At 41.3% G+C, this 122,755-nt stretch overlaps 3 protein-coding genes and 1 non-coding gene across 9 annotated transcripts; 2 read left to right on the plus strand and 2 right to left on the minus strand.

Moving 5' to 3' along the window:
• Window positions 1–14,427: 14,427 nt before the first annotated feature.
• Window positions 14,428–101,124, plus strand: LOC104569185 (divergent protein kinase domain 1A). Of its 6 annotated transcripts, XM_088524531.1 has the most exons (23): window positions 14,428–14,556; window positions 21,725–21,859; window positions 22,170–22,277; window positions 23,526–23,702; window positions 43,526–43,755; window positions 46,908–47,097; window positions 49,924–50,148; window positions 51,154–51,228; window positions 51,824–51,949; window positions 52,718–52,861; window positions 53,769–53,858; window positions 53,958–54,055; window positions 55,268–55,328; window positions 57,349–57,402; window positions 59,764–59,796; window positions 60,349–60,495; window positions 64,553–64,687; window positions 66,726–66,866; window positions 67,420–67,578; window positions 69,359–69,505; window positions 72,890–72,985; window positions 82,736–82,831; window positions 100,719–101,124. In XM_088524531.1, the coding sequence occupies exons 1-23, from the start codon at window positions 14,503–14,505 to the stop codon at window positions 101,022–101,024; spliced, it is 3,027 nt and encodes a 1,008-aa protein (XP_088380657.1). In that variant the 5' UTR covers window positions 14,428–14,502; the 3' UTR covers window positions 101,025–101,124. The 6 variants fall into 6 exon arrangements, with proteins under 6 accessions (XP_088380657.1, XP_088380655.1, XP_088380656.1 ...); XM_088524526.1 differs by lacking the exons at window positions 14,428–14,556; window positions 21,725–21,859; window positions 22,170–22,277; window positions 23,526–23,702 and adding an exon at window positions 35,320–35,394; XM_088524527.1 differs by lacking the exons at window positions 14,428–14,556; window positions 21,725–21,859; window positions 22,170–22,277; window positions 23,526–23,702; window positions 64,553–64,687 and adding an exon at window positions 35,320–35,394.
• On the minus strand, window positions 27,460–34,619 carry RPL5 (ribosomal protein L5). The gene is made up of 9 exons (XM_088524545.1): window positions 34,379–34,619; window positions 33,758–34,002; window positions 33,336–33,405; window positions 33,130–33,245; window positions 31,741–31,875; window positions 30,960–31,162; window positions 29,823–30,000; window positions 28,106–28,194; window positions 27,460–27,622 (listed from the first exon to the last, which is right to left on the minus strand). The coding sequence occupies exons 1-9, from the start codon at window positions 34,617–34,619 to the stop codon at window positions 27,523–27,525; spliced, it is 1,377 nt and encodes a 458-aa protein (XP_088380671.1). The 3' UTR covers window positions 27,460–27,522.
• LOC148594741 (small nucleolar RNA SNORD21) lies at window positions 30,200–30,295 on the minus strand. Its single transcript, XR_015913358.1, has one exon. It is a non-coding gene; the product is annotated as a small nucleolar RNA SNORD21 (small nucleolar RNA).
• Window positions 101,125–110,508: 9,384 nt separating the features above from the next.
• GFI1 (growth factor independent 1 transcriptional repressor) lies at window positions 110,509–119,991 on the plus strand. Its single transcript, XM_088524520.1, has 6 exons — window positions 110,509–110,739; window positions 110,811–110,973; window positions 115,524–115,939; window positions 116,030–116,167; window positions 117,515–117,680; window positions 119,721–119,991. The coding sequence occupies exons 1-6, from the start codon at window positions 110,599–110,601 to the stop codon at window positions 119,897–119,899; spliced, it is 1,203 nt and encodes a 400-aa protein (XP_088380646.1). The 5' UTR covers window positions 110,509–110,598; the 3' UTR covers window positions 119,900–119,991.
• Window positions 119,992–122,755: the final 2,764 nt, after the last annotated feature.

Consider the following 122,755-nt stretch of genomic DNA (forward strand, 5'->3'; position numbering starts at 1 on the left):
GTCCGGCCCCGCTCCCACCTCATTCGGTCTCTCCAGTGGTGCCAACCGCCTCATGCAGGGAAATGAGCCCGCTCGGGAGCCTCGCCCCGGCGCAGCCGGGCCCTCGGTGCGCGGCGGGAGCGATGGCGGAGCGCGCAGCCGCGCGCGGCGGCGCGGGCGGGCTCAGAGCCGCCTCACGGGCAGCCCGGCCCCTGCGCAGCCCCTCGCCATTTTTGTTTCCCGCGGAGGAGAAGCTGGTGCATTGTGGGAGCACAAAGAGCCGCGGCCCCGCCCCGCCCGCGCCCGCAGGCAGCTCCGCGGCCGGGGCCGGGCCGGGCCGCGGCGGAAGGACACAGGTGGAGCCGAACCTTGCCCGCTGGTGAACAAAGAGGGACTATTTGAGGCGTGCTCGCCCGCGCGGGCGGGGACATCCGCGCCTGCGGTCGGCGCTCGTTGCGGTAGCGGTGCGCGCAGTGCGGTGCCTCGGCCCCTATTGTTCCCTCGTCGCACCTGGGGGCGACGCCGTGAGGAGCCCCGGGCTGTCCCCGTAGTGACCCGGTGCCGTCCTGAGCACAGAGGCACCTCCTGCCTTGCCCAGCAGCCCTCGGCCATCCTCCCACCTGCGCCGAGGGTCGTGACGGCCTCGCGGCCCCGGTGTCTAGAAGCATCCAGGCGGCGGAGGAAGGGCCCACCCCGCGCGGGGGCTGCCGGTGTCGCACCCCGCAGCGCCGTCCGGGAGCCCCCGAGAGCCTCCTGCGCCCAGCCTGGAGGGGAGGCCCCTCCGCAGTGGCAGTCACTGCTGTCCTGCCATTTTGGGAGCTGTGCTCAGCCTTGGTTTCCGTTCGTACCCGCAGCAGCGTGAGACAGCAAAACTGGCTGCTCAGTCTTCACCATCTCCACCAGCTTGTTCTTACAAATAGCTCCTAGGCGGTCATATTAGCACGGTCTCAGTAGCAGCTATGATTTGAGTGCAGCCGCTGTGCACTGACGCAACAGAAATTTTGCCCAGTCCCCTACAGGCGGTTTCAGGCCTCAAAGCAGGAATGAACGCAAATATTGACTAGATGGGATCGTTGGGAACCAACACGGGTAATAGGCCAGCAGGGGACGGCTGACTCCCGGCCACAAGGTGCAGCGTGCATTTCAGCCCAGCGGCCTTCCTGTCCTGCTCGATCCACGCTGCGCGTTGGCCGAGGTTTTAAAGCCTCCGCAGAAGGGTCAGTCCAGGCCAGTGGCCTCACAGGGGTAGCCCCTGTCTGCAGTCAGTCAGTGATGCCAGTTTGTCACCCTGGAGAGAGGCAAAGACAGGGAAGGCTGGGTACAGCAGGGGAGGCTGAAACTGCTTTTGCTTTGGCAGCTGAGTCTGGCCTACTCAAAGGTCCATCAAAATAAAAATTGTTACAGTCTACATCTCTTCTTGCTCACAGTTGTTTAAAGTACAACTTTTAGGGAATGCTTGCCCCCCAAAGGTACTTGAAGGTGATGGGCTGTAAGCCTGCAGGCTTGCACAACACAATGGCCAGGACTGTTCTTCACATATTTTGAGATACTGGTCACAGCAGTCACTAAGGGCCAGAAAGATCACTGAAATCAGATCTCTCAAAGCACAATCGCACCAGTGCCAATTGTTTAGGTGACCACCACTACCCCCCAAAAAGAAACAAAAAGCTCTTCCTGATCCGTGAGACATGTTAGCTGGATCCTCCTTTCCATTGGGATATTGTTCCTCAAAACGGTTTACATTAACACCAGCAAAAAGTCAGAGCTGCATGGCCCCATAAAGCACCACTTGTCACACACAGGGCTGGGAGTTGCTGCTGGAATAACATTATCTGAGGGCATGAAAGAAACCAGGAATCCCCACAGTAAATAAGGATTATTAAAGTTTGATAAAGCTGTTAGCTTGCTATTAGAGGGATTGCACTAGTTGGTCCATACTTTGCTCTCAAAGCTTACTATTGGACTATTTGCTTTATTACTACCTACAACAGACTGTATCAATCTTATCCTCACAAATCTGATTCCATATCATGTTTTTTCTCCCAGAACTTCTATGGAGCACAATGTGGGCTCGCAGCCAAATCCCAAATAAAGCCATTTTAACGGCTATTTCCTTTTAAGGCCAGCTATTACTGATAGCTAAAAAAATTCCAACCCAAGTACCTCACACAGGCACCCCCTCTTGCATGGAAGTAGTTTAGTAGCTTTAGTTTTTAAACAGTTCAGCAGTCACTGAATCACCTTCATGCAGCAAGCTCCTTCCTAGAGCTATCACTAACAATGTGAGTCTCATTCACCTGACACATCTACCAGACCAAGTAAATCAAATGTTTGTCACAGGGATTAAATTCAGCTCCTTTCACTCTTGGAGAAGAAATCTGCCTTGGGAACAGTCACTTTCATCGTTCTTTTGCCCAACTTCAAGAGGTTATGACAGGGGTGGGAATCTGCAAACGGGCAAATGACTCTGTTATAAATGGCTTTTCATTAAAATGCTGAAGTCACAAAACGCAGAAAGAATCCTAGCTATCACAGGCATATGTGGGGCAAAGAAGGAACAGTAAAAGTAAAAAACAGCCTAGTTTAGACGCTGTGCAGAATTACAAATCCCATGAGTCGTGTGCCATTAACCTGGCTCGGAGAAAACTACATGCTTCATCTGTGTCCTCTTCTGTACTAGTAGTAAAACAACAATTGTTTCTTCTGTTAATATCCAATAAGACCATGGCTTCAGAATGGACTTTCTTGTGGTTTTTGTTTGTTTGTTTGTTTGTGTTCTTTTGGTAATGCCTTGAAAGAATTTGCACATACAGTTTACGCAATCTCCACTGTTGTGTCTTCAATTCCAGACATATTACATACATAGCTTTTGGCACGGAATGGCCAAAGCTAAATTAAATTACTTATCTTCAAATGTCAGTAAAGGCTTTCTTGTGTAGGAGTTTCAGAAAAAAAAACCTTCTATTATCAGATTCTGTACAATAAAAAACAAAATTTTCAACTTTATTCTACTACCCTTCACAAAGGGAATTAAAGAATCCTGATCTGATACATTTTTACCTCATACCATTAGGTATTCACCATAAACATGAATAACTGCAAAGTCTTTGTTTTTTTGAAGTTGTATCTCGCCTTACAGAGATAGCCAAGAGAATTTTAATTTCATACTCAAAATGTAAATTTGCTGTACCCAGGAAAGCAGGATAAATTTAAATAAAATTTAAAGAGAAATAATAATGGCCTTTCTCTCAAATGTTATAGTTTTAAAGCTAGTGTTATGTTTTCACACTTTCATCAAATATTAATAGTAAGCAAATCAAAACACATAAAAAACAAACATTTAAGTCAACAGTATACGTAGATGAGGGCACCAACTGCTGCAGAGTATTATTTTCCATCCCCTTATTGTATTACCCAGCGTAACATTAAAGAGATAACCTTGAAAAAGACAGTACTGTAAAGCTTATCCTTGTACAGATGGTTGTCATGACCACAATTCAGTAAGGGGGGAAAATTAGATCCCAGGCCACTTTCTCAGTGTTGTTTAAGCAGTGAGAAAGCTCACCTGAGATCTCTTATCTTCCATCAAGTTGAATATGGTACTTCTATTTTTACATAAACATAGTAATTAGTGAGACAATGGAGTTAGACTATGTTTGTTATTGTAGGACACAGAAAAGAACCTTCATTTTCAAAATATAAAATAGGTGAATAATGTTATAAGATGCAAAGAAATTAGTATTTGTTCTATTGTAACTTCCTGCAGACTGTGATATCCTACAGTTTTATGGCAAGGTTTTGTTCATCAGCGCCTGTGCTTCTTTGTGTGCTGTAAAAACGTCGGCAACAGCAGAATTTCCAGCTCTTGTATGGTTAACATTTGTAGCGGCACAAACCAGACTTACTCCTTAGCTCTAAACTCAAGTTAAAAAAAAAATGTTTAACGTCCCCTCAGGACACAGTAACATGGCAGAATATTGCTGTTTCATCTGCAGTGAAAAATCTGTTCTGGACATCAGTCTGGCCGGAGGGAGAATTAGTGCAGCATTCCTCCTCCCCTCCCACCACCTGGAATGCAGCATGGGCCTTCTCACAATCTTTAAGCAGGCCTGCCAAGTCCCACTCGGGTGGAAGGTCCCCCACTTCTCTTATTTTCTTCTTCCTTTATTATTTTTTTTAATAGCATCTCTTTATCTGGTGACGATGGAGACAGAACACTTTCGAAGCGTGCAAAATGACAGTATCTTGCTAGTAGTCTCCATAAAAATCTGAGACCAGGACATGACTTTTTTGTTTGTTTGTTCTTGTTATTTTATTTTAGTAATACATGCTCTTGTGATGAGTTAAAAACGTTATTTAAAGATCAATGTAAAATCTGAGCAGCAGAACTTTTGCTTGCAGCAGCATCAGACTGTAAAAACATTTTGGAAGCCGCATTATACCTAGGTCTGCTATCAGTACTGGTGCAATGGATTAGTAATGGAGCAGAAGGATTGACCTTACCAGCACAAAAACTACTTTTTGACTAGTTTGATGTAGCTGTAACAGTACAATCTGCACTTGCCCCAGCACAGCTGTAGTTTCCTCGGGCCAGAGAGCCCAGCAAGGTGGGTTTGGAGAGGCAGTGGATGCCAGCACGGCACCAGCCAAGCCGTGCCCTGGGCCAGGCCTTGGCAGCCACTGCAGCAGTATGGGTTTTAGAGCTGCTAACCCAGCACGGGGCGAGCAGCCCCAGAAGGGGCTTCCGAGCAGCCCGCAGGCTCACGCAGATGCTTCCCAGCGCTGCAGGGACCTGCTGCGGAGCACTGCGGAATATGAGCAGCTTTCTGCGTGTCTACCCCCTGGAGCTGCTCCCCACGGAGGCAGGGGAGCGCGGGGATGCGTAAGGGGGCTGCAAGTCCGGATGCTCCTGGCAGCCGAAGCCGTGGGTCCCATTTCAGGCCCCAGCTCAGCTTGTCTGACAGCTGCTGCCATCTAAGGTTGCGCTTTCCCCCCTGGGCGCTGCTGACTTTGCTGTTTTGCCTGTCCCCTGTGCCCATACCCATGTGGTTGGTCAGATGAGATCACTGCTCCAACTAAAAGGTTATTTGTATGCATTATATATATATATATATGCACAAATATATATATACACACATACATGCACACACACAATACATATATCTCTCTATAGAGAGAACTATATGCATAATACATATAGTGTGTATGCATTTATATCCAAATAATATATATATATAAATAATATGTATGTGTATCTATACAGACACATAATTACAATTACACCATTCTTTAAAAATGGGTCTAGGGTTACTAATGGTGCTTTGGATCTAATAATATTTATATTTGGCAAAGGCCACATTCAAGGGGCTTGCCTATGTGAAAAAATCCTAAAAAGCTGAGACAAGTTAAACCTCTGAAGCCACTGCACATAAAGTAAAGTTCACTAAATGTGTGTGGGAATTAGTAGTTCCAGAAGTCAGTCTGCTTTAGTTTAATTCGCCTTCAGATTGTGTTGGCAGTTTGCCTTTCACAGGATCTTTACCAACTATCTCCAATTGCTCACGTAGGAAAAAATCACAAGCCTTACTTGCAAGGAAGAGGAGGGAATTTGGGCACGCACAGGATCTTTACCAACTATCTCCAATTGCTCATGTAGGAAAAAATCACAAGCCTTACTTGCGAGGAAGAGGAGGGAATTTGGGCACGCGTTAGCTAGACACTGTGAGCGCGGAGGTGCCGCTGCAGCTAGAGCTGCCGTTGCGCTGCCCTGCCCGGCATGCAGCAAGCACACGGGCCAAGAGGTCAAACAGGGATGGCCTCAGAGGACCTCTTAATGTACTGCAGGTTCTAGGATTTAAGCTGTGTATGGCAGTGCTTTCATACCAGTAAAGAAATAATGCAGTATCTTTTTTACTGTTGTGATTTATTTATCAGCCCGTAGCCTGTGGTGAAAAGGGCTGTAAATTCCACTCTTCTTTAAAATCGTTTTACAGTCAGATATTTAGTATGAATTAATCACTATTGGAAATATATTTTCTTCTGCTTAGAATCCACCTTGAATCATACAAGATGGCTGAAAGAGGGATGGAAAAGAAAAAAAAAGTACTGAAAAAGCGACTGAAAAGTTGTGTGGTCTCTACTTCGTTCTGATTTTAAATTCAAACAAACCGTAACTATCAATTTCTGACACGTTTGGAAGCAATAATTATATTTGAAGTTCGACTTGAAACAAAAACTGTTCATAAACCTACATCGTCAGTTGTGCAAATGATTCCAGATTAAAACAATATCGGGTAAAGGGTTTTTATGAGGACAACTGCAGGATGAGAATAGGGAGCTCACATAAAATGTAGGATCATGGGAACATATGAACATGGGAACAGATTGGAAGTTAGTGGGTTTTGTGTTTCTTTGTGTATATACAGACAGTTGCAGAACAAGATGCTTGAAAACTGAAAATCTCACATCGAAATTGATGGAAAGAAAAGGGAAGAGAAAGGAAGGGAAAGGAAGGGAAGAGAAGGGAAGAATTATTACACAAAGTGCCTCTCTAAACAAAATTAAGAGTAAGTATCTGTAGTCATCTGCATGGTTTTTAAAGAAATCACACTGCCAATGCAGTCCTGCATAAGGACTGCATTGACCTAGCTCTCAGTTAACTCCTTTCGGAGAGGTGTAAGAGCCTATCAAAGACCCTCCCAACTGAGCTGTCCCATTAACCTCATTTTCCAAAGGGACACAATTGCTCTCTTGGTTTGGAAATGTGGCTTTGTGGACTAAATCTCCTTTTGTGCAGCCCCTCTGCAATACAAAAGATCCAGAAAAGGTTCCACTGCCTGCTAAGTCAAAATAAAATGCTTTATCTGCTGTAGCTACTCTCAGGATGGGATGGTGTTGGCATTTTCACACTCCATTTGGAAAGTGGGTCCTGGGTGTGTGTACGCTGAGAACTCTGGCAGGCAAAACAACAGCACTTGCCAGCATAGCGGTAGTGAATATATGCACTTTACCCCCCAAAATATATTTTCAGTCCCTTTCATCTGAGTTAATAAATGCTTTCCTAACTACCAGTGTTTACTTCTATGCACTTAGAAAATTTATCACTATTTTATTAGACTAAACTGTATATAAAAAGCAGAAAAACCTCACGAAGTACACTTTACATAGTAACAGCTTGGGTTTCTTTTAAGTGGAGGTGTCATTTAAATGAAAGACAAGGAATAAAACAGCATGACCTCTGGCACGATTCGTACACAGCAATATTAAAATGTCGAGGTCTATGTTCTTGAAGATACCAAGTCAAATAGCAACGAGACTTTGGCCTAAGCTCCATGATACATTTACTTTAGCAGAGAGGCTAGTTTAAGAAGTTCCAGCTATAATCCTCGTCTCAGGAGCCCTCCCTGCACCCTTACATGCAGGCAAAAACTGTTTATTCAGCTGTGCTGGAATTTTCAGCACACAGGCAAAGAATGGGTTACAAATAATTTATAATTGCAAAGAATGGAGTAATATTGATGGCTTAGCTCATAAAAGTAGCTCAGAACAACTTTATGAGCACATTGGGGAAGGGCTGTGATGCAGAAATGGAAGGAACAGAAGGGCAGGATGAGGACAACTGTCCAGGGCTGGACAAACCTGCTGCCGAGCAGGGGCTGTGTGGGGCCGGCCTGGCAGCGTCTCCCAAAATGGGGCCTAAGTCTGGTCTAAGAAGTAGAGCAGCAGTAGTCCAGTAAAACAACTTAATCTAATCAATCTATGACTGTAGTGCTGCCTATCTTCTCAAAGTTTAATGATATATATAGTTAAAAATAATACTGTACATTATTAAAAATGTATACTATATATGTTCCAGCATTTACTTAAAGAACTGTTGCTCTTCCAAATTGCCTTTTGTCACTCAAAAACAAAACCTTAGAAATGCTGTAACCATGTGCAAATGTAGTTCCACACTTTGCTTAAAACAGTGTTTTTGCTGCAAACAAGTTGCATTCTAAGTATAAACCAGTTTTACTTTAATAATTATGTTTGTAGTGGAAATCGTTGCTAAGTACTGTAGTGATATAGATGTTCAGAATTTTAAAATAATTCTATTAATACTTCATGCCTAGTGGGGTGTTTTATACCAAAAATCCCACAGTACTTTATAGAAAGTAGGCTACAGGAATTAATTAATATACAATCAATAGCCTGCCGACTCTAGGGAGCAAAAAAGGCATCTCTCCTGTGCCAGGAATACACTTGACTGGCTGTTTGTTTGCTTACTAATTTAAAGAGAGGTGAAGGCTGTTGTATCTTGAAGAAACAGTGGTGAATACCCAAGTAGATCAACTCTAAGAATGACATTGCTACTTCCTTCAGAATGGGTGACAAGCTTTAGGAAAGTTCCTGTAATACGAATAAGCTCTGAATTACCAGTTTTAGTAAGACATTATGAGGAAAATAAGGATTTAGACATTACAACTAGAGGTTTTCTAAAATGAAACATTTATTTCCTAAAGATACCAGCTAATTGTTACTACCTATGCAGAATGCTGTCTGAATCTTCTAAGAATTCAGTTAAAAACTCCTACATTTCAGATACAGAGATCCTGAATGTATCAGAATAAACAGGAAGACAGAATGTTGTATTTTGAATAATTGGTGCCTACATCAAAAAGACTATTTGATAAGGAATTCTGGTAAATTCTATTAATTCTTGTGTATAGGGCAGGATTCTCTGCCTTGTTAATGCAGACTTACTGCAGGTAGCATGTAAGGCCCAGTGAGACAATTGACTCATCCGAAATTCCTGCAGGAAGTGATGTTGCTTAGAGTATATATTTAGGGAGACAACAGTTATAGAGCAGGCTTTAAAGAGCTTTTCTTCTGCTAATTATCCCATTTCAAGCTGTTCTCATTTCCATCGTTGAGTCCAAGCGCCAGGCTATCCCGGTGTTTGCGAGTGTGACCGCCTGTTGAGTTGCATAGAGGATCAAACCGGGGAACTGATGCGGCTTTTCTCTTTTTCTAGGTTATTTTTACTTTGGATGGGTTCCCTGCAAGAGTTCGCCCTTCAGCTGCCCAAACAGCTACACGGCAGAGCAGAGGGAACAGCAGGGGGTTATGCAAGGACGATGGCAGCACGCGGAGGAGCAAAGGGCTCCCTGCAGCCGCGCGGGTGCCTGCAGCGGCGTCTGCCACCTCTTCTCCCCTGCCCCATGGCGGGCAGGCGGGCGCGCGCGGCCGTGCCGCTCCAGCCGAGCTTCGCAGGCTCGCGTTGCAGCGGGAAGCGACTTCCACAGGCAATTAGAGCAAATATGCGAGACTGTGAAATGAAGCAGTTTGGTTGTGGAAATGTCCCCAGGCAGAGGGGATGGCAGGACAGCTGGGGGAAGCAGCGCATTAAACCACTGCAGCTGTTTTCCTCATTGCACTCAGAGCTCTTAATTAAGCGTACCACGTGTTGAAGAGTTTACTATGCTGGTGGGTAATTTGCTCCAATATTAACTTCCTTAGGAGTTAGAAATAAATATATCCTTTTTCTGATTTGAATTTTGCTGACATCTCCTTATCACTGATCTTTTTATGTCAGTGTATACTGGCTTGCTTCAACTTAATTTCAAACTCAAGTAGCATATTTGAAAGAATGTGGACTAGAGAGACCCTGGCTGTTTTCTAGCTCTGCAGGCTACTTTACAAAGTAAAGAGGATGGTGGAAGTGCTAATTCAGGGTAAGAAGCTATGACAGTGGAGCATTAAACAAGTACCAGAACTTTATGGGAAAGTTAATAAATAGGAATAAAGATGCTAACATTGAGATTTTAAATATATATATAGATATAGATATATGGTATTCTACCATTGTTTTACTTCAAGTAGCACAAACAGAAGTTTATAGTAGATTGCAGCTTTCCAGCACTGCTGATTCAAAGAAGAAAATACCCTGGGTACTTAGTCAAAATATTTATGTTGAAAGATAGGCACATTTTTAATATCATTAAGCAAAAAGCATTTGTCTATAAATAATTTCCTAAACAGAAATAGATTAATGCAGCAAGTGTGCTCTGACCATACATCTTAACATCTCATTTCAAATTAATCTCGAGAAAAAATCTTGAACCTAATAAATGGAGCAATTAATAGAGGAAGTAGACTTGAACGGACAAGTACTTATGAAGGAAACCTATTTTTATTGAATCTGAACTGTTCTCTTTGTAGGTTTTGAAACAATGAGAGCACAGAGGTGCCCTGTTCCAGATTTGCTTGTAACTAACCATTAATGTGGTAATGATTACCTTCAAGCCTTTTATTTTGAACAAAATATTTTTGGTCTTCCCTGTGTTGTCTAATATATAAAGCTTTCTATTCAGAATATTAAAAAGATGCATATAACTTAATTACCTATTTACTTTATTTAACATTAAACATTACTTATGTTTTACAGTGCATTCTGCACATTTTGAACTGTATACCAGAAAAAGCTAGTAGAGATTGTGTCTCTCCAAGCAAGGACTAGAGGTTTTTTTCCCCAAAATGAATCAGTCTCTCTGAATGCCTACTAATATTTGGATCTAATCTCAGTTACTAATGATTCATATACATTAATGTCATTTATCTGATAGTATTAAAATATGATTATTAATGTAAATATGTTTAAATAAAAGTTTCAGTGCTTACAAAGAGCCGCCTTACACTGCCATAAATCCAAGCTACTGATGAAAGGGGTTGGACTAACCTACTCAGGACAAAAAGAATTAAGATTAATTTTCACTTGATTCAGATAATTGATTCCGTTCTTTATACAGCAGCCGAACCGGTTGTGCCGATGCAAGAAAGAAGATAGGGACCAACAGCAAGAAAAAGGAAAGAGGGTGAGACCATCTGTTTCTGCAGCAGCATGATTTTCTGTGAGATTAAAGTAACTGGATAACCACAGCCTTAAAAATAAACTTGCTGGCTAGAAGAGGCCATTTCCTCAAATTGATTAATGATTTGCTTATAATAAGGTAAGCCACAAAGGAACCCTTAACAGGTTTTGGCTGCTTTCTGGATAAGAGATAGGCACCACCTCTTCATGCACTAGGTATCAGCATTTATAAGAATTTTATTGTGGTAAGAATCAATCTTTATAGTAAAATTGAAATTAGCACACTGATTAAATTAGAGTTCACAGAAATTTGCAGTAGGGAAAGAAAATAGGTTTAAATCTGAAGGTTGCATTTGTCCCCAGAGCTTCATCCACAAGGACAAGCCTAAGGAATTAGAGTTGGTATAGGTTCCTAGGTACACCACTGAGGAAGTGTTTTGTTATCTGGATAATACTGTAGAGAGATAAACCCAAATTAGAGATAAACCTCTAAATTTATGTAGACTTTATCTTAGGAAATGAAGGTGGTTTTTACATTGTTGTCATGTTATATATCCTGCGACTACATTTAGTAAAGGTAATTACAAAACAGGGTAGCTGGGAAATACTAAGGCATTTTGTTTCTGCGGGTACTGTAATTCTTGACACTGTGGTGGTACTGCCCCGGATTGAGTAGCCAAAGAGTAAGAGTGCTAAGCTGTGCTAGGCAGACGGGGAGTTGGTAAAGCTCCTGTAAAAAGACATGTCTTGTGATTATTAATATTAGAAGCCTTGTGATTCTTAGCATTAGCCAGAGGCTCCAGGCATGTAACACAATGGTGAAGAGTGCACGGACCCAGAGCATTTTCCATGAAGTCTCTTACAATAGCAATTTAAATCACTTTGTGGATGCAGTTGCTTTGAATGCCTATGTAACAATCAAGTCCAGCACCATTGCTTAGTTAATATTTAGCTTTTGTTTCAATTTGACATTAAAACCTGTATTATTTGTTCAAGTAACATACTTTCTTAAAAATAAATAAATAAGTAAAACTATTTTATTCATTCTATGTATAATGTGCGCATCATACTGAGTATCTTGAAGAATTCAGACTTCTGGGCTTTTCCATTCTCATATTAGTCTCATATTTTCATGCAGTGTATGTCCAGAATTCCTGAACATCTCAGCACATGTGAGAACTCTCAGGTTCTTTTGAGTCATATTTAGCATGTATTTCACTGAAGGTGAAAGTAAGAACGTGCTGGAAAATGACATTTACCTTTAACATTAACAACAAACGCAGCTTTTGTAAAACCAGCACTGATTTCTATGTTTGAAAAAAATATATATCACCGGAATGACAGCACTCAGTGTTGATATAGCTGGATAGGAAACTTAATTATTAACAGGTAGTAATAAATTACCACTACTTTTATTGTTTTGGCATTAACTTTTGCCAGTGTTTTGGCACTGATGTACAAAAATGGGTTACACGAACTGCAGAATGGAAAAGCATGAGTGAGCAGAGTGATATATCAGAGGGATTTATGTTCCTCCTCTGCTGCGTTTCTGCCTCTGGTCTTTGGAATGTCCCTCTAGTTTTCCACACCCACTGAAAGCCACATCAGGACACGCTCCCCCTCTTCTGTTGCTATTCTGGCTTACTTGGCCGAGCTTTACCTGGGAGATACATCTCCAAAGGCTTCATCTGTGACTCCGTGTTTAACAGGTGGCTGGTAAAGGCTGAAATGGCCTTACTTCTTAGCATTTAGCTAAGCCTCCATGCAAAAAGCACCTAAAGAATAACTACACACTTCAGTGCTGGAACAAAACACCTGCTTTCATAGACAACTCAAGTCTCATGCACTAAGTGAAAAGCATATTCCCTGATGAACATATGCCAGGAACTGTTTGGATCGAGACCTAACAGGAATGAAACATTTAGATCCTTGCCTGCCATATGGGAGACCTGCATTTCATGATTACTCCTGCCTGTCATTCTAAGGGCTGGCAGGGAGCACTGGGTAAAGTAATCACTTGAGATTATTCAGGAAAATGTTTAAATGTTTGCTCTGTGGTCGCCTCTCACATTGCCTTGCCGCTGCGTGCCGGCAATGTAGCTAGACTTGTGCAAACCACTGAGTTGTAGAGGGAGGCAATGCAGAACGTGCAGCCATCGGGGCCTGCCTGAATAGCAGGAGAGGCAAACCCCCTTACTGCAGGAGCTGCTGGCTGCTGCCACGGCCAGGCTGGCTTTTACAGGACTGCCAAATCTTACTAATTAATTTTCAGGCTTCTACTTCAGAGTGAGTTTGTTAGCAAATATATGATTCAAAAACTTGTCGCAGACTGCTCTTGAATTTTAAAGCACAAATCTCTCTAAATCCTGCAGAGTTTTAATGCTTTGTGACCTCCTAACATTTGGTTTCTAGATACACATCTTTCCTAAAGAGCAAGCCCTGCCAAAAAATCGTTTGTGACTTTTCATCAAAGCAGTCGTTTTTGGTAAGTGCACAGAAGAACCAAAGCCGTGACATGTTCTCTTCGGCTTCTTGTTACTTTTGTTTGCAGACAGGGGCAAAATCAGTTTGGCCTAAACTTCACAGCCAAAAAATCATCTGAGCGGGAGACTCCCAGCATCTGACTGACTTGGCTAAACACATGGTATTAAGGGAATCACAGTCAAGTCATGAACACAAGACAGAGAAGAGTTAAGCTTTAACATTTATGTAAAAAAGGACAGGTTTACCTGAAGTTAGCAGCGTTCCCACTAATTTCATTGAGACTGGGACTTCTCACAAGTGAGCAAAGCCTTCAGAGATGCTCTGCAGAAGCAGCCATGCGTGACACCCCGTTTTATGAAACTGATGCCCCTCGCCTGTGTGGTTGTGATATGAGTCCTCATCTGTGTTTCCTTCTGAATTAGCCTATGGTGTTTTAGGCTGCTGAGGGCTACTGCAGATGCAGCCGCTGCCAGTGAGACCTGAGGTGATCGCCTGGCCCACGGCTACCTAGTGGCTCGCAGGCTACTAGTGGCGCATGGGGGATCACCAGCAGCCCAGGCCACGGCTGAGGGAGCCCAGGGCCACCGTGGGGCACAGCAAGACGAGCAGAGCCACGGCCGCCTGCAGACCCCCCTTCCTGAGGGAACGCACCGAGCTCCGCTCCGAACGTGGCGGCTGCAGCTGGCTTTAATAACGCGTCACCTCGCTGACGGGGGCTGTTCGCCATCAGCGAGACACGTTGTTTATTAACCGGCTTCTCCCCGGCGCTGTCCTGGCAGGGCCCTGCGGCAGCCGCGGCCGCGGAGAGGCAGCCGCGGGCGGCGCCGGACTCCCCTCGCCCCGCTCCGGCCCCTCGCGGCCCGCGGGCCCCGCCGGCCCCTCAGCCGCAACGGCCGCTGCTCGGGGGAGGGAAGGGGGCGGGCCCGGCGGGCCCCTCGCCCCGCCCCGTTAAGCGGAGGGCGGCGGGGCGAGCGGGTTCGTGCGGCGGCGGAGGCGGCGGCCGCCCGCCCTTTAAGGCCGGAGCTCGCGAGCCGCGGGGCTGACAGCTGAGACGCTCGGCATCAGCCGGTGCCTGCGGGGGCGCCGCCGCCACCTCCTTCCCTGTGCCTCGGCCGGCCGGTTCCGCGGTGACAGCGGCAGGCCCGGCGGGCAGGCGGGGTTCGCCCCGCGCTCCGGGATGTGCGATCGCCATGGCGAGGCAGCTCTTCGCGGGCGCCTGGCTCAGGAAGCCCCACTACTCGCAGGTAGGCCGCTGCCCGCCGCAGCGGGGCTCGCCCCGGGCTCGCGGGGCCCCCCGGGCTCGCGGGGCCTGCGGCGCCGGCGGGACCGGCCAGGCGGCTCCCGGCCCCGGAGCTGCCTCGGGCAGGTGCCGCCCGCACGAGGCTCCCTCGGGAAGCACGAGGGGCGGCTGCGATTTGGGGCCTTGGATCCCTCTGCCTCCCGGCCCCGGGCTGCTCAGCCGTGCGCCCCTCGGTGCAACACGTCGTCTGCCGCTGTCGCGTTGCACGCGTTGTGATCGTTCGGTTAAAAACAAAAAATCTAACCTCCATCCTGATGCATCCAGAAGTCCTGAATGTTTTAACTTCTCCTCCCCTTGGAACTTCCCTAAATCCATTCTCTTCTGGGAGGGTCTGAAATAGGACGGCCTCTAGGGAGAAGGGCAGGGTCAGGTGTGGGTGTAACTTCTTTAGTGCTTGCTTTGTGGTATGGCTCTGTGTAGCTGGCCCTTTACTGCTTTTTTTTTTTTTTTTTCCCCTCTTTTAATCAGGCAGTGTTCTTCTGGAGGTGTTTACTTAATTAGGCACTTGTACCAGAACATTTCTTTTGTACAAATAAAAATGAATTCACAAAAGCAATTCGTGTACTGCCTTCTGACTCTCTGGGCTGTTTGCTTCCTTTGACTTGCTAAAACTCTTTGATAACAACCCACTGAAAACTGACTACACTTATCCCCTTTTTCGTTCTTGACTTAGAGACCTTTTAAGTAAATGTGTCACCTTAAAATCAGGAGGGAGGAAGAAGAAAGCAAGACAACTTATTAGGAACAAATTATTTTTAAGAATTTCTTTGACTTTTCTGTTAAAAACTATTTCTGACTAACATGTAATGCACTGAACAACTGCATTTGATTAATCTATAGATTTATTTTGAGAGGACTATTAAAAGCCTTGCGAACATCAGTTTATCTTTCTGTGTCAGCTAGTGAATGCATGTTGCTATTTGGTGTATCCATAGAATGGCAGTAAGCTATCGATATATTGGCTTTACTTGTCACTACACATTACTGTCTCTACACTATAGAAGTATTCAAGGTCTAATTCTGCTGATAGCAATCAGAGCACTCTGCAACTCTTTTCCAAAAGTCCAATGTTTTCTGAATGCTAGACTTCAACTTACTGAGATGGAGCTATGAATAAGCTGCAAGTTCTAAAATTTGCATAATATTGTTAGGCTAACGCACTGGGAAAGACTGTTATTGCTGAGTAACTTTACAAATTTTACTGGCTTGGGTGTCAGACTTTCTGGTATGAAAAAAAGCTGTGATATGAACTCCCAGGTTTTTGGTAATACAGGCCTTAATGCCTCTTCTAGCTATCTTGTTGAAATAGGAGCAAGAGGCTATGAGTGGGTTTGCAACTAGTGTGCCATGCCAAATGTTCTGTTATTCATTTATTTTAGCATTCTTTAGCTTGCATGCAGAAAGCAAGATCCATAGCTAATCTGTTGATTTTCCTGGCTAAGGGCAATGTGATGTCAAGTATCTGCAGCTCATGTAAAAAGATTAGTACAAAGCCTTAGGCATCTTTCCTGAGCCCAAACCTAGTGGTTGAGGATCCATGGAAACACTGATGAAGCTGTGTCTCAAAACAGTGACTCTGAAATAATAATTAAAAAAACTTTTCATGTTACTTGGACTGGAAATCATGTAATATTTAAAAACTACAGAAAAAAAACTGAACAAGCTTCTAACACTACTAAGTAACACTGATTAAAATAATAATCATGTGTTGGATATACATTTGGGTGATTAACGCTGAATTAACAGTTGTGACTGATATATGCTTTTGCAAGGAGGAGAAAGAGCATCCCACTTTTGGGAGATGCTGGCCTGTTTTTTTCTTAAGAGCAGCTGGTTACTGGTGCAGTTGCTGGCTCTAGTTAGCAGTTGTGCTTTGAGGATGAGCCAGCAGGCTCGTGAAGGGTGGTAAAGAAGATTCCCCTACACAGTCCCAGGTCTCTGTTCTCCCTGTGCTTGGCAGCTCTGTCCCCTAGAGAATTTCAGTCAAGTTCAGGCTCTTTGGGGAAGTCCCATGCGCTTCAGCAACGTGTGATACATCATCTTTGGAAGGCTAAGAATAAACAAGCTGTAAAGCCCCAGATAATGGAAATATACTATATAAGCTCTTTCCTATAAGCTTTTAATCCTCTATTCTTTTGTTTTATCTTCTGAAGGGGAAACATCTGGGTTTCTATCTCTAGCATTATCCTATTTTATTTCAAGAGAGATCCCAGACTCTGTTCCCTAAGTCTGATTGGTTGGGATAGAAACAATTCAGGACATAATAGTATAATCTTTAAGTGTGTGCTGTGTGCTCTGAAAATACAAATGTGTCCGGGATGTGACATGCAAAGCAGTATCGGTTAATATGCCCAGAATTCACACCAGCCTTCTTGAAGTGATCTATAAGTCAACCTGAAAGAGAACAAAAGAGGATTTCCATCATGATCGGTGTAGAAACTTTATGGGCACTTTTCCACTTGCTAGCATGTAAAACAGTGTGAACAGCTCACAGATTTGGGAAGGATTAGGGGAATATAGTTATGTGGAATAGTTTGTGGAATTAAACTGTAGTATTAAACAAAGAAACACTTTCATACTCTTTAACCATAAAAAAGATTTAAAATAAAAAGCACACTCATCAAAAAGCTGGCATGCAGCTATGCTGCATTTTGATCTGCTACTCCCCACATTCTTTGGAGTGTATCCAGGCTTGAATTTTGCTAGCAGTGGTTTTCCAGTTCTGTTCCAAGGGATAAATGTCTAATTATTTTTAAATGCATGTGACAGTAAAATATGAGTGATGGGAGGTGCTGAGTCTGTAATATCCTCTAAAACATCACAAGTGCTTTCCTTCATCCTTCTTTTCCCTGGCTTATATTCAGGAGTCCTGATGGAAGCATGGAGCAGAGGAGAGCTGCTGTGTTTCCTGCTTCTGAGCACTTCCTGCTTGATGGCCTCAGAGCTCCTGGTCCTTCTGTAGCTCTAAGTGTTATTCAAAACTTCCTGGAAGTTTGTCATGATTCCAGGTGAAGCTTGGTTAGTGGTGGTGTTCCCTAGTCCGTGTCTGGGCCTTCTTGCTCATGTGTTCAGACGATCTCAAACACGTGCACTAAGTCCAGAGTATTGGGGTTGTATTACTTGCCACAAATGGCCAAACCAGACTCAGTAAATCTGCATTGGTACAGCACATGCACAGCAGTTTTGACACTTCTTAGATGAAGTAGAGTGAGTGTGTCTATGTTCGCAGCCTGATTTTTGGGGAGGAAGCTGGAATTCGGTAGAGAAAATGTATGGGAAGAAAACAAATGGTCAAGTCTCTTGCTACATGTGGTAAGACCTTATTTAAATAAATTCCCCTTTAATTCAAAGCAAGTAGAACCCTGTGGTCTTCTGTGAGCAGACATGTGCTCTTGTCCATGTTCTGAAGCAGCAGGACATATGTATCTTGAGTCAAAAGCTGTGTGACTGCATTGGCACAGCATTGAGCCCAAAATAAACCCAGCTTCTGCAGAACTTCCTGCCAATTGTATGATGCAGTTGAATGCCATTTGGGCAGGATTTTCTGTCCTAAACACATTCTCCTCCTGTCTGAGAAGGAGGACAAATTTGGATAAAAGCAGAGATGCAGTGTACTTCCCATATTATCGATATAGTCAACCTTCAGCAGTGGTTTGGAGGTTTGCAGACTCCTTGTAGTCCCCGTGAAGTTTTATTAAGTGGTGTATTTGTGCACTTTGGCTTAAAGATTGGTGTGGTGGCTTAAAGAAAGGTGCATGGGGCAAATGGACAAGAAACTCTCGAGTGTTTTGTCCTCATAAGCTCTAGTTCCCAAGTAGTGTTTTTTTTTTTTTTTTTTTTTTTACACAAGTAAAAGCATATTTGTGTAAAGACAGGAAATTTATTTCAGTTGATTTTTCTCAGCATTTGCTAGTAGTTTTGAGTGCTGTACTAAGGCTATTAATGTTATGCAATATTGGGGTTATTTAAAACAGTTAACAGAAATTAGCTCTGTCTCTAAAAAGTATTTTATCTCTCAAATAGAGGAAAGATAAGCGTTAGTATTTACTTGCTATGGTTGCTGATCTGTAGTAACTGCCTTTGTGTGTGTGGAAAAACATTTCAGACAGTGAATTTATTGGGATTTTTAGTAATTCTATTAATAGACACATTCTGAAGAGAAGAGCCTTGTGATAGGCTTCAGTAAGGCAATTTGCAGAACTGTCTGCCATAATGAGGATAAGATAGCACCGCTTTTAGTTCTCCCTGTAGATGTTCTGCAATATTCTAATAAAGACTGGGTAATTAGATAGTTATGAAAGAATCACTTCTAAAAAATAAAAAATCAAATTGGGAAAAGAATTTTTTCCTATTCAAACTCTGCCCAAAAACCATGCTGCTCTCTGTAGCTGTAGTCATGAAAAATACCGCTTCATACAGTTTCATTTAATACCTGTAAATATATTTTTCTAAAGTTTTATAAGTTTCTGTCTTGCAGGTGTTGCTTGAATTACTGAAACCTGCCGACTACTAGGGTTGATACCCAAAATACTACCCTTGAACAAGAATGGATAACAAAACAAGTTCTTAACTTTCTGACACTGCGAGTGTCAGAAACTGAGAGTGTGTGGTGGAAGAAGTGGTCCAGATTTGGGATCCTGCAAGGTAGCAAACCCTCAAAGAAGTGTTGTTGTTCAGTGCCAAATAAATTCTGATGCTGAACATAACCTAAAACCTGACACTAATGGAATCTGTTCTGTGGCTTATTTTTGCAAAGTGTTGAGAATGAAACTGTGGCACATGCTTCAGACCATGGTCATTTCTGGCAAATCATACTCTTTGTTGGAGGAAAAAAAAGACTGAAAATTCTTATGAGAGAAGGCATGTGAGGTTGCCTGGTCCTTACCAGACCTTGCTCCAAAGTAAAATAATTAAACTGAGGTGGAAGCTACAGCAATATCTGCTCTGTAGCCGAGGGCTTCACCCTATCAAGATGTTCACCCTGTTGAGCCTGTTGAGATGACAACAGGCTTCAGTGCAGAGCTGTAAAGAACCAGGGCCAAACAACTTGTATGGTGCTCAGAACTTTTATGGTAGAAATGCAGCCATAGCAATGTTATCCTGTTTCAGTTCTGCTTTTCAAAAGCAGAATATTTTAAAGCATAACACTGGAGAGTTTCTGCCCACAGCTGTTTGCCTCTCGGTGAAGTTCCTGTGCTGTGTGACTAGATGCTTCGGCTGAAGCAGCTACAGCTTCGTGTATGGTTGGGAGGGGGTCGCCATCTTAAGTCTCCAGGTGCTGGATTGTAACTAGAGTATTTGCTCAAAGGCAGGGGAACCGTCCTTGAAGCGGGGGAAGTTCTGAGACGATCAAAGTAGACAAGTGAGTGTGCAAGGCTGGGACAGGTGGCATCCACTGCGCGTCCGTGCTCTGCACGAGCGTTGTGCTGGGGCAGCTCCCGCTCGCCTCAGTACCACAGCCGCAGACAGGCAGTGGCTGGGCCTGCTTCCACACTGAAACGGCTTGTCAGCGTGCTCTTATGAAATCTAAAACTCTAAGCAAAGGGTGTCTGTGTGTTCTGAAATAATCATCTTCCTAGCTTTGTATTCTTCAGGAATATAATATTTTATAAAAACGTGTAAGAGGCGAAGCAATACGCTGCAGTCAGTGTCGCCCGCGTCCGTTGCTGTGACGTTGTAGTGATTCAGCAGTCAGTGCCCTTTCCCTCTGCAGGTGGCGCCATCTGCCACCCGTGCACGGGGCACGTTGGGTTGGCAGGTCTGTTTGTGATGGGGACGGCAAAAACTGCTCCTGGGGACGGCCGTTCTCAACCTTTTCCAAAGACATGGGCTGCCCCATGAGGAGCGCTTAGGGAAGGACTTCTCGGTTTGGAAAAAGTCTGACGCCACAGCGGGGCATGTGATAGAGGCCTACAAAGCCATGGCAGGTATTGCTGGACACTGATAATTGTCCTTCAGTATGTGACCTAAGGGCATAAAATAAAGCTAAGAACTGGATTTGACTGTCTACCTATTCCCAATGTAGCTGACTGTAGACTTGTGGAATTAATTCAGCAAGGTGTTGTGAATGTTAAAAATTTGCATGAATTCTAAGGAAATATGGATAAAATCGTAAAAGACAAGTCAGGTGCTGTTTACTAAATATATAAATCACGTCTGTCTTAGGAAGTCCCTCAAAAGGAAAATGTGAGAGCATTTGAGATATATGGTATCTTCTCACTTTTCCCTAGGCATCTACCTCTCGCCACTGGTAGAGATCAGGAGACTGGTAGAAATAGATCTTGCGTTTAACCCAATACAACTGGTAGATTTCTTAATTATCTTCTAACCCTAATGGCTGTATCAAAATCAAAGTGCTAGCATGCTGGATCTGTGAGAGGGAAAAAAAAGGATCACTCTGCTCCCTTGCTTTCCAGGCACTTGGTGCTCTTTCCTCTTCCTTCATCAATTCCTAATTTATAAATATATACTTTTTCCCTCCAGTTGGGGCTGGAGCAGGGGGGAGGGAAGGTAAAAGGGAGGTCACTGAACAGCATGTAAGTCTCTTACACAGTTACGGACAAGACTGGAGCTGAGGTTAGTACAAAGCAAATTTACTCACAAAAGGAAGTGGTGATGTTTCAAGGAAGGAGTGGGGGACATCAGCATATGAAACCTTTCCTTGATATTCACCCTGCTCACTGCGTATAAAAATTGCATATTTTCACTTGAACACAGGTTGTTGTTTGACCAGAATCTTGTTCTGCTGGATTTGGTTTGCCAGAAGCGGCACAGGAGTGCTGCTCTTAGTGAGAGGAAAATGAAAATAGTGGATCTGTCCTTTTCTCTTTCTTATCAAACTGGCTCTTAAAGCCTGGCTTGTCCTAGGATGGCCTGTCATCTTCTTTCTTCTATTTATACTTTTACTTTTCTTCCAACCAAATAAATTGACCTTGCCTACCCTGTCAGTCCTGTTTGGTCATGGAAGCAAATGCTCTATGTACTGCAGTCTGTTTATTGTATCAGTTTAGAAGTCAAATTCTTAAAGATGGAATAGCAAATATGTTACTTTTCTACCATTATGACTACTGCTGAATGGATAATGGAAAATATTTCCTTTTTATGTCCTCTAGGCACGTTTCTCGTATATGAGAATGAAGTATCTCTTTATCTCTTGGTTAGTAGTTTTCATTGGCAGCTGGATTATGTATGTTCAGTATTCCACCTACACAGAGCTATGCAGAGGACATGACTGTAGGAAAATAATAGTAAGTATATTTAGCATTGTTTGCTTCTCAAGTATTTGTCCCAATTAATTTACATGTGGCACTGATTGAACTGACTGTGGAATTAACCAAATGATACTATTCTGTCATGCTAAAATAAGATTATATCTTTTGTTTTACACTATAAAGGTGTATTTCTTAAGTGTTGGGGATAGGGTTTTTCTTTCTTTTTTTTTTTTTTTTTTTTTTTCTCTCTCTCTGTCTTCATGATCCAGGTGTTGGGAGAGATGTGATTGTTGCCCTTTGGTTCTTCAGTGATTTTATTAAATATTTTTCTCCTTGGTTGTTTCAGTGTGATAAATACAGGACTGGAGTTATTGATGGGTCAGCATGTAGCAGTCTGTGTGCAAAAGAATCATTGTATTTTGGGAAGTGTTTGTCAACAAAGCCTAATAACCAGGTGAGACTTTACACATCTAACCTAGCTCTAGTTTTGCTCACTGATTCTAGAGTATCAAGCAGGCTTTATAGCGTCTTTGTGCATCCATTTAACCATGTAAAACCCTCTTCTCGTTCTAGTAATCTACCCACTCTAGGGCATCTTCCCTCCTTCTAAACCTATAGCCTCGAGAAAGCCGTGGAGCAAAACTCATCTGGCAGCAGCTGTCTGTTGGGTCCCGGCATCTCCTGGCTTTAAGAGGAAGCAGAATATCCGTGGGAGAGGCTGAAGGCCAGAGCCTGCCCATGTGTATATTTTTTCCCTTCTCTCCTTCAGCTGAGCTACGCAAGAATCATGTCAAGAGGAGCAATGTTGTTCTGCTTTTCTTACACACTTGGGTCTTCAGCATTATCAGGCTTTTATTGATTGGGGGCTGCTGTGCTGGGGGGTCCTCCAAAGCACTTGGGTGGTGACAGTGGTTTATGTAGTTCCTGCCACGCAGGTTCAGCTCTCCTGGCCCAAGTCTCTAGCATTTGGGTGAACTGATCTAACTCAGCAAGTGTTGTAGGTTTTCTTGGGCTTGTGAAGCATTAAGATGGAGGAAGTTTCTGATGCAGCAAATAGTGGCATCTATCAAGCTGCTGTAGCTGCCTAACGCTTAACAATTTCAAGCCAAAGCTTACAGATTTCAGTCATTCTGTTTCTGTGAGTATGTCTTCATGAATATGTGCAGAAAGATAAGCATTTGAGATTAAAGATTAAATGAGGATTAAATGAAGGAGTATGCCTCTGACTGAATCCTTCTGGATTTTAAAAGTACTGTAAACCTGCAATTGCTGTGAACTGTGAATTCAGTTATAGAATTCGGTTTCCAAGGAGATGACCAGATCCTTTCACATTTTGACAGAATACTCCAGTACTGCATAATACCTATGCTGTCATGCTTGCCTAGCAGAAGCTTCTCAACACTTTTGTGAAGATGGTACTAATCCCAGTATATTGCTTATCTCCCTATCTTCACACCTGGACTGCATAGTCTCTCCTAAGTGCTTGCGGTAGTGTACGTGACCTGAATTTGCCACTGTTTGAATGTTGGCCCTGTACACTGTCCATAAGCACTCTGCTTTCTGCTTTTTGTTGCTACTTGACTTTTAAAGCAGATTTTAGAGCACAGCTGATCTTTAGATGAAGGACTTGAATAATTTTATTTATATATATATATGTGTGTGTGTGTGTGTGTGTATATTTTCCCCAACTTTTCCGACATAGATGTATTTAGGAATCTGGGGAAATCTGCAAGGTGTTATCAAATGCCAGATGGAAGAAGCTACGCAACTTGATTTTGGTAGTGATCCAGAACCAAGAAAAGAAACAGTCCTGTTTGATAAACCGACTAGAGGAACCACTGTTCAGAAATTCAAAGAAATGGTACATGGTCTTTTTAAAGTGAGTAGATGGCTATTTATTCTATTTTGATAAGGGCTTATTTCTCTATAGTTGGTGAGAAAGCTCTGTTATGTAAACTTTGTTCTTTGAGTTAAGTTCGAAAGATGAGCACAAAAAAAGTTTGTCCCAGAGATGCTTTGAAGTCTGAAGTAATGATGAGTAGCGTGCTTCTTTAGCCTTCTCTTATCAATGGAAGCTAGCGTGCATCTTACAAGTCTAAAACCTTAATTTGTTTAGAAAATACAGCTTAGAAAAATAATATATCTGCTTGTTAAGTATTTTTTTTAACCAGATTCCAGGGCTTTGTTCAAAGCACATTTAAAACAATTTCTTAACTAATCTGTTTTTGTTCAGGAAGAATTATTATGGTAACTGAGCTAGGAGGAATAGATCTGGTAGCAAGTTCTATAATCATCTAGTAACATCTATAATCATGGAAATCAGAGGATAGCAGAGCCTAGGGTATTAGCCATGGAAAGAGAATGGCAGGAAGGAGAACTACAGTTGGATGAGTGGCAGATAATGAAATTATACTTAATCATTTTCTTTTTTTTTTTTAGGCAAAATTGGGTGAACAAGGAAATCTTTCAGAGTTGGTTAATCTCATCCTATCTTTTGCTGATGGAAACAAGGATGGCAGAGTTTCTCTGCCCGAGGCAAAGTCTGCATGGGCACTTCTGCAGCTAGAAGAATTTCTATTAATGGTCATCTTGCAGGATAAAGAACACACTCCCAAACTGATGGGTTTCTGTGGGGATCTCTATGTGATGGAAAGAGTTGAATATACTTCCCTTTATGGAATTAGCCTTCCATGGATCATAGAACTTTTCATTCCCTCTGGCTTCAGAAGAAGCATGGACCAATGGTTTACTCCATCGTGGCCAAGAAAAGCAAAAATAGCTATAGGGCTTTTAGAATTTGTGGAAGATATTTTCCATGGACCTTATGGGAATTTTCTTATGTGTGATACAAGTGCCAAAAATTTGGGATATAATGAGAAATATGATTTGAAAATGATGGACATGAGAAAAATTGTGCCAGAAATGAATCTGAAAGAAATAATTAAAGATCGTCAGTGTAACTCAGACTTGGACTGTGTTTATGGTACAGACTGTAGAACTCTGTGTGACCAAAGTAAAATGAGATGTACCACAGAAGTCATTCAGCCAAACTTGGCCAAAGTCTGTCAGTTACTGAAAGACTATTTGCTTCGGGGGGCTCCTTCAGATATCCATGAAGAGCTAGAAAAACAACTATACTTGTGTATTGCCCTTAAAGTCACAGCAAGTCAGATGGAAATGGAGCATTCTTTAATACTAAATAATTTAAAAACTTTACTGTGGAAAAAAATTTCCCATACAAATGACTCTTAGTTTTCCTGCCCACAAGAGGTGGCCTGCCTCCTCTGCAGCATTTTTTTTTTAAACGACACTTTTCTTTGGATTTCACTAATGCCTCTAACTCCTGTCTTCAGTCAGTGCCCTGTCACAGGGCTTCTTGAAGAATGAACATACACTGAATGATCTGGTAGAGGCCACGAGCCCCTTCTGGTGCTCCAGTGCTGTGTTACGGACATAAAACAACTCTGCATGCTTGACTGTTCTGTGCACTTTGTCAGATCTTGAACAGGATCAAAGTAATCACTGTGCCACCACATTGACTAACATAACATCTTACAGTTCTGTGAAAATCATCGCTAACTTGCAAAATACTAGAACTATCACAGGTAGTTTTATAAAGACCCACCACTACTGCAACCGATGTGGCTGCATCCAAGCTGCTGTCATGAATGAACTGAACTGAGGTTGAGGTTTACCAGTACCTTGGCATGGCAGAATTTGCACATTAATAGGTAATTTTTTTTAAATGGCTGGAAAATTGTAAGTTTTATTCCAGAGCCTCCAGGTTTTAATGAGACTTGTGGTTAGATTCTGTTTACACTTTGTTACCTCATCTTACATCTTGAATGTTTAATTTAAAAGTTCTGATATCATGCACCATGCTGGGAGCCAAGATTTTTAAAATGCTAGTTCTTAAAAGGATGTAGATACTCTAGTAGTAATACACATATGTTTAAAGCAGACAATTGTGCTTCAGTCAACACCTTTAACCCAGGATAAGCTGTAGAAGATCTTGCCAAGTTGGGTTTGTGGACTTACCTTTCATTATTATTGTTATTATTACCTTTCATTATTATTAAATAATAATGAAAATGAGAGCTAATTAACTTTTTAATATTGATAGTGGAATGTTAAGAAACTTCCATAGTTGGAATCCAGTGCATAACAAACTATGGCTCTGGATAGTCCTGATTCTTTAGTACCAATATAAATTGAGCTACAGCTTTGTACTTAAGTCTTCATCAACTGCAGCAACCATCTAAGCCAGAGCTAGCCCAGAACTGTAGAACAGAAGTTGGATTGTTCAAGATCCTATTGCTTAAACTAAACGGGGGCCTAATTGTGATAACAACAGCTAGGAATTACATACAGTGTAAAGCAAAAGTACCCTCTGCAGCCTGTTACTGCTCTCTTTTCTAGGAGGAGAGGAGTCACTAGGTTTTAAGTCATGAGTAAATCAGCAATTTCTATCTGGCATTCCACAGGGCACAATCACTGTGTAACTTGTAAATCTGCTGATTTACATTTATCTTCACAGTTGTGTAGAACTGGATGTGCATGAAGTACTATGCTCAATTATCTGTTAATGTTTAGTTTATAAATGCTTTGGGATGAAGTACTTAAATCCTTAGTGATTTTTCATGAGGCAGTCACCCATGTACGTCTATACATCTGACCCCTTAATTCATCTTTAACATAGGTAAGAAGAACAAGCTTTTAATATAGGAAAGGGTTTCCTTTTTAATTACTTTGGATGTTCTGTATTAAATGCATTCCTTCAATGATTAAAGTTGAGTATAAAATCAACATCAGTAATGATGTTTTGCTGTATCACATGTAATAGGAAGCAGCTGGGGTTAAGTTTTGCTGTTTTGTAAACATGAACTTTTTAATAATTCTTAAATGTTGTTAACTATTGTCTCTAACTTAATGTCCTCCACCTAGGAAATAACAATTATTTGTAACCAGCGAAGAACTTAAGTGTTAATTTTCTTGGTGAAAAATATGAATGTAATTCTTACTCTGTGGGGCAGAAAAAAAATCAAAAGACTGATGGGTATTTTAAATGGCTTCTTGGAATAACTGGAAAACATGTTTAATAATGCAGTTTGTATAGAACCTTTGTTTTTATTGCTGTTGAATCAAGACTTTCATTGAAAATACTTTTGTTTACAATAAATCAAAAGCATCCTTTCTCTTTCAGTAGCAGTACTTACCCCACCTATCAGTATTATAACACCTCTATCTCTGTAGCCTACTTGACACCTGCTGTAAGGGTGCAAACACCTTTATTTCCCCTTAGACTTAAAGGTCATGCATCTGTGAAAAGGAAGTGGGGAATAAACAAGGGCTAAGGGCAAGTCAAATTAGAAGTCTACTTTGTAGCTAGAAAGAGCAAGTTCTTGCATAGAGATGTTTTGATTAGTCACACTGAAAATTAACCACATTGATTTCCCCTTGTTAGGGGAATAAAATCCTAATGTGACAGCCTTTGTTTTAGAGTCTTTGCCTGTCTTCTCTTTTGTGCAGCAGCAGCTGATTCCATAGAGTACTTGATTATTCTTTTGCTGTTTTTTTTTCCAGTCTTGTAAACATACAAAAAGCTTTTGAGTTATTAATAAGCAAATCTTACACAGTTGCTTTTTCAATAAATTTATTGTCACTTTTTTCAAAGCTTGTTAGAAAATCGTGAAGTTATCTTAACTGTCAGCTGCATGCTCCTGGGCTCGGAGGAAGCTAGCCTTCTTCTGAGCAACACGATCTTTCTTCTGAGCAAGGGACATCTTGGAACAGTTCCATCTGCAATGCAAGTACAGGGGAAGATATGTAAAGTAGAAACAAGCACAAGAACTGCCAAAAAAGCAGTATACCAGGACTGTGATTGAGAATATTATCTTAACATATTCCTTCTTTCTACAACATACTTGATTTAAGGTAATAACTGTGTTACAATAAGCGGTATTTGGTCTGCAGTAATTGCTCAAGAGGTAAAATCTACCCTAACCAGTCACCCTGCCTCTCCTGAAGAGGCAGATTTCCCCAGAAAAAAAATAAGATCTAAAAATATATGCTTCAAATAATGAATAACTAATGTTATCAGGCTTATTTTTTCCTCTTGTTTTCAGGATAAAGGCTTTTAGATTTTAGATTCTCACTGCTGAAGTTCACTGACACTTAATTAACCTGTTCTGAAACACACATTTAGGCGAGTTAAGATAAATCATTCACACTGCATTCAAGACTTCAGAGAATGCCCACTTCTATTAAAAGAGACAATTTTACCTCTTTTTCTTGACTTCTCTCTTGGGTTTCTTTTCATGGACTGGATTATCCCGGATAGCAGCATGGGCCTTTTTATACATTTCTTCCATCTAAAACAAACAGAGCAACTAAATTTTCACAGCAGTCTAGTTACAGGAGTGTAGCAAGAAACTAGATGCCTTTATCAACTGCATCTTGCAGTTGAAATCATGTTTCTTCTGAAGCCTGTTTTCCGTGCCTTTGTTTTCCTACACTTAAATTTAAAGGCAGCAAGAAAGTTATTCTGCTTAGAATATTTTAAATCTTTCCTTTGTTATATAGTTAATCTCTGAAGAGTCAACCCCACTCATGTTAAAGCAAAGTCATTTCACACACCCTGTCTATAGATATGCAGTCTTAGTATGTAACTACTGCATATGACACAGCTCCAGAATTCCTAAAAGGGAGAAAGTCAAAGAAATTCTGGAAACAGCTACAACTTGAAGGAGCCTTGCAAGAATCAGGACAATCTCTGCATCTTCTGCAGTCATGTGGCAACAACAGAAATACATCAGAGGAGGAGCTCAAGCAGAGGAGCTCAAAAGTTCTTTTTAACAGCTCCTATAGTGCTAGCACAGTCAAAACCTGGGCAGCAGGTCATAATGCTTAGGAACTATTATTTTAACCCTTCCATTAGGAAAATGGAAGTGGTCTCTCCAGTTAGAGATCAACAGCAGAACCTAGCAGAGGATCCCTGTCTGTCTGCTGCTCTGCCCCAGAGGGAGCTATGGCTTAAAGGTTTGCTTCTAGTTACTTCAGACCACTCTACCCCAGCTACTCTAGATTGTAATAGCAAGTTTCTTGCTGTTGACATAGACCCCAAACATATGCTAAGTATTGTTTGTTTAGTAAATGCCAATTTCATGTCTTTCACAATTATTTCTTTTTAATAGTGATAAAATTACAACTAATTAGCATTTGGTTAAAAAAAAAAAGTCCATAAAGGGATCAGGAAAGTAGTTCTCTGCAGCCTAAAAAGAGACATAAGAAGAACGCTTATTCCAAGCCTTAGGCCTGCTAATGCAGGAAATCATGCAGAGTGTTACAGACAACAAGATAAAATATTTAAAAGAAGTTTGCTTTTACACTGAGAAATGGGAAAGTTGGTCATATTACATGTCTTTTGGAAACTGTTCTATGCAAATTATTCAAAAACTAAACACAGCACTCGCATCAGGTATAGTGTACACAGCACATAGTTTCTGAGAAAACTGCTTCTGCAAGGGAACAATCTTGGGAGTTTTTCTATTTACCTGATACCTACAGCTACCTATAGGGTCCACAACCCATAAAGCCAATCCAGTGTGGAACACATCCTCACTTAAAGCTCCCATGGCTGAGGAATCAACAGGCTATTGTGCAGGATTAGGAATGAAGGGACAGCAAGCACAGAATCTTTTTGAGCTGGTTTCCATATTAGCAAAAAAAAAAAAGTACAGGGCCTGCATTAGGGTGCTATTCTGTAAGCTCAGATTTGTAGGAAAAATGTTAGGTTTTAAAACAGGAAAAAAAATCTTAGTCTGCAGAGCCCCGTGCTAGGCTACAGAACCCTTATGGATGGGAAGCGTATTTTCTTTGCACGGAGGTGTACTGCTTGAATTGCATCACTATTTTGCATTAGTAGAGAAGTTCCTAAGCAAGACCCTTGTTAGCATCTCTACTACTGCACAAGGAAGAGAGCCAGCCAAGCAAGTCTTACCGCATCAGGCGTTACATTGTTCTTTATGTACAGGGAGAACTGTTTTTTGTAAGCCTCTTCATCCTCCTCCATCAGGTAACGCATATAATCTGCAACGTTTTGGCCCATGATGTGCTTGCGGTGAACCTCTGCATTGAATTCTTTGCTTTCAGAATCATAACCAGGGAAACGCTTGGTACTGTGAAACAGCAGTTACAGTTAGAGTAAGATACATTGTCTGACGCTCCAGTTCAGAAACCAGGTCATCTGATCAACACAGAAATGACAGATACATCCTATTCTCTCAAAGAGAGCCAACAGATAGGACCAAAATAAAATTCCAAATAAAAATTGAAAGAATAAACAAATTGAGAAATTGAAGTTTTAAGCTCATCTCAGCTGCTATCAGTCCCGTCTTGAAACAATGCAGTTCATCACATACAGACTGAGGACCAACTACAGAATGCTCAGTCACTGGGGTTTCATCACGCAGCAGCCAAGCCAGGAGGAGCAGGCAGTGAGTCAAGAAGCACAGGATAACATGGGAGACGGTACAAAACTACAAACTCCATTTTTTTTTCTATGATAGCTATCAAAAAGAATTAGCTAACTGTAATATCGATGTTAGATAATGCTGCCAGAAATCTCAACTCAGTCATTCATAGACCATGATAGGAACTGTCCAAACTTCCCCGTGGTAATCTGAAGTGCAGGTAGACTGCTCAGACTTACACAAGCAATTCTAACTGTGGGAAATGCCAGTGGTTGTTTTTCACCTGCTAAGTACGTAAATAAAGTTTTCAAGGTGGAATAAATAAATATATACACACACACACACTTTGCTGAAGACTCAAAATAAATATTGACAGTTCTTTGTTTAAATGTATTCAGTCACCAGACAGTTTTAAAGTAGAAGCAACACAGTGGCTGTTTTGTTCAGTTTCTAGATGTTTTAACAACATCTCAATAGCCCAAGATTTCTAATAGCACTCTCAGAACTGTGCCTATTTGAATGGAGGGGATAAACAGAACATAGGCTATATAATCACCACCAGGTCTGTAACAAAATTATTTCAAAATAAAGTAACAACATAAATATACTGTCACATAAAGAAAAGTTTCAGGTAACTCTAAAGAGATTTAAAAAGTCTGAATTACCTATGAGGGATGGATAGACCACCATCCACCGCACCTTTCAGAGCACCAAAGACTTTGTTTCCAGTAGTTGTTCTGGCAAGACCTGCATCCAGGTAGCAGGTGAAAGCGCCAGGCTTTCCGTCCACACTTTCCACATTGTATTCATCACCAGTCACTTCGACTTGGCCTTCATAGATTTTGTCAAGGCCAAATTTGTTCAGAAGCTGTGGTGGAAGGAACCAAACAATCAAAATAAGAAATCACACAATCCCAAATTCATTTCCATTATTACTACCACCAACATAGAACACATTTTCAGTAGAACCTTTGTGCTTTAAAAATTTATTTTACAAAAATTATGTTCTCCATATTAATGGCAGCATTTATTATAACATTAATAAGGTGCTAAGTGCATCTGTGTTTCAGCATCTTGTCCCAGGAGGCACACGAGTATGCTTAGAACTCACATGGAAAAATAGATGCCTGCATGTCTGCAGACTCTGTAAGGTGCATTTCCTCCCACTTTAATTACAACTTCCTCCCTCTGCTAAACCCAAGTGTGGAGCAGACTTGGGAATTAGGTGCTGGAGTTGAAACTCTGCATGTTATCACACTTCTTGCCATGACCTTATGGTCATAAAAGGTCACGAAATCTAGACAATAACAACTTTTGCTATACAGCAAAAGTTAATATTCAGAGACACTGACAAATTTAGTTATCTCTACTAGCAAGCCCATTAGGAAAATGGCCTTTCCCTTTGTAAGAAAGAGCAGTAATTCCCAGAGAGTTGCAGATACCTACCCTGCGTGCCAGCAGCAGGCCTGTACAATACGCTGCTGCATAGTTGGTCAGACCAGCCTTCACACCATATTTTGGCAGCTCATGGGCATAAGCAGCACAAACAATCATGTCACCTTCAATCCTTGCATAGGCAATCTGACAACAAAACAAGCATTAGCTACTTAGACCAACAGACCTAAAACATATGTCCAACAAGCTGCAAATATTTGCTCCCCAGCTCCCAAGTATTTTTTCTTCCCTGTTTCCATTTTCAAAAGCATTTATCGCAGACCTTAATTACAAATGAAAAAAAAAAAACAAATCCAAATCAGACCAAGGGAAGTAAATTAGGTTTATTTATCTCTCCACCTATATCAAGAGGCCACAAAATTGCCTACAAAAGCAACCTTTCCATGGATTACTGCAAGCATGAGCTCTGTCCGACTTTTTACATGTAATTCTCACAACAGAGCACTGAAACAAGCAAAAGCACCTGACATTTGTGGTAATGCTGCCACTAACCTAATGGAAAGATTTTTATTAACAGATCTGAGACTGTCAATGTCATGGGGGTCCTGTGAGACAGCTGCAGTTATCAGACCTGTTTCTGCTGCTCCTTTCCCATGCAGAACCTCTCCCTTTCATCCCCACACCTCCCCTCTGCACCCCAAAGCTGCCCCCCTCCTTTCAGATATCCCTCATACTGGAAAGGGACTTCAAGTATAAGCACCCAACACTACCGATTTTCATACTGATTTTGAAAGATGGAGTAGTCTCTTCAAGGTCATATAGTTTAGTCTGAACTGATTGTAAATTTTTTTTTTGCTGTTTTATCTACAGACCTTCTATGAAGAAAGAAACTACAAATAAATGATTTAGTTTTCTTTAAGCTTGACCACATATATTTACAATAAAACAAACTTAAATCTTCAAGCTTCAAAATTGATCAAAACATTCTGTCAGTGAATTACGATAAGGAATTACATCAAATGCTGCAACAGACAACTGCATGCAGTCTCCCCTAATCTGTACATTGACAGATCACATAGTCACCTTAGCCATCTTCAGACAAGAGGGAAAAAAAAGGCCCTCTTCTCAAAGCATTTCAAGTTTAAAGACAATAGAGAAGTTTTTTTTTTCCCTTGCCTAAAACCTTCTACATGTCTCAGTATCACTAAAAGAATGAAGTCTATTACAAACAACCATGTTCAGAAACGCTGACACTAGTAGCTTGTACTATTGACACGTTCTCTTACAGGAGCTGTGTGTTCTGCCCTGACAAACCATGCCACCACCTAAAAGCTGCCTAGATCAGGGCCAGAACCACCAGAGTTGTCTCCACCCGACCCTGCCCTCCCTTAAAGCTTATTCCACGTCAGGGAGGTTCGTAACCAAGCGGCAAACCCTTACCTGGCAAATGATGTCTCTATTGGTAACACGTACAATCATCCTATACTTAGGAGTGTTGTACTTGTTTTTATCTTGGATCACCAGACGCTTTCTGGCATAATAATCAGTTTTTCCCTCTGAAAAACATCAGTTACAGTGTAGAAAATGTGTAAGAAAAGTAGCAATACACACCCATGTCTTAAGTGCTATAGGAAATTTAACTATACCTCTTCTTCTCCTGAACTTCACTTGGTATCGCTTGAAGTAGGCCTTATTCTTGACAACTTTCACAAACCCCTTGAATGAGAAACACAACTGGCGGTTATTAACGTACAGCCCAGCCGGGCAGCAGCCACCGCAGCCAGCCCGGCAGCACGGCTGCCCAGGCGCACGCCGAGCCCCAAAGCACCGGCCGCGCCGGGCCAAACCGGGCCGCGGCTCCCCGCGCTGCGCCCTGGCCCGGCGAGGAGAAGGGCCCGGGACGCAGCGGCGCGGGAGCGGCGCGGGCCCCGCCGCCGGCAGCCATTAGGCCACGCTGGAGTCGGCTGCCGCATCGGGCTGCATCGGGCCCCATCGGGGCAAGCGGCGGCACGCGGCAGGCGCGGGGCAGCGCGGGCGGCGCGCGGGGCTCTCGGGGGCCGGTACTGACCATCGTGCCAGGTACTGTCCGGTCTAGGCCTAGGCCGGGGCCCGCTCCGCACGACTCCTGCCGCCGCAGCAGGGGGGGGAAAAGGCCGCGCCCGCCGCGCAGCCGCAGCTCGTAGCCCGGGCGGCGCAGGGCGCGGCGGCCGGCGGGCAGCGCCCCCTGCCGCGCGGGGGGACCGCGCGCACGGCCGGCCCCGCGCGGCGGCGGCGCCTTCCTGAGGCGCCTCCGTGCTGTCCCCGCGCGCCGTGCTGGAAAAGGAAGAGCTTGATCGCGTTACGCAGCCTGCCGCGTTATCACAAATAGCTACCTGCTACTAAGGATAAAAAATATTCATTTGCTACGAATAATCGGAAAAAAGCGCAAAATAAACTTTTCTGTCTCAGGCTATCTACCACTACCTTCAGAAATTAACTATCTAGTCCTAAGCCTGAACTTCAGGGATCTCAGAGTTCCCCAGGCCTCGCTTTTCGCACAGGGGTGGCCGCAGCCGGGCACAGCTGCTGCCTGCCCCGCACCCGCCGGGAAGTGCCCACGCTGCTGGGAAGCACCTGCGGTGAGCCGGCCTGCAGCAGCACTCCGACCGCCCCGCGTTGAGCAACAGGGGAACAAAAAGTCACTTCTTGCTCGTCTCCATAGGAGGCCTTTTTGCTCCTACAATAGCTTGGGCACAAACCAGCCTTGGATCTCCCTGCTCGGGACTCCCTGTGCTGGGGCAGCAGAGCGGGGCCAGCTGGGCTGGCGACACCCCCTCCTCGCAGCTATAAGTTGAGGGGAAAGGGGATCCTTCCTCTCCCAGCAATGTCTGTAGAAGCAGTAGCTGCTGCCTCTCGAGGGTTGCTGAGGCGAAGGTTAAGGCTGACAGCATCATAATAAAGCGTTTCTCACAGGCAATGCCGGTAGGTTGGAAATTGAACGCTTGACTGGTTTCTGTTCTAGTTTTGGCTATGGCTGCTAGTAGGCAGCTGCTGTGGTCCTGGTGGACGCCCCTCAGTGGAAGGAGCCCTGAGGCACCAGCCTCTCAGCGTTGGTGCAGCCGTAGTGACCGTGCTGGGGAATGGAGCCCTGCAGGGACGCGGCCTCCCACCCGCCTGGGCTGCGGCTCCGGCCCACCAGGCCTCACTGCGCAGTGTGGCCTCGCACGCTCGTTGTGGAGCAGCATGGGGCACCAGGTCGGCGCTCTGCGGGGCTTTGCGCTAAGCTCTTAGGGCAGCTCTGGGAGCAATAGCCGCCTCCAAGTGCCGCGATTCGCCGCGGGAATGGTCAGTCTGGGGCTCCAGGCTGTTTCGGGCAGTGTCCTGGCTGTGGAAGCAGCGGGACAGGCCGCTGGAGGACGCGTTACAGAGTGCGGCGCGGGCAGGAGGGCGCGGGGGACCCCCCGTTGGCAGCGCGGGCCCGGGCAGCCCAGCTCGAGGCCCCGTGCCCGCACCCGGGGCGGCCTCGCTGCGGCGGAGGGCGGCGCGGCGGCGGCGGTGCGGGTTTGCGCCTGCGCGCCGCGCCTGGCGGGGACGTGGCCGGCGGCCGGGGCGGCGGAGCCGCGGCGGGGGGCGCGGGGCCGGAGCCGGAGCGCAGCGCGGCGCCGCGGGGCCGGCGGTGCCGGGGGCCGATGCTCGCACCTCCCTCGCCCGGCCAACGCTCCCAAGGTGAGGCGGGCGGGGCGGCGGGGCCCGGCGCTGCCCGCGGCCTCGGCGGCGCCGGCGCGGGAGAGCGCGGCCGTGCGGGCTTCTCCTGCCCGCGGGCCGCCCTCGGCAGCGCGTTTCCTCTGGCCTCCCCGCGACCGCGCACAAAGGCGCGGGGAGGAGCTGTGCTCCCGCGGGAGAACATCGGAAATGGCCCCTCTCTGACCCATCTCCAGGAGTGTTCGCCACGGCGTTCTGTGGGGCTTTCTGTGCCCTTATTTTATGGGGCTAACGGGGAGGTAGTTGCCCCCGTTCTGCGCGATAGCGCCCGTGTCTCCTGCGCTCCTGCCCCGTCCCTCTGTCCCTTCTCCTCTGATCATGGCTGCAGAGCTCCCTGTTTTCCTGTGTGATCGTGCTCTCACGCTTCTTCCTCAGCGTTGGGGTGATACGTCTCAACGTTTTGAGCGGGGCGAGAAGGGGAAGCGGCGCCGGGCGCTCCGGAGCGGCGGGGCTCGGGGAGATGGCGCGGGAGCAGCTGTGGCCGCAGATGTTCGGGGGCGAGGGCTGGAGCGGAGCCACGGCCGCCTCCCTGCGAGGCCGGGCCGGGCCGCTGCCCCAGGGGACGGGCAGTTCTGCCGCAGCAGGGCTGAAAGTTTTGTGTGACGCCCTCAATGGAACCAATTCCTGGTTTAAAGAGAAGAGAACAACGCTTTCAGCTGCTATCGTGGGAAGCTGGGCAATAAAAGAAGCAAGTCCTTACTGCGTCAGTGTTTCTCTTTCCCTGAAATGGACCGTGTTGTTCGTCTTGATTATGCTTGAGTTCGATTTTCTAAGGCCTGATTTAAAAAAAATAGTTCCTCCTTTCTGCAATTTATTTTAGCAGCTCATAATTTTGTTAGGTGAGTTCTCTGAAGTTATTGAATATAACCTCACTTTATAGATGGCGACCGAATTGCTTCAGCGTGTCTAGCCTTACCTATTTGTACTGTCATTAGATTTTGAATTAAATTGAGAACACTATTTTGCTTTCACTGCAGTCCTGTTGGCTGGGATGTCTGTAGTTAAACAAAAAAGCACACCTTGTTGTCTACTGGAGAGACCAGTGTTTGGAATAAACAGGTACTGGCATCTAGGAAGGAGGCTTAATACGGATGCGGGGAGACTTGTCTTGTCTCGCTTGCTTCTACGTACATTCGTGACGTGTCTTCGCTATATGTGCATGTGTTTTAACAGAGGCTGTGTGCTCACAAGGTAGAGGCAGAAGTGGTTTAGTGAACCCTGCCTTTTTATGCAGGTTTTCTCTAGTTAATGTCACTTTTTCCTGTGAACTCTGGAGCCCGTGCAGTCAGCAATAAAGTGGGGCTTGGCGGGGGATCAGGAATGTGGAGCCTGTTGCAGGTTGCAAGCAGTGAGATTGAGATTTCCTTTTGGACATGTTGGTAGTGGTCCTCATGTTAGTTATTTCTGGCTCCACAGATACCATTTTTGTTTGCTAATTTTCCTTAAAAGTAATCTTTGGGCCCCGGCGAGGCAATTGGTGTGTATTTGGGACTGAAATACAATACTGGTATGGGCTCTTTTGGGGCTCTAGGTAAGATGTTGTAAAATGACTGTGGACATTCAGTCTCTTTGTATTAGTTTCCAAATTGAAAAGCAGCCAAGAGCCACTACCAAATATCTTCTCTTGTCTGAACAAGTTGTACTTGTCTTTTGAGTTTTCTTCTTAAAATACTTATCCTCTCTAATCTATACTGTCTTGCAGTAAGTTTCAATTTATTTTTACTTGTACAGTTTTATTCAAAAAGAAAAAAGTTTAATGTTTGGATAGTAAGTGATTATAATGGGTTCTCCAGCAACATGTGCTAATGAAGATTTGAAACTCATATATATATTTTTAATGCACTATCACTATGACTGAATTTTCAAGATTTTTTCAGTTTAGTATAGGATGCCTGTTTAAGAACATTGTAACATGTTCCTGATTTTTTTGAAATACTTTTAAGCAGTATAATTATCACAATAATAATTCTGACTTGCTAGCATATTATGTTGTACCAGCTGTGTACTTTTAGTTTTTGATTCAGTTTCTTCAGAGTGGCAGAGGGGGCTGATCTTGCAGCACTGGCTTGCTGTTGCTGCACATTGATAGTCCTCCTGGAACTAAGGCGATGGTAGGAGAGAACATGGCTTTCTGTGGCCCATCTTTTAAAATGAGTGCCCGTCGTTTTACTCTTTTATAACAACATTCAAAAACTAAGAGCTGTATTTGCTGTATGGCTGCTTCTGCAAGGACTTTGCAGAGTGATGTTACCCACAAGGTAGTTTTAAATCTCTGTTCCTTTTGCGGTTACGGCTTATATGTAACTTTAACAGCAGACTACTTCTAGAGATAGTAAAAATGAACTCCAGCTTCAATGTTATTTGAACCAGAGCTAATACCAATGTTCATTAAGCAAAGTGGAGTTCTTGTTTTTCCATTAGAGATGGAACTTCTTGGGGTTTGCCTGAAGCTCTCTGTGCAGATGCTGGGAAGGGGAAATTGTCCTTATTGATTTCATTTGGTGATACATGAAAATGTCATCCCTCTAGGGAGACGCCTCCTTCTTGTTTTGTCATTATTTGAGAAAGGAGTTTTCTCCAAATGCTGGGCTTACAAAAGCTTACAGGAAGATGGTCACAGCTTCAGTAGTGCAGAGGAAGACCTTCCTACTGCAGAAGAAGGATGTTTGCTTGAAATTATACTGTAAATGTCTGTTAAGATCATGGAAATAAGTGAGTCAGTGGGCAAACTTGAATATTGCAGAAAGATCACGGATCATGGCATGTGTCTCATTAGATGAAGAGGCTATTGGTGTTTGCCTCTGTAAATCTGATACTCTTAGGGAATAGCTGAATCTGACACTTGTCTACTTTAAAATCGCTAAATTGGTCACATTTCTCACTTTTAAAGCCTTTACCCTCTATTTCTTGTAATATATCATTAGCTACAGGTTGTCATGAATTTTTAACTTGCAAGTAAACTAATTACTAGCCAGTTGTTTAAAAACTAGTTTGACATTTGAGTATAAGAGATAGAAAAATGGCCTTTTTGCTGATTACTTAAGGGGAAAAGCAGTAATATCTTGAAGGTGCCGCCTCACCACCCTCTCACTCATCTGATTGATAAGTTTCAGCACGTAATCAGCAGCCGTCACCATGTTCCACTAAACTGTGCCTCAGTTCTTCAGTTTCTTCATTAAGCTTCGTTTTGTAAGCCTCTTGTCCATGGTTCTCCCTCCCTCACAACTCAGTGAAGGTGAGACGGATGCTGTGATTCCAGCTCGTAGACTGTGACACATGTAGTCTCTAAACAAATGGAAAGCTTATATGTAAAAAATGCTCGGTTTGCCACTATGTTAAACTAAAGATTGCATGGAGTGGTGCATTGCAGGTTGTCAGATATTTGAGCCTTTTAAACTTACCAATTTAACTTCCTATATAGTATTTTTTCCATATTTTCCCCTATCCATTCAATCAGTTACATTCAGAAATTATGGTGCAGTAATTGAAAATATGTGACCAACTTGTCTTTTGCTTTTGCCATACAGATCTAAGCTTCCAGTAAACTATATTTATATACTTTTGCCTGTTTTTATTCTAATGTATTTGAGTTGCTAGTCCTGGCTGCTCTGTGGGAGGAAATTCGCTAGCAACAGTGTTAAGGAGGCTAGAGCATGAGGGACAAGCAGAAAAGTAAAATTTAGAGACTTACCACTTTAATGGTATTTGTCCTTCAGGATGTGGAGTATGTGTTTGTGTGTGGTTGGTTTTTGTTGATTCTGAAGTGGATGATAATTATTGTAGTCAAAAATTTCCTGACCTTATTTGTCCTATAAGGTCCTGTTTCCTGACCTATTTGGAGAAATGGGTAGAAAGCAGATACCTGAAGGCGTTTATGTAATCTGGGTCTGCGTCTTCAGTGATGCTGACAACCTGAGATAAGAGCTGCTGTTAGATCTGTAGGAAACCATGGAAAAGCCTGGCAAAAGAGATGCAGGCTTGAGCAGTTATCTGTCTGCACGCTTTTTCTTAATTTGGCCTCAGCCCTGGATGACATCCATGGTTGTTTCCCCAAAGGCATTCTTCAAGCATTTTTAATGCAAACTTCACTGTGAGACTTCTGACGTTGAAACAGTTGCTTTTTGTAAGAATAAGCAGGCTGCTTAATGGGAGTGTTCATATACTCAGGTCGTTGATTAGGAAATTCTTCTTTCCTTTTCCTTCTGGTATTGGAGAATGGCTCTGAGCTGCTGTGAGAAAGGCTGTGAACTAGCTGCAGCCTGGGACTAGAATCTTTTCCTTGGAATTCTTGGCATAAATAATTTGTTTCTATGAACATTCGTATTGAAGACTTAATGCCTGGTGAGCTGTTGTTGAATGACTCTTATTGTTGGTAACGTTCTTGATTTCTCCCTTCCGCCCCTTCAAATCTCCCTTGGAGAGTGAGTCTTGCGCAGAGTGCGGCCCAGCCTGCCATTCTGGATTTACTTTTTCACCACAGCTCTTCCCCGCTCTTCCTCTTGTCACACAGTCATTCTAAATCACTGTGTTTCTAATGTTTATACGCAGGATTTCTTAAAACACAGTGGATTACTCTTATAACCTACTGTGTATGGCAATCATATTTGTTGTGTTTTTAATATCAGCCCTGGTTCTGTCACATCTATTTTTGGAATAATTGCATTACTTGTCATAGTTTAAGCAGTTTAAAGCCTTTGAGAAAATAATCAGTCTGCTCATCAAGTGAGATGCATGAGTTGTCTTTATCATAATGCTATTTTAGTCAGAATGAAGCAGCAATAATTTATCCCTTCGTGGCAACAGAGAAAGAATGTTGACTGAGCGAAATACTGCATACATTAAATTTAAGCTTTTGAAACCTCTAACCCTTTTTGTGCAAAAGGTGATATCTAAACAGCAGTGTTAAATGTGCTTCTCAAAATTGTTGTTAAAGGGTGATTTTATCAATACTCAATTTCTTAACATGTAAATACATCTTTTTAGCAAGTAAGTACAGTAATATCCTTGTGAAAGTAAAGGTAGAAATAAAATTGTAATTATGCTGAAAACTGCAACCAGTTGCAATGAGTGTTTTTAGGCTTTTAGATTATGCCTGGCCCTACCAAATTTTGCTTAACCACATAAAACAGCACTGCTGGGCATGTAGCCTCTGTGTGCATTTTGAATAGCATTACAACACTGAGTAAAAGGCATACAGAAAGTAACAAAAGATATAAATTTTTCACAAAGTTTGTGATCCTTTCTCTGGTTGGAGGGGCCTTGCTCAGCCTTGTGTGTTCTGCTGGAGACCTGTGCATTTTGTCTTTGTGTTGTGACCCCCCAGAGCATCAAGAATCCCATTTGTTAGGTGCAGGGAAGAAGAGGGCCGTTGTGCAGCGCGGCAGCGCGCTGTGCTCCAGCCTGCTCCTTGACCAGAGGTTATGTCTATACAACAAGCATGTTTGGATATCAGAGGCAGCATCCTGAACAGCGTGTCCCGCTGGCTTTCTACCCTGTCAGGTTTGAGCCTTCTTAGAATGACAAGCCAGGCTGCATCGCAGGCTCACACAAGACTTGGGCTGGAAGGGAGCTTTGGGGGGTTATCCGGTGTCTCAGAGCAGAGCTAGCTTCAAAGCTGGGTCAGGCTGCAGGGCTCCTGTCCAGTCTAGTCTTCAACATCCTCAGCCACAGGGATTCCCCAAGCTCTCTGGGCAACTGCTGCTGTGCTGCAGCGCTCCTTGCGAGCCCCCCAGTATCTCGTGGGGCCTGTCCCACGTCCATGGGGGTTGCCCTCGCCTCTGGTCCTGCTGCTGCCCGCCTCGGAAGTCGGTGTCTGTTTCCTCCTACTGCTCCCCCAAAGGTGCTGACAGTGAGTGAGGCTTTGCTCCCGTGCGGAATTGCTGCTTGCGGCTCTCCCAACCCATAACCGTTTGAAACAGTTTTGTTTGAATCAGAATGAGCTCTGCAGTTGCACTGAAATATTCTCTTAGCATAGTTCTCTTGCATAAGGAAAAAAGCACGATAATAAAATGTAGCAAGTCTAGTTGCCAGTAAAGTACAGCTAAAAATAAAAAATTGCCTTCAATTGATGCTATTAATTCTTGAATCGATATTACTAATGATTTCTTTGAATGCATTTAGAAAACTAGCTTTAAATATAGCATTTGGGCATCAGAATATACCAACTTAGAATAATTGGCATCTTTATTTATAACTCTTGCTTGCAAGGGTTGGCAGTTTGGCAAAACGCAGCACTGAGCAATGCAGTCCCAGTGGAAGTTACTGGGCCAAGTTGGGCTCGCGGGGTGGCCGCTCCTGGCTCCGGAGGTGGCACACGGGAGCACGCGCATCCCTTCTAGTCGGGTTTGCTGCCCAGCTGTGTCCAGCGCTGGAGATCTGCTGCTTCTGGCACTGACAACATGCTTAGTTCCTGAAAGGCTTCATTCTTTGCATTCTTTGCTTAGTGGGATTGGGATTTCTAGCACAGTTGCAACAGGATGTCTTTGGCCCAGGAGAAAAAAATTGTGTTTAAGGAAATTTGTTGTGAGGAGGAGGTGAGGGAACACACTAAATGAGAAGGTCAAGGAAGATGGAAGGCAGAGAAGAATATGAAACAGAAAGCAAAGACGCAATGAAGCATTATAGAGAATACGAAAAGGCGGATGAAATAATGTACTTTCATTTAGGGGTTTCTATTTTATTAAATGCATCCTGCTCTAAGAAAACATTTTGCTGCTTTAAATTGCAAATGCCACAACTTTGGGGTATGCAATGTAATGAGAGAAAGTACGGATGTGTCTTCCCAACCCATAGATCTATGTCTTCCGAAGGATATTTCATCTCCCCTCATACGTATTTTGTATCACAAGTAGATGGGGTTTTTTGGAGCTTTTTTTTTTTTGTGCTGTTGACCTCCTTCAGATAGTCTAATACAGTTTCCTTATCCCAACTTCCCATTTAACATTTAAAAGGATGGTGGGGGGTGCAGCTATGCTTCTCATTTCCTTAAAAATAAGCAAATAAGAGCTGTCCGCGAGCAGCCGTAGCTGTAAAAGTCAGTGCCCTGACAGAGGGCTTCTTTTTGCTGTTGAAATTCTGCTTTAATTAGGTTCTATCAGAGGCTTGTGAAGGATTTTTTTTTTTTTTTTTTTTTTGGATGTTCAATCTTTTGGATCTTAGCAGCTATTGTACAAGCTGCATTGCAGGAGTGTTGGTGACAGCCACTGAGCAGCTCACAGCTTTGAGGAAGTGAGCAAGTGTCAAAATAAATATTGTCAGCAACACTACTTCAAAGGAAGCTTCCCTTCAACCTTCTCTCTTTTTTTTTTTTTTTTTTTTTTTTTTTTTTTTTTTTTTTTTTTGGAAGCTTCTATCCCTTTGCTAGCCAGCTAGCTGCTCTTTCAATGTGCACCCAGGTTTCCTTCAAGTTTGGCCAGGGCAAGCACAGGGCTCTGCAGAGTTTGGCGTTGAAGCCGCCTGGGTTTTCAGTGATGGGCGGAAGGCCCCATGAAGGCTTCATCAAAAATACCTCCTGGAGCTGCTGTTCCTCTTCTCCAGGCAACAGTGAGGAAAGGGAAACCAAAAAGCAGAATTGTCTGGGCTGTATTACCCCATAATCTGCCACTTCTGCGTGACCGGGGAAATCTGGATGGTTTGCAGCTTTTTTTGTTGCTATACTTCCACTGCCTCAGTGTTCATCAGTAAAGTAACTGAATGCTGCTTTACTTCTCTACTGCTTGTGCCATTATCAGTTTATCAAGAGATTTTTAAAATATCCTTTTATTTCTATTTGTTTTTGTAATGCGAAGGTTGAACTGATGCTGGATCTGTGGTATTTCTGCACCGTAGAAGTTCATTCTGGGAGTGGATTCACTTTGTCTCTTTACGATTCTCTCACCTGTGTGTGCCATAGCTGAATACTGTTTCTCCTGTGATATCATTGTTTCTTCTGACAACTTCGGGTCAAAATAATTGCCATGTCCTCCTCCTTGTAAGGCATGAATCGTAAGCGAGGTTAGCTTATACATGCTGTAAGTCTTGTCTCTCATCCGTGAGAGTAGGGCACAAAGAAGATTAAAAACGAGAACTGCTGCAGCTTCTTTCTCTGTTACTGCAGGTGGCGACAGACAAGGTTGCAGGGAAGCTGAGCTCCACTCTCTCATGGGTGAAGAACACGGTATCGCACAGAGTCAGTCAAATGGCCAGCCAGGTGGCAAGTCCATCTGCCTCGTTACACACTACATCCTCCTCTACCACGCTGTCCACGCCAGCGTTATCACCATCGTCACCGACACAGCTGAGTCCAGATGACTTGGAATTACTGGCTAAGCTTGAAGAACAGAACAGGTAAATAGAAAATTCACCAGTCCTGAAATCGTAGAAATGGGATGTAGCAGTTTCAACACAGAGACTTCATGGAAGGACACTATCTTACTATTTTCAAGGCCACTGGACTTATGTTCCTGAGTTACGTTTTTAAAAGTTCTGATTTTATGAAACTCTAAAAAGTGTTTTTCTCTTCTGGCTTTACAGGAATGTTTATAGCTGCTTTTTATACTAAGAGTTTACACTGGAGCTATATGAACTTCAGTATTTAATTTGAAATGAAATATCTCAGGAATGAGAATTTGATATAGCTTCATCAGCTTTATAATGATAACTTTTTCATCAGCTATCTGAAAAGCTGAGAATTTCTGAATTCCAGTTTCTCTGTTCCACCTTTTTTTTTTTTTTTTCCCCACTCCTCTTGCTTTCTACTACGTTTCGGTTGCTTCACGACTGTCTTAGCACATCAACTGCTTCTTAAGATATGTTGGGCAAATTTTCTTACTGGAGGTTTTAAAAGGTAAGAGCTGCTGTCTTTCGGTACTTGTACAATTTAAGGGCTCAAGCAAAGTCCTTCAGTTTTATTCTGTAATTTAATCTGTGAATAAGGCTATTTAGTACAGATACAGCTACATAAGGAGGCTTCTCAGCTTTTCTGATGTCCAGTGCCTGGTGACAGTGCTCAGCCCTCTGTGCTTGCAGGAATTAGTAGCTGCTTCCCACTGTTAACACTGGTGGTGACAGGGGACATAATGTCTTTATTTCATGATAAGGAAATCCCTTGTCAGTCTTTCCATCATGATTTCTTGTTTAATGATTTGGTGTGATGGGCAACAATTATTTGACTTCTTGTAATATTGGGTTCTATTTGACCGTATGTTTTAGTAGCTCATCAGAGATCAACTTTAAAGGACAATTTGAACTCCAGGTAGCCTTTAGACTTGGTAGGTAGCTGCAGAGCTGCAATGCCTTCCGTTGCAGACTGCTGTCATGCTGCAGCGAGGTGCTGAGTTGGACAGCTTAGCTCAAACTCACTTCTGCTCTAGCTGCTGTGATAACTTGTTGGACTTTGCCCCAAGGCAGGTGAGCAGTACTCGCGTTTTGTTTTGTTGATGCAGTTGTGAGGGTGGAAGCTTCTACAAGTAGGAAAAGATCAAGTGGGAGGAGGGCTGAAGCCACTGCCTGCTGATTTGTGCCCCCATGCTTGTGCCTTCTGCCTGGCAGCAGGGAAACTTGCAGGGAATGTTGTATCTGCCCGTCTTTGACTGAGAGAAGATGGCAGGTGCTAGGACCATGTCATCCTCTTTCCTTGCAGGAAAATCCTTATGGGATTGTCTCTTTGAAAAGGTACTATCTGTAACTTTCCCAGTGCTAGCAGTGAAAGGAAACATTTAAAGAAGGAAATGCAATGTTAATGAAGCTCTAAGGAAGATAGATTTTCAGTTGACCAGAGACTTTCAGTTAAAGGTAATTTTCAGCTTTGTTAAATGAGGGTGACTAACTTGCTATTTAAAAGCAGTAGTATCTGTTCTTTGGACTGCTTATCTCTTTTTAGGCTGTAATTTCTTTGCTTCTTTATTTGTCTTTATAAGTCTTGGAGTTAGACTAGTTTGCTGTAAGCGTATGAGCCTGGAGTTGCTGCTGTTTCTTTTCCAATCTGGCTTTCTTCATTTAATAAATAAGTTTGTTGTGGAATCTTATCTCATTCTTTCCTCCCCACTGGATTTTAAACAGACTTTTCATTTAAGTCTGTTTTTTTGTGTGTGAATTCTAATAAGAGGTTTTTCTGTCAGATAGTTCATACCAAATGTGATATTATGCCATGAGACAGAGATTTGATGCTGTTGTTGTACAGGGTAGTTTTGGAACAGTTTGAATCTGCATTTTAACACAGCGACTCTTTGTTGGCAAGGAATCGTGCCCTGAACACAGGCAGCTATTTATTTTTCTGCTTGCCAGAAGAATTACCAGGGATGGGTATTTTTAAAGCTTCATTTTCATTGTTGACCTTTGTACAAGTAGGGAGAATATGGGTTAGTTGAGCAGACTGGAAACTGGAGTAACTCAAATTTTATCAAACTATGTCCTGAGGTATTCCGCAATCCAATTACATGGAAGTCCTCTAAGTACACTGAGGTAGTTCAGTCCAGAGTCCTGATAGAGTTGTTTGGCAGTAGTAAATCATTTATAAAGTTTTAGGAGAAAGAAAGCAGTCACTAAACACCACAGAACTCACATACTACTCACTGTAATGGGAACTTCTTACTAACAAATCTAAGGACAATGAGTTTATCCAGGTAAGGTCAAATTACACAAATTTAGCATAACTTCTGTAGAAATCTGTGAAACTAAAAGTGACTAGCCACTAGTGACTGTTTTATAGTCTTGAAATGTTTTAGCTGGGCTTGTTTTTCCTGACTCCTTTGAATTCAGTCTCTTGGCACATGCGTGGATTGAGGAGAAGGAATTCTGACCTGCTAATTCTGATTATGGATTGGTATAGGCAAGGTTACTAATCACTGAAAGTGTTTTCGAGTTCTTTTCCTCAAACTTATTTATGTTCCCCTAACAAGAACTAAATTAAAGTTGCTGTCTTGAAAAAGTTTGATTTCAAAAAGCTACTGCTGTTCAACTTATGTTTTTGTCATGGTTTTGGAAAAAAATGTAGAAATTCTAATCATTTTCATGGATCTAATTACTTTTGTTTTATTTTCCAACTTCTTAAATACTAATAGGTGGGAACATGAAACCTAATGCAAGCTCTCAGCTAAAACTGATTAAAAAGACACTGATTTATGGGGCTCCCTGTTAGTTGAGGATGACCAGATCTTTTCACCCAGAGCGCCAGGTCTCTCCAGGCCCTTGCAGAACTGACAGTCCTGGCAGGCAGCTAACGGGACGCGTGGGTGCTGCTCCTGGCTTCCCAAGAAGGAGCAACAGTGTAGGAGGCAGCAGGAGCAGCGCCCAGAGCTCGTGGCGAGTGTTCCGAGAGCTCAAGAATAAATAAAAATCCTGAGTAATTCATCTTTTCAACTTTAGTACAAATAAATAAGAAAATTGTTCATTGCACCTTTGGGTGTATTTTTTATGAAGAGTTTGGGAGAACTGATTTCTAAACAAATAATGTGATCCTGTGATTAGAAAAACTGGAATTATTTTTCTGTGCTTTGCAGACTTTTGGAGACTGATAGCAAATCTTTGCGATCAGTAAATGGCTCAAGAAGAAATAGTGGATCTTCTCTTGTGTCTAGTTCATCGGCTTCTAGTAATCTCAGCCATCTTGAAGAAGACTCATGGATCCTGTGGGGAAGAATTGTAAATGAATGGGAAGACGTACGGAAAAAGAAAGAAAAGCAAGTTAAGGTAGAAATCACTAAGGGACACTACCTGTGTGATACACTTGTAATCATAGAATCATTATGGTTGGAAAAGACCTTCAAGCTCATCAATGTGATATAAGTCATCCTGTCTTATCTTCAAGAGGACTTTTATTTTTTTGATACAAATATGTAATAGAAGCTTCCATTTGAATCTGCTTCCATCCCTATGTGCTGCCTATATAAGTTATCAGACTTTTCAGTTTTGTCCAGTGAATGTCTCTTATAGAAAACTAGATGGATTTGCAATATTGTGAATACCTAAGCTTTGAGCCTCTTTCTAATGAAAAATGCCTTGAATACAGGGAAGGCTTGTTTTATATTGCCAGAATAGGGTTGTGTTTTATATTCTGTACTGAAAGTGCATTTAGGAGCATATGACAGCTTGCCCTTTGTATATAAGGGTGCTGTGACTGTTTTACCACCATCTTTCTAAGGTATTCTCATTAGAGCTAATTATATTGTATGGGGCCCAATATTTAGTTTCTAGACGCATGTCAAGTATGTTGGCCCCAGGGATGACACCAAGTATAAGAATATGTAGCCTCTGATTTCTGATGGATTAAACAAACTTGAACCAGTTTGTTCAGTCTGGGTCAGTTGTGGGCATGTACAGAAATAGGCTTCAACCATATTTAAAATTAAAACTAAAAAGCATCTAGATCGCTTGAATATATCCATCTTTGGGAGCCTGTTAACTGCAGCAATGTGGGGTTTGTTCATAGGCAAGCTTGTTCTACATTGGTTCTTTATTGGCATTACTCTGTAGCTATTTTATGTGCAGAATACAAATTTCAAGGTCCTTTGAGCAGTTCAAAAAGTGTGTGAATAGGTTGTGGGAAGGCAAAGCAACAGGATAAAGTGAAGTGTCTGTTATGTGAAGCAGTTATGGAGAGAGAGTATGACTTGGAAGAGGAAAGAAAGGAAGAAAATGAATTCAAGACTTCCCTCTTGCCCAACGAAAACAGTTTATGGAAAGGTGTTTCCAAAAGGCCATGAAAAGAAAGTCCTATGAAGCTGGCAAGAGAAAGCAGAAGTGAGGGTAGTAACAGAGCTTGTTGGATAGAATTCAGTATTTGAACTGCCTACATTTGATTTTTTTTGGAGTGTCAGTATTTGAACTCATTTTTTATAGTTGAATGAGTGTAATTTGAGTGTTTGACTAGAATTCAGTAAATACTTAAATTGCTAGTTAGCTTTCCTTGCTGTTCAAGTTGACTTTTGATGAAAGAATGAGAATTATCTCAACTTTGTCATTCTGCATATATATGTAAGAGTATCCTTATGTATTTCTCAGTTTTGCCAAGAAGATAGGACTTCAACTGCAGAACTGTCATTTTGGCTTGACTGCAGAGGCTGGTGCTAAGCTACTAGATATCTGGCAAGTTTTTGAGGCTGTAGTCATAGATGTATTTAAACCTGTGGTATAAACCTGTGGTATATCACATATACAGAAAAGTGAACTAATATATGTTCCATCCTTGTCTGTCTGATCTACTCACACTCTGTTAATGCTTATGGAGAGATGGTCTCGGAAATCCTGATGCTGTGCCCATAAACTGTGTAGAGCAACATGTCCTTAGTGCTGCTTCCTAGGTGCATTTTTTCCTGGGGCACTCCTATTCTTCCTTTAGGAATGCTGGAGGGGTTAATCCTGTTACTTGAACAAGCAGGTACCTGGTAACTTAAGGTAAGAAACCCCTTGCTAGAACTTCCTTATCAGTAGCCCTTGAGGTTTAGTTGACTGATGTGATTTGTGATATGACAGCATGTTGCATCCAGAGACACATGTAGAAAGATGATGTTACAGCTGCTATCTTGGAGTTAGAAATAGTTCAGGAAGTAATGCAGTGAGTTATAGCTAAGGAGCAGATGGGATAGATGTTTGTAGTGCTATCAGGTTAAGGTGGTTCTGAAGAAGGCTGGAGGTCTTAGGGCTACCAGGAAGTTGAGCTAAGTGCTACAGAGGTGCAATACTCCAGCAGTTGCAGAAAGCAAGTGAGGTAGTTGGGAAAACTTTCTCTCCCTTCCCTTACCTCCCCAAATTTCTAGATCAAGAAACTAGGATCTTTTATTTGTGCCTTCTGAAAAGACAAGCAGCAAACTAGTACGTGCCTGGTTATTGTGGTCTCTGGAATCCGGTGCTTAAATTGATTTGGCAAAGCTGAAATTGTATACTATCTGATTTTTTAATTTATTTTTTCCCCAACTATTCCAGAATATTTAACAAAGTTAATTCAGGAGGAATGAATTTAATGTTTTAATGGTAGTGTCTGAAATGCTTAAATACTTAAGAGAACTTGAAAAGAAGGGCACACCAGGAAGATTAGGTGACACATCATATTTGTCAAATGACTTTTGATAGCAGTACTGCATGATTGTTTTGCCACCTGTCTTGAATTATTTTCAGTGAATGATGATTTCCATCTTAATCACAGACTAGAAATACAATTAAGGATATTGTCATTAATATTTCATGAGATATAAAAATCTTAGGTTCTGTTCCATGAGAGGTGAGTGGTTAAAAAAGAAATTATTCGAATATTCAGTTTATTTAGCTTACTATGCATAAGAAACTACTTTTCATTCACCATTTTCCCCCCTAGAAGAAGACTTTGGCTTCTTACTTCTGCCAATAATCTATCAGATTAAGTTGGAGTTAATGTTATGAGCTGTGTAATTTCCTTTACATATGGTAAAGTAATGAAGAACTACTTTTGTTGCAATGTTTTGTTTGAAAGCTGTTCTGTACAGTCATGTGCTTGTTCTTGTAGGAAATACTAATTTTGTGCTGTTTCTCTTGCACTTTCAGGAGCTCGTTCGAAAGGGGATACCTCATCACTTCCGAGCCATCGTGTGGCAGCTCCTGTGCAGTGCCCAGAGCATGTCCATTAAGGATCAGTATTCGGAGCTCTTGAAAATGACCTCTCCTTGTGAGAAACTAATAAGAAGGGACATTGCTAGAACATACCCTGAACATGATTTTTTTAAAGAAAAAGACAGCCTTGGACAGGAGGTTTTATTTAATGTAATGAAGGTAAGTCAGGATCTCATGACCCTTGAAAATACATTGACAAGAATGCTAGCAGCAGAGATTTGGAAAACAATTTGCCTCTATATCTTAAATTTGCATTAGTTCATGTTCCATTTTTTTTTGAACTCTTCACTTGACACTGAAATGGTCTACCAAATCGTACTCAGTTTCAAAGATGGCTTTGAAATATTTCTGTATAAGTATTTAAATGATTTAAACCTCTTAGGATCTTGTGCGCAATTTCATTCTACATTAAAATAATGTCATGCTAACTGCTGACAGCATAATGGAATGCAGTGTGCTATGAAGTGAAGTAGTAAACAATGTTTAATTAAAGTTGACTAATACGAGCGTGTTGTAAATCAGAACTGGCACTGAGCTTTCAAGCATTTCTGAACCTGTGTGTGGTAGCACAAAATGGCAGGTACAAGGTAAAGCGCGGTTGTTAGAGAGCCTTAGTGCAGAACAAGAATATGCCCATGAAATTGTGTTTTTTTTTTTTTTTTCTTTCTTTTTTTTCCCCCCTTGTATTGCCTCCACTGTACCAATACTTAAATTTAGAAAGACACACTTGCTCGATTTCACATAGTTTCAACAGAAAGGTTGGCAAGATTTCAAACCTTGGTAACATCCCCAGCTCTCAAAAGGAAGCACTAGCCTCCTGGGGACGAGCGATCCCTTCAGCTGCGCGCAGAGCCTGGGGCTCCTCCGGGAAGAGCTGCTCGCTCGCTGGGGATTTGTCTCCTGCTGCTAGAGTGGAGGCTGGTTAGGGAAGTAGGTCACCTTGTAGTGCAGTTTATGCGGCAGCTGGCTAGGGTGCCTGGCTAGGCTTGGCCAGCCCCTCTGGCCCGCATGGTTTTCACATGTACTTTAGTTCTTTGTAGGCCACTGGAATAAGACTTACATCCCTTTGGAGCAGCAGGTAGAAACTAGTTTATCTTAACTATGATTTTATTCTGTTACTCATGGTGTCTTAATTGTTCAAGCTCTTAAAACTTTATTTTCCAGGCTTACTCTTTAGTGGATCGTGAGGTTGGATACTGTCAAGGAAGTGCTTTTATAGTGGGATTATTGCTTATGCAGGTAAACATGGTATTAAGAAATGTGATCTTATAACTTGCTGGGAATGCATAACTGTATGGAGTGTTTTGTGATGGGAATTTTTATAATAGCTTTTTAATTACTTGTAGCAAGGGAGCTGTTAAAGGCAATTGGTTACTCCAAATCAAATTATATTTTTATTCTCCGCTTCTGTCTTGCCAAGAAGATGAAATTTTTCTGAGTGGGAGAATATATTTATTTCTCAGAGCTAACATAGGACTGCAGACTTGAAAGTTATTTGGGAGGGGGGATTTTTCAATTCAACAAAATTCTCTCAGATTTGACACTAAACTGCCTTATAGTTGAAATAAGACTTCACAATTAAATTGATAATCTTCAGGCTGCCCTTATTTTAGTATATTTGTTTTATGCCAAAGTGAGTTATATTGTAATAAATTTACAAAACCCTATTTGGTTTAGAAATCACTTTGTGGGATATGGTATGTATATATAAAAGTTTATTATAGTAAGTTGTTATAAATCCATTAAAAATCCTCACAACCTTGCATTGATACAGCTTTATACTTGTCCACCATTTTTACTGTGCTTTTTTAAATATATATATTTTTTAATACAGATGCCAGAAGAAGAGGCATTTTGTGTGTTTGTTAAATTAATGCAAGATTACCGACTACGAGAGCTGTTTAAACCGAGCATGGCTGAGCTGGGCCTTTGTATGTACCAGTTTGAATGCATGATACAGGTACATGCAAAATGTATTATATTTTCTCTTTAGTGATAAGGAAGGAGTAGTGGAGATTACTTGAAGAGCAGGCATGGCTGTTGGCTGAGAAGAGCTAGCTGCAGGACTTGAAGTGAATGTGTGTGGCTGTATGATCCCCTTTCTAACCCTTGTCAGACAGTAACTGACTTTAGACACGGAAACATGAGGACTTGTATTGTCACACATTAAGCATATGAATGTCTAATTTTGGGGTCCAAGGCTCTACTCAGTTTATACTGCCTCTCCCTTTATTTTTTATATAGTTTTTCATGTAGTTTGGAAGGCGCCCTCATGCACAGAATTCAGCTGTCCTGTCAGGTCAGAATGACAGACGGGGGCTTTGGGTTTTGCCGTCTCCCTTTTCCCTTCCCCTAGGAAGTGATCCTGTTCCCTGGGCAGGTTGCATAACACACACTCTACTGAGATGAGGTCCTCTGGCAGGACCTCAGACCCCTCCTGCTGTCTGCTGGTAGCCATTCTAGATGTGACTTAAGGAACTGCAAGCCTCTGACTTGCAAGTAAGATCAAGAAGTGTTTCTAGTAACTTGTGCTGTGTGGGGTAGAAATGCTGTATTCACTACTAAACTTAAGTTGCATGATTGTAATGATCAAAATGTCTCTTCTAATGCTGGGTTGTGAAGCTGTTGCTAGATTTTATTTTCTATTATTTTTTTCCAGCTTTGTCAAAACCACACAAAACTACCAGCAGAAGATTAACATGTTGGTTTTTCCCAATCTTCTTTCCAGGAGCATCTTCCAGAGCTTTATGTGCACTTTCAGTCTCAGAGTTTCCACACTTCTATGTATGCATCATCATGGTTTTTAACTATATTTCTTACAACTTTTCCACTACCAATTGCAACAAGAATATTTGATATCTTTATGTCTGAGGTAACTTCTCAATACTATATGTTCCAATTCAAGAGTAGTTTTTTAGAAAAAACAGTTGTTTATGTAGTGGTATAAATTCCTCTTGATGGGCAACTCTGACAGGCAAATTCTTATTTTTTAGTCCTTATGCTTGTTGGAGTATTTTTGATAGGGAAAGATATCTGTGTGATAGCCTACCAAGGAAGAGAATACATCTATGAGTGCGTATCTTGTATATACAACTTTGCCCTGTACGTGTACTGAAGAGTTATCAAATCTGCTGCATGTTCTGTATGTGGATCACTAGCATTTCCTGCAGCTGCAACATCAGTTTGTCAGTAATATAGCGAGCGGGTGGAAAACAGTGCTGCTTGCAAGCCAAGTTAAAGCTCTCCAAGGACATACAGACCAGGAAGAAGCAGTTGTGGAAATTTTGCAAAACTGTTGACAGGAGACAAAAAAAATGTATTTATTCAGTGGTGTTACCAAAATGACACCTAAGGAATGTTCAGAATTAAAGCTTCAAATGGCTGCAGTTGGTATCAAACTGAAGCCTGTTCTTCCTCTAGAGCCATCTTGTAGAAGATATTAAGTCAAAGGTGTATCGTTCAAGGGACTGTAGTCAAGCATTTCTGTCAATTTGTTTAACTGTGGTGCATCCTAGATGAAATTAAAATCCTTTTTGAGAAATACCTTTTTTGGTATCATATATTTAGTAACAAAGAAAAAAACACAAACCTTTGGATAAAAGCTGATGTAGAGAACATCTGTAGCTTGAGGTTTTGGTGTTTATTTTTTCTCCCAAACTGGGTGATTTCGTAGCATGGTAAATATTAGATCTGTTATTTTTCTATATTGTTGACAATGCCACAAATGATTGTTGGGTATTTTCTTGAACTTTTTTTTTTTTTTTTTTTTTCCCCTCCAGGGTTTAGAGATAGTATTTCGAGTAGGTTTAGCAGTTCTTCAGATGAACCAAGCAGAGTTACTGCAACTTGACATGGAGGGAATGTTACAGGTAAACTAAGGTTACAATAATAGATGTCTGAAATACATGTTAAGTATGTATGTTTCTTTGCCACTATTATACGTAATCTTGTGCTCTGATTGCTTTTAGCACTTTCAAAAGGTCATTCCACATCAGTTTGACAGTGGTCCAGACAAATTAATCCAAGCATCTTACCAAGTCAAATACAATGCAAAAAAGATGAAAAAGTAGGTATAACATTTTGAGAAAATAGTTTATACTGTTGCCAAGAGTTGCTCTTTGTTTGTGCATCTTAAGCTAGCTATTTAGCATTTTATTTTGCTTTCCTTGTCAATTTTTTCTGGGGTATTTATACTGTGAGCAGTTAAAATTGAAGTTTTATCAGCTAGAGAATTCTTCTAAATCAGTATTTGCTTTTTCTGAAATATAGTAGATATCTTGTGTAAAAGTACTTTTGAAGAAAGCTGAAACTTTTGTAAAAAGAAATTGAGGAGCACCAGCAGCTTTTGTGAAAGTAAATTGGGCAAATGAGATTAAATTTCACTGTGGTCTTAATTCTTAAGATTTACCTTTTCAGGAACTGCAGAATTGTTCACACAGTGTTAGAGGTGAGGTCTGGCTAAATTCTAAATTGATTGAAATTTTGCAATGCCTTTGAGAACTGGAAAAACATAGATGTACTTCTCTCTTCTGCCATATACAAATATATATATTTTGCTAAGTCAAGCTACACTTTGTCTTTTTTTTGACCTTAACTTCGGCATTTCCTCCATTTTCAAGCTGGGCCCTTGGCTGTAGTCCACAGTCTATTTAGTGTTCTTGTGTTGCGGGCTATACTCAGCCCTTGCACGTTGCCTATTCTATCAGCAAAGTGTGACCAGTGCTGGACAGTGAGTCTGTACTCTCCAAAACACAAGTATTAACATTTTTTTCAGGGAAAATGCTTTCTCTGACAGCCAGTATAAATGTATGTAGCTTATAACCCTGCCGTTCTGAGTCTGAACACATCTGCTTGGCTGCCCTCCGTAGAGGCAGTGTATACCTCAGCTTATGTTCCTTACCTTAAGCCAAAGGAGAACATGAAATTTAATACAGTGTGTTGGTTTTTGTATAATTACACTGAGTTGTTATTGCAAAGTAGCTTCAAATCATCTGACCTGCAGAGGCATGTGTTATCAAGGCTATGCAAGCAGGCACCTGCACTTCAGAGGGCTGGTTCACAGTCTGTATCTACAGAAGCTTCTCTTCTGGTGTTTAACTTAGTGCTAATGTCCAGTCAAAATATTTACAGGAGTAGCACACTGGCAACTCTAGTGGTTGGCTAAACAGAGGAGATATCCATAATGTGTATCTGTTTGTTTTTGCTGTTGTATGTTAGGCATTACACCAAGTAAACTGTCTGAATTTTTCTCATGATCACTTACTCTTTCTGTTTTTAGGTTAGAAAAGGAATACACTACAATAAAAACAAAAGAAATGGAAGAACAAGTTGAAATTAAAGTAAGGTTTAGATTCAACATATTTATTTCTGGAAGCAATTGAATTCCTAGCTGTGGGTAACTTGCTGGATCTATGTCTGCAGTGGGATATGTTGTAACTGAGGTCATAGAATCATAGAATGCTTAGGGTTGGAAGGGACCTCTAGAGATCATCTAGTCCAACCCCCCTGCATACGCAGGGACACCTAGAGCACGTGGCACAGGACTGCATCCAAGCGGGTTTTGAAGATCTCCAGAGAAGGAGACTCCACAACCAAAAACCAGGTCCCCAAATCTCTTTTTGGTTTTTGTATTTGGACTGACTGCTTATAAAGGACAGTTAATAGGAGAATTATTGAGGATTCTGGGAGGCCAGATTAATGAAAAATCATGGGTAGAGACCAGCTGAACTCACAAAATGTTTATTTTCTGCTGATTAAATGTTGATTACAGCAAGCCTCTTTCAGAGGTTCCCAATATGCTATTTCAGATGTAGGCGTCCCAAGTGGGAGGCTTTGGAAAGCAGCTCTGTACAGTGAAGTCATGGGAATGGTTTAATTATTGAGTTTTGAGATCTTGCTTTTTTTCCTCTGCCCTTTCTTCCAATGCTTTGGATCAAGGTGTCTTCTATGTCGTTTTCCTCCTTTTGGAGCTTCTGGAGTTGATGGATAATGTGGTAGACCTGAGAATTAAGCTCTGATTTCCCTTTTACTATCTCACCTATTCCTATCTCCTCTAATCACTGCATTGTCATGACAAAAATGGGGTTTTGCCCATCTCTCTTCACTTTTTATTTATTTATTTTTATTAAATCCTAATGTTGAAGCTGGAATTGCTTCCTCCTTGTACTGTGCTTCTTGGTGAGAGCCCCAAGCAAAGGCAGGGGGAAGCGAGGCAGGGTGTGCGGTGCAAAGCCTGCTAGAGGGCATCTGAGTTGCACCCTTGCTGCTTCCTCTCCCCCACTAGTCATTCTGCCTCTAGGTATGATGTTCTGAGGCTTTGATCCTGCAGAAAAAGGTAGTGGTCTGTATCTAGGAGCAGCATCTGGGAGCACAAAGGTGTCCCAAGTCTTTTCCAGCAGGTTTTCTTTTCCCTGTGACAGCAAGACAGCCTGGTGGCAGTATCTAACCTCTGTCAAGGACTGCTGTGATGGCTTTTCAGATTAGATTTGCAGGTCTTAAAAGCCAAGTCTATGCGAGATGGGAGGGAATGATGCCCTGAAGACAACTGTAACTTTCAATCTGAGGAATTTAACTGATGGTTGAAATTCTTCCCTGCTGCTCAATCACCTCTTCCCTACCTGACCTTTCTGAAAAATAACAAACAAAAACAAACAAACAAAAATCGCCAAACCTCAGCAAGCCCAAGCAGAATGTTATTGTCCCTTGCTAAGAGGAGCTGAGTGGGTCCAAACGAAGCTGTGTAAGACTCAGTTAGTTGTTGCAATTTTTTTTATATGAAACCATTTCTCACTGACCCTCTAGGTGCTAAAAACCTCTTGCATTTTATGGAAATGAAAAAGGAGCATGTTGAGTCTGCCCCTTACCCTGGGAGAATAAAACACTGCTGAACTAATATCTGTGTGTCTGTTCTCAGAGATAACAGATGTGCCTACTTGAATACCGATTGTTAAAATTTATATAAAACACCTTATTTAATAAGCTTTTTCGTTCAGTTATTTCTCACATTTGAGCCAGGTGAAGCAAGTAACTTTGAGTATAATGTCCTGCAGATGAAATAAATGTAGTTGTGTAATTTAACATAAAGTATTGGGAGGAGAAGGAAGGAAACTTTGTAACTCTGTGCTTCACTTGTGCACGCACCTCTTTAACACATACACTTAATATCTTGTCTTTGCTGAACCAAACTGTTTAACACTCCTCTTTTGAATTAGTACATCATAAAAAAAAAAAAGATGGTTGCAACTTATTTTGTGCTTATACTTATTTTTCATAAGTGTGATAATCTAAGATTATAACTTGGGTTTTATCAGACTTTAAATTTATAACTTGAGAAACTATTTTGAATCATTTGCCTTGCAGAGGTTACGAACTGAAAACAGACTTTTGAAACAGCGCATCGAAACATTAGAAAAAGTAAGTTTGGTGATGACTTAATTTATACTACTTAGTAAATCGGGCATCAATTTAAGTATCGGATGAGAATCTTGTAATGAAAACTCATTAGGGTGGTGTTTTTTTTTGTTTTTTTTTTTGTTTTTTTTTTTTTGGCTAATCTTCAGTACTTACTAACAGTGCTTTGCCAAATAGCAAGGCAGTAACAGCCCAGCAATTAAGGTCACTGCTTTTAAATTTTTAAACTTCTTATGTGTGAGTCTTACTGAATGTATGAAGCTGAACATTTTGACATATGTCAGCTTTTATTACACCATATATTACCTTTTTTTTTTTTTAAAGAATTAAAAGGGTTACCTCAAAATACAAAAGAGCACATGAAATTATGGGGTTCTTGTGTGGAAAGAGGTTATTATGACAGAATCCTTACTTCTGAGATCTGAAGTTACTAGGTCGTTTTTATTTAAGAGTCACCTGAAGGAGCTACCAGTGACAAGAGAAGCAGAGATGAAAGCAGATTATTTCATTGCTGCCTAATGCAATAGTAGAGGCTGTTGCAGCAGTCAACATAGGAAGCCTGTTGCCTTTACTTTGTCTTTTGTTTTTGTTTTTTAAAATGGGATATGAGGGAGGGCAGGGGAAAGCTGGTATTTTTTCACAAAGTGTAGTCTGGCGTAAAGTTGCGTTAGGCTTCCTGTAACCGGGTCTAGTTTTCGGTGTGTGCTTCTAATTGCTGTTACGTTGCCCACATTCTGGCATTGCTCTCTGGTCCCTCCTTTATATTTTGGATCCCATACTTCTGTGGCAGGTTGCATTGGAGCAAGTCTGGTCTAGAATGAAAACATCTGTCTTATCTGGGCAAGTTAACTGTCTTTCTCCAAATGAAATTAAACACTTGAGTTGCAAACAGTTGTTCATGTCTCATGGGGAGGGAAAGGGCAGAGAGTCAATTTCCAGTGACATAAGTGGAAGTTGTCACACCTCAGGTAATCCCTTGCAGTTTCTCCAAGAAACTGTCAACTGTGTTATTACATTACAATTGATTACGATTTATGAATGTCAGTTTGGAGGAAAGCATATGACGAGGACACCCTGAGAGATAGAGTTGTGAAACAATACATTTTTATAATCCTGTTTCAAATATTAATGTTAGTAAAATTAATTGTAAAAAGCGGGCTATTTTAAAGAAGCTTGAGGCTGTTTGTAGTCAATAATCTCAGCAATTTTGTGGCAAACATGATAGTAAATATCTGTCTTACAATTAACTTGTAGAGAAGTGGGTTTTTTTGTTTTGTTTTTTATCAGTCATAAGATGCCAGACACTACAAATTCTATACTTAAATTTCATACTGAATTTTCAGAGTATTCCAGTCTGATTGGAATTGGAACACTTTAAAATTGATTAACTATTAATATGAATTTCTGGATATCATTGCAACACCTGAAAAACAGATCGTAAAATGCGAATAAAAGCATTCAGTTTTATTACAAATGTGTCTTTTTCCCAAGTAACTTCTCATTCCAACATATGACTTGCTTGTAATTTGCTTAGTGTGCCTTGATGAACCTCTTATCTTAGCTTTTCTCTGTAACTAGCTCTTATCAACCACTTTGAACTTTAATTTCAATAGTGATTCCAAAGACAAAGATGGTTTAACTGTCTGTAAAAACATGTACTCAGTGCATAAGAGTCTGCAGAAATCTGTTGTTTTTAAGGGTGTTAGGATGGAAATCAGACTTTCTGCACAGGACATCTAATGAACTTCCAGGAAACGGCCAGGGGAAAAAAAGAATATGTTAACTGGTAATTGAGTTACTGATAGTATTTAGGAAAGCAAAATATTAACCTCCAAAGTTAAAATTTTCTACTTTTCACAGCTGTCAGTGTGTACTAACTTTCTTGCTTTCTCTTTCAAAGCTGTAGTCCTGCATGAATGCCTCTGCGCTTAGTGGAGTTTCTAATGTGCTCAAATTATGCCTTCCTTTCATGTTGTGGATGGACCACAGATCACCTCTTGCATCCAGCTACTAGATCATATCAGATAATGTGTTACTAACTTCTGCTATTAAGGAAAGAAGGCTGTTCAGATAAAAATATCCCATCTTTTCTAGGTGAATTTTAAATGTTGTGAAGTCCAGCTTTGAGACCTTCTTGTGTCAATTGTTAAAATGTGTTAAATTGTTTAAGAAAGCCCTGCTTCCTAGGACTTTCAGGAATAGTTGCCTTATTTTATAAGAAGAGTTACTAATTTAAAAAGAGGTTGTACACAAAGTGGGTAGAATTTGGGCGTTTCTTTTCTTCGCTCTTGTTTTTGTTGCTTTTATCACTCCTTCGTTTTTGTTTTTCTTTTCCTTATTCCTATCTGAATTTTTCCTTTATAGGAAAGTGCTTCCTTGGCAGATAGATTGATACAGGTATAGTCCTTTAGTGTTTTGCCATATGACTCTGTTCCTGCTCTAAAAAAAGAAAAATCTGCTTTAATGCATGCATATTTGCATGTGTGTAAGAACTGTATTCCCTACCTTGTTGATTTGGAAATAAATGCATAGCTAACTTCTTACTACAATTTGTTTAATTTTATTTACTAAAAAATATAAACCCACTACCTGCATGTTACAATATTTTTCTAACCTGATGTAAACTTAGTAAATTCCTGTTACAAATATCTTCTGCAGCATTGTATTAACAGAAGTGACTATTGAAAGCTTAAATCTGTGCATGTAGAAATAAGTAATATTGCATGAATTAAATCTATTGAATGCAGGTACACAACTGAGCTTGCTAAAAGGATGCCAAACTTTAATAAAATACTAAAGCAGCTACTTAGTACCGCATTGTCCTGAAATTTTTATTTGTACTCTACGCTGTTTGCAAAACCAATCTGATAAAATAAGTAGCTAAGCTTCACCAGGCAGTCTTTCTTGGATCTGTCCTCAATTGCTTTAAAAAGAAAATTATGTCCTAAGGGACAAGTGACAAGAGCCCAGGAGGCTGAGGAAAACTACCTCATAAAACGGGAGCTGGCCACCATCAAACAGCAGAGTGATGAGGCCATTACTAAACTGGAGCAAGCTGAGAAAACCATCAGGGAGCTCCAGCAGCAGCAGCAATGGGTAAGGAGCCGGGCAGCACCTCATCTCATGGTTTTCAATCACTTGTGTTTGTTTTTCCTCCTCATGGTACAGTCCTTATGCTGTCCTTGCAAGCTTTGCATTTTTAAAATTACATAAATCGGAGTAAATGCGATTTCTCTCAGTTTTTACTAATAAAGGAGTCACAATCTTGGATTAGCTCATGTTGTTTAAGAATGAAAAAAATAAAAAAGAACACCTTTTAGGAGCTCTTACTAAAAGCCTAGGGGTTGCTAATTGTGACACTGTTCAGTTTGAGAACTGGTTCATACCTCTAGCTGGAATCTCATGTAAGTCATTCCCTTCTGCATTAACTTTTTCTGTATCCCTACTTTTTTTCTAGCATGTTTAAATTTGGTTCTTGCAAAACAAGTGGAAGGGGATTGATCCTTGGTTTGGTGTTACTTTGTTAAAGCATGGAGTTTTGTTTCGGAGCAGAAAAATAACTGTCTTTTGCAATATATAGTAACATGCCTACCTTTAGTATGTTTTGACTGGTGTTATGTGCAAGACTTGAGGAAGTTATTGAGACCAAAATCTAAGCTACTGGCAAAGTCCTTGATATCTTGTCCTGAGACAGATACAATTCATGCATGAATAGCTGTGCCCTAGCAGTGCTGAGGTGCATATGCTCATACTGCTTTAAACAAGTGGTATCTAGGTATATCTCTGAAGCTCTGGGTACTTTTGGTTTGCAATTAAAAACCCAAACCTGGCTTCCTGCAGCTGCTGGCTAAAGATGGCATAAGTTTGGTTTGTACTTTCTCCACCAAAGCTCTGGCAATGCTTGTACATCTTTGAAGGCTGAGAACAGATTTTCTGTTAGACTGAAAATATCATTCAACTGAAATTCAACACTACACACAGGGTATTGGGTATTGGCTAATGCATTTCAGCATATGTATGGTGCATATTCCAGGATGGTCAGAAGGATACCTATTGTTGTGATCTGTGGCTCTATAACACGGGCTTTTTTTTTTATTTTATTTTAAGAAGTTATGTTTGAGAGACTTGGGGATGTTCTAATGATGCTTTTTGATATGTTGCAAGTGAAATAAATGAGAAATGTTTGTAGATGGGGTAGCCATTTCTTTTGCTGTCTGGTTACCACAATATACCTGTTTTTTGAACTGTTTTTGGAGACACCATGTGTCTTAGTGATGCCCTGTTATTTACGTGTATTCAATTGCAAGTCACAAAACAGGGCTAAAATTTCATGTTAAAAATACAGCCTGTGAATTTGTGCTTAAATTTAAACGTGCTGATCTACATGTGCCTGTTGAAAGCTGTTGCTTTGAGCGGCGTGGCATGGCCGGGCTGGGGAGCCGGGCCTGGGCGAGCGGGATGATAGCGGCAGCCTCGGCCTTGCAGGGCTGCCGCCGCAGGCGGGGAGGAGGCAAAGCGTGAGGCAGGCGGCCGGGAGCCGCGCGGCCCATGTGCTGGCGGCCTCGGCCTCCTCCCGTGCACGGGGATGCGGCTGTGGAGGTGCTCGGCCTTGCAGCTAGGCCTCCGAGCTCCTACAGTTGGAGAGGGGTTCGTGCTCTTGTGCCCTCTTTTGGCAGGGCAAAGAATTATACCGTGTTATTGGAAGCGGTCTGAACTAATGTGGTGAGAGGTTCAGCTGGTTTGGATTAATAGTTGTGTGGCTGCTTCTGCATTCATGAGATATGTTGTTTGGACTGATTTTTAACTTCCTAAGCATGGGACGAGAAGCAACAAACAGTAAACACATATGCTCGTGTTTTTATGTACTTGGGGCTCCACCTGGTGGAAACGTACGGATTTCTTTTGAATTTTGGAACTTTCCTTTGCTCTGTGGAAGACACTGGTACATCTTTTTGCCACTTTCTAATGGCAGTTGCTTTCCTTTTGGTAATACTTGTCTTCTGTGTTGTCCTATGAATACTTCCTTTACTGCTTTTTCTCCAGTGATTCTAGTTTATTTTAATTATTAAAAATTATTAGAAGTAGACTTACATTAATAAATGGTCTAACTGTGCTTATTTAAAGGTGCAGTGTTCATATATTTCAAAATCTGTATCTATTACCATCTTGATATAAAGTGTAAAGTGAATTGTCATTTCTGAATTATCAAAAAAAAAAAAAGTTCAGAGTTCACTGAGTATTTCTGCTACCTAAGACACCTATATAATATTTTGAAGAAACCTAACTTGCATTCTCTGGGGAGGGAAGAAAACAAAGGTATTCCTATTTAAATAACTGTCCCTGATGACTGGAAAGTAATGCTAATGCACATATAACAAAAATTTTGTTAAATCAGATGTATTCTGCATATTTTAAGTACATTTATTTGGGAATGCTGGGAGAGAAATTGAAAATAGTGAAGTTTGAGACTGAAACTTCAGTTTTAATTTTACTTTGGATACTAACTTTCACATTCTAATAGAGAATAATGAAGTCAGTGCAAGCTTTCTAAAAACAGCAGGACCTGTAAAGTTTTGTGTTGCAAACTGGAGACAGAGGAGTAACTGTGAAGCTCCCAGGTAGCAGCTGGGTTAGCTAGAACCACTTTAGCTATGCAAGTGTTTGCTTGAGAACAGCAGTGACTGTTTTACCTGCTGCGTCAAATCTTTAAATGTAAAAATTTGCTGAGGGCTTCTAGGCACAGTTGGTAACCAAAGGATTGAGGAAAGGGATTTCTTCCTCACAGTGCTGGTAAACCAAGAGCTGCCTGGAGGAAGCTCTGCCTGACTGCAGCAAGGCCCAGCTGGTCCCTCTGTGGACAGGGACAGAGCCAGAGGCCGGGTAGTCGGGTGCTTCGTATGTGCCACAAGTTACATGCCACGGGGGATTCATTTATTTATTTTCTGTTGGGACTGTGTTGGTCTCTGTTTCCTAGAAGTACAGGACCACTTACCCAAAGAAAACACCCTGTTCTTCCTTTGTACTGTCTCTGAAGCAGAGCCTGGAACAAGAAAGTGAGAGTCCAGCTGCCTTGCTGTGTGCATCCTTGGTAGACTTGTGCGAACAGCCAGGGGAGATCAAAGAGCTGTTGCCCTTTCCCTACATCTGCATGTTTGTTCATGTGCTGTTTCTGCTCCCACACCATGTGAAGCAATTGTATGTAAAAGTCAACATAGTCTGCCCTACTCCATGTTCAAATCAGGGCTACCTCCATCCCCTGCTGAAGAAAAGACATTATGGGATTTGAAAATAATATAAAGTTAGCCTGATGTAAGGGAAAGTTAGTATTAAGTGACCATCAATGACCACTATTATTATACTTGTACACTAGCACAACTCCCTGTGCGTTCAGCTATGGAGTTACTTAGGATGGACAGAATGGATAATCTCAGTGAAACTAAAGGTTTTATGCAAAAGCTACATTTGCCTTTTAATATCACACAATATCCTGGGTATTTTAAAAATATTATTTAAAAAGTAACTGTAAGCTTCATCTGAGATAACATGTTGAAATTGTTTTGTGCGTTAAGTCATGAAGAAAGGTGAAGTTGACATGCAAGTCTCTCTTAGAGTGTAGTGACATGTTGCTTATCCTTCTTTTGTGTCCTCAGTTTGTGCATTAAAGTTCAGGGAAGAAGGGAATAAAGCAAAGCGATGGTCAGTACCTTAGAGAATATGGTACTTAAACCCAAGATTATGGAACGTTTGTGCTGATTCAGAGTTTAAGTGTAATTAAGGGAGATATCTGTGTTGTGCAAATAACCTAGTCTTTCCCAAACCTCCATGTTTCTGCCTATCAAAATAGCTACAAATATCATAAACTCTTCAGTCTATAAAAATGCGAAGAAATATTTCTCCCTACTAATAGTAGGGGTCTCAGCGTGGCCCTGAACACTGAGCATTTATGCATTAGTATTTTATGCATTAGGATTCCTGATTTTAGCAATCTGGATGAGCATGTTAATAGACCAGTATAAGGTAAGCTCTTCTGTTGATCTTAAGATAATAATCCTAGTGTTAAACATTTGAAATATTTTTGCTCCAAATTTGGCACATAAACTCCCTTTCAAATCATCTGCTCTTCATACTAAATATATTTCTGCAAACTTTGTAGCATAAATGCAGTTCACGATACAGTGAAGACTTTGTGCTACAGCTGGAAAAAGAGTTGGTCCAAGCCAGACTGAGTGAAGCTGAACATCACTGTGCCCTGAAGGAGATGCAAGATAAAGTTCTAGAGATGGAAAAGGTAAATCAAACCCAGAATCGTTGGTGTGAAATAGCACCAGAGGGAGAATTCAGGAATTCTCTGCATAACTCTGCTCTAGAAACCTCTGTCATGTTTTCATAATTGCAAGATGCTTTTCAAATCCGAACATCCTGAGAGGTCTGTGAAGAACAGGTTGCTTGTCTCCTGTTACCAGAGCCTGCTGCTGTGGAAAATTTGAATTCTGAAGTCTTCACAGTAAATATCAATTGCTTCAGCATTATATCCTTCAACAACAGTAATAGATTTAGGGTGGGGACTGAGATGGTGTGAAACAGAATAATATTTGGGAGAAAAAAAAATTTCAGTGTTCTCATTTCCAGGTCTTTTAGTTCTGATTCTCTCCCAAGTCTCCACATCATTGGCGGGGGGGAAAAAACAAAAAACAAAAATACTCAGCTGTTCAGCATTGAAATCATTAACCTGGGTGGCAGCACAAATCATATCTGACATGGTACTAATGCCAGAGCACCACCTGTATTCCTGTCAAATGTTTACCTGTCTCTGAAGAAAAACTTGACTGTAAAATAAAACAGAAAAGTACTAAATGAGCTAACACAAGGTATACTCTTCCAATCATTTCATATTGGCTTGGGAAACTGCTTCCTCATGAAAACTTCTTAAATTAAATACTCAAAAAGTGACCAGAATTTATTGGTAAATTTTAAGTTAAAATCTTCACTCCTGTGAATTATTTAGATTATCTGAGGGGCTTGATAGGAATCTGACAGCCTAGTAGGGTGGTAGCTCTCACTGTTCTGAGCATCAGTAAGGATTTAACATCAGAAGGATTACTCAAAATTCAGTGAGAGAATGCTTTTATTCAACCTTCTTTGTGAAGTATATACTGAAAACTCAAAGAATATCTGGAGGAGAGGGAGTTTTTAATGTAAGGAGTAAGCAGCAATGGAAAGTAGTATTCAGTCAATCAACTGAATTCAGGCACATGAGAAATGACCGAAGTAAACTCCAAACCCTGTAAACACAGCTCATGACTGTTGTTATACTGGTGCGCCACATAACTAGTAAAGGGAGCAAGTACAGCTCCACTGGGAGTATTTGACTACTTAAACAACCGATCATAGAATCATAGAATGCTTAAGGTTGGAAGGGACCTCTAGAGATCATCTAGTCCAACCCCCCTGCACACACACGGTCACCTAAAGCACATGGCACAGGACTGCGTCCAAGTGGGTTTGGAAGATCTCCAGAGAAGGAGACTCCACAACCTCTCTGGGCAGCCTGTTCCAGTGCTCTGTCACCCTCATGGTCAAGAAGGTTTTCCTTGATAGAGGATTTTTCCCTGAGAGAGCTCAGTGGAGGGATACTGTAGTTTAGGTAGGCTGTGTCCTGTTTCTCCCGCTCTGTTTCTTTCCCACACTCTCATACTTCTTTTTTTTTGTTTGTTTGTTTTTTTGTTTAATATTATTATTTTTTATTTCGGATCACTTCTGCTGTGACACATTTACTATATTCCTACTTTCTGTTTGGCTTTCTCCAATCTTGCAGCTTCTCATGTGTCTTTTTTTTTGTATACATCCATGCCCTTTCATCCATAGAGCCTTCTCTTGACTGACTGTTATTGCAAATCTCAATGGATGCTTTTTATTAACCTTTTTTTAATGCTATTGTGACGACAGATGGCCTGCTTTTCAAAATCTAAATTTCCATTTTGGATAAGTTTAACATTTTTCTTTCCATACTTTTGACTTGTTACCAATAAATAGCATAAATGATGCAGTTTTACAGACTATATAGACTAGTTTTGCTAGGGTTGTCATCAATGGAAACGTGAAAGTCCAAATACCTAGTCTTTTTTTATTGTTTTTATTTTTGTAGTCAGCGTTTGAAAGATCCATACCTATCCAAAATCTTAAATTTTTGAGAGATTTGGTTTTAAAGGAGTGCGTTGCTAAGAAATTTTAGTCAATAGTGTTATCGTTCCATGTATGTTTTTGAAGCAGGTTTAACTAAGCAATTTTATTCCAATACATGTTTAAGAGCATCTTACCCATTGCAGAGGAACAGCTCTTTACCTGATGAAGAAAATGTTGCTAGATTACAAGAAGAACTGATTGCTGTAAAACTAAGGGAAGCAGAAGCTCTGATGGGTCTCAAAGAACTAAGGCAGCAAGTCAAAGACTTGGAGGAACACTGGCAGGTATGTGTAGTAATACTTTTTTATGAATATGATAAAGCACAATGACATGAAACACTTAAGATATGGATATCAATCAAGTTGATGCTGGTGTCTTAGGATTAAGCTTTTCAGGAGATAACATCTTTAGATAAGTTTGCCACAAGAAACTTTACTTCAAAAGTATGTTAGAAATTGGTCCAAAGTTGTTAGAGGGAGCAGACAGGCTTGTGTTACCAACCAACCATTCTGGTAGAAAGGAAGTTCCTGATAAGAAAATAAAAGTATGCTCAGTCTTCGGTGAATGTTAATGAGGATTAAAATAAGCAAAACTGTCCATCAAGTCTAATTGTAATTCACCAATTTTCTGCATTTGCGATCTCCTGCCTTCAGCTGCTTGTTTCTGTTAATATTTGAAAATTTGCATGGATTTTAGTTTTTATGGTGAGCAGTAGCATAATAGGCATGTAATCCATCAACTTTCAGGTATCAAAGATATCTTTGAAGCAAATTGTTACCTTAAATTAATGAACGCTAGGAAAGATCAGGTTTATCAAGTGATGACATACTGTTTTAGCGTCATCTAGCTCGCACAACTGGAAGATGGAAAGATCCTCCCAGAAAAAACACCGTGAATGAGCTCCAGGATGAGCTCATGACAGTGCGACTGAGAGAAGCAGAAACTCAAGCAGAACTCAGAGAGATCAAACAAAGAATGATGGAGATGGAAACACAGGTATGATATTGAACATTGGCATGTGTGAGTTGAGCTGAATACTAGCAAATTGGATACCAATTTATAGATATCAGATGTTTTTTACCATCTGCGTCCACTATAGTTTCTAAATGCTTATTTCTTTTTCTGTCAGCGTAAGAAGGAATCTAGTGCATTCAATCCAATTTACTTTCTCTTCAGCTACTTGCTGAATTAGGCTTTCTCAGTTTCTCATTTCTGCTCATTCATTGATCTGTTAACCTGTATGTATGAATCTTGACCTCAAACTAGTAGAATAACAGAAGTTTAAAGTATATTAAATTTTCTGATCTCTTCCATAACTGATTCTGATCCTGTAATTCTAATTTAAATGGCTGTGTTCTTTCCTCTGGTGAAATCGCCCATTGCAGATTATCTACTGAGGACATGAGACTGGTTACTAAAATGGGGGCTTTCTGCAAGACAGTTCTGTGTTGTTAATTTTTAGCAGAAAGTTTTTCACCTGACAGAAAAGGAAAGCATGAAGTCAGCATTGCCAAAATTGACAGAAAAGGCAAAACACTTGTCTGCCAAGAACTTTTTTTTTTTTTTTTTTTTTTAAACTAGGAAGTAAGTTGTTGTTAAGCAAACAAATCCAAAGCAGCAGTGTGCTAAAATGGGCAAATTTATATTACATTACTGAAGTATAAGCTGAATCTACCACTAAGCTGTGTTCTGCTGGTTAAGGATTTATAAGAGGCTTTTGCAAAATCTCTCCTTGACATACATGCTAAATGTAACTGATACTCGAAGGAACCTCTGCAAAAGGTGAAAAATACCCAAAACAACCAAAATAAATTTCACTTGACAAATTTCTCCAGTTCCAGAAAGCAGTAGCACATCCATGCATATTCCCTTGCAGAGATGCGGTACCTCCAAGACACATGGCTGCTGCTTTCTGCCAAAAGCACCTCTTTATTCTCTGCTGCCTGAATAAGAAATTTTCTCTTGTCTGATATATATATATATATATATATATTTTCATTTTTCACTGAAGCATTAATGCTTTTTCACTACTACTACTACTAGTGTTTTCCCCCCCAGGTTAATCCACGTCTTTTAGTCACTAGAGGGCACAGTTACCCTGCTCTGGGAACAAGGTTAACTAAACTCATAGGACTTTTGGCTAGTTCTTAATTTCAGTGTTACACACCCTAAGCCTTTCCATAAACTTATATTGTTTAGTTGCTCTTCAAACAAAACATGGTTGTTTTCATTTCACATATTGATTTATCCATAGCTTTGTACAAAAAACATGCATCTCATGCTAACTTACTGATTTTAACTATGGGGTCATATTTCTGAGAGCAATTTGCTAGGTAGGGATTTGCATGCAGCACTTCTGACATAGCTGATGCTTCTTGATGCTCCAGCTTGTTGCCATAATTGGGGTGCAAGTTCAGAGTCTTTGATTTTACTGAAGTAAAAGATCACAGAAAGCAGGTTTACAGTAGCCTGACCGTAACATCCTCACAGTGAATCCTTTGTTGTTTAAGCACACTTTGAATGTGGTGGCTGTAAAACAAATGTGATGGAAACTGTCTTGGTTACATTCAGAAACTGAATTCTGAATCATCTTTTATGTTGAAAACCTTTATAACCAATAATCTGTCAATCTTGATTAAAAGAAATGCCCTCAGATATATGTGTATATATATAGAGATATATAGAGAGAGAGACAGAGGCACCTTGCTTGTCAGGCTTTAGCTGATAAATTTGTAACAAAGATCTTTGCTTAACACATTTTTCTTATAAACATCAGAATCAGATCAACAGTAACCACTTACGGAGGGCGGAACAAGAGGTTACCAACCTTCAGGAAAAAGTACAGTGTCTTTCTGCACAGAACAAGGGACTTCTTGCTCAGCTGAGTGAAGCAAAACGAAGGCAGGCAGAGATTGAATGCAAGGTAAACAATGTCACCAATAGACTAGCATGTTTTTAGCCTTGTACACTATCACTGAATATAACCGAACTTTAACTGAGAAGTAAAAATCATGAAAACAAACTTGCTCTTACTGGTTTGACAATGTCGTCTTGAATTTACCATCTCATAAAAAACACTTGAGGTTTTGACAGAACTGCTTCTTTGTGGTCCCACAAAGATAAACTTGTACTTTGAAGTATGGTTCTACTTAGAAAAGTGCCTGTGTGTATAATGCATACAAGATGCACCCTCTCATTCAACAGCTTCTCATCAGTATATACCCTGATTTGCTTTAAGGGCAGAAGTAGTTCATGAATTCAACCCTGGCTATTACTGCAAAATTACTCCAGGTTCAAAATAAGGAAATAAAATTAGAGTTTTAGTGGAGAAGGGAGTGTTAGAGTATTCATTGCCACAGTCTTTAAGGGGTCACCTCCAAAATAGCTTTTATTCCTGACAGTTCTAAACAAGAGCCCAATCTGATGCTTGAATCTCCTAATTAATCTCTATTTCCTGGAATTTGTACAGACCTTTGTTTTCTTTAAGAAAAGTCAGTTGACAAATCACTGCAGACTACTACAGCTAAGTCATTTTTTTAGAAATGGAGAACAGCCTTGAAACAGAACATAATATTCATCTATTTTTCAAAACATGTATGAATAGTATTTTTAAAGTATTTTATAAAGTTGGCTAAAGAGCTGTACAGTCAGTAACTTCTAAATATGATAGGTATGTTAAGCGCAATAATTTGAGATGAATTATCAAACTATCATTTATAAAACTAGCTATAAATGGTAATCTTTAAATAATGGCTGTATAACAGCATCAGCTTTCAAGTTGTTCATGATTCTATGCTAGCCCTTTCCGTTTATGTAATCAAATTTTTTTTTTACACATGCTGCATATGTTTCTGTACTCATTCAGAGCACAGTTACCTGAGTGTTTTTCTATTTTTCCCCATATTACATGCATTTTGCTTGAGATTCCTACACCGAAACACACACTGTCTGTAATTCCATCAAAGGGTTCTGGTGACAATACGAACTAAGGGAGTAGCTTGAGTGGTTTATCACTGTCACTAAAGCCTGGAGATGAAATTACATCCATATTAATATGCATAGTTTTGTTTCAATATCACACTCCTCAGTTTTTATGGATTTTTCTTAAACTTTTTTTCCAAAGTAATGCATAAATGTAACCGATCGAGTTGCATACTAAAGTCTGGCTTTCTGTTTGTTACTCAAAGCCATACTGTATAATCTGTGTTTGGCTTTTTTTTTTTTTTTTTTTTTTTTTTGTGCTGGTTTCTAGTGGCGGCTGTATCTAGAGTGCAGTGAAGACAACTTTTACAGATTTGATCCAACTCCACCACAAGCTTTTAGGAAACAGCCCAGTGAATCTAATTAATGGAATTTGGTTCCATTAGTGTTTAGCTGAGCTTAACCACTGGGTTCTTAAGTGTTGTGTCATGTCTTAAGTGTCTCAATGCTGAGAACTCTTACTGATTCATTTTTTTAATATTTCTGCTTTTGGTAAATGCCTTAGTGACATGTTAGTTTTCTTCATTCAATCTGTAACTTCCTTGCTTGATGCCTTTTGCATGCTTAGGATCCTAAATAATCTTTTAAAAAAATTGAGGTGGTAGTCATCATTACTTTGAAGCTCTTATTTTGACTGCAGATGGAATAATACGACTTTAACCTAGAGTCTGAATGGACGTATATGCCTATTCTCACTGGGGCATTTGTGTAGAAAGTTGCATTGTAAAACTGGCAAATGAGGTGTGATAGTAATGCAATGAGCCCTAGCTGCACTTAGGAGCAGCTTTAGAGATCTCCAGAAGTTGGAGTTATAAAGTGATACAGTACCCATTCAGTGCAAATACACTTCAGACGGACTTCAGATGTTAGTGTGAGCTAAAATATTATCTCTTGGAATAAGGCTTAATGTAATGCAATTGGTTACTGTACTGCTTAAACATGCAAGTTTTATTTGTTAAGTTATTGAAAGATTAACTTAATTGATAGCTACCAACGTAACCTTCCCTAGCATTCCTTTTTCCTTTTCTCTTTAATCTTGTTGTGAGCTGGCATTATGCTTTTATTTATTTATTTAATCCTATTTTTTTTTTCTTCTCCCTATCCCTCTCCACAATCTAACTTAATCATTTTCATCATGCCACCTCCCTTACAGAAGTATGTGGTGGTTTTTGCCATCTCTGAAAGCTGTTCTGTTGTATTTCTGGTCCTTCTAGGTGCCTTTTATTATCTCTTGTAATAAGTCACATCTGCCTATACATCAGCTGATTTGTCACTGATACGTACTACGTTATATTTCTTTTTACCTGAATGTTAATTCTACAGCAAGCACTTCATTTCAGACTGTTTCTTGAAGCAAAGCACTGATTTTTCAAATTGTAGTTACCTGGAGAAGAATGAAAGTGGTAGAACAAAAGACTCATTCCTCCCCTGCCTTGCCTTTCCCCCGCTCCGTGTCAGTGTTAAAGCACCAGCACTGTGCAGGGTGACCCTCGCTAGCAGATGTTTGTAGAGCTGCCCTGTCTGCGTGCTCGGGAGCTGCCTCTCCCAGCGGCACGCGCGCCACAGCGGGAAGCAAAGCGGTGCTGCCTCGGAGCCGCTCCTCCCACTGCGGCAGTGCCAAGCTGGTGACAACCCAGGGTACTTGTTTGGGAGTCTCAAGGAGCTGCCTCGCAGAGCAGAAATAAACTTTCTGTGCCTGGTTCAACTCAAACGCACAGCACTGAACCTGCTCTGGGAATCCGACTGTGGGTTGTGGGCATTTGGATGTTATCCCAAAGTCTTTTGCATTTCTTTGTTTTAAGATAGGATAGTTGGACATGATTGAAGTTGTTTTGGAGGCAAGAGGGTAGTTGGCAGAGAATATTAAAGAAATAAGTCACTTCTTGTGTATCCTCTAATGCTTTATAATGCTTTATAAACAAACTCAAGGGCTGAACAATGAGCAGGTCTTTATTATGTTGATGCAGGTGTCAACATCGTCTCTTAAGTGTTTGCACCATAATGTTTCTGGAACACAAGACATCTGTTGCATGAACCTGAAAATTGGTTGCATCATGTGCTTTTAATTTTGATGCAATTTGATTAGGTGAATATAGCTTAAAATTGTTACTATAGAAGATCATAAAACCCTACGCATTAAAACTAAATTTGTTTTTTGTTGTTGTTTTGTTTTTTCCCTTTGAGCATGCCTTATCAACAAGCATGCCACTTCAGTGGTGTGTGTTAAGGTCTATCCCTTGCTTGCACAGTTTTGGTTGAAAGCAGTCCAGTCTGTACAGAGCTCAAAGGACAATATTTGTTAGCCTTCATCTATTGCTTCTTTCAGAGCAAAGAAGAAGTGATGGCAGCAAGGCTCCGTGAGGCAGACCGCTTTGCAGCTATGGCTGAGCTCCAGCAGCATGTTGCTGAATTAGAAATCCAGGTAATAAGTGATGGCATTAGATGTATAACTTCATAATGATTACTACTTATACTTTGTTTTATTTTTTTCCTTCCTCCGCTTCTTTTTCTTTTCAACCTGCTTTGAACACAAGGCATGGTTTTGCAAAGGGTGATACTGCTTTCTCAATGAATGTACCGTTTTTTTAAACAAGAACTTATATCTACCTCCTGAGCACACTTCTGAGCTGACAATTGTTGCTTCTGTACAAGTGCCATATAACATACAACATTCTCTTAAACTGACATTTTCTTGTGAATTTTTTACCAGCTAATGTATCAGATTGAAAATATCCTCTATTCAGAAAACTACTCTTGGATTTTGGCAACCATCCTTGACTAAATTTTCTTTCCTGGTCAACTGCTCTTGGGAGATTTGTTCTAAACTCTTGCTACTTAGACTTGCTACTAAACCCTGAACACAGAAATGCTATTTAGTGCTACTATGTGATTGTAGTATCTGAAAAAGTGTCCTTTAGCCCCTGTGCTGCTGCTTATACTTCCAGTTCCTTCTGAAGCTTCCATTCTACCACGAGCTCCTTGCTCTGAGAATCATGAATGACTTCTGTTTTCTTTATTTTTGAGGTTTTGAGATACTGTGATGCCTTACTGTACTCTGCCTTTATTCAGCCATTGTTCTATTTAATTTTGCTTTGTCCATCTGTGAAGGTTGTTTGCTGTTCCTCTGCTATAAGCTACTTTCTGGTTTCTTTTACTTTTAATGGTGATATTTCTGTCTGTCTTTGGTCTTGTGTTCAAGGTGAAGATTTTATTGTATTGTGTCCAAACATTTTTTCCCCTATGACTTCTCAATTACTTAAGTCTCTTTCATATCTTCCTGTGTGTCCATCTTAAACCTGTTTTATTTTTTATTTCTTCTTAAACGTTGGTTACATTTTTGTTTTTAGCATAAGGAAGATGTGCAGTAAGATATTCTCATATTGTCTCTGTAGTATCAACTTGTATTGTGGAAATGACTGTACAAATAATTTCAATAGAGCTTGTGTAAATTCTTCCCCTTAAATATCTTTCCTGTAGAGAAGCAGGCCCAGAATTTATTGAAAGATAAAACAATCATTTTAATCACATAATGTTTAGATAATGCTATGATCCATACATTAGAAATACTGAGATAAGCAAAGTAAGTATGGCATATGAATCACTTATCTTCTAGCAAGATAACAAGAAAATAGCTGAGTTCAGGTAAATCTTACTTATGTGTTAACTTCAAACTTCATTTCTAGTAAAGTACTGGTTTTAAACAATGTGATTTTTGTAGATCAGGAGCCAATAACCCATTCAACTTTTTTCCTCTTTAAAACAACCTTTAAATGTTGTCCTGCTTCCCTTCTTTGACTAACATGAATCTTCCAAAAGGCCATCTAGTCTTCATTATATGAAGTCAGGAAGGTGAATTCCACCATGATTGTGTGTGTTTTACCTCCTTCTGTCAGCTAGTTATATACCCCATTAGGATTTTGTGCTGATTTCTTTTAATGCAGATATATCTGTCTTCAGGCTTTTTTCGTCTTGACTGATCAAATTGTCAGTACTCCACTATTTTATAGCCCCTATAGAACTATTTCCTTCTGATTATTTGACATTTCTGCTGAAGCTATGGGTGCTGGTATTGTATGCAGAAGTTAATAATATTCTGCCATGAAGCAAGTAAAGATACATGTAGGAAGGTAATTTATTTCATAAATCTGGTTTATATGTCTGAAAATTAAACAGTCTCTATTTGTCACAATATTGCATAGTCTCATGTTCAGTTGTTTCTCCACAGCACCTCTCCTTCCTTTTCACAATCACTACTTTCTGTGATGCAATCTTTCACTATGTTTTTCCATTTTTCTCATTTTCTTAGGTGATCTTGTATTTGTTTTGTATTTAACTGCACTTCAACTTGGAATCTTTTTGTTGTTCTTGTGTTGATGATCACATGTTAAGGATTTGATCTGCAATCTCTTTCAGTAAGATTTTTTTCAATCTGTCATAATTAACTGCTTTGCTTAGTCTGGAACATTAAGTCATTCTGTAGCTGAGAGGTTCATGTTTCTAATTTAACGAGGTTGCTCTGGTAGGCTTTGAACTATTGATCTCATGAGTTTATACTAGTCTGAAGTGCAGCTCGTGGTTGTGAAATACACGGTTTAACTGTACACAAAACTTTTAAATGGTTTAGCTGAAGTTCTCTAATGTCAGTAACTTAAGTCTAAAGCATAAAAAATAAATGGAAATACTTTTATTGGACTGTGAAAGCTTTCGTGTAAGCTCCTACAACAGAGTAGGTATTTCTGACCAGTGTGTCTTACCAGCAAATATGAAACTTGTGATCAAAACTTCCCTTTTGGCTACTCATACTCAAAGGAGTCTGAAACACCTGCCCTGGGGATGAAAAGCCCAACTTCCAAAGCCAGCTGTAAGAACATGAAACTGATCTTACTGCTAGAACTAAAGGTGTCTTTTAAGGAAGATGTATATGTAGGCATAGGGATGAGATACTGGATAGCTCTGCTGCCTCCTTCCGTCCTCTTGCATTCAGCTTGTCAGTGTGGTAATGGCAGGGACCTGATGTGGACAGCTGAGCACCTTTTAATCTGGATTTGCTTTAAAGACTTTAACGTTAATGGTGTTAAAGGTTGTATTTCATGCAGCCAGTCGAAGTTGTTATACTAACCATGGAGCATCACAAATAGGCTTGCTTGTTGTATTGTTTCAAAGCTGATAAAGATGAAGGGAGGAAGTTTAACTTACCACATAACCTTCCTTTTTTTGAGGGGGATGGTGCTTTTCTAAGAAGCTCTAGGGATTCAGTGCCAGATCTGCATGGTCCATAGCAATGTTTAACTGAAATTATGCTGTTTTGTTTTAAATGTTATTGTAGGCGTAGGTGCAAGACACTAGCGTTAAATTTACAACAGAGTATCACTACTCCCACATAAAAACCGATGTGACATTCCATATACAGATGCTAGATTTAAATCACAGTTTCTGGATCACTCTTAGTAATTATGAGAGAGAAATTAAATTCTGTTTAGAAACAGAATAGGTGGAATTCTATCATTTAATAGCAGATGTAGTTATCTAACAAGATGTCAGCTTGCTATGATATTTGAAAGCTATATTTGTATATTTTGAAAATTGTTTTATCTTGTTTGGGTATTGAGGATTCCCAATTCTGAGTTTTCGAACTTCTGTGTAAGCAGACTGAAGTACAAAGAATTCTGCAATGGTTCCTAAGCAAAAAAATTTAAGAGCCATTCTTTAGAGAAGGTAACACAGGATTGAAATATTATTAAACTTGTATTCTGTATACCAAAGCTCCTGAAATGACAAAGAAAAACCCTCAAGCTGCATGCAATGCTCTGTGGCCTAAGAAGTAGCACTTCTGATTCTGTACGGACAGTCCTCCTGGTCATTCAGCGTTGCTTAAAGAAAAGGTTCCCCTGCAGCAACTGAAGAACGGAGCAACTGAGAACCCCAGGCGAGGTTCAATACGCTGCGGTTGCAAGCTAGAGCGCTCGGGGGGCTGGGGTAGCACGCGCGGAGCCAATGACAGAAGGGGCAGGCCGAGGAAGCGGAGCTGGGGCGGCTGCAGCAGCCTCTGCGCTGGCCCTCTGCTCCTGCGCCGGCTGCAGCGCCCTCACGGAGCCCCCAGCGCCGCCTCGGGATGGGCAGCTGCACAGCCTGCTGCCTTTTTTTTTTTTTTTTTTTTTTTTTTTTTAGGCCCAAGGAATCCCAAGGGCAAAACTAGCTGTCAGAATTAATTCGTAGGCTTGTAGGCTGCTCTGGCCAGAGGTAGCATCACTTCCTCCTGGTGTGCTTCCTGGCAGATTCAGAGAATTTTGTCACATTTACGCTGTCGTTAACCATGTCAGAGCTCCTTTGAGAACAACTGTAAAGGAAATCCATGATTGTGCTAGCTCTCTTCCCCCACAGTTTAAACTTTTACCACCGTTTCTTTAGAATGAAGCCTTTCTATGACCTCTGTTTAATAACTTTTCCAAGTACTGACTGTTGAGTAAAGAAATTGTTTCCATCTTTTCAAATTACAGGAAACTTTTTTTTACTCTTATCAATAGTGGTGTGTGATGTTAGTGATGTGTTTTTTGAAAGTCTAGAATGAGTCACTGTAAAGTCACTGAAAGGACACTAGTTACCACATTTACTCTTCTGAATAAACTTCATTTACATTTTTAAAGCAGTGTCTCTTGCCACAGAGTTAAGAGTTTTAAAGCTTCCCCTGAAAACGGATTGAAGCAGATTGTTACCAAGTAAATATTTCTAAGTCAGAAAAGACCAAAATAAGGGTGTGGGGCAAATATCTTTCTGTTCAAGCATTTTCAGGAAAGCTGATGCACAGTGATTTCTGGAGCATGAACTGTCTGGTGTTTCTGAATTTTTAGCTACATATAAAACCATTGGTTTTGTTTTGTGCATCTCAAGTCTGTAGATACTACCTCAAAAATAACCCTCGAAGTTTTCTTGCCATTTCAAATGGGGTATTTTCATGTCGATATGTATTTCTTTCCTTACTCTGAGCTGCAAGACTTGTTGCAGAACTTTATGCTTGCCCTTCTCTGGGGCTGAAACACCTGCAACTCTTGTTTGGATGGCTTTGATCTCATCTAACTTATGCCTAGACCTTGCTTTATCTAGCAGCATGAAAGCACTCTATGGCTTGCTCGGTGAGTCTGGCAAGTCCCTGATACATTAATTTCTAATCTTGATCATGCTGGTGGAGCTGGGCTGTTGGAAAGAGGTAAGAGGGGGAGGATTTATTATTTGCTTTTAAATGTAGTGAAATCTAGATGATGAGTCTCAGATGATATCGTGTAGTGCCAACAAGACATTTCTAGAAATTATCCTGGAAAGGCTAGACCTTGCATTGGTGGCAGTACATAGAAGCGGTTATATGTTAACTTACTGTCACTTCTGTTCTTAGAAAACATGAGTTTGATGTTTTTAAAACAAATTCTAGATTCCAGAATTGCCTAGGTTTCATACTTCTGCTATTTTGATTATACTTGCATTTATTTATCTTGATATGTAGTCTAACTTTTTAACTATTTATTTGTTTTAAACTTAAGACAGATATTATTGCCTAGAGACTAGACATTCTTTATCATGACATGCTCAAATACCTCAGATTTTCTGTAACAGTGCTTCCTCTCAAACAAGAAACAAACAAAAACAACAAAAAATCCCCCACATCCTACATGTATTATCTTAGATTTTTAAACCCCTATGAAGAGAGAGATTACTAATTGCTTATGCTGTTTCCTTTTGAAAGGTGTGATATTTGTAGATGTTAACTTGTAAGTGGAATCTTAAAGTTCACTTTTGAAGCAGTTCAGTTGCTTTGAATGTTGTTTTCTTCAGAAATATTTAAGATAACTGATTAGCTTTTTTTAGCTGTAGAAGACTTGCCAAATGGATCCATGCTAAACGCATCTTTTCCAGCACATCTGTGTGGTTCAATGCTTGAAGCAAGCCAGAAGCTAGCAGTAATAACAGAATTGACAAAAAGGGATAATGAATATTCTGAATATTCCAGCCTGCTGGGGTTGAAGTGGACAGTGTAAGCTCCTATCCTTTGTGTCAACAGGCCTTTGTTCCTCAGCTGCAGGTATCCTTCACCTCGGCGGCTGAGCTTCCATCTGCCATAGTTGGGTCCTAGGCTGAGGTGGCTTGGGCCGAACAAGACTTAACGCATGCAAGTTGTGCGTGTTGTTTTCTGGTTTGTTTTGCTTATTGTTTTTTGCTTGACTGAGTTTAGAAACCTTTTGAGTATATCCTAGTGGTCCTTCAGGAGGAGAATGAATTAATCTGTCTTTCAGAGGATTATGATTTCCAAAAGTGAAACGAATGCTGATAGCAGTAGAATAGGAAGAATGGAAAACATGCTTCTCTGGAAAAGCAAATGAATGGTAGAGTAGTTCTTGGAAGAAAGTTATCTTTAGTTGCCTTGCAGTACATTAAAGTAATGCAACAGCTGTATCCTGCAAGTAGTAAGCTGAAGAGAAAAACTGCAGAAATGTCCATGTTGCTATCTAAAGTCTTTGCCTCTCTTTCTCAACCAGGACTCCTTACATTTCCACTCTTCAGTTTGTTGCACTTTATTGTAACTTTCAACCTACCTAATTCTGACTTTTTCTTTCAGGTCAAATTTAATTCAGATTGTTAACAGATAACAAATGATAATTCTAGAATTAATGTGAGGGTGCCTGACTAGGTCAATTTTAAGTGGGTGCTGTGTCAATTTAAAGTGTTAGAATTTGTGTCTGCAAAGCAAAGTATTATAGTTGACATAGAAAAAGCCAAGCTAAAACTGATGAGGCTTTCTTAAACTGCTAAATTCACTGTGTAGCTGTGGGCCAGTAAATGTTTGGAATGTGAGTGTGCTGTTTTTGGTGTATGTATCAGTGCTACACCACAGCTAATGTCATCTAGAATTATGATAGGTAAGTGGGAATCTAACCTGCATGGGGTAGAATTTGAGGTTTCTTCTGCGACAGGGAAGCTATTTACAGTCTCAGGAGGTTCACACGCTGACAATAGTCTAAAAAATTCCAGGATGGTATTAGGATCACTTGATAAATACACTTCAGAATATATTTTTACTGTACTTGGGAAATAATAATGTGTTGTATAGCCTAGCAAAGGTTGAAAAACAAGTCTAGAACTACAGTAGTTTGGGAGAAAGTTTTCTAACATACCAAAAGATACTACAACAATGTTTTTATATGGGTTTCTGCAATGGTAAAAGGAACTGCACATGTGGAAGCATTTTCCTGTCCACAGCTTTTCTTTTTTGTCCTGATGCTTGTCAAGCTGCCTTAATGAGAAACTAATGTGAAAGAATGATCTTAGCAAACTTCTCTTGCACTTAAATTTGCCTTTGAATGCCAAGTGCTTATTTATCAGAAGCTGGAAGCTGCTAGAAATCAATTTGAGATTAATGCAAATATGTAATGTGATTGGAAAGTGAAACAATTCCTCAGGTAAGATAAATTTCTTTTCCCTTGTGTGGAAACCTCTCCTTGTGATTTTCAAGGCTATTTGGTAATTTACAGATTACTGTCTTTACAAAAAGGCAGTTACGAAGGCTATCATCTTGTCCTAAAATTTGTGTCTCAAGGCATCCTTCTTTGCCCACTGTAGAGAGGTTTTTGGAATAGCTAAATCAGCTTCTGACCTCTAGTGTTTCAAATGTTGCAAGGGGAGGTTACAACTTAAACCTTTTTTTTTTTTTTTTTTTTTTTTTTTTTTTTTGAAAAGTGTCTTTGTAGAAAATGATATTGCAGGGTTTCCTATTTTGTGTTAAATAATGTCTTTTCTAACCGTCAGCCCTACAAATTCCGTAAGTTTGAAAAGGAAAACTGAAACTTTTCTGCCCTTCACTAATAATAAGTACCAAGTAAAGTAGATTATGCGCTCGGCATTCAGCTTCATATGCCTGGAGCAAGCTTGTTCTTTCATGAGCAAGTTATATCACAAATTATGTTATTCTGTCATGTCTGTATTAACTTGATGGTGTCTTCAGGAATGGGAAGCAATAAAAACATCCAAATGTAATGGTAGATCATGTTATCACCAGTGTGGAACACTTGTGCAGTCCAGCACTGCAGACTTGCAGCTTTTAGCTATTACTGTAGTGCTGAACTTATGCTAGTAAACTTGCCTGCTTCTGGTGTTGGTTTGTGCTGACTTAACTTGGGAATGCCACCTTGTGCTCCCAGTTCCAAGGTAAGCTGGTATACTTACTACATTTGTTTCCTAAGAGGGCTATACCACCTATTTGTGGCAGAACCCTTGCTTTACTCTTGATCAGTTTATAGCTGCATAGTAATCTGGAATCCATAAAATAAAAGCTTTAAATAGTAAAGTCAAAATCCTATCAGAGGGGGGAAAAAAAAATCTCTCATATATTTCTGCTGCCACAAAGGATCAGATCATACTACTGTCAGGAATTGTCGCTCATGACAGCAGTGAAGGTCTTCTATATGGAAAAATGTTTTATAATTTTTAGGTCCTTCTGCTCTGATAGCCCCAGTATCAATAGCTGTTTTGTAAAGATGTGTGTGTGTGTGGGGGGAGGTGGGTAGTGTTTGTTTGTTTGGGTTTTTTGAACCTATTTATGACAGGAAAAAACTTCATGTTGTTAAAACCCAGCTCTTTGCAAATTTGAGCTACAGGTTGCCTTGGAAACTAGGTTTAGCATAGAAGTGGGCACTAAAGACTCTTGCACTTCCTTGTTACAGATTTTTCTGTGAATTTACTGAACATGGGAAATTAATTTTCTTCTTGTAAAACTGTGTAATGTCTACTACATTGTTGTGGGGGAGGGAAGACGAAGCTCTGAAAGTACATAAATTGCTTCTAGATTGCTAATACTGACAGGACTTTCAAGGTGATTCTCTTCAGGCAGGAAAAGGGTTTGGAAGGCAGTATATTGTCCCTCTCCCTTAGTTTCTGGCATATGTTGGGCCAATGGATCGATACTCTCTATTAATGCTTGTTGTCTTGTGGTTTGAAGAACTGTTGATGCTCTCCTTTTGTTCAGCAAATCACTAGTAATTGAATTTTGCATGCAAATGATTGCCTTATCCTTTAGACTTTTCTATCGTTGCAATTTATTGCTTGTTTCCTTCAAATATAAATAGGAATTCATCAAAATGAGTAACAGGTAGGAAAGCCAGATGGTCCCATTATATTTTGGTTTCTGATGTATGTTTGGTTCTATATAATTTGCAACTAGAGTTTTTATAAAATCTTTTATAAGATTTTTATAAAATGAAAAGTGCTTATATCCTCTGAAGTTGGTGACTGCTTTAGAAATAACTAGTAACTAGTGTCTAGAGATCTGAAGATGTGGTCTGCCTTCAGGAAAGGGTTCTCCGTACAGTCGTGTTATTTAGCCAAGATAAATGAACTTGCCCTGCATCAGTCACTTCAGGATTCTCTGTAGAGGCAAGCTGAAAAGTTAAGTGTTTCAGGCTTTCAAGTTACAAGATCTTCAACAAAGGATCATTTGTGCTTTGGAGTTGCATCTGGTCAACAAATGAGGGAAACCACATTCATCTATCTCCAGCTTTTTTTTACTTGAGATTTTATCTCTGTAGTTGTCATAGCATTTTAAGTAAGGAACTTCACTTGCACTCTCTGCAACTCCTACAGAATAAATAATACAATTATTTTAAGTTTTAAAATATAAAAGCTTGTCATATGTGGTGTTCCCTCGTGCGAATTCTACAATGCAAGGAAAGAACCCATTTCTTTTTTTCTTTCTTTTTTTTTTTTAGTTGGAGGCAGAGGAAAATGTCATGTTACTGAATGAAAATTTTAGTGGTGAAAATATGCATGCTAGGTATACAATATCCACATAAGTCCACGTGTTAGTTTTATGTTTTAGGACTGCTTTAAATAGCACATGCAACCTCTTGCATTGGTTGTGAATTTCTTCCACACGTGAAGCTTTATTAAGTCTTCATGCTCTTCCATAGAGTCCTGCCTGTAGCTCTCAACATAGTTTGGAGAGGGTCACCTTGTCTGAGTTATTAAAGCCTCTAGATACCTCCTGATAACCTCAGACAGATGAAAAATGCTGAATGGACAGACAGATGGTGAATGTGTAGGTAGCTTCTTTTATGACAAAATATGCAGACAGTTAATATTTTAATGGTGAATAACTGTGAATAATTTCAAGTCGTCCTTTCCACAAAAACAGAAAGAAGAAGGAAAAATTCAAGGACAGCTTAATAAATCTGACTCTAACCAGTATATCAGAGAACTGAAAGATCAGATAGCTGAGCTGCATCATGAGGTAAGTGATAAAATTCTACTGTCTTTGAGCACTTGCACCTTTTGTCAGATCTTTTAAGCATAGTAGGTTTTGCTTATCTGCTATTATAGTTCTAGTATCTGATTTTGCCATCATAAATTATTTTAAATAATTCTTGTATATGAATCTTGCCATTATATGCTAGGATGAAAAGAAACAAAATATGTTTAACTACATAGCTTCACATTAAAATTAATTACTAATATTCCAGCTTTTCTCTTAATTTTATAAATTTGATCAAATGTTTTGCATGTACTGCCCTTGAAGCTCTATATATGAAATAAACTTGTGTGCTGCACTTTTGAAGGCTAACTGAATTAAAAACTACACTGCATTTGTACTAGCAGGAGACTATGTGGAGATTTTGAGTACTTGGTGTTGTGGAGATGAATTGTGTGATGGTGTACCGAGATTGCTTAAAAAGAAAAAGGATGCTTGCTCAATGTCAGTTAACAGATTTTAAGTTATAAAAACTGCCAAAACCTTCAACCTATGAAATTTGTCTTCAAACTTCCGTGCTCTAGTAGTTGTAGTAAGTTGCTGTTAGTCAAAAAGATGAGAAGATCCTGAAACCAGCTTATGTAACTGTGGAGTGCTCATTTCAGTTCATCCTGCACTGTGAAGAAATGTCTTTACCTAACTGCACTGTGTGCAAAATGCTCAGTCATCTCTGTGTTTTAGATTGCTTCCTAAGCCTTCTAATGCACAGTTCAGACCACTATTGCTTAAAATCATAGTAATATAGAGCAATTTAACCCTACTAATATTTGCTGCCCTTGTTTTTGTTAAATAATCATATCCTTCAAGTATAGTTTTTCCATAACCATCTTTGTACATTCAACCTTTCTATGCTCCCTCCCTTGAGAATATAGTGAAGGATTGTGAAATGTTGTCTGTGTCATAGATAAAAGAAACAGTCACTAGAGCCATCTGTCCAGCACCTTTGCCAGGCACTAAGCTCACTTAAAAACAAATTTAAAATCAATAATGGCTTCCATTAAAGGACTATAACAAGCTTACTTTGAGAAGGTAAGATGCTTGCAGAATTCCTAGAAGCAAAAATATTTTGCAAAAGCAGAATATTGTAAGTAACTAAGGAACTATACCTGACTCTTTCTGTTCAGTCTAAACTTAAGAAACAAGTTCTTCCAAAAAAGAATGTGGGATTGCTGTTGTAAAGTTATTGTATAATTTTCTCTATGCAAGAATTTCTTGTATGCCTGGCTGAGCAACATGAGTTTCATGAAGACAGAAACACGTGTTAAACGTTTTTATATATGAACTTACTATGACCTATGACCAAGTTGGAATAAATAGGAGGTTCATTAGCTGACAGAACAATGATGATTCCAAGTAATACTGGAAATTAAGTCTAGACAAGTCCTTATTGCTTGCAAGAAAATGTCATTTTGGGAGAATGAATTTCAGCCACAGCAGAATTCGAGTAATTCCATGTGGAAGACCACTCCTCTCCTAGAGATGCACTCCGTTATTGCGGCTCAGTTCATTTCCAAGCTAGTTAAGCACTCCAGGAGAAAAGGATTCCAGGATAGATAGAAATAGTAGGAAGAAATTCTGTATGTTAGTTCTATGCTGATAGCATCTTTGCTTCGTTTCACACTTTAAGTCTGGAAGTACTTGCTTATGGATGACTCATTTTTATTACTTGCTCTGATTTATTATTGCTCTAATATATCTGCTGGTTATTTCTAGTATTTAAATAAAACCTTGAGAGGAAAAGTAATGCTTCATGCACAGTCCTTTATTTTGTGGCTAACTCACTGAGTTGGCTGTGAGGTAATGTAAGGTTACACCTGAAATGTATGCCTATAGTGTTTATGGGTGAGTTCTAGTGATAACTGGGAAGTGTTGGATTTACACTGTTGCTACACAAAGAATTTTGTGCAGTGTTTCCTGAAAAAGCAATATCTGGGTAATCTGGAAATATGAAGAGACAGAAAACTTTGTCCTCAATTGCTGAATGTTAGGATTAATGCACTTTAGCCAGCACCAATTAAATAAAGCAGTTTTCAGAATTTGCACCTGGGTGTCTTTCTGTGTAGGCCCACCAATGACCGTGCTCCTTGCTCTTTGGCTAACTGCTGTTTGATTCTACTTCTGCAAACTGAAAAGAAACATTACAAATAAATTTGCCACTTGATCTTCCTGAAGATAGGGTGATGGGGTGTATGACATGCTGACCACAACCTCTCAACTACCTAACATCTAAAAGACACGGAAATAAGAGTTCATTGCGACTACATGAAGTTACCATTTAATACAATGTAATTACAGAACTTTTGTATTAATCTGTGTCCAGTTTAATTCGTGTCCAGTTTAACTATAGTTTAATGAAAGAGGGGAGGGAAGCAAGACTAAAGGCTTTAGCATGGTCATCATATGATGATTCTGCATGTTGAACCTTTGTTTTTTACCTCAAGTACTGCATTTGTACAGAAATTTACATCAGAAGAACTGCAGGTCTTTCATGCAAAATATGCAACACAGAATAATGAACAAGTAGTTTTAAGTAGTGCTAAATATAAGTAATTGTAAATGGTGCCCATATTGTGGTCTCGTTTACCTCTTTGGCCAGCTGTGTGTGTGTGTTTCTGTATCAGTGGAAGCTGAAGCAGCTAGAGATTTTAATTCCATCCTGTAATATGATCCAGTAGATGGTGATGGCACTATGATGTGGCAATTGCAAAATTGTCTTAGTGACAAGACTTCTCTGCTATCGATATTTGCAATCCCAGGCAGAGTGCAAATCCAGAATGTCTGTGAGGAAAACCAGTCAGAATTGCTAGCTACTAGCAAAGTGAATTGCTATTATTACCCAGAGCTTGCAGCTTAATTTTCTCAGCCAACAGTGAGTGTTGTTGAGGCACAGCAGCAACCGTACTGCTGCTGTGCTTCACACTCTCCCTTTGATAGAGGAGAGGTTTGACACTGAGATTTCACTGATCTGTTCCAGTATGGTAACCCAAGCAGCTACATATTAGAGAGCTGTAGCATAATTTTTAAGGTAATTGTAAGAGAAGAGAGAGGAGAAAAAAAAAAAAAAAAAAGCTGTTGTTTGTACTACTGAAAACTATGAACCATTACCTATTTTAGCTCTGAGACCATCGCTATGGCTCTCAGATGTCAGAAACATTAACTCTCATTGCACTTAGTGACCTATATCAAGAGGTATACCTAGATCAGAAAAGCAAGATGTGTATGATGAAAAGGATTTACAGAAATAGATGTCTGTACTTCTACTTAGCAGTAGCTACTACTGTGAAGTTGTGTATATTTACACTGCCACCTTAAAGTGCTGCACTTCCTTCCTTACTGGCTGAGTCATTTTATTGGCCAAGAAGCTGTTAGATGCTTATACTTTATGGCTTTATTGTTGAAAGCTGAAACTGTAAGGTAAAAACATGAAATTGAGGATTGTCACTGATTCAAACAAGAAGTCCTGACTTGAATTTCCTTCAGAGTTTTTAATATGCACCTAACTTTGACCTAGTGTGACATCTTTGCACCTTGCATTTTTCTTCCCTCCTCTGTTTTCTTTTTATTGCTAAAGCTATTTCTGTGGCATTTCTGACCTCTGCTAGCTTAGCAGGAATTGGGACAAGAATGTTTTTTTGCACTGATGAAGGCCTTACAGGATGTAGCCTCTGTACTTTATTCTTTCTTTTTTTCCTGTAAGTGTTGTTCTGCTTGTCAGAAGAAGCATGATTCCCTGCTCATTGGCAAAATAGGATTTATAGTTCAAGGTCAAGTGATCTTTAGCTGATATTATATAAATGGCTTGAGCATACAGACACTGCAGGATTTATAATTTGGATTACATATTATCATGTTGTATGAAGTGTTCTTCTAGGATGCTCCCTTTCATTAGATACTGAGAGGTTAAGTAAAAGTCCCTCTTGCAAAGTGTTTTTTTTTTTTCTTTGGTCCTTTTTCTCTCTTTTTTTCTCTCTCTCCTTTTTTTCTCTCTCTCTCTCTCCTTTTTTTCTCTCTCTCTCTCTCTCCTTTTTTCTCTCTCTCTCTCCTTTTTTCTCTCTCTCTCTCCTTTTTTTCTCTCTCTCTCTCTCCTTTTTTTCTCTCTCTCTCTCTCTCCTTTTTTTCTCTCTCTCTCTCTCTCCTTTTTTTCTCTCTCTCTCTCTCTCTCCTTTTTTTCTCTCTCTCTCTCTCTCTCCTTTTTTTCTCTCTCTCTCTCTCTCTCCTTTTTTTCTCTCTCTCTCTCTCTCTCCTTTTTTTCTCTCTCTCTCTCTCTCTCCTTTTTTTCTCTCTCTCTCTCTCTCTCCTTTTTTTCTCTCTCTCTCTCTCTCTCCTTTTTTTCTCTCTCTCTCTCTCTCTCCTTTTTTTTCTCTCTTTTTTTTTTTTTTTTTCTCTCTCTTTTTTTTTTTTTCTCTCTCTTTTTTTTTCCCTTGCTATTCAGGGAGATATTTCACTTTAGGCAGTAGTACTAAAGTTAAGTAGATAATGTACTTTACAGAAAACATATACAAGGTTTTAATTGTTCTGAATTTAGGCTTAAGAAAGGCTTAAGGCTTAAGAAAAACTGACAGGATAATCTTGAACAAATTGTTATTCATTTCAATGTAAATCACATACTGGGACAAAAGAAAAGGGGGAGGTACTTTGCTACTTGTTTCTATTTTCAATCCAAACTGAATGGAATTAAATGATTTATAAAGTTTAGGTTCTTCATTTTATGCACTACCTCTTTGTACACACAGTTACTTTATATATATATATATATTACACAGCAGCTGTCTGCTTCCTGTTGGATGTTGCAAGGCTTGTATGCGTTACCTAGATTACAGGAGTGGTACAAAAGATTAGAATTGACATGCTTACCCACAAACTACACTGGCAGACCACAAGACACCTTTGGAGACAAAAGCAAATTTAAGAATAGTGGTTTCTACTCTTACGGACTTTCTGATTTAGGACTGAAGTGCTTAAGTATTTTTCTTTAAATGAAACTTTTCAAAATATGTTTTGTTACACTGTTAGCTGACTTTCTTTGTATTGTTAGGAATATTTTATTAAGTTTAGTTTGATGGTAAAAAGTTAGCTACTCTATATCTGTTGTCTTGAAAAGGAGGAATACAGGTGCTGAAAACAACCTTAAAATCCACTTCAACACTTTATTCCATTCCTCCAGGTGTAATCCTGGCACCTTTTGGAAACATGCTCTTGATCTCTTTAGGTGAAAAGTGATTTCCCAGATCTTTGTGGGGTTGATGAGATTCGAGCAAAGGTGGTGGCTTCTGGGAATTTATTTGCAAGTTTGGGAGAGGGGAATAGCTTTGAGTATAACCTTCAAAATATACTATGATCTTTGTTGTTCATCTCTTGCCATTCACAGGGAATACAAAATTAAATGTCCTAGATGTTCATATGCAATGAGGTATACACTGACAAAATTATTTTAAAATTTCAAGAGAAAAGATGAAGTTTACTTGTGTGGAAGTCTTATGCATTGTATTTGAAATGTGAATAAAAACTAAAGTCCTGAAACTAGTGTACCACACGGTTACAAAAAGTTAGAAAACCTTCTTTCAACTGACCTTGATTAACTGCTGCTGTGTGTTTAATATACACATATTTAAATGTGGCTGATGGATGTTTGACAACAAGACAGATATTTGGAGCATTACTATTTTCCAAAGCATTTTGAGGCTTTTAGAAGGCTATACTGGTGCCTTTGAGGGAAATTCTGGTGACTAAATTCTTGCTTATTGGCAAAGCAGAAAAAGGGGAACTTTAAGTGTTTCCCATTTCTCAGTATCTGGAAACTTGATGGTGTCTCAAAGTAGTGGTGACTACTTTTCCACTCCCCCATATATGCAGTTTTACCTAGGAATGGATCTGATATTATGTTGTAAGAACCTAATGTAGTCAGTAAGATTTGATATAGGTGTTATCTCATAGTCTGATCTTGTTCCTGGTGAGCTAACACTTTAAGATCCGCTTAATGAAAAGAGATATAAAAGTTGGAGATTAAATACTATGCTTTTAAAAGATTTTGCTTTTGTAAATAAAATTGAAGACACTTTAAGTAATTACTTTGAAGGTAGATAATGCATAAGATATGACCACCAAAGTAATTAGGAAGAGGGTTGAAGCCATGGATAAGGATACATTTTGTAATTTAGAATAGCTTTCTAGGTTTTCACTGCTGAAACTAAAATGGAGAAGGGAAATTAAACTGTAGTTATCAATGTGAAGGGTGTGGGTATGTGTCTTTTTTTTAAGCCCCATGATACAGTAACTAAATAAAAGTCAATACACTGTACTACATAGGGGAAGCTTAGACCACACTAACAGTTACTTTGGCCTTAAATACTATGAACTTGTATAAAAGATAAGCTGGGTTTAGAATCTGTCAAACTGTTTCTTCCTTATTTTTTACTATTAGTTTTTCTTCCTTGTGGAAATGGGGAAATGCTTGTATGAGCAGCTAAATGATGACTGCTGCTAATGTAGATATGCAGAGTCACAGTACTGCTGGAGCAACATGATACAGGTTGACTGCTTCCAGCAGCATTCCTGGCTCCTCTTGCAGCAATAGCAGCTAGGCATGGTATTGAGTATGTCCATGGTGGACAGCAGCCAAAAGCATTCCTTTAATCTGTTAATTTTATTCCTTTGAGTTAAATTTAGTGCTTACCATAATCAAATGTTCTCTTATCGGAAGTGCTAGTGGACTATATTCAAAAGGAGGATAAATCATTCTCACAAGCTTCACTCTGCAATGGTTAAACTGGTGTCCACCTGCCTAGCTCAAGTTGCCTATACTGTGTAGGAGTCATATGTGAATGCAATGTGGATGGATCTTTAAATTGCCTTACAGCAACACACAACTCTGGGTGATAGCAGCCCAAGGATTAACTGGGGAAAGCAAAGTCTAGTCAACTCCCACCTGGAAACCAAACCTCCACTGGAGACTCTTCTAGGGGATGACTGAACTTTCCATGCTTGCAGGTGGATTAGATCACATGGGCAAGTGAAACTGAGATAAACTAGATCTGTCAGTGTTTGGATATCTGTTAAGTAGAAATCTGTAGCGCTTCCTCAGAATAAGGAGGGAATAGCAAGTCCAGAAAGGCTTAGTACTTTTCCAATAACACTTAGAATTGAATTTAATACTTTTGCACTCTTTTATCTGCTTATTTTCTCTCCCTTTTTTTCTATTAGAGATAACAGGATTGATGAAATCTTGAGGGGGAGTATACTGCTTGCATTCCATTTAGTACAGGTAGATGCATATTTTCCTCTTGGCAATTTTTGCAAGGATACACTTGACACTTCTCCCTCACTTATTTTCATAAATAAGAACAGCTAATCTTGGTAAAACTTATTTTCTGCAATTTGTTCTGGTCAATTTTTATGTTCTTATTTCATTGTTTTCACTAAAATTATAATGTTGATTAAAACTACTGCATTAAAATTTAGAGAATATTTTCTTTCTGAATACTGACCAGAATTAACACTTCTTAATACAGTTTCTTTTATTAAAGACAAATACTTTCAAAATAAGTGGTTCTCTATAATTGTTTTCTGACCTGGTAAGAAAAATTGTCCCTGAAAGAAAATATATTAGCCTTCAGATTTAGCGAGTAAGCATTTCAACTTGTGGTGGAAGTTTATAGCACAATAAATCATGTGCTTTTCTTTTACCATATCTTGCAAGCACAGTTGGACAAGAGACCATCAGATTTCCCTCCCCACAAGCAAAGTTCTTGCAAGGTTGCTGGACAGCTAAAAATGTAGTTGCTTTAGTTGTACGTGTCAAAGATGCAAAGCCTGTGTGCTGGCGGAGTCTGATTTAAGTGGTTGTGGTCAGTGTGAGGAACCTGTGATATGATAAGATAGCGCTTGTGAGGTCATGTGGTTTGCAAACACCCAATCTAATGTAGCAGCTTTGTCTACACAGGATGGTTAAATATATACTCCATGGTTTTGAAAAGTCAATTACTTATTTTTGTCTTTTAATGCAGCTTGTCCTTGAAAATCAAAGATGTTATACTGGCTTGATAAGTACCGAGACTGTTGCAGAAGGGCAGGACTGAACTGATTGGTTGCCAGTTTAGTTACCCTTCGCTTAACAGAACAGGCTTTACAAACTGTCTGACTTAAGACTTCTGGCAGTTGATTACTTGCTGTGGAAGAGAATCATGGTATATTTATTGAAAACACCAAATCACCACTGTGATTTCAGTTCTACTGTCCCCACTTATTAAAACTAACACAGACATGGTATCTTACCCAAAAAGGCCAAGTCTGATTCCATACTAATGGCTTTCATGCAAACAATCCTTGGCCACAGACTCCATCTTTTTATCTCTTCTTCCCTGTCTGTATTTTCCCTCTCTCTCCTCTCTCTACCCCTCCTCCCCGCCAGGAAAACAAACAAACAAACAAAAAACCTTTCAGTTGTCATAAGTAAAGGAAACCTCTACATGTGAATAGTGTAACCAGAACAGTGGTCTGTCATCAGAAGCAGAGTAATGGTGGAGCTAAGAGATGAGTACAACTGTTTAACCTCCACTATAATCTAACTAGATTCAGAGATAAAGGCTGGTCATTGTTCTCTTTAGAAATGTTCCCTCCACATGCTTTTTTTTTTTTTTTTTTTTTTTTTTCCCCCGCTCCCTGTGATATTGTAACTCTCTGTGTCAAAGCTCCAGACTGGGCCTGCAGAGTACCAAGTTATTGACTACAGTATGAGATGCACGTAGCAAAGTCCTAGTTTAGTTTTGCCTGGATTGCCAAAAAAAAAAAAAAAAAAAATTACACCTTAGTGACCTGTTTGCTTGCTTTACTATACAGAGCGGTCAGGGTCTATATAGTAAAGCAGGGTCTTATGTTTTCATTTGCAAATTGAATGTTGATGATTGAAAAGTGCAGTGATTGAGGATCTATTGGCTTGAATTTATCAGAATAACTGTTTCTTGCAAAAACTGTTTTGAGTGTTAGTCACCATGCACAGGCCTTAGCTGTGTTCTACTTAAACTTAGGAGAGAAATGCTATGCATAACAGATAATATGCCTGTGAAATTTGAATATATGTGGGACATGCAGTGAAAACAATGGAAATCCCTTCTGAAAATCTTTTACCACTTTCATATCAGCACTGCAACCAGCACACGTGGGAACAATTTCTGGGATCAGAAGCAAAAATAAATGTTACTTAGTCCACCTGAAAAAAAAAACCTGGTGTTAAATCCTGTTTTAAAAGGATGGAGTAAAAGTGTGAATGGTCATTTCCTGTAACTGTTACTCATAATGAGTATGTTTTCAGTCTCTCTACCACCAGTACATTCTAGTTAATGCTTTGAGGTTTCAGCATTTTTTGTATTTATAGATGCCTGCTCTGAAGAGCAGGAGCAATGAGATTTTTGGTAGTTCCCTGGACATAATTCCAGAACAATTACAGTGCCTTCAATGTCATCTTGCTACTGTTTTAAAGTAATTCTGTTGCCGTGTCCTCATTCCAAATAAACACTTTCATTAGAACTTCTTGCGGGAAGAGTTTCTGGGAACTTTCCCTCCACCTGGTGATTTACAGAAACTTCTCAGGGCTAGGTCAGCTTAGAACTTTCTTCTTTGAATTGCATGCAATCTCCTTACAACAGTTTTGTCAGATCTTAATAAAATTCCCTCAGTAGATAAAATTTGATATATATTGACCAAATGCTGTTTTCTTTTGAAAATAGTGGTAGCTCAAAAGTAGGATACTTACCACTGTTACTATTTTAATTGCACATTTGATATAGGACTTCAAAGTTTAATTTGATTACATGGCACTAGATCAAAAACAGATTCTTAAACCATATAGTGCAGTGATCAAAAAGTCATGACCTCCCATTGATCGCTTTATTGGTTTCCTGTTCTGATTCACTGGAAACCTTCTGGTCTGAACACTTGTTGCTAGTTTTAATCTTTGTCACGTTTACAATACAGCAGACTTGTCTTTGGTAAAACTGATATGCAACATACATTTAACATCTTATTTCCTTTTGCCTCAAGAGCTCTTTAACTGATAATATTGTAAAACCACTTTGTAGTTATTAAAAAAAAAAAAAAACTCAAAACAAAAACCAAAAAACCCACCCTTAGAGCAATCTGAAGAACACAGACGGGCAATTAGAAGCTTTTTCTTTTTGAGGGGGTGGGGGGAGCAGGCCTTAAAGATTGTATTGCCTGATTCAAACTTGCTGGCATCTATAGAGTCTTTGTAAAACATTTTGTATTACTTTGAGATTGCATATGACTTACAGAGCCTAACAATATAAAACACAGATGCCAAATATTTAAGTGCTGTGAGAAATAGGCCTGAAATGACTCAGTCATGGAAATTTCTTGCTGCTGTTGCTGTTCACTTATGACCCACTGTAATGGTTTGAACTCTGTCAAGTGATATGGTCAGCACAGTTCATTCAAGATAAATTTGTGCTGTTATGTTGCTCTGCTTTTAAAGCTTACTTGCTCAAGTTCTCCTGTTTAGAGAATTGTATCACACACAAACTTGGATCTTGAAGAATTAACTGATCAATCTTTTCCATTATAGTATAGTGTTATAGTATCTCATAGCTGTTCTTTTTAATCTGGCTGTGCATGGTTGAAAAAAAATCTCAGGCCAGAGACTCTTTGGGTTTTTGCTTTAAGAAAAGCAGTGATACTGATGGAGCTGAAAATCCTGGTTGTTGCCGCTCACTGCTGTTGTGGCTTGGGGCCCCCAGGCCAGGACATTTAAGTGTGCTCTGGCCCCAGTCAGCTGCTGCTGTTGCCCGTTTTAGAGCATTTTTGCTGTATTTGCTGTAACAAATTGATAGATCTTTATGTGTTAGCCTGAATTCAATTTATGAACTCCAGAAACAGTTGTGCTCCTTTAAAACAATGTGGATCAAGAAGTTCAGACACGTATGAAAGCCTGGAGACAAGAACTGGATATGGACAGATCTGGAGTCTTCCTGCCATTATGTACTTAGATCTAATTCATATACAGTTATACTGAAAATCTGATGTCTTCGAATATTTCTGAAATACTGAAAGTAATATAAAATTAAGTAACTTCTATCTACTTCTCATCCTATAAACCCTAACAGATCAAACAGATTTTCCTCTGAGAACCATTTATTATATCTCAAAAGGAAGAACCAAACTCTATCAGGTCCTCTAAGAATTTGTCAACTGATTTCATGTTGGTATGCACACAGAATTTTTGGAGACTGTGATGGGGAGTAGGAGAATGCTAGCAGAAAGCAAAGATGCAACTATTAAATCTGACCTCATCCATATACATTAGAGAATTGTTTTTCTATGTGTTTTTCTTTAAGTCATTTAACAAATCTGTAATCACTGACTTTTTACCAGATTTGTTGTTGATTTTGAGGGATTCCCACTTGAGTCATGCCAAACTGCCTCAAATAAATGGCTAAATGTACAGAGGAAGGTTCACGATACCTAGTGTGCTAGAATACAGTTTGGTTCTTGCTGCAATGATTGGCTTCCATCAACAACTTCATTTCAAATTGCACTGCTGGACTTTCTAAAAATCACTGCAGTATCTTAGTGAATTTTTAGATGAGGAAGCAAATTTCTGCATTCAAAGTATACTTAAGAAAAAGCTACAGTTTATATACGTATATAAGCTGTATGTGTAGTATTTATATATTTTTAAAAAAATCACCTGCAACAAATGAAGTGTGTAGTAATGGTTTGTTAACTACTTAATGGAAACAATTTTGCGCAAACAAACTGTGAATGGCTGTTACTGCACACTATGGGTACACATGATCAAGGCATTTCCTGTTATCTTAAGCAACGGTGCCTAATGCACCAGATATTTAAGCAACAATTTTCATTTGCCTCATTTTTGCTTTAGTCTTGCACTATTTCTTAATTAAATAGTCTGATTAGAATTTTTGGCCCTGCATTGTAAAAATCACTCATGGCAGAGGGAAGCAAGAGCAAATCCTAAAACTATGTAGTGTGATTCCTATGTGCCCGTATTAATTGTGAAAACTTCTTCCTCTCACCAATATTTTAATACCTCAGGCTCACTTTAATATGTGTTGGTTAGATGAATTACAAGGGGAAGTGGTTTTGTCCATGTTAGTGTTGTGCTAACATTTCCCTGAACTAATTTTTCAGTTTTTCCTTCTAAATGCATTCACTTTCCTTCTTATGTCAGTGCGTCTCCAAGAGTAAGTCGGAAAGTGCTGAACAGCTTGCTTTTCAACCACTAGAGATGTGTACTTTTTTTTCTTAATTTTGACATTATGGTATCTCAGGGAAAGGTACAGTAAATAAAGCAGCATGACATTCTAGAGAATTAACTGTCTATTCTATCCATTTCAAAATTAGTGAGTCAGACCTTAGCCTGAAGAATTTCTTTAGAAAATCTGAGATGACTCAAATTTGTTCTGAAAGAGTTTGTAACAGCTTTAATCTTAATTTTATTAATAAAGAATTGGCTGAAAGCAACAAATGAAGATGTAGCCTTTTTTCTGGATTCCTCTATTAAGCAGATCTCTAAAGATTATTGCAGATCTCTTGTGCTTTGAGGCAAATATATATAGGTAAGACAAACATAATGCAGATCTCGAGGCCTACAGTAATACTCCAATTCCTTCAGTTCTTAAATCTGTGCATAAATACTGCATTGTAGAAAACAAAATTGTTTGAGATATGGGAAAGGCCATCTCTGTCTTACAAATGGACATGTCCACAGTCATTTTTGGACACTGTCTTCCAAGCAGCAAGACCACAGAAAGGACAGGGGTTATCAGGCAATTGGAACAAGCTGGGTAAATAGGAGTTTTAGATTCAGCACCAATGTTACAGTCTGTTTGATTTGGGTCTTTTGAAACATCATAATTAGCGGTATGTATTGCTTATAGCTGTTAATTATGAACTAACAATCCAAATTAAGATTGTATCTATAGCCATGGTGTAGAGTTAACATTAGATTTTTTTCTGAAGTAAAACAGGAAATTCGCCATTACTGAAATAAAAGCCACAACCTTGAGCTTTGTTCCAATAGTCTAGTTTGTTAAACCAAAAATGTGTTGCGATTGCAATTATAAGTTTGTTTAGAAAATGTGTCACTTGGTTTCTTCAGAGAATGTTGTCTTACAACTGTTGACTGACTTCACGGATCTTGAGAGCTATACAAATTGACAGGAAGTTCTCAAAACACCATTCTCTTATCTTCACATATTTGAATGATTCACATATTTGAGTAAAATCTGCCTCACGATTGAAGCAAATGAGATGACTTTTAAGTTCCTTTACATTATTCTTTTTTCTTTAGGATTATCACTTATATTAAGTCATAATTTTCCTATTTTATTTCAGAATTTTCAAAGAGCAATAAACAATACAATTTTTGTGAAAATGCTTTAATATAGTTCTCTCACAAAACACATCTAGCAGTCTCCTCAATATAAGAAAGATGAATAATTAGGTTGCTTGGGGAACTTTCCAAAGTTCCCTTTGCAGCACAAACATTAAAGTTTGCTAAAGATTGCTTTAAGTGATGGACTGCAAATGTTAGTTTCTATAGCTACAAGGTTTAGTTCATGATGTCTCCATTTCTGCAGAGCTCATGTTGTGATGGTTTCGATATGAATATGGTTTGCTATGGAAGTGCAACTTTAATAAGCTTTCTGAAGCTTGTTTTTAAATTTAATTTCTAAGGATGTTTTTTCCATTCATGGAAACGAAATAGTAGTATAGTAAGTAGTATAGACCTGTAACCTTATTTTTTGTTCATTTTTTTGAGTGGATCTGCAGAATAGTTTGTGTTACGATACATACTGTATTTAATACAGTCACCTGTTGAGTTGAGACTTACTTCCTATTGCAATGCTTCATTCTTTCAGAGATAAACATTTATCTGAATGACATTGTTAGGAAGTTTTTTCTTTTAAAGGGATAGCATGATAATGTATGTCTTAAAATGGAGTGTGCTTTCTCACAACATGAGGGTCAACAGTGAGTAGCGGTCAACTGTATTAAGTATATGGGATCCAATTTTACACTATGGATTGTTAATATCAGAATCTTACGTGAATTCCAGTTGCATTGTTTTTATCCATGTTTAATGTAATAGATCTTAAATGTAACTGATGCTTTTACTTTATAATTAAATTTCTTGGGAGCTAAATCTCTTTGGATCTTCCCAAGTTGATAATGTTTTACTGGATTATAGGACAGGTATTTGAAAATGCTTATGATTTGTTTCTCTTTGGCTAGATGTGGTTAGGAGTGTATTTTCAGCAAAGTTTTAGTTTTGAGTCATATTTGTTGTATAACCAAGAGATGTTACTAAGTTTTACTACTATTTTTGAGGTAGAGATGTATAAAGAAGAGATTCTGATTTTTAAGTACTTTTTGCTGCTTAAGAGAATCACCAAAATTCAGCAACTTTTTTTTTGTATCAATTTACCATGCTATCTTCTACTAGTGAATTTTATTCATTGATATCCTTCTACATTTTGATCTCATTTTGATCTCACTTGTGTATTGTGTGGTTACCCAGCTGTGAGTAGGTTTAATATTTATTGGCAGGTATTGTTAAAACCATTCCCCGTTACTTCAGAAGTGGGTAAATTTTAAGAATTTGTCACTGAAGCCTGTAAAAGGAAACAAACTAACATGTTTCAATTTGATGTTTGAAAAACATCAAAACATCAAAACCACTGCATTCCTAAAACTCTCACAGGTTCCAATATCAGAATGTCTCCTAGAATTTATGTAGAACTCCTTATCACATAGTCCTACTTTAAAATTTCACTGATGCTCTATATTTAAGAATCAGAGGGGCTTAGAAATATAATTTGCTTGTAACTCACTGCCATCCTTCACTTAACATGAAAGAAGACTTGAACTGTGTTAAAAGCTCTAAATTTTTCTTTACTCTTTCTCCTTCATGCCTGTCTTGATGAGGTAGTCAACATCAGGTAAGAAAGTTTATTTTGAGCTCCAAGGACCTGGCTGTTAATACTCCTTCCAGCTTTTCTCAGCTTGTCTGAAATTGTGAAAGTATGCTGTTATCCTTTAAAGAGTATATATAATTCTCATATGTTGAAATAGGACATAAAATTTGTCTTTAAAGTAGTTAGTTCTCTAGCTACAAGAAAAACTTTTTTTAAAAAAAGGAGGGGGGAAACAATCTTAATGATTTTTGTCCTTGATCCAGACAGCTTTTTAAGGGATGATAATGAACTACATTTTGGTTGGACACTGTTACTAACTCTTGGAAATGTCCTTAGGACTATGTGATTAGAGACACACTACCATGTGGGGTAAAAACTGGATTAAAGCTAGTCATCTAGACCAGAACAACTTTGACTTGAGATTTAAAAGCAAAACATGGGGGTTTACTAGGCCTATCTTTTTTACAGACCTGATCAGTCCTGAGATTCTTGCAAAACTGAAGCATTAGGAAACAGCAGAGATTCAGTTGAACACCACTCATTAGGGGTTAAGAGAGGTCTAGTTTCTTTCATACAAAGGACTGGCAGACCCAACGCTGAAAAACTTTAACTAGTTGGTTCTTTCACAAAAGAAAAGTGGTGTGCACCTGTGGTGTAAGTCCATATTCTGCTGAGATTGCTGCAAGAAAAAAGCCATTTTTTTTTTCCTGGAGGTGGCGTAACTTTGCTGTTAAGGACACAAAGGAAGAAAAGGTGGGGAGCAGTAGGGGAAACAACTTTTTTTTTCTCTGTGCACTTGCTCAGGCTTTCAATGACTTTGATATGCCTAGCTAAATTAACAAAAAGGTCTTGGCATGATGCTTTACTTGAAGCTTTCTTTCATATTCAAGTAATATGCTGGTGATAGATTTGGGTTTTTTTGGTAGGTTGGAGTAGTTTTGTAGTTTTTTGGATACCTTTTGTAGTTAAAGTAAACCAATGGTTAGCTCTACAGACCTGAAAAGCACATGATTTCTTACTTATTTATAGAAAACTGTAGTCACTTGTTTGGAGGGGCTTTTCATGCAGTAGTGGTTGGGAGTAGTTGTTGATTTGTTTTTCTGGGTTTTTTTTTCTTTCTTTTTTTTTTTTTTTTTTTAATTGAAACTCCATGTGGTAACTATCTGACTGGTATTACAGGACTATTTTAAAGATTATTTCTAAATACTAATGCACAAGACTATCAGGCCTTCTATATCTAGATACATATATTTCTAAGGATTGCATATTTTAGATGCATATTGCTGTCCACTGTACAACATGACATGAATAAATTTCACTTACATCCTGAATTATGTAAGCATGGGACTTCTTTTGCTTGCCTATACATTTTTTTGCCTTTACATGAGCAAACTCCTCCTGAAACAACTGCAGCCATGTGTATGAGAAGAAAATGCAAAGACCAGCTTTAGTACAAGTACTCAAAGTAAAGCTCTAGTTTTACAGCAGGTACCAATATCCCTAACATGGACATTGATGTAGTTTAAAAGTCATGTAATCCCCGCAGCTTTTACATGCTGTTAACATCTGATTTGAAGGCTTTTAGCATGATTATGAATCTTATGTTTTTCTTCTCATCTTTTATAGAAGCCCACAGAAAGTACAGAAAGTATCTAGAGAAGAAAGTATTTCTTCTCTAGATGAACAGGTAAAACTTTGGTGTCATTAACAAGGACCTATATGCACAATTTATCAAAGTGAATCTTTTCAGATCTTAGAAACCTCAAATGCATTTTTGATGCAAATAAGTTTTTTTTTCTTGCTATTTTCTACATTCTTGTTACTGTCAGGAACTGCTTACAAAGTAATATTTGGTGCATTTTTCTTTTTGAAGCTCCCACAGTAGCTTGAGGAATTTTCTGTAAAGCATTCAATGCCTTTCTACATGCATAGAGTTTTTATCATTCCGTGCTCTCAAACTGTCAAACTGGCTCCAACATAATCGCTACTATAAGATAGCAAAGATGGAATTCTAGGAAATAACTTCAATTATGTCTTCAGAGAATTACAGTTATTTTCACTAAATAGGAGAGTTGCAAGTCTTGAAAGCTTTAGTTTTTACTTATTAGTAACTTGAACACAGTTAGAATAGTTTATCACTCCAGCACAATGCATTTGAAGTTAAGCATGTTTATACATGGTCTGATGATTATTTTTGTTTAATATTCTCTTAGAATTAAAGACGGTCTATTTATGGTGTATGGAGAGAAGTTGTAAGTTTCTCTTACCTTGCGATCTGGAATCTTATCTGTGCTGAATCAGATCATGAAGACACTTGATCTTGCAGTGTAGACAGGACTAAGTATTTCTTTTCAGTGTTGATTTTCTCTGGCTGTAAGAAACAGCAATATTTGGTTGGGGGGTTCCTTGGAGGATGAAGAAAGCTTTTTATCAAGTGAGAAGGGGAGGTGATAAGCTAAAGGAAGGAATGGAGCTGTAAAACCTAAGACATGAAGGTCAAAAGCACTGACAAAACAAAGGCTACTGTAGAAAAAGCAACTGCCTAAGCCATCCTCATGGGGATGTTAAAGATGTAGCAAATAGCCTAGAGGAAATTGTCCTTGGTGTTTCTGGGTACCTTGACTTTTAAGGTTTCATGCTTAAATACTCTGGGAGTGGAAAGATAATTTGGAAGGTGTTAAGGACTATTTAAAGACCTCCTTTCAAGGCCTCTGTTTGGCAACCAGAAATGAGAAGTCATTTTGGCAGTTCTGATTCCAGCTGCATCTTTAAGTGATATCAAATGTGCTCCTTCTAAATCTGTCGTTTCATTTAAATCATTAAATGCTCAGACATACTTTTTTTTTTTGAAATGTTTTTATTTCTAATGTTAGTCTTCAGTTGTGATTAACTGCATAACTCCTTTTCCCTTTTAACAGATCAAATGCCTAAAAGGCCAGAGAGACTTACCAGACCAACCCACTTTTGATGGGATTCACATTGTCAACCATTTCACAGGAGATGATGAATCATTTCATTCTTCTGATGAAGATTTTATAACTAACTCCATACAGGAGAGTGGGGTGAACTTTCACCTGTGTAGAAGGACTGCTCAGATGGCTTTGGATCCAACAATTGTAGACAGCAGTGACAGTGATATTGAGGAAAGCACCCTCCAAACTGGGAGTTCAAGCGAAGTTACTTCCAAGCAGAGAAGAATAGAGTCTTACTCTACTACTGTGTGATCCTCACTGTGACTAGAATTGAAGGCTTTCATATTTCTTTAAGGGTTAAACTGTCAGAAAACTTGAAAGTATCCAGCAGTTGGGTTAGGTAGCTATTGGATCTTGTCTAGCCTGCACTAGTTACGCATACTACCTGTCTGCCTTGTCTCTTTGCCAAATCTTGCTGATGACATGCCATTGCCATAGAACAGGCTAAGTTGACGGATGACAGTTGTAACAGTATTACTGAATGTTCCTTGTTTCAAAAAATGCAAATAGAAAATTCCTTAATGCATAGCATTTTTGCTGTTTGCAAACACAGCAAAACCTATTTTTTCAAAAGAAATTGCTCTTGTGCAATATTTTATGCTCTGAACAAATGTGTATGTTTTACATTGCTATCCATTAGCAATCAAGATGGATGATAGCAAGCCATCTAATCATGATATATATATATATATTTCTATGCTTCTTGGTTATTTTTGTCTTTGTTAAAGTTATTGGTTGGATGCCCACAGGAGACTTAACAGAAGCCTTTATCTGTGTTACTTTATAAATGCAAATACTGGTCACTAATGCCATAAAAGATTTTTTGATTGTTCTGACAAATTTATGTGCATCTGCTTTTGATGTTGCTAAGTAATACTTGTTCTGAATATTAACTACAATAATGTTTATTTTGTACATATTTATATACCTGCACCAAGCTGAAAATGTACATTACACCTTTTTTTTTTACGGGGAATGTAAATGTTGCAATATGACTGTCTGGCATCCTAGCAGGGAAATTAATTCTGTATATAACACACTAGAAGTGAATTACCAAATAACGGCAAAACACTAACTTTAGATTTAATTTCAGCCTAGCTACACTAACAGCTTCATCTTTAACTGAAATGCTTGTTTAGGACACTATTGAGTGAAATATTTTAACTTCATATATATATGTAATAATAATTTTTTCATGATTTAACAAGGTGACAGCATTTACTGTTTAGTATCTTCTAAGGTTCAGGGCTTATTTGTCATGTAGTCACCACTGTACTCCAGAGCATTGTTCAAATATGATCAAAAGCTACTCCCAATTGGGTTATTGAGTTATACTTTGCAGTTCTAATAAAGGCATGTTCAGTGCAGCGGAAGTTTATACTTTGATATTTCTTAGTTTTTTATTGGAGAGTGGTTAGAAAATAAGCACTGTCCTGTCAACAAAAGAAAACAGCTATGATTCAACAGAACTATAGCTGCTGATCATTTCTCTATTAAACAGTGACCTGAAGGCAGAGATCTTCAAAAACCCTACTTCATATGCTAGAAGATGTCATATGGATACTCATCTGCCCCTCAGATGCCTTCTAGATAAGAATATTCCCAAGGGAAGCTCCTTTCATAATTAAACAATCCTTAAAATTTGTTTACTAGTTACATTGCAGCTGTTCTGTTCAACTAAAAAAATAGGTAATGCACAAGTCAGTCCTGACAAATGCTGCATACTGCTGAACACTTGCTAGTCCTCTTAAGCAATCACAGCATTTCACTGACCTCTGAGTGTATCTTTTGAATGATTCCTTTAAAAGAGCCCCTAAAACTTAGAGATGTTTATAAACAATAGTGATACGGAAAGTTCTGAGGTTGGCAGCTCCATTATTTGCCTAGGCACTCTGTAGTATAAATCTCAAAGCAGGTGCACAACAAATTAATTACCAATTTCTGCCATTCCTAGTTTGTTTGCTATTTTGAAAAATAGAATGTGGGGACTACTTGTGCCTCTCTAATTCCTAGCAGAGGTGGTGGCAATTGCCATCTCTGAGGAGAGTTAGTTTACATTAGTTCTAAGACCTGTTGGAAATTTCATGCATGCAAAATCAAGTCCAAAGCCCTTTTTTTTTTCTACTCACAAATAGCAGTTACCTTATCCCTCCCCACTAAATGAGCACTGTAATAACTTCTGTTTGCACCTGGATAATTGCCCAAGAAGATAGGTGACCAATGTCATGTTGCCTGTCATCAATACCAGCTGCAAGTCTCTCTTTAAGATAATGTCCTATAGTAAGTGGCAGGAGCAAAATTCAGTTGGAGCGCCATAAAATCGTGTGTGTTTGAACAGTGAAGTGTTATGATTTTGCAATAACTGCCTTGTGGCTCCATTGATAATAAATGAGATCAGTTGGCAAGGGTTATTCCCTGAGCTTTTGTGTTTTTATTTATCCTAGTAGTACAGACACTGAAAAATAGCATAAATAAAAACATCAAGGAAAAAGCAAAAGGCCTTGTCTGCATAACTGTGTTTAGAGAGGAAGGTGAATCACTGGATGTGCTACAATTTCAGGAGGCTGAGTTACACACACAGTGGAAGTTATCCTTGTAAGACAACCCAGCTGAGGCTGTTCAAACTAATCCCTCTTCTTATGTATTTTGTCAAAATAAGGACACTAATTGCTTTGCCTATGTGTATTATGATTCAAATATGCAACAAAATAGATGCTGATTTGTCAACAACACAGGTAATATATTTACTCATGTAAATAAATAAAGCACACTAATTATACCACAATGCATGACCCTGTGTAATCTTCTAATAAATGTAATTCTGGTAAACTTGCTTTCTTGGTACGTGTAGGCTGAAAAAGATGCATGTCAAAGTTAAAAGTTGACAAAAGCATGTAAACATAGGCTGCTTAAATCTGCAAATGCTTGGGCTGAGGAAACAGCTAAGTAATGAGTACGTAGGCAAAAGAAATGCCCTGCCGTATACCGAATTTTCATGCTAGTTACTTATATTGGGTGGTGAAAAATATTCCTGCTTCCTCAACCTGATAATTTTTTTTCACTGCAAAGTGCTTCCACTGACTACTCAAGCTCTCCATCACTAGGTAGGAAAGTCTATATGTATTCTTTTTTTTTTTTTTTTTTTTTACTTATTTCCCCAGGCTGAGGGAGTGAATATTTTAGGAGTTAATTAAATTTATAGATTAGACCTTCTTAATGTAGGACAGTTGATTTTTATTAATGCTGCTAGTTATGAGTTCCTTTCATTCTGCTCATTGTACGTAATAAAACTTCAAATAAGTTTATAATGTCTGAAAACTTGGGAAAATGTTTAGTTACTGGAAGGAGGACATCTGCAAAGGCTAGAAACATCTACTGATTGTTTGTTCACCTTCATGTTCTTTGGCAGAATAGAGGCCTCACCCACCTACACATATGTACAAAGCATCACTTCCATCTCCAATTGCTTCAAAGGTATGTGTGAATATGTATTATTCTAACCAAAATACATTCCTATAAAACAGATCAAAAGTAAGAAATAAGCACCCACATAGCAATTTGCATAAATTGAACAAAACCACTCTGTAAGTCATGTAAAATTGCGTACATGCAATACTTATACCCTTTTGGTTGAACAGCAGCAAAGGAGGATTGCATGTTTAATAAAAAATATTTTGTATCAGAGAATAGGATAGTGACTTTGATTGAAACATGCTTCTCACAGTTTAAGTTAGAATGACCTAAAGATATACCTTCATAAAAATATTCACATTTCAGAAGAGAGGTGCTGCTAAAACCTTTTAACCGCAGAGATTGAAAAAAAAAAGGTTAGTGATTTAGGGGGAGGATAGGAGCTAGAGGACAATGCAAATCCCATAGGAGAGTCATTAGGCTAGTCTCTGAGAGTGAAATCAAAAGTCAGCCTATGAAATAGACTTTATTCCTACCTAAGTGGAAATCACATTATTTAGTTATAGACTAATAACTGACTCATCTGTAATTCTGTTTGCTGGACTCACGTTCTAGTTCATTCTGTGAAACACTGTTATTAGGGTAATTAAAAAGTAATTTCTGTAATTCTGTGAGCATTTTTTTTACAAACTGAATCAAAGCAGTAAAAAAAAAAAGGTCAAATAAATATATCCAGTAGCCCTTAGTACCAAACACTGAATGACAGAATGAAAATAGTACCTGTAAATTGACTCGCAACACATCCTCTATATAGCATTCTCTATTTAGCTTCTCAGAGTGAAGAAAACATACGTACATGTGCATGCCTACACACATGGACACTAATTGACTGGGATATAATGGTCAGCTCAGAGATGCAATAGCTTAACATCATTGCTTTCCAGGAATAAATACTGAATAGTTGACTCATTTAATGATTATAAAATACAAAAGCTGTAAGGTGTACTCTTAGAACTGGACAGTAACTTGCATAAACAATTGCAGTGTCTGGTCTTTGGTGACAACAGTAAGAATAAAATCAAAAGCAATCTCTCTTTTCCTGAATTAACAGCAAGACAGACTGCTAGACTGTGAAGAAACTGAAACAGTACTCAAGATCCCATAAGAATCATTATTTTAAAACTTCCATTTATGCTAAGCATGTAATTTTATGTTATATCTGTGGCTCCTATCAAAACTAGGGTTTTGCTGTGGCTGGGTGCTCTAGAAAAGCACCTAGTTTGTAACGTTCGCATCAGACTCCCTCTCTGAGAACTAAAATCTGTGAGGCCATTTTGAATAGCCTAAATTCTGTAACTTACTGAAGCAACTTGTTCTGGGACTACTCTTTTCCATTCCAAGCTGGAACTCCTCTTTCCAACCCAGTCTTCAACACCAGATGACTTTCTCTCTCCAGTTTGTGCTCGCAGCTAGTTTTTCTAACCAGATGTGAGAGAAACAGATGACATTACAGGGGTTCTCCAGTGTTCAAAAAACGAACAAACAGAAAACTACCAAAATTGCTAATTAACATCTTGCATATTTACAGAACATTTTTAATATCCATATTTACATATTTACATCCATAAGGAGAAACAAAGTAGCAAAAAGGGTGGTAGGAAAAAAACAAACAAAAAAAAAACAGAGCAAGCAGGAAATTTTAAAAATAATTAAATATTTTTAAAATCATAAGAAAATTAAAGTCACCCTTCCCAATCTATGCACAAAGCTAATTCTAGCAGCTTCTTGTAGTGAAAGTGTTCTGGGTAGCAGTGATCTTGGGCTCTATTACACCCAGGTGCACATGTGCATTCCAGGCAGAATCACTCTTTGCTGCCAGTTCCCAATCGTGACTTATTCTAGACATAAAGAATTGTGTCTTTTCCCTTAAACACTAAGCAACCAAGTTGTCAAATCCTGATCCTCAAATCTTTCCATCACAAAGTGTTTTATCACTTTGGACCATGAAGTTCCTATCTGTTTCCCATCAATTTCATTACCTTATTTGATGTCTTTTTAGCTCTAATAGAGATGTCAGCCAGCTCAATGCAGTAAATTGCACTGAGTAGTCCTTCAGTCTTAAGCATAATTTTGCTCTAACAGGATCCCCCGCTAGATTAAACTCATCCTTTTATTTATTTCCCCTTCTTTTGTCACTAGCAGTTAATAATACTATACTTACCTAGTATACTGTACCGTATGTATCCTGGCAAACTTCAGTGTTTAACTTGGAATATTACTGGTCCTTTGGGAGGACCGTTCAAGCAGCCCTGTTAAAGTCTCTCTTCCCTGCCTCATTACTTACACTTCACATGAATTTCACTTTCTGCAAACTCACAGCCGCTTGGCTTTTCCCCATTTGGGATTTATAATAGCATTCTCACACTGTTCTCACTGTGACCAATTAGGACCACTACATACACAGGCCCATCTTAAGGACTACTAAACTGCTGTGCACAAGTCGCACAGCAACCCCAAGCTAAAGACTCAGTCTCTTCACCCCCGTTCGTATGTCCCCTTTGCCATGTTGCTACTTCAGGTGGCAAGGGGAGCTGCCACGCGGCGCAGAGCCCGGGGGCAGTGGACTCTGAGGGAGTGCGAATTGCTTCAGGCCCACGGATTGCAGCAGCTGAGATACTTTCCGTCCCCTGTTCAGTAGAGATAGCAACCCGTAACGGCTGCGTAACGGCTCCCTAACGGCCGCGCAACGGCTCCCCGCGGCGCGCGGGAGAGGCGGGGGCACTCCCCGCAGCGCCCGGCCTCGCGCCGCCGCCAAGGGCACGTGGCGCAGCGGCACCTGGCGCCGCCCGGGCCCGGCTCCGAGCGTTAAAACCGTTAAGCGGTGCTGTCGTTCTCCTGAGAAGGACACTGGGAACGCCGTGCCCCCGGCCGCCTCCCGCCGCTCAGCGCTGTGCTTAGGGAAAGGCGGCGAGCGTTTTCCTCACGCAAGGCAGCTTTAGAGGCACCAACAATGCGTGCGCTGGCTTCTGTTCATACACGTGCAAACTCGGGTATGCGTTCTCGTGCCCAAGTCATAACGGTTTATCGGCAACAGTACCCAATCGTAGTAATTTTTTTTTCCTGTTGCTCTCATTGCGCACTGCCGAAGCGCTGGTCTAAAAGGTAGTCGAAAGGCTACTAAATATATCAGCTTGTGTCGAAGGTAACCGTGACAGGTTGCTTTCCTAAAAGTCACAAGCAGTGAATCCACGCAGGCGTTTGCATGGAGTTATACCGACTTATGCTAATTTGGTTATTTCTACTGATTCCACCATTTATTTTGCGAGACGGCGACATGCACGATTTTCGCAGTAGTGAAACAAAAGCGCGGCGAGGAGACCGCGGTGCACAGACGCCGCAAGCAAACTGCTGTGCCCAGCAGCACCGGGAGCTTCCCGGCACGAATGGAGGTGTTAAAGATGCTGTGTCAGTCGTGTGCTTCCAATTCCCCTCGAGTCACTACTAAAGCAGCATTTAAAAGGTTGGAGAGGTGTAATTTATTATTATTATTATATGTTTTAATTGTGCTATTTCTTTGCTTCGTTAGATTTTGGGAAGCCAGGCTGAGGGTTTGTCCCTGCGGCTCCCGGACGCGAGGTGGCTGATGTGCACTTCTGGGGTACAGAGCGGCTCCCGCTCCAGCGTGCCCGGGCTCTGAGGGGGCGGCTGGCTGAGCTCCTGCCTTGCTCCTCTTCGGCCGCGCTCTGAGCGTCTCCGTCGTTTCGGGGTGGGAAGCGGCGTTAAGTCTCGCTCCGATCACCGCAAAGCCAATGGCCCTGCCGCGATCGAAAGGAAATGCATAGCTGGATGTCCGAGAAGTCCCAACAACGAAGCCCAGAAGCACCTGAGAAATACCCAGCCCAAACTCCCAGAGCGGACGATCTGAGCTGGATTTCCTGTCCGCATCAGGAATCACAGGGTGAACCTGAAAAACTCGGCGTGGGGGACTAGAGGGCAGTGAAATAAAACAAGACGCAGCAGAAAGGAGCGAGCCCGCCGCGCCGGGCCCCGCACAGCCTCCCAGGAGGAAGCGCTCTCGCTGCGGTGCCGGTGCTGCCCCGCACGGCGAGCCCTAGGCGGGGCTGCGGGCGGCGAGCCTCGCTCTGCCCCGCTTCTGCCGTGGAATCACGCACGCTGCGGTAGCCTCCGTGCGCAGCCGGGGCGGGGGGGAGACTCTCGCCTACCCCTTCCATATTTAACCATTACCTAAATCCGAAGGGAAATGAGCAAACCTCTAGGCTTGGGTCTTTAGGTATTTTCAGCGCTGTTGGGCGTATTTATCCCGAGAGAGTTTTCCACAACAAGTTATTTCTGGGCTGGGGGAGGTCTCCATTGCCCAGGGCGCTGCCCTCGCCCCCCTTATAACGGCGCGCACGTCGCGGCGGCCGCGGGGCATAGGCATGTGCCTGGAGGTGGCGGGCGCCTCCGTCCCCGGCCCTTTGCCTCCGTCTGCGTTGAGTCAATCTGTGTTTTGAATCTGTGACTTGTTCTCGTTGCGGAAGTTGAAGGGGATCCAAGAATAGTTCAGATAGATGTGTGTAATTTCTAGAGCAGAACCCCCAGAGAAAACGAAACGCCCGAGTCCGGAGTGACACTCCGATGCCACTTCGGCGAGCCTTGTGAGGTGGAATACGGTAAGAGGGCTTAATTCAGGAAAAACGAGAGAGAGAGGAGGGGAAACAGTGTTGATTTGTGAGGCCTTTGGGTTTGTTTTTCTTTAAAAAAAAAGTTTTTTTTGTTGTTGTTGTTGCAGAAGCTCCTAACGCTCAGGAAGTGGAATTTGTGGTTTAGGGGGCCGAGCTCTGAAGGAGTTGAGAGAGACAGAAAAAAAAAAGCCAACTCAAGCACCATTGCTCCTTAAAGGCTAAATTTAAAGTCACCCAAACTAGCAGACTGTGGCGCAAGCCCCGTCTGCAGCCCCGCTCCCTTCACCCCTCCAAATGGGTAAGCGCCATTGTTTTCCTCCCGTTGTTTGGGCACCTGCCGGCGGAATGGCCGCGGTAGCGGCGCCCCCTTCCCTTACACCTCTTCCCGCCCGTCGGGCAGCTCCGTGGCGGCGGCGCGGGGCCCCAGTCCATCCCGTTCGGACGGCCGAGAGCCCCTCGCCCCGCTGCGGACGGCGGCCGCCTCGCGCCCCCTCAGCGGCGGCCGTTGGCGCGGGAGGGGCGGGGCAAGTGTCTGAGGCGAGGGGGGGCCGCGCCAGTCCCGCGGCGCTGGCTCGGGGCGGGCGGCCAGGTGGGCTGAAGAAGGCGCCTTCCCACGGCTCCCGGCTGCCGCCTGCGAGGCTCCAGCCTTGGGCGGCGGGGGGAGGCGGCGGCGCCTCCATGGTCTGGCTTTTGGGGGGAAAAGCGCCGAGACGAAAGCACGCGGCAGCAGCGGCGCCGGGAGCCTCCCGACAGCTCCTGCTGCCGTTACCGTCGGGGAGGGCGCCGCGTCTCCGCGCCGCTTTGGTTGCTCGCCGCGATCCCGCTCAAGGCTGGAGCGAGGCGCAGGTGGGCGCGGGCGACTGCGCTCCCAGCCCCGCGCGGCGCCGTGCCCGGGGGCGGCGCTGCCCGGTGGCGCGCGGCGCACACGGCTCGGCCCGGTATGTGCGCCGCGCCGGACGAGCGGGACTCCCGTTGGGTCGCTTTCGCACGGGGGCTCGGTTCGGTCTGGAGCAGCCCTTACCCTGCTTTCCCCTTTCGTAAACCTGAGGCCCCTCGAGGAGAGAGGAAAATGAATAATAATAAAGGAAACACTCCCCCAAATAAACGCAGTTTTACTATTTTTTTCCCCGAAGTCCCAAGTAATGCGGAGGTTGTCACCCCGGAGCAGGCAGAGGCAGTCCCGGCCGCTCTGTGCGCTCGCCCTTCGAGGTCCCCGCGCTCGCCTCCCCGCCGCAGGTTCCGTTGCGCTCGGGCTGGCGTTACCACGGGGCACTCTGGCTGCGGAGCCGGTCCCCGCGGCAGCAGGAGCGACCGCGACCTCGGTTCTGCCTCTGTTCGCCGCCTTTCGGGGGTCCGAGCAGCGAATCGCCCGTTCCGCAGGCGCCGCTGCTGCCCACTCAGAGGGGGCGGAGGGTGCGCAGCCCCTCGCGGCCCTTGCCCGGGATCCCTCCGTCGGGCCGGCATCGTCCGCCCCGCGGGCACCGCGGGGGGGTGAGGGAGCGGGGCGGCGGCCGGAGCCACCTGCGCGTCGCCACCTGTCGCGCCGCCCCCCCGGGCGAGCGGCCCCTCCCGGCCGGCGCCCCCGGCCCTCACCGGCGCTCTGGGCGCCTCCCCGGCAGGTCGCCCCGCCGCCGCCGCCCCGCGGGACACTCGCGGGTGACGCTCGCTCGCAGCCGCCGCGGCGCTGGGAGACACAGCGCGGGCGGCGTGGCCGCCGAGGCAGCGGCACCATGCCCAGGTCCTTCCTCGTGAAGAGCAAGAAGGCGCACAGCTACCACCAGCCCCGCGCCGCCGACGAGGACTACAGCCGGCGTCTGGACACCGTGCTGGCCCACATCTGCGCAGGTAGGAACCCCGCCGGGGCGGGCAGCGCCGCGGGGCAGGCCCGGGCCCCCGGCCGCGCTGAGGGTGCCCGCTCTCCGCAGACGGCAAGATCCCTGAGGCCGCCGCCGAGCCGCCGCCGGGCCGCTTCTCGCCCGAGTCGCACCTGGCCGAGGCCGCCGATGGCACCTCCGAGTCGGCGCCCAGCTGCGAGGGCAGCGTCTGCGACCGCGCCTCGGAGCTCGAGGACTTCTGGAGGCCGCCCTCGCCCTCCGCCTCGCCAGGTAGGACCGCGGCCTCCGCCGAGCTGTCTCGCTGGGCGCGGAGCCCCCATCGCGGAGGAGCGGAGGGGACAGATTTCCCCATGCAGCCAGCGGGCTCGTAGATCTGTCTCCTGCTCTCAGGCTGCCCTTCGAGCTCGTCTGCACCGCTAACGGGAGCAGTGGCGGCTTGCAGGAGACTTGCAATGCCTAGGGACATTAGTATTATTGTTTCAAATTAACTGCTAAGACAAAATTATGTTTTCAATGTACCGGTATTTGCCTACAGGGTCCATCTGTCACAAAGTTTAGCGGCTTTTCTTTTCTTTTCTTTTCTTTTCTTTTCTTTTCTTTTCTTTTCTTTTCTTTTCTTTTCTTTTCTCTTTTTTTTGTAAGTCAGTAAATATATTTATTCGCCTATCTATACACCTGTAGTAAACAGCATTGACCGTGTGTTTGTTCTACCTGCTTGACGTGTTCCCGAACTCCCTTTCAGGATATTTCTTGCCTCTCGTCTATAAAAAGGATCTCTCCCACTTTTTTTTTCTTCCTTTCTAAAAAGGCATTTCTGAAAACCATTTGAAAATAATGGCGGTCAGATTTAAACACCCCAAATCCAGGAAACTCACACTTATGGCTGCAGCGCCTGTCTCTAGCTCCCTCGTCCTGCCTTTGATGTGGTTGGAGCAGTGGGAGATGCTGTCCCCAGTTTGGCGTGAATACTTATCTCGTTTAAAAATACAACGCTGTCGTTTTATAACGAAAATGTGTGTGTGTGTATATATATATATATATAAACAAAACATTTTACTACCTTGGTTAAAAAGTGGCAGCTGGAAAAAAAGAGCAATTTCTGTCTTAGCAAGGGAAAAATTTTCTCAGCTTTGCAAAATGACAGTGGACACCAGCAAACAAATACATTGTCCTGTTTCTCCACTGATTCTCCTACTTTGTCCTTATAGTAACCTTGCATATCAAACGTTTGCTGTAATGATGTGGATTAGCATTTTTAAAGACCCTCCTCTCCTTTAGAAGCCCAAAAACCCTTTGAGCGGACGATCAAAATCGTCATTGCAACCAGCCACGGGACAGCTTCAGTCGGTGCAAATGACAGACGGCACCAAATGCAAGAATGCAGCCGTCTCCGGTTTGCTAATATTTCTGCACAAAATTTAACAATGTCTTTTATTTTTGTACCTAACGAATTTGCACTGCTCCTTTCTACTACAATTTCTGGAGGGCAAAGAAACCATTCTCAGGAGGTGTCCAAAAGACACAGATGGGAAATGGAGCAGGTAGTTAGCAGGACTGCTCTGCCTTACCTCCCCGCTGCTGTGGGATTTATTAGCCCCCTGACAACCATCCCGTTACCTAGGGGAGGACATCCTGGCAAAATGAGAGCAGTGTGTGAGATTCCTTTTTTTTTTTTTTTTTTTTTTTTTTTTTTTTCTCCAAGGGAGAGGCATCCTGAAACTATCTGCACCCCTTTACTGGGGGAAATGGGCAGGAAGGGACTCACAGCCTTCGCAGGAAAGAGGTTCATTAAAGGAACCTCGTTGCCTCGGGAGGGTGCCGCTGCATTGACCATCAAGGCAGTGGTAGTGGGCTTAGATAGTCAGACTCTCTCCCACAGCTCCTGCCAAACCCTGCCTTCCAGCTGCCTTGCCACATTCAGTGTGAAGCTGGAATTTGTGCCTTGGTCACTTCAGCAAGGTGCCCTGGTGTGATTCTGGATTTTTATGGTCATGTGTCTGGGTGGAGCACAGTTTCTGTGCTGCATCAGCAAGGGCAGATGAGAAATGATGTTTCTATATCATGTTCAGAGAAGGCAGATACAGCTAATAGTGCTTACTGACCCCTCATTCCACCATGCAGCCTGTGCCCTTTTCACTTCTGATGCGGCACGAAAGCCAGATGTCGGGGCTGTCTGTGAGCACAGCGCCGAACAGGGGAACACGCGCAGTCACTGCAGCTTTATGGTGTCATTAACATTCTACATACTTTTTTGACTCCATTAGTGCAAATTGCTTTGGCATTTAACCTCACTTTTTATGCATGTCTGTAATCACACACGTTTGTTTAGACAGTAGAAGCCTTAATAGTGGTGTGCAGCAGTGTATTAGAATCTCCCGAGTCTATCAGTGCTGCAGTGCTGTGAGAAGTCTTGTTCTGGGTATAATGGAGTTGTTGTAAAGGCAGCATGATGTTTTGTGGTCTGTCTGTGGAGGAGGACACCTGAATCTTTTTTTTTACTGTGTGTACCAATCTGTTCTGATTTTCAGTTTGGGTTGAGCCTGCCTTGCCTTCAGAAAAAAAAAGCGGTGATGTTTGTTCTCCCACAGTGATCTGTGTAAGGGCTACACGGACTTGCTAAGAAGTGGCAGGGACAAGTTGACTCTCTCTCCCGTCTACCCTCCCTGAGGACTAGGCACTGCAGGAAGGCAGACCCAGAAGCGTCTCCTGCCCAGCAGAACGGGAAAGTGGGGTTTGAAAGTCTCCTTGGCGCTGGCCACGGGCTCACATGGCTTGAGCACGCCCTTGGGAAGCACAGTGTGAGTGCTCGCCTCGCACTCGTCCCTGTAGGTGCTCTAGGGTGCGCGAGGCGGCTGAACCCGCGTGCGTGCAAGCTGATCTGTTGTGCAGTGTGCTGCTGTGTCCGGTGCTGCCAATTCCAAGGGCTCAGAAATCAGGTCAGCCTCCCCTTCCTTCTCCTTCAACCAACTGACTTAGAAATCAAGACTGTAAGTAATACCTCATGGATCTTTTAACTCTTGTATTGGAATATATAGGGTTTATGTTCTCACGCATTTTTTCAGTCTGGGCTAGAAGTTGTTTTCGGGACGAAAAAATAGTTACAGCAAGAACAAACAAACAAAAAGCCTGGGGCCTGATGAAATTGTACAGTTTCAGAGCTGGGGCTTTAAGATAGTTCTGAGTCTTGCGATAAAATCGTGAGAGATGGCAACTCTGAAACTGGTTGCAAAGACACAAGATAGATGATGTGACGTTGACCACAACTTTGCAGTCAGTGCAGAACAGGAAAAATCATGCTCAGCACCATGTCAGCTAATTTGATTTCATCGCTCTGTTCAGATGTCCCAGTTGGTATGTGCGCCTATATTTCCATTTGAACAACTACTGATTTCAATAGAAGAATTTAAGATTCTGTTAAGATCTGAAACTATGGAAAATATAGAGAACAGCCAAGTCAGTGCTTCAATTTCCCCTCACTTTCCACTCTCTCCCTCATCCCTCAGTGACCGTCCACCTCCCTAGAGAAGTGGCCTAACACATTGTGCTTCCCTCCCTCTCCCACCCTTGGTTATCCTGGTGTGCTGAGGGCTCAGGAAGCCATGTGAAGCTGACCAGGAAAGAGTTGTGGGTGTGCAAGTTTGAGAGTAAGGGAGGTTGATCTGGTAGCCTAGGTTGTAAGGAGGCCAGTATCTCTGTGAAGGGCATCAGCACTTCAGCAGTTAACTAATTCTTCTTTTCCTTGGTTCACTAATATATTTGCCCAGTGGAGACATTTGACTCTCCATGCTGCTGCCCGATGTGATGATGCGAGAAAGCAGAGCACCTCAAATGTTAATCAGAGTGTCTGTCAGAAGTGGTTGGGATCTCGTACCTCACGTTGCCAGCACAGCTCTGCTTTCTCCACGCAAAGCTCCCTGAGTGTTTGTGCCTTTAGACCCTGTGTTCCTGCCACTGCTTCCATCTCCTGCTAAGGCCCCTCCAAGTGCGATTCCTTTCATGGTGCCCGCCACATCCATTGGATGCCCTTGCCAAGGGAGGCCCTGGTTAGAGCCAGCTGAAGCTATCTGAGCAGCTTTTGGGATGTCCTGGTGGGAGCTCGCTTTGATTATGACTGCCAGGGGCAGCCTTTTGTGTCTTTAATTTTTAAGGTAGCCTATACCAATGATTTTCATAATGTTTTTCTGAAGCTGAAGTTTTGGGTGCGTTCAGCTTCTTTTTTATTTTAGGGAAGTTCAGAGGAATCTGGAACAACTAGAATTTTCTTTCAGATGAGGACTGATTTTTTTTTTTTTCTCCCCCTGAAAAGGGAGGCATGGAATCCAAACACCTCTGAAGCTGTTCTCTGTTTTGGCAATGCTGTAGTATAATTATGGACAGTTGTGAACCAAGTTCACAGACTAGATTTGGGCATTAAGTTGTGCAACAAGTAGTTTTAAGTTCTTTTGAAAGGGTAAATCTCAGCACCCTTACTCCTAGCACCTCTGTAATGTCATTTCTACATTATGGATGGGTGGAACCTGCATTGCAGTTTGAACGCTTGGACTGTCAATGTTGATGCCCATTTTGGAGTACTGTAGATATACTTCTCTGAGAAGCTGCAGGTAAACGCAAAGAGGGCTGAGACCAAGTTGTTCAGGATCTCAGCAGTGAGATCAGTGTTTCCCCAACTTGGCAACCAAAACTGATGCAGACAAAATCGGTGGCTGCGTTTCATAATCTGCCTGGGGCAGCCCGTGCTCAGGTCGGGGTGCTGAGCTAGCTCTGTCTCGTGATGGCTGGTGCACTGGGAAGCTCTCGCTGATTCCCGTGTTCTCCTACAGCCTCGGAGCGATCTGTGTGCCCGTCGCTGGATGAAGCGCCCCCCTTCTCGGTGCCCTTCAAGCCGTACGCCTGGAGCAGCCTGGGCGGCTCTGACCTGAGGCACCTCGTGCAAAGCTACAGGTCCTGCCCGGCGCTGGAGCGAGGCTCGGCCCTGGGGCTCTTCTGCGAGCGAGGCTCCGAGCCCGCCCTCTACAGCGCCGAGTGCAGCGCCTCCCTCGGACTTTATGGCGACTTCGGCTCCCCAGGCCCGGGGCTTTTTGAGAGGCCTCCAGCAGCAGCACCGGGACTCTACACTGACTCGCAGCCCGGACTGCAGCAAGAGAAGGGGCCAGGTGGCATCAAAGTGGAGTCAGATCTGCTGTGCCGCCCGCTGCTGCTCGGCACTGGCTCTTACAAATGTGTCAAGTGCAGCAAGGTACGGCCTGCTTCCTGCTGCGCCTGGCGCAGCTCTTCCCCACGCTCTTTTACCTGGCCAGCCTGATCCCTGTGTGCTCTCTTCCATCAGGTCTTCTCCACTCCACACGGCCTTGAAGTCCATGTGCGCCGCTCACACAGTGGCACGAGGCCCTTTGCCTGTGACATGTGTGGCAAGACTTTTGGCCATGCAGTCAGCCTGGAGCAGCACAAGGCAGTGCACTCACAGGTGAGAGTCGGGGCAGACTGCCACAGTGAGGGGCACGGGGCCAGGGCTGGCACTGGAGGGACCTCGAGGGCAACCACAGGGCAGCAGACGGGCATGAAACTGAGCAGAGGAGGAAAGCGTTGCAGGGCCGCGGCAGCAGCTGTGGGTAAAGAACATGGTGGCAGGCAGCGGAGAGGGCGGGAAGCTAGTGAACAACAAATTGAATATCACGGGCTTTGTTTCCACTGCCCAGACATTGTATGTGTCTGTATTAAGCAATGGACACTTTTGGCACTCTAGAAGTAACAGATAATAAATAATAAAATTTTACTGTCAGGGCTGGAAATTGAAGTGAGAATATGGACTTTTTAATGACTGAAGCAGCACGCTGTGCTTTTCTTTGAGCCAGGTCTTCTCAGTTCTTCTCCTCCCCTGCCCCCAAAGAGGTGACTCTTTGCTTGTTTGTAGTCACTGTGTCTATGCAGGGAACATCTGAACGCCCAAGCAGGTACAGAGCACAGACTTCATCCGTCTCGACACACTCTGAGTCACACACCAAAAGAATATGGTAGTTAAATTTGGTAGGAGGATTTGTAACATTTTCCACCTGCTGATATTGTGCCATATTTCCTCTTCACCCACCCACTTGGCCTGGCAAATCTTCTTCCTCAGATTGGCCTCGGGAGGATAGAGTTACCGTGATGTTTGTTTGCTAACTGTTTTATTTACAAGGGCATGAATGTGCAACAGCAGAGCACACAGTGAGGGGAAATATCTCATCACCTATTAAATAGTGGTGAAAAGAGCAGCACTGCATATTAAAGCCACGGAAAGGAGAACATATTAGGGAGGGCGCATAAAAAGCCAAGTAAAGGAAGATGATTATGTGAAAGCATAGCAGGAGAAGGAAGGTGTGATGGGATTTAAAGGATGGAAGGAAGAAGTGAGTTTATGGTGGAAGACAGTGATGAGGAAAGGAGCGTGTGAGGGGGAAACAGTGAACTCAGTGCATTTAGTTTGATTTGTCAATATTTTTTTTTTCCTGTATGCATTAAGCTATGGCTCTTGGGTTCCCAGAAGAGCAATATTGTCCCGAGCCCCTGTTGAAAGGTGCAGGCAGCTCTGCATGGTCAGGGCTGTTCCAGCCGGTCTGCTATCTCCAGGGCAGTGGAGCACAGCACTGGGAGAGGGTGCACTAACTTGCTACCATGTGACCGCGTTATGCCTGTGTTGGTGTCTCCTCAGGCTATGCGCTCTCTCTGGAGAGGGAAAAAGTGCTTCCTACAAAAATGATGGCTGCCTGGTGGCTTGCTGTGGTAGCATCTCTCACATGGTGTAACGTGCATGTGTTTGGGCTCCTCTCTGCAGGAACGAAGCTTTGATTGCAAGATTTGTGGCAAGAGTTTTAAGAGATCTTCTACCCTGTCCACCCACCTTCTCATCCACTCGGACACCCGGCCCTATCCCTGTCAGTACTGTGGGAAGCGTTTCCACCAGAAATCCGATATGAAGAAACACACTTTCATTCACACAGGTCAGTTTGCAGGTGCTGGTGCTGGGCGGCGGGGCTGCTCTCTGGGGAGGTCTCTCCTGCAGTCCATTCCTTCTCGGCTGGGGCAGTGCGCACATCCCCCCAAGGCCTCTCACTGCCTTGCTGCAGTTTGCTCTGTCTGAGCTCTGCTTGTGCAAAGGAGGATGATTTGAATGTGGTTTCATGAACCACAGCTGCTAAATAACCAAAATCCTCGCAATCCAATCAGTGTTTCCTTAATAGGATCCACCATTGTTTATTCAAAGGGCTTTTCTGTAGGACCATTTCTAGAGTATTATATTCATGTGGCCTTGATTGTCCCGGGAAATGACAGGTGAATTTGAGTGCAACATCTCCTTTTGCTGGCCCTGCCAGTTTACAGTAGGAACCCCAGGAGCCTCCTCCTCTAGATCAAACACTAAACTGGAGGACCCAGGGTCCCACTCTTAGTCTAAATATTTGTTCAGAGATTGATTGTGCTTCCACCCGGACCTTCCAAGCAAATGGCTGCAGTTTGATACAGAATGAAAGGAGAGGTGCAGAGTTATCAAGTTTCGTTGTCTGCAATAAACATGAAATCTAATAAAGTGCAGGTGAATCACTGTAGGAAATTGTTTTGAAAATGCTGTTCAGTGAGAAAGCAGGTTTATCAGAGATCTTTATAAGTAAATCTTGCCTTTCAAATCAGTGCCATTGATGTTTAAAAGTAATGAGAAATGTACAACCTGTGTGAGATGCAGAAACATTTGTAGGCATAAAATAGTAATAATGGTCAAAGCCAAGGTTCACGTGACCAAAATTCTGTTTCCTGACAGTGACCGGTAGCAGGTATCAAGGGACAAGTATCAAAATAACCTATACATAAGAAAGATAGCATTATTACTATCTCTGAGTTAAGTATTTGATTTTTCTAGATCGTAAGCAGTGAAAAATAAGTTTAACTTACTTATAAAGGTTCTCCACTATATGTTTGTCAGATGAAACTGAACAATCTAGAAAGTAAAACAAAAAGTTATTTGCCTGGTAACTTGTTCAGATGAGACTTGATGAAGTAAAATTTCAGCCAAATTCTGAATTAGTCACAAGTTATTTTGGTGTGAGATCAGAAACTGCCCCTGGACTTTTAAATTTCTAATATAAAACCAGGTCCTTAACTGAATCATAAATCCCTTTCACATGCAACGTATTCTTGCAGATTGAGCCTCCAGCATGTTTTGCATTACCTTATGTTTAAAAAAAAAAGATTTTCAAATGCGCAGAGTGTTTGTTGTTCCAGCTGAAGTCAATGGGCTCTGCAGGTGCAAAGCCACTCTGAAATCAAGCTTGGAAAGACACACGTGTTCTGTGGTTCTTTTATCCGTTATTTGGTAATAAACAGTGTGAAAATGCACTAAGATCTGCCCCCATAGATGCCAGGGTGTTTTGCCACTGACCACTCTGTAGAAGTTCGAAGCTAGATTTATTCCTGTTAACTTTATTTGTCTGCAGGACTTCAGGGCTGGCTTAGGTTGGGGAATAGAAAGAAGAGTGGATCTCTAGATGAACCCTGCCCCTCACTCAAGGGACCTCTTATTTCCCTTGGGGACAGGCCACAGCTCAGTGGGTCCAGCTTAACAACTGCCATCTGCCTGACCCACCTACTCCCATGGTGAAGCCATAATAATATTGGGCAGTCAGCATGGCCTGGGATTTTTCCAAATCCTAATGCTTCTAGGACCAAAGCCAATCTAAACCCTTTAGGGCCCCACGGAGCTAATAACATGTTCACGTGTGTCTTGTGAGCACTCTGTGCTTCATGCTGCACCAGTACCAGACCAGGACAGTGCTGGTGCTGCCAGGTGCAGGGCCGCTCATCTGCAGAGAAGGCCCAGCTTTGGCTTTGGGGCTACATGTTTTTAGCAAGAGTGACTTGCCTGGTGATTACAGAGGAATCATTTTGCTTAGCTCTGGGGCACAGAGTGCATTTCCTGTTTTTTCTGTGCCTCTAGGCAGCATATTGCCTTTTTAACACCCTCTCTGCTGCCCTGCATCTTCTCCCTGCAGGTGAGAAGCCCCACAAGTGTCAGGTGTGCGGAAAAGCCTTCAGTCAGAGCTCCAACCTCATCACCCACAGTCGGAAGCACACAGGCTTCAAGCCCTTTGGCTGTGATCTGTGTGGCAAAGGCTTCCAAAGAAAGGTGGATTTAAGGAGACATCGGGAGACACAGCATGGCCTGAAATGAGTCCCAGCTGCAATACAGAAAGCACCTACAACACTATGAGAACAAACTCCCTTGGCTTCCCCGCTCAGCATGAGCCCTGTCTGTAGCACGGACCCTGGCATTATCTTTCTGACCAGGACTCCACAGAGAAGGGAAGAGAACAGAGTTATGTATTGAAAGCTCAACCTGAATGACTGTGCAAGCGGAAATTAGAGGCTGGGGTTTCTCTCTCTCTTCTTCTCTCTTTTTGAAATAACACTGGAAAGTAAACCTTTGAAACATGAAGCCTGATACTCCAAATACGGATAAGCTACGAAATATATGTGAGCTGGAAAGTCTTTCACCCATGGCCAATATGAAACCCCTCAAGTTTTCAGAATCTCAAATTACCTTGCAGGGAAACATAGGTGTAACAGTGTTTACATGAGAGTTGCCCAGCATTCAGTGAGGATGTAGGGAGTGCTTGCCTCTGCTTAGGGTCAGTGCTGAAGGGCTTCATTCTTGGTTTCCTGTCAGGGAGACCTGGAATAGAGAACTAAACTGTGCAGCCTGATATCATGTTCCTTTCCAAGCCAAGAGACCAACTTGGGCCTGAGCCTGCTCTCACTTACTCTGGCATAAATCAGGAGTTGCACTGACAGAGGGAGGCCCTTTGATCCTTCCAGGGCAGTTTCTTGCTTTCTGTCTATGCAAGGCCCGGATGTATGAGGCTAGTTTTGAGGCATGAGGGAATCGCATCTTGCTCCATCCACTGGGGAAAGAGAAGTTTGTGAACGACTTGACTGGGTAAGCCAGAGCAGAGAGTTATGCCTTATAACTAGAAACCCATCCAACAACCACCTCTCCTGGCTGAGGAGAGCTGGAGCACAGGAGGGGGCGCAGACTGTCCAGGATGACTATTGACTTCCATGCTCTGAGCTTGTTACAAATAACTGGGAAATAGCTACCCAATAGGCTTACGTGTATATTTGTTTTTGTTTTTCATTTTTTAAAGGGAAACTCACCTGAGGTGGGCAGGAATCATTATAAAAGTTTAATTGACTGAATTTGCCTTAAATGACCCTGCATGTACCTCAGTTAAAAAAAAAAAAAACTGTTTTTACTTTGTTGACATGTTTGTAAATGTCCTTATTTAGATTTTATGGAGTGTCTTATGTTTATTGGTACATATTTATTGGAATAATGTTTTAAATTAATAAAGTATTGAGGATCATCCACTGTGATTTTTATTTAATATGCAACTTCAATGTGCCTCTGCAAACTTCAACCTTTACAACCCTACAGCTGCAGTATCCACGGAGGGCAGGCAGGCGAAGTGCAACTTTCACAAGGGCTCAGGCAATTAAAGAGCATGAATGTCTCATTTACGTGTCTGACTCACATTGGTTTCAGTTAAAAGGCTAACTGCTTCTGCGGGCTGGGAAATGCTGTATCTGAATACATTGATTACATGAATACAATGATTAGCACCCTGAAAGGATTCAGGGACGGGATGGCAGCATACGCCTGAGAACTAGACTGCCCAAGGAGCCGCACTCAGCGCAGGAAGCAGCTGAACATCGTGCCAGATGAAACGTCTGCGCCTGGGAGCTCGCGGGGCCACCTGAGCAGCAGGTGCCTCGCATACGCGTGCGTCCGTTGGGACTCGCAGCGCGGCCTCCTGCCCGGGCGCCCTGGGAGCAGGGCTCGCTCCAGCTGGCAGCCGCGGCCGCGCAGAGGGAGGCAGGAGGAAGGCAGCGGGTCCTGTATCCTGCTCCCAGCCGAGCACAGCCAGACAGCCTGGGCGTTGGGCTGTGTGCGTAGCCCTGTGTGCCCACACGGCATACGCTCTGCCTCCCAAAGAGCAGCTTGTGGTTGTCATTGCCTGAATCTTCCTCTCTCCCTCTCTCAAACCCCATCAATATTTTAATGCTTCATGCAAGAACGTGAGCAACTCTAGGGCTGTGAGCCCTACGCTGGGGCTGGGCCGTGAGGGCTGGTGCGGTCGTGTGTCGTTTCCCGATGCTTCTGCTTTTGGGCACATTTGGGAGTTTTGGCCGCAGCTACGTCTCTCAAGAGGTGACCAGCACTGTTGCTGGTGGCTGACTGAGCCCAAGTTGTACTGCTGCTCAGCCTAGGGTTTTGGACAAACAGAAAAGTGGTACAAAATCTCAGAGGTTTGTGGGGCTTGGGGATCAGCATGAGGGGATGTGCCCCATCCTGCGGGGTTCATTAGAACTGTGTGGATAATTGGGGAGGGCTGGTGGAGTCAGTGGTGGAGCAGTTGCCGCTGAGGAGCAAGTGGGTGCTGTAGGTCAGCCTGGCTGCTGCTGGGATGTTTTATACATATTTCATGGGAAAGCTGTGGCTGGAGTGAGTGGGCTGTGTGGCCATGGGCTGACAGCAGCCCCAGTGTCTCTCTGGGTGGGGGGTTCCTGTCAGGTGCAGCTGCCACACTGCAGATAGGTGCCGGCCTAGGGGGCCTGAGGGGCCTCAGCTAGTGCTGCTCCCCTTAAGAACATGGTAGCCAAGTGTGTGGTTATCCCCCTTGCCCCCAAGTGACTTGTTTTTAAGCCTCTGGGCACCTGTTTTCCCTCAGCTGTTACTTGGGGCCCAAACCCCCTCAAAGCTGCCCTAGGAAGGAGCCATGTTGGTCATGGCTTCCCTGTTCTGGCTGCTCCCCATTCGTCTGTCTGTCTGTCTGTCTGTTGTGTGTGTGAGGCTGGCCCCTCGTTTGGGCAAAGTGCTACCGAGTCTGGGGAGAAGTTCTGGCTTCAAGATCGGCCATTTGGTGTGAATGAGAGGAAAAATAAATCTATCTGATCTATCTGGAGAGAATCAGAACAGGCTACTGAGACCATAGAGCCTGAGCCTGAAGATTGGAAATATCTTTCTTGG

Source organism: Tinamus guttatus, unplaced genomic scaffold (genome assembly GCF_059628265.1).
Source record: "Tinamus guttatus ecotype Peru unplaced genomic scaffold, ASM5962826v1 Tinamus_guttatus_pri_ptg000211l, whole genome shotgun sequence".
Lineage (NCBI taxonomy): Eukaryota > Metazoa > Chordata > Aves > Tinamiformes > Tinamidae > Tinamus > Tinamus guttatus.

What these genes read in the sequence shown, in the direction of transcription:
- LOC104569185 (XM_088524531.1), top strand. Translation starts at nt 14,503, where the DNA reads ATGGCGAGGCAGCTCTTCGCGGGCGCCTGGCTCAGGAAGCCCCACTAC. An exon ending in AAGCTTGAAGAACAGAACAG is followed by an intron (nt 43,756 to 46,907) that starts GTAAATAGAAAA and finishes TGTGCTTTGCAG; the next exon opens with ACTTTTGGAGACTGATAGCA. An exon ending in AATGCAAAAAAGATGAAAAA is followed by an intron (nt 54,056 to 55,267) that starts GTAGGTATAACA and finishes TTCTGTTTTTAG; the next exon opens with GTTAGAAAAGGAATACACTA.
- RPL5 (XM_088524545.1), bottom strand. Translation starts at nt 34,619, where the DNA reads ATGCTGTCAGCCTTAACCTTCGCCTCAGCAACCCTCGAGAGGCAGCAG. An exon ending in GAAGTTCAGGAGAAGAAGAG is followed by an intron (nt 33,246 to 33,335) that starts GTATAGTTAAAT and finishes GATGTTTTTCAG; the next exon opens with AGGGAAAAACTGATTATTAT. An exon ending in GCCTGCTGCTGGCACGCAGG is followed by an intron (nt 31,163 to 31,740) that starts GTAGGTATCTGC and finishes CTTCCACCACAG; the next exon opens with CTTCTGAACAAATTTGGCCT.
- GFI1 (XM_088524520.1), top strand. Translation starts at nt 110,599, where the DNA reads ATGCCCAGGTCCTTCCTCGTGAAGAGCAAGAAGGCGCACAGCTACCAC. An exon ending in ACAAGGCAGTGCACTCACAG is followed by an intron (nt 116,168 to 117,514) that starts GTGAGAGTCGGG and finishes TCCTCTCTGCAG; the next exon opens with GAACGAAGCTTTGATTGCAA. An exon ending in ACACACTTTCATTCACACAG is followed by an intron (nt 117,681 to 119,720) that starts GTCAGTTTGCAG and finishes TTCTCCCTGCAG; the next exon opens with GTGAGAAGCCCCACAAGTGT.